The sequence below is a fragment of the Pinus tabuliformis genome, chromosome 5_1 (assembly GCF_031772625.1).
Source record: "Pinus tabuliformis cultivar Carrire ecotype Pingquan chromosome 5_1, CPIR1, whole genome shotgun sequence".
NCBI lineage: Eukaryota > Viridiplantae > Streptophyta > Pinopsida > Pinales > Pinaceae > Pinus > Pinus tabuliformis.
In genome coordinates, this window is record NC_142305.1 from 197308111 (window position 1) to 197452289 (window position 144179).

Here is a 144179-nt window from a genome sequence, read left to right on the forward strand (position 1 = left end):
GATTCAAAATAAACGTTTTTTTAGCATATTTTTGACACTTCAAATTTTCTTACGCATCAAGTATGAACATTTTTTTTAAATGTTAGTGATTTTCATGGTGATTTTGAAAAGTGTTGGTGCAGCATCAACTATTTTTTTAGAGAGCTTATTTTTGACACTTCAAATTTTTTGATATATTACATATGGATATATTTTTTTAAATATTGGTGATTTGCATGTGGGCTCATATAGCCTTTCAAAAGCATCAACCCTTTTTTTTAAGGCATGTTTTTCACACTTTATATTTTCTTGTGTCTTAATTATGCAAAAAACCAAAATTAAATGTTGATTATTTAACCATTTTTGAAGTTGTCTTATTCCTCTTCTCATTTTTCGTCATAAGAGTTTGTTTTTTGAGGGTTTTCCGAACTTGTTTTTTTGTTTTTCTTTACATCATTTTTTATAATGAAATTTTTTTTTTCTTGCCATTAATACTTTGAGGTTCTGATTTTTTATATATTTATATATCATTGGTTAATACTTCAATACATATAAAATAATTGTCACTAAAAAATAATAATTTTAAACACTCAACAAAAAATACATATTTTTTATATAGAGATAAATTTTTTTAAAACGTATTTCGAGACCTTTCCGCTACAAATGACATGCTAAATAAAATATTTTTATTAAAAACTTGAATAAAAAAAGTTTACAAAACAGCAAATTTTATGAAATTTTCATGATTTTTATATCAAAAAATGATGAATATATATATATATATATATATATATTCAAATAAAATTTTAAGTAAAAATAACCAAAAATTAAAACATACGACTCAAAAAAAAAAATTTAAAAATACAATCCCTAAATCCTAGCTCAGCTGGACGCGGGGACCCAGAATTGAAAGTACAATCTTTGGACCCAGGAGTGGAGGCTTTAGGGGCTCGCCGGGGTGGTAAGTCAATGAGGCACTCCCAATGGAGGGTGGCTGGTGTGCGATGTGGTCGTGGAGGTGGCGACTCAGTGACACAGAGTGGGGGGCAGTCACAGCAACCACATCGGAGCGGTGGCGTGTGGCGTGGTGACATGGGAAGGCGTGGGTCTGCAGGGCGTTTGGCACCTGGTGCGAGGGAAATTCAGCATTTTTGTCTGGAGAATTGTCACGAGCTGATACAATCCCTGTTGGAGCGGTTGGAAACGGCTGAACGGATCCAAAGAAATGACCATGTTGAACTCGTATCCACCTTGGACAGAATGCACTACTTCCAGTGCTAGGATCAATAACGAGTGGTGGTGGTCTGGCATGGACAAAACCTGCTATCAAAGAAGCTAGAGAAGCTAGAATCCTAGATGGCTCACTTCAGAGGGCATGTCCAATGCTCCTTCCATCCTTCTCCTCCTAGGACAGCCCCAGACAACCCATCTTCCATTACGTCAGATGACTAGCATGACTACAGGTGTTCTCTTTGTGTTACTTGTCTTATGATGTCTCTGGCCTTCTCAGTTATGGACAACATCCTTAGTATCCACTTTGTTTTTTTGTCATATGCTGAAAATGGTGATCAACCAACCTGGTCGGGGTGAGACCACCTGTTTTTTGTTAATCGTGATGTACATCCTTTTTTATGAATGAATGGAATTTCGACTTACACAAACAAACAAAAAATATTAAATAAATAATTAAATAAACAAAAAACAATTAAATTAAAAAATGAAAATAAATAAATAAATAAAGAAAATCAAAAAATAAAAAATAAAAATTAAAAAACACAATTTTCCCTGCTGGAAAATCCCAAGAATCGGCCTGCAGGCCCAACCACACAAGTGGTCACGGCCCAAGGCAGGATGAGCTAAGGTGGTTGAGTCTGCACGTCGATTCCGCGAATGAGCCAGTAGGAAAATTGTGTTTTTTTTTTAATGTTTTTTCAATTTCTTATTTTTGTTTTAATTTTTTATATATATTTTTTTTCTTTTTATTTTTTTATTTTAATGGTTTTGATGTTTTTTTTATTTATTTTTTTAATGGTTTTTTTTTAATATTTTTTTAGTTCTTTTAAATTTTTTTTATTTTAATGTTTTACTTATTTATTTATTAATTCTTAATGTTTTTTTTTGTGCTTGTTGTTTTTGTATGATTATCCAATTATGTATTTTTTTTTTATTTTCCCGTTGTTAAAGAAATTTAATTTAATTTAATTTTATATATATAAATAAAATTGTGTTTTTTGGAAATATTTTCTTATTTTTTCATTTTTTTTATTTTTTTTATTAAGTTAATTTTATTTTATTTTTTTATGTTTGATTTTTTTTTTTTTTTTTTTCTTTATATAATTTTTTATATTTGATTTTTTTACGTTTTAATATATATTTTATTTACTTATTATTTTCTTAAGCTTTTCTTTTTTTGTTTTTTTAATATTTTAAGTTTTGTTTTGTTTTGTTTTTTTCATTTTATTTTATTTTTATTTTGTTTTATTTTATTTTTTATGTAAGGTTCATTTTGATTCTCGACTAGCAATATGATCCCAATATGTGTCAATTTGATAGTTGATTTTAAAGTTTTCATTATAATGGACTGAGTTCACCATCACAATGTGTCAATTTCATGATTGGTTTTTAAGTTTTCATTGTAATTGGTTGAGTCCACCTACATTGTGTGTCAATTTGATGGTTGATTTTTAAATTTTAGTCACAATATGTCAAGTTGTTTTAAGCTAAGATTTTAAAATAGCTATATTTTTAGCATTTAAAAAAAAGAAAGTACTCTTGATAATGACTCTTTCATTCAAGTGTTCATTTTTTAAGTTTTTTTAGTCATAATTTTTCCATAATGCCATGGTTGAAATATATTGAAAACTTAAAGGTTTTTTGTAGTCATGATCTTTGGATTTAATTCCATGGTTGAAAATTTGTCAAAATTTTAAGGTTTTTCTTAGTCATGATATTTTATCTTTAACACCATGGCTGAAAATCATTGGAATTTTAAGGTTTTTTAGAGACGTGATATTTTATCTTTAATGTCATGCCCGAAAATCATTGGAATTTTGAAGTTTTTTGGAGTAATGATATTTTATCTTTAATGTCGTTGCTAAAAAATGTTGAATACTTGGGTAGGTTGGTACCTCCTCCCCCGTTTCTTTCATAATTGATTGGCAATCAAGTAGGATCAATTAAAACATCAAGGATTAGAATAATTAATTTCAAACAAGATAGGAAACTTTCCAATCTCCCTTACAAGATTCCTCAAGCAAGTTATCCTTTCAGACTTTGGGATTTGTCTAGGATGGTCCTTCTCTTCAACTCCAACGACTTGTAGCCTTTAAAATTAGACTAGGAAATAGATGAGCAAGTTTTATCTACCAAGGAGGACATAACACCAAAAGCTTAATCATAATTTATAGAAGATGCAATTTTATATAAGTCCAATTCAACCAGATGGGGGCAATATGAACTCTAGCAAGTTTGGTTGAAAGGAAAATTTCGACCAAAGGCCAAATTGTATCCTAAGCAAAATGTAGAGAAAAAATTTCCTCACCTCCTTTGGTGAAATATTTTCATGACCAAAATGTTAGAAAAGTAACTAGGTCTTCATATTTATCTTTGTACTTGTATCAAATTGTATTTTATGCAAAATAAAATAAAAAATAAAAATTAAGCTTGGGTTTCATACTCCATTTAAATGGTCAACTAGGTCAAGCATGTATTTCATGCTCCTAGGGTTTGTCAAGTCAAGAAAATATTTGTCATGAGTCTAAAGATTCATTGTTGTATGTAAAAGACCCATTCGGGCAATTTGTATTGAGAAAGAAACATTATTTTTGAGTTTATAAAGTTAATTTGGACTCTGAAGGCCAAGTCGATCATGCCAGTGAAAGTCAGCCTAGAAGAGGCTTATTTGACACCTTGAGAAGGTTATGAAAGGGAAGAGATTTCGACTCGTTTGGACACCAATCATAAGCAAGGTCGATCTGCATCTAGATAAGTAGAAATTAAGAGTAGAGGAGAAGGAAACAAGAAGAAAGACCACGCGAAGAAAGAAGATATGAAATCTTACCTATTTCTGCCCACACATGTGAAAGTATAGGGTTTTTGTGCAAGTTGCAGGGTCAAGAGTTGCAGACCTGAATTGAGAGTTGAAACTTTGAATAGAGAAAATGTTGAAGAGGTTAACCTTCGTTGACTTTGGTAGACTTTGTATTGTTTGGAGGAGATATTTTGGAGGGATGACTTAGTGCTTGGTGGAAGTCTTGGTTTTGGTCATTGGGTCTTGGAAATCTCATTTTGATCTGATTTTATAAGAAGAGGATTGTTTGGGTTTTCCCTGATTGTGGGGTTTTGCCCTAGCTTGGAGCCTATATCTTGTGTTCTTCGTGTTTTGTGATCTTCATGTTTTGATAATTGCTTGATGAAGAAGTAAAACGAAATAATAAAATTCCAACAAATATCACAAGTAATTATCAAGTAACGAGAATCAACATTAATCTAAATATACCTTGATTTTCAAACATGGTTTGAGAGCTAAGGTCAATAAAAGGAGGCTAAAAGATCACTGGTTGTTGGCATTCTAGAAGTAGAATAGTCCTCACTGTGACATCTAGACCTAGGAGAAGTGCAACTCTTTAATAAGATGTTTGGACTGGTTCTAGTAATGGTTTTTGTTGGCCAATACAGTGACAAGGCTGAAACACATCAAGCTGGTAATTTTGAGACGAATGCCTAGTTTTGTAGGAGAAGTAATAATATCTCTCATATCCATGTCGGAGGAGTAAAAGAAGCATCTCAAGGCCAATCTAAGTACATTTTGTCAAGCACTAATTCACATATCACAATTGTGTACTCATACAGAGGTTTGTCATCCAAAGGTCTGCTAAAATCCAAGATACAGTCCACTAGAAAGGTATGAAGTACAGTACATAGATCTGGAATATATTGCATAACAATATTACAGAGGCACGAATTATACTACAAGGTATGAAATCATCTACAAGAAGGAAGAAGTACTCTTGTAGGGAAAATTTGAGACTTGAAGGTTGATAAACTAGGTCGATTTCTAGTGGAAGTTGGATAGCAAACAAGTTGCTTCAAGGAATATGTGTTCTCTCCCAAAGGAAATGCATGACTATGATACGAGCTACACCAATGATGTGTGTCATATTTTCCAAAGTTTGACAGTGATTCGAGTTCTTTCTAAGATGTAGTCCATATGAAGGTTGATTTTGAAAGTCGAGATGGGTTGCTAAGGAGGCCATAATATGATCCATCCAAAGTGCAACAACATCAAAGATATTTCTCCAAATTGGCCACAAATTTGAAGGACCCTAGCAAAGGAAAGGAGGAGAACTTTTTTGTGTCTTCTTGAGACCGATTTCAGGGTTGAGTTTGAAAAGCAGTAGACCGAGGATTTGGAGAAGAAATATGGGAAATATTGTGCAACGCTTAAGGTGTTTTTATCCTATATTTTGGGCTACAGACCTCTGAGTAGATTGCAGATGGACGACTTGCATTTTTGGAGGGTCGAGAGGCCTAGGAAGAGGCCTAATTTAGGTTGCAAACAAAATCAAGGACAGTGCAAATAATAGGAGGAGAACACGGGTCTAAAAGGAGTTTTTGGAGCATATTTTAGGGCTATCGTTGTGCCCTAACCAGATCTTAGATTTGCATAGAATCCAAGGGAAAGAGGAGCAGCAATAGTTGAATAAACAAGGTATGTTGTTCTCTTGCGTTGGTGTTGCTTGCTAGTGGATGTGTTGTCCTAGTTTAGGACGGTTTTTGTTGGAGCGTCTTATGGTTGTTTGAAAGACAACAAGTAGGTGTTCCTTGTGCCCTAAGTGCAGATTTGTGAAGTACTATAGGTCTACTAGGAGAGGCATGGATTTGGAGCTTTAGGGACTGAGCATTGAAGGACATTTGGCAAAATTTTGGAGGGCTAGTCCTGAGCAAAAGAAGGAGGATTCTCACATTCAAGAAGGAACGAGACTTCTATGTAATTGCAGGATGAAATAAGGGCTTGTTTTGGAGGTTGAATTGTCTATTAAGCCTTCCAAAACTAGGTCACATCTCTTTGTGGCAACTACACAGGAAAATGGTTCTTTGGTGAGGATTTTTCTATTATGTTTTGTAGGTACAAGGAAGCCCTAGACAGGGTCGAATGCTGAAGGCTCAGATTTGAGGTTAATTAGAGGGAAGACTTGAAGAAACTCTTTGTATAGTGAGCGCAAGAGGTGGTTCACTATTGTATGGGCAGTGTTGTGAAAACCCTAAGGACAATAAAGTAGTGGACATTTTCTATCAAGTGGGTTGTGCTTGGAAGACCTTATGATAGTAATTGAAAGGCAATTTGATTAGTGCTTTAAGGACTATCAATTTGAAGCAACAATAGGTCCACAGTTAGAGGGATAAGGACAGACGTCTAAGAATCAGTTAGAGGACTAACAAGAAGGTTTATTTGAATAACCTAAGAATTGGCTATTTTGGAAGGACGAGAATAGCAGCTAGAGGGAAGAATTATGTGTCTATGGAGCTATGTTGATTGATAAAGACTGACTGGAAAGGTCATCCAAGTTGTGTTCAAGGTTGACTGAACAATAGATTGGCTAACCTTGTACTGTGATAATCAATCAGTTGAAGGAACTATGTGATGGACTATCTTCATGGCAGGAAGTAGTGTTAGCCACAGTTCAGGATGTAGTTGGTGATGACCTCAAGTACAGGATCATGAACTATTAGGAGGCAGATTTGGAGCCCTAGTTCAAGAAGTTGCAAGATGAGAAAACTCAGTGATAAGAGAGTTGGTAGCTGATGTGATGGAAGTCTAAGTACTTCTGACACAAGCTGAGGTTTGTTGATGAATTCTCCTTGTTTGAGAGGGATTGAAAATGGATTTCTCCTCTCAGGTTGAGAGGGAGTAAGGTTAGACACTAGTTCTCCCTATGTCATGTATTAGGCCAGGACTAACCGCCACAAGTCTAGTGTGTGCATCACGGATAGGGAGAATGATGGATTGAATAAGCATGGTTATCTTTGTGTCAGGTACTATGACAGATTAGGACTAATATCCTAATTCAAGTACATGGACATGGATAATGAGAATGGTGGATTGGATAAGCATCTTAGACAGACATTCTTGAGTCATGTACTGTGATGGATTAGGATGGAGATCCTAAGTCAAGTACATGGACTTGAATAAAGAATGGACCAGTGGACGTACATTTCCTTGAGGGAAATGGCCTAGTGGAGGACATACTATGAGTATCGTAGGTGGAGTAAACACCTCGGTGAGGCAATGTGGTGTCCCATGGAATGCCTCCTAAAATTGTGCTCTGATCTTGTGAAGAGATAGAATGTACCTGTCAAGGCCTTGGTAATGTGACAACTTTGGCTATGATGATATTATCATCATTGATGCTTATTAATATGGATCCCTTCTTGTGAGAATATTTAAACTTGAGATAGACCTATTGAGTTATTATGAATACCTCCCTAGTTAAAAGGGAGTGTTGGAAAAGTAACTAGGTTCGGTCTTCGTATTTATCTTTGTACTTGTATCAATTTGCATTTTATGCAAAAGAAGAAAATATATATATATATGAAGCATGGGTTTCATGCTCCATTTAAATGGTCAACTAGGTCAAGCATGCATTTCATGCTCCTAGGGTTTTTCAAGTCAAGAAAATATTTGTCATGAGTCAAAAGAGTCATTGTCATATGTAAAAGACCCATTTGGGAAATTTGTATTAAGAAAGAAACATTATTTTTGAGTTTATAAAGTCAATTTGGACTCCCAAGACCAAGTCGGCCCTGCCAGTGAAATTCGGCCTAGAAGAGGCCTATTCAACCCCTTGAGAAGGGTATAAAAGGGAAGAGACTTTGACTCATTTGGACATCAATCACAAGCAAGTTCGATCTGCACCTAGACAAGAAGAAATCAAGAGCGAAGGATAAGGAAACAAGAAGAAAGTCCAAGCAAAGGAAGAAGATCTGAAATCTGGCCTATTTCTGCCCACACATGTGAAAGTCTAGGGTTTTTGTGTGAATTGTGGGGCCAAGAGTTGCAGGCCGAAGTTGCAGACCTGAATTGAGGGCTGGAACTTTGATTGGAGCAAAATTTGAAGAGGTTGACCTTTGTTGACTTTGGTAGACTTTGTCTTGTTTGGAGGAGATCTTTTGGAGGGCTAACTTGGTGCTTGGTGGAAGTCTTAGTCTTGGTCTTGGTCATTGGGTCTTGGTAATTTCTTTTTGATCTAATTTTACAAGAAGAGGATTGTTGGTGTTTTCCCCAATTGTGGGGTTTTGCCTTGGCGTGGAGCTTATATCTTGTGTTCTTTGTGTTTTTGCGATCTTCATGTCTTGATAATTACTTGATGAAGTAAAAGGAAATAATAAAATGCCAACAAATATCACAAGTAATTATCAAGTAGAATCAACAATATTCTACAAATACCTTGATTTTCCAACACAAAGGCCTCCCTAAATGAGGGGGTATGATCATAAATGGATAATCATATAATTTTTCATCTATTTTGGCACTTTCTAGGTGGAAAAATTGAAGTTATTGGCTTGTCAGACCCATTTTAGGGTAGATCTCACTTTAGTGATTTGGGATCTAAAACATTTTGGAGCATCTTTAAGGCCTTAAACAATTGCTTTTGGTCTCTAAACTTTGGAAATAAAGTTATAGACTCTTGAGAATGTTTTACACATCAAGAGCCTTCAAAGAACATGAAAATCACCTCGATTAAAGTTCATCTACGGAAGTTATGCCTCATGCAACTTGATCTATCCTATTGGCCACTTGATACTGAGTAGATGTCACATCAACTCACATTACTTTCATGTGGTTAGTCCTGTGCAAAGTTTCGATAATATTCTAAAGGATCCATAACCCTAACTCTAATCAAGAGTTTAGGCAAGCAAAAATCCTAACCCTAACCCTAGATAGCTATCAAACTATATTCATAACTAGACCACTAAGAAATAGGGATTATTTTAATGTCCCTAATTTTGTGAGTGTGGAAATTACTAAGGAATTTGCCTGATTTTGATGATATTAATTAAAAGAGAGAAAATATTATTTTATTAGGAAAAGGTGGCAAAATATTATTTTATTAAAAATGGCAGCAAAAGGTCAGTGGAAAATGGCCCCCACCAATAAAATAATATTAAAAAGGAGTCTAGAAGCATGGGGTGGAATTATAGAAGGAGGGTGGACTCATTTGTTGATCATTCTATTCGATCCTAACATTTTTGATTGCCAATTGAAGAGGAACTCAAGTGAGTTTCAGTCTTGAGGGTTTCAAGTGAAATCTTCACACTAGTTTGATGGATCTCTTGCCACCCTGGCTAGTTTATCTCCTTCTTCGGTGGACATTATTGACACCCTAGTTGGGAATTTTGTATTATTGAGTTTACCGCTAATCTTTGTTGCAAGTCTAGAAGAATTTGAATTTTGCAAAAGATCAAACCACTTAAAGAAGGTCGAATTCTTCCTCTAGCAATAGGGCCGAATTATTTATCTTGCCAATTAAGTCAGAGGTTGAGTTATCTATCTTGCCCCCATTCGCTCAAGTTGGAGGAATTGTACTTGCATTTCCGAGAATTTTACTATAACCAAAGGAGGGTCGAATTTCAAGTGCCAAAGGACAAGATTCTGAGCTAGAGAAAGAGGTCAAAATCTCATTGTTCTTATTGGACGAGTTCATCATTGTTTGGAGGGTCAAGTTTTTCTTACATCTCAAGCATTGAGTGTCATATCAAAGTTTTGGGTGTATTTCTATTTGTTGGTCGAGCTTACCCTTCAAGCTGTTGGTCAAATCATTGTTCTAAAGGGTTGAGATTCACTATACAATGAGTAGAGTTCATTGCAAAGAGGAGAGCTAAGCCATTTGTTTCTTTGAGGTTGAGTTCTGCTAGAAAATGGGCCGAGTTGATTTTCGCCAAATAGGGGATAAGAACCAATTCTTTTGAGGGTCGAGTTCACTGCCATTAGAGGCATGTTCATGGGCTAAGATTATCTTGACAGGGGGACGACTTACAGTCAGTCTTGCGAGGGAGCATCCTTCCCCCCCTACTCCCGCCCCTGAAGTGTGCTCCAGACGGAAGTGCTTAGGGAGAAACCTTGGGAATGTGCTCTCAAATCGCCCCTATTTGGGAGCGATTTTCAGGAGAGTGCTTCCGCAAAATAAGAATTGCTCCTTAGATTTTCTTCGCAAAGATGTTCCCAACGCAAATTTTCTTCAAAGAAACAAGAATTTTTTAGTGGGGCAACCTAATATTCAAGCATATGGCCCTAGTATTGATATGTAATTCATGGCAATATTAAATTCTTCAAGTAAAAGTGACATTCTCCTTTATCTTTCATTTTCATCCATCTTTTTCTTAAATTTTTAACATTACCATGAAATGACTTGGGATGTTTGAGAGTGTTTCCGACCTCAATGGATTTCATCTGGAGAAAATAAAATTTTAGATCTCATTCAATATCCAACAAACTTATCAGTTTTTCAAGATTTTAGGATTGGGGGGATTGCAATGTTTCCATTGGATTTTGTCATGTGCTAGAGTATGGAACTTGTATTTAATCAAGAGCACCAATCCCTCTATGTACCTTGTTGTTAGTGATATTGGTTGTCGAACTCCTATATCATGACCCTACTAAAAATGTACCCATCACTCAAACAAAATCTTGACTTGACATGCTACGTTTTTTCTATCTTATGTTAATGCTTTAGAGGGTGATAATGATGACAAAGATCCCAAGATAGGCAATGATTTGATGATATATAGGTATTAGTTGTAGCATGATTTTTGGATGCTAGAGACCTTCTAGAGCCTGTTTGTTGATGTATTTTTGGTTCAAATATGGATTGCACTCGATGCTATTTTGGTTATGTGCACCCTTACATGCTATATAAATGAGAACTTCTAATTTGTGGATTTGTGGTTGATGAAGATTCTAACTACTAGATGATTGATGTTATATGGTTTAATCCATGTTTTTATGATTTTTATAACTAGTTCATCATTCTGCATGCTTTTGTTGACATATATACATCAAAATATATAAAAACATATATTATATAAAATTCGCTCCTGATTTGCTCCTGACCCAGAAGCTTCTGAAAATTGTCACTCCCCGCTCCTACTTCCCACTTCTAAGCAGCCTAGGTTACAATCAGTCCTGTAGGGGTCAATTTTGTGAGCTTCAAGGGCCAAGTTACCTGTTTTATTGGGCTGAGCTGACTGTTGTTTGTAAGGGAATATTTTCTGAGTCGAAGGTGTCATGTTTGGGGCAGAATGTGTGTCATATCACTGCTGAAGGAAACACTGTAATGCTGGTATTTTGCTGAGTCTTTTATTAGTGATCCATAGCCATACATTCTCCAAGGATCAACTGATATTTATCATCTCATTTCTTTAATATTGCTGGTGTATATGTTCCATATTCATGGCTGAGTAAATGTTGTAGCTTTTATTGGAGAAAAGACTATATTGCTGTTACCTTCTGGGTTTTTTAACAGCCCCATAATAATTATCAGTTTGCTGGTTTCCTCTTCTTACCTCTTGTATTATTGTGGGACAAACATATATCAGCGGTATATACCCCTCCTTGAATCATATTCTGTTGGTTTGGAGCATTTTCTTGGTGAATAGGTGCTACTGTGTTCTTTTGGATTAAATTAAAAATACAAGAGGGGATTTTTAGGTGTTGAAGGATATGTGATTGTTTTAAAAGTGTTTTCATGAGCAAATTTCATATTGTATATCTAGACCGTGACACAAATTACAAAACAAGCACCTACGTCGGTATGATTTCAAATTGTTTGATAATTTCTCGCTGAGAAAACCAATTAAGCTCAGAAATTACAGTGGTATTTTGGGTCATTTCCTAGAGGGAATATTACAATTATGTTCAAGTTATAGTATGTTATTCCATGGTTGATCAAAGCATCTAGGAGTGGAATATTGAAGTATAACATAAGAAGTAGAAGACCCTCTAGCAGTCATTATGGCCATATGGTGTCCAAGGCAACTCCATAGTGACTGCCATTTTCTTTATATTTGCATTTCATGATTGAGAAAATAAGAGCAAAACATAGGCCTCACCTTCTAGCTGGGTTTTTTATGTAATTGATTTTCCCCGGATGCATATCATGCTCGTTATGTGGATGGTGTGGTATTTTCTTAGCTTCTCATGTTTTAGTTTCAATTATTTCGATACTTTCAAGCATTAAGATAGTAAAATTAAATCATAAATAAGTGTTGCATAATAATAGATTGCAAAATTTTGAAAGATTTATTCTGATGAACTATTGTAGGTGAATATCCATGGTAGTCTACACGTGAATGTAAGGAGAGATTGGATACTTTCAATCCTAGCCCAATCACTATGGAGTCAACTAGATCCCTACATCTGTGGCCCATAAATGAGGGTGGATCTAACAATTGTCTCCAAGAGGTGCTTCTGAAGACAAGATTTCCTGGAACTAGATCTAGAACACTATTTCTCAAGGAGGGCAAGGGATCCATATGCCTTGCTGAGCTATATGTGTTGTAGAAGACACCCATCATCACCCTAAATATCCTCATGGATGAAAGACTCTAGCTCAATGTTGTAAATCCCAAAGAGATGCAGTCAGAGTATCGGTTCTTATTTAACTTCAGTGGTACTTTGGATGAAGTTATAAAAAAAAATGAGTGTTGTATGGAGGTGACGAAGGATAACTCAAGAATTATGATAACCAAGAATTATATCTAAATTTTTGACATCAAAGGAGTCATGAAATGTATCTATTTGTGAAAATATTGTATATGTAAAATATCTGAAATCCTACTTTAAAAGTTAATTTTTGATACTATAATACAATATGATTCATCCATTAACATGTCTATTACTTTCATTGTTGTTAATTTTATTATTATACTTAATTTGATATTATCAATTATAAAACAAATTTAGCCCCGGGGGGAACTCAAAGCGTTGTGAAAATAAGTGCTATGTACCAAGTGATTTGAGATTCAAATCCCCCCAACTTACCCGTGTCTGCTGAAAGGGCATACATACGCACCTAGGGGTTCTAGTGTTAGTGGTCAGAATCTACCCCATGTCACGCAAGTTCAAAACCAAGCCCAATTACCAATTCCTCTAGTCTATATAAACAAATTTGATTATAAAAGTATTAAAATGCGCATTACAAAGACTTCGCAGCCCCTTGCCTATGCATTGAACATCACAACTAACCCAGTGATTCATTTTTAAGATTTTTAATTTAATATATAAAACCAAAAAGATACAAGAAAACATCGTTCAAATCATGTTAATCATACAAGAAACATCTGTGCACCTAGAGAATTCTTGTACCTGCGGAGTATCCAAAAGTGATCACAGTTGTAACCTTGTAGGTCATTCCCTATTAATTCTTGCGACCGGCCATTTATCTCTCATATTTCAATTGTTTTCTATTTTTTTACCATGATGAATCAGTAATTCGTTAGAGTAATCTGGGCGAGGCCCAAGATCAAAACTAGCAGTTGCCACTATAACACCAAGAGTGTGTCCAACAGCCTGTAAGCCAGATATACTAGGAATCTATAACTTGGCAAGAGCAGAGACTGCACAAGGGTGGGGCAGCCTACTTCTTGAGTCTTATCACAACAGTCCAAAGACGTCCCCGTCGGATTTGAAACCGGGTGGAGGAGATAACATCCCATTATGCCAACCACTCAGTCATCCCACAAGAAGACATATTCCACCTTACTAACAGACCCAAAGACTATGAACCTTGACCTGCCATTTAAACAAACAGGTCATGCATTGTTTGACCAATTCCCATTGGTGTCCATGGTATTTGTGTACCATTTTTATTTGAGTAGAACTAAAATGCCTAAGCTGTATGGCAGACAACAAAACTTAATTTTGGTCAAAGATAATTATTTGCACAGAGTAACCAGCTGTAAACAGCTGTTGAAACTGGAAAGTTTTAGAAATGGACTGGTAAGTCCTATTTTTGGAAGGTAATCCCATGGTCCCAATTTAGTTTTGACATGGATGCAATCTGAAGGCTTGATACATTTTGTCATCGAAGCAGTATTTGGAAATAACAGATTTGCATATCGTCCTTAATACATTACACCCAACTAGTATTTTGTCATTACAGGATTGCTATATTATCATCAATAAGACTATATTTTCATAATTTGAAGTAATTTTAGGCAACAGAATCGCTTTAAACAAAGTGTGCAATAAATATCAAATGCACAAGGCAGCTAACATGATTTAACATTCAACAAATTCCATCCTCCATAATATACAAGTTCCACATTAATGCATGATTTGTAGCAGCTAAAACAACCATTTGTACATTCTTGCAGTTCGATTCAATGAAGTATATATACTTTATTGCAGGGGGCTCAATTCACATATAATATACGCTTCCTTTTTTACAAGGAATGCAGTGTCCTTCAGAGATATCTTCATTACAATCCATGATAGGAAGAACCTGGATTGTCAAAGTAAGCCAATTTCCGTGGGGAACTCCACTATTACAAGAACAATTTTTTTCATCGCTGATGATTAAAATCCTTCGAGCCTATTAGGTCTTCGATAAACAAAGCCAGAATCAACCAATCAAATTGAGGACTCTGGCTCTTTGTTGTTTCCTCTTGAAGCTTACTAGGTCTTTGACAAGCAAGGCAGAATCAATAAATCCAATTGACACCAGCTCTGTGTTGCTTCTTTTATGAGAACTGGAGTGCTAACTGTGCAGTTCCTGCTTCATATGTACGAATGGAAAAAACCACTTGAGCATCATAACAAATTATCTCTTTGGTACAAATGAGAGAATGCTCACGAGTACAAACTATGTATCTATGTTGGCTTAACTTCATCTGCAACCAAAAATATAACTTGAAAGCTTCTTGGTTGCTCAAAATGGGATATACCATGACAACAATGCTAATCCTTTCTCCCTCTCTGCCTCCCATGCTTTCCTTAGAGCACGGGATCCATAAATGAACATAATGCAATCAACAAAGCTCAAGCAGATGATCATATAATCTAATGGAGAAATCAAAGTCAAGGAAATATTGCCCCTTGATCCTGACAGCTAGTTGATGGATAAAGTGATGAACCTATGATTTCTTGCCAGCCCGCATGCTCTTGATGGTCATGACTAGTTGCTGTCGTTCTCCCTCTACTTCTGCAAACTGGAGGCTTATTTGAGAATAGCGACGTTGCATCTCCTTTAGTTCATCATCGAGCACCGAATTTTTCCTTTTCAATTCCAGCATATCATTAATCAACTCGTTTATGTCTCTGAAGCTCTGAAGCATAGCTGCCTGATCTGCTTGTTGTTTCACAAAAGAGCTGATCAAAATATATGAAAAACACACGGTGAAAGTCAGGCTTTCAAATTTAACATGGAAAATCGATACACACAATGGAACCAGTAAGCTAAAAGAATCACCTAATACAAGGTTGAACTAATGCATATAACAAGTAAGCACAATATTAAAATGAAAACAAAAGAAGAATATGAGAAACTGAATGTGTTAGTACCACCAGTTTAACTGAAAAATGAAGACTGAAAGTATCAAGGTGCATCCCCTTGAGGCATCAACAAATTCATACTTTCATACTTCTGCTGCTTCTAGTGCATCCCCTTGGGGCATCTTTCTAAGGCTCACTTCAAAAATCCAAAGAAGTGTGGACATTGTTTCCTCCCAGACTTGCACTTGAAGATATTCAAGTCCCTAAATGAAGTGCAACCCTAGAGGAACTTACGAAGATTGTCAGCACAGCAACTCCTCTCAATTTTGGCTAGTTCTTTTCTTCCACAAATGGGGAAACCCTAAAAAAGAATGTTGAAGATGACCTTTATGTTGAAAATGCCACAAGAAATCCTAATTTAATCGTCTTTGAATTAAATTAGGAATTAAATTGTAATTCCATTTCTCATAACAACTTGTAATAGTTAACTAAGTTAATTTGACTTAGTTGGCTCAGTTAATTCGAATTGGGAATCTAACTAGATTCATGTAGAGTGTCTCCTATTTTTTTAGGAGTCCTGGTTGAGTTTGTTTTGAGTTGTAATTATTTAATTCAATTTAACTGAATTAAATTCAGTTAAACTAGTTCCAACTGATGTAGTGGGAGATCTAGTAGTGGGGTGTAACCAGCACTGATCAACCAGTAAACTGAAGATTCACTCATAATTAACTCATGCATGTCAGATCAAAGAAAGACCTAGTTGAGATTGGAGTTCAGGGACAGTGTACTATCAGTTGTATAATCATCCGAATTGTAAAGGTGGTGCATGCAATCAGAGAAAAGCCTATGAGGATTGCGCAATTCATTATTGAGGAATTTCCCAATTAAATATGGGCTAATTCCCAAGGAAATTGCGCAAAGAAAGAGGAGCTTGGCATGCAGCAGAATTGGCTAAGTATTTTCTTGTGAAGCAGTGAGATATATAAAGATAGTGGAGAGGTTTCCAGGGCTTGAGCAAAGCATTGTGATCTTCTCATATTTTCTTATTAATGTAATATACAGATAGCGGGGGTTCTAGTTGTGGCTTTCCCAAGAAAATTATTGTGTAATTTGTGATTGAATTCTTTCTCTTTTTATGCTTCATGATTTCATCGATCGTTTATTGTTTCTTCTGATGAGTAGAGTAGATTCAAGTCAATTGTTTTAGCATATTACAATCTACAGTTTGAATCTATAAGAAATTTCTACATGGTAACGGAGTTGAAATCATTGTAGAGGAGGAGAATACAAGTTTGTCTTTCACTGGAGAAATCGGATTTGCAGTATCATACTTCAAAGCTAGCTAGATGTTGTTCTATGGATTGAGACTCGAATATGCCCTTGAGAGTAGTTCAAACTATATTGCTTGGAAGGACAGGATGGAGGCAGTGTTAGAAGACAATGGGCTTAACGAATTCATAGACAGAGATCCCTAAGTCAGTTGATGCTTCGTATCTGGCAGAGTGGAGAAAGTGTGTGGCAAAGGCAAGAAGGATTATCCTAGAAGGAGTTCGAGATCATATTGTCTCAAACCTCCATGGTAAGGAAACTCCATTTCCAATGTGGAAGGCCTTGACATACTTGTTTCCAAACAACAGTGACCACAAGAAGTTGGCACCGAAGGACAAGCTCGGGAAAATCAAGATGGAGAAAGGCGACACAATACCGAAGTACTTGACCAAGTTCACCCAATGTCAGGATGAGCTTGGAAGTGTCAGTGTTACAGTTGTTGAAGACGACAATCTGGTGAGCCTAGCTCTTCTAGGACTTCCCAAGAGGTAGCACGGCTACCAAGACTCAGTTAATGGGAGGGAGAAGCTACCAGAGTGGGAGCAATTGTGGTCCGACCTAGTACAAGAAGAGATTCGGCGAAACACCAAAGATGGATCCTCATCCAAGCATGATGATGAGGAGAATTGTGCCTTAGCTGGAAAGGCGAAGAAAGGGAAGGGGAAGTCATCCCATTCCAAATTAGATTTCAGACAGGCGGCAAGGAGAAGGACATGTCGAAGATTAAATGTTTTCACTGTCACGAGCTGGGACACTATGCCACAAAGTGTTCGCACAAGAAGGCCGATAAGAAGCCCTCGGGAGGAGCGGCAAGTGAAGCTCTTGCTTCACAATTCGAACTGGATTTCACCCTCATCGCTTGCATGGTGACATTGGTGATGGGTAGTGTGTGGTACCTGGATAGTGGAGCCTCATTCCATATGACCGACAACAAAGAGTTCTTCAGTGACTTGGAGGAGAAGGACCTCCAAATGCACATCGAGATGGGAAATGATGGGAGGTATAGCGTGATCGACATCGGTACTGTTACCTTTCAGAGGGAGTTTGGTTCTCCTCTCACATTAAAAGATGTCATGTATGTTCTAGGTTTGAAGAAGAATTTGGTTTCAGTTGCCATGTTGGAGGATCATGGCTACAATATGATATTTAGTAAGGGAAAGGCTTTCCTTTGTCACATAACCTCATGATAGGTGAAGCGGATCAGGGTTCGAGTGAAGAACCTCTACAAATTGGATGTAGAAGACTAAGTTGCTTTGAGCACAAAAGTAGAGAATGTGCAGAGTCAAGACATCGATGAGTTGTGGCATAGAATATTGGGTCACTTGCACCACGGAACTTTGAAGATCATGCAACAAATTTCTACAAGATTTCCCAAGGGTACACTAGAGAAGAGAGGCAAAGGCAAAGGGTGTACATTGGGGAAGTACACCAAAGCTTCCTTTCACAATAAAGATAGTCAAGCGCAAGTGATCCTTGATAGAGTTCACTCAGATGTGTGTGGACCATTCTCGACAACCTCCACGGCCAAGAACAGGTATTATGTAATATTTGTTGATGATTTTTCTCATAAGTGTTGGATTTTCTTCATGCAGAAGAAAGATCAGACATTTGCTAAATTTTGTGAATTTAAAGCACTTGTCGAGAAAGATAATAGCAAGAAAGTTAAACCTCTCATAAGCGATAACGGTGGAGAATATGTGTCGAATGAATTCAAGAACTTGTGTGCATCAGAAGGCATTCGACGAGAATTAATAGCACCTCATAACCCACAGCAGAATGGGGTGGTTGAAAGGAAGAATAGAAGTATTGTGGGAGTTGCACAGATGATGTTACATGATCAGGGCCTATCGTTGCACTTGTGGGTTGAAGCATGCAACACAGTTGTTTATTTGTAGAATAGAAGCCCTCATCGAATTCTCAGGATGAGTACACCAAAAGATTCAAGAAGCTTTTTCAAGTAAGAAACCAGATGTGGCACACTTCAGGATCATTGGTTCATCAATCTACTGTCATCTTACCAAGGATGCACGGAAAAGCTAGAGCCAACAGCTGAGTTGGGCATATTTGTGGGGTACACTGATACACCTCACAACTCTCAGGTGTACCTGCCATCTAACAGGATGACAGTGGATGGTAGAGATGTGAAGTTTGATGAAGAGAAGGCCATGAGATGTTCTCTTGAGAGGGAGCTTCAGTTACCTGCAGATGAGGAGCTTTTAGCTCCAAAGGAGGAACCTTAGGATGATGTGGAGCAGCCACATGCAGAGGAGCAAAGAGTGGAAGCGCACCAGCGAGGCTGGCAAATTGAAGCATGATGCTCGAGATAATGTGGGAGCACCCACATCACAGCGCAGGCAAAGGAGGTCACCAGATCGGTACACTGGCTACATGGCTCTGATGAGCGAGAGTGTAGAGATTGAGCCATCCTCATTCGAGGAAGCAGTGCAGCAACCAGTATGGGTTGATGCCATGGTTGAGGAGTATGAATACATTATCAGAAATAGTGTTTGGGAAGTGGTCTCAGGACTAACAGACAAGTTAGTGGTGAGTTCTAGATGGATTTACAAGGTAAAGCAAGCAGCAAATGTGAGTGTGGAGAAACACAAGGCCATAATTGTGGCCAAAGGGTTCTCTCAGGTGGAGGGAATTGATTAAAAGGAGACCTTTGTTCTAGTAGCGCTATCAGCGCAGATGGATGTGAAGACAGCATTCTTCAACGGTATGATTGAGGAAGAGGTGTGTATTGAGCAGCCAGAAGGATTTGAGACCTTCAACAGAGAGTCGCATGCGTGTAGACTCGAGTGAGCGTTGTATGGACTAAAACAAGCACCCTATGCTTAATACACCAGGATTGACAACTATTTCACCGGGTTGGGCTTCACCAAAGTGAAGCAAATGCAAACCATTACCATATTGTGGTTGAAGGTAAATCGTTGATTATAGTATATTATATGTCTATGATTTGATTCTAACAAGTGATGAGAAGTTGCTAAAATCTTGCAAAGAGGATCTTGCAAGCGAATTCGAGAAGAGGGACCTGGGGCTCATGCATTACTTTCTTTGTATGGAAGTATGGCAAAGAGATGAGAAATTGTTTGTCTCTCAAGGCAAGTATGCCAACGAGATACTGAATAAGTTCCACATGGAGAGTAGCAAACCCATGGAGACTCCTCTAGCAAGTAACTAGAGGAAAGAGGATGCTACTTCAGGTGAAGTAGTGGAGGCTACTATTTATAGACAACTTGTGGGTTCACTTATGTATTTGGTGAACACATCGGACATGTGTTTTGCAGTTAACCAACTTAGTCAAGCCATGGTTAAGCCAACCAAACTCTATTGGAAGGCAGCTAAACATGTGTTGAGATACCTCAGAGGCACCACTCAGCTTGGTCTTTGGTACAGACGAACAAAGGGAGTGAAGCTTCAAGGCTTCACAAATGCAGATTGGGTAGGGAGTCCATCCGACAGAATGACCACATTAGGGGGAATCTTCAGGTATTGGGGCAGCAGCAGTTTCTTGGTACAGCAAGAAGCAAAGCTCGGTTGCACTCAACTTGGCAAAAGAAAAGTACATGCCTTCTAGTCAAGCAGCTTGTGAGGCTATTTGGATGAGGAAGATCCTTGTTGGGTTATTTGGCCAGCAGATGGATCCTACCATGATTTACTGTGACAACCAAAGTTGTATCAAACTATCTGAGAATCTAGCTTTTCATGATCGGTCCAAGCATATCGACATCCAGTATCACCATCTACGAGATTGTGTGCAGAGGAGAATCATGTTGCTAGAATACATTCCTACAGGGGAGCAAGATGCAGATATTTTGACAAAGACATTGTCAAGATGCAAATTCAAGTTTCATAGAGGCAGGATCAGGGTAGTAGATAATCCCTTTCTTGTTGAGAGGGAGCGTTGAAAATGCAACAAGAAAATCCTAATTTATTTTTTTCCTTGAGTTAAATTACGAATTAAATTGTAATTCCAATTCTCATAACAACTTGTAATAGTTAACTAACTTAATTTGACTTAGTATGCTCAGTTAATTCGAGTTGGGAGTCTAACTAGAGTTGTGTAGAGTGTCTCCTGCTTTTTTAGGAGCCCTGGTTGAGTTTATTTTGAGTTTTAATTATTTAATTCAGTGTAACTGAGTTAAATTCAGTTAAACTAGTTCCAAGTGATGGAGGAATTAGTGGGAGATCCAGTAGTGGGGTGTAACCTGCAGTAGTGGGGTGGGGTGTAACCAGCACTGATCAACCCGTAAACTGAATATTCACTCACAAACTGAAAATTAAATTTCCAAAGTAATAAACTTTGATCATCTCAATGGAGTCCTTTCCCTTGAATTTCCTTGGGTGCGAGTTCCAACCACCACCTCACTGAAATCAGTCTTCCAAACTCATTTTTTGATGTCTTTAACTGAACTCCAAAACCTGCGATTGTCAATACCCGCTTGTCTTCGTGCTCAATCCCTGAATTTCCTTTCTGAGTTGCTCCACAAAAAATTCTATAAGCATGCGTCTCAAAGTTGGTCTATTATAGTTTGTAATTTTGCTTTTGAAGTCATTGTACATTTGTAAGTCCAATCATCAATGTCCATCACGATTATGAGATGAAAGTAGTAGAGGAAGGGAGGCACAAGCCAAACTATGCTAGTGTTGAATTGGAAAGATCATGTAGAATAAGATAGTGAAGAAATGATATTTTGAAGTATATTATAGATTCTGTTGGATGGGTATTTTCTTTCTTTTTATGAGCATTTTTTGTTAGTTTTTTGTCAATAATAATCCACTATCACTTCAATTAGATATATAATAGCTAGAAAATACTGATACATGCAATCAATAAACACGTGCAGAAAAATGACCCACAAGATGGGAGCATCCATGATTTCAATGACATTCAATGGAGTCTCAGCTAAGGTAAACGAACACAAACTCAAGGATGAGCAAAACTTTAAAGTTTGCATGCTAAGATAAAATCAAAGATTAAATTACAACTATGATCAAAATCCATTTTATTGAGGCCGTAACAACGGAAAAGTTTTACAATGAACAAAAGTATATTCAAATTAGTTTACGAAGGGAGTATCATTTATAAGTAGAAATAAGAATCTGAGGAATAGGAGTGACCCAAGTTATTCCATGAGTCAAGTACTTGAGTTGTGAGTTACTGGCTAACTAATTACTAATTATTAATCAGTGAAGACGAAATGTAGCCAAACTCACATGTAGTTCTTATGTTTGCAATGGTGAGACCTAGGTCTGATATATCAACCCATTCGTTTACTGAAGCCTAGCAATGAGTGGGTGGTCCTAAACAATTTGAGATCAATTGCAAAATCTTAATGTTGACGAACTGCCAAGAAGGCCAGTTGAATTCTCCAAATACTTTATTTTTGAAAATGATCACTAGATTAGCTTTTATCATTTAATATGGTGCAAAATATAAAAGTGATTCCCCATTTCATATAACTATGATGCTACTATAATATTAGAGAAAGAAGCGTTCTGAATGTGGATTCAGTTCAGCAATGATTCCTACCTTTGAAACTGTCTTTTTTTGGTGCTATTTGCCTTCAATGCATCTGCCAGTTCTGTCTCCAAAGCAAGAACTCTCTCTATGGCGTTGCCCGCCTTTGAAGGTTCTATAAAGCTGGGAAACATGCTCTCTAGTTGCTCATTTGCCTACACACCAATACTGTCCAATATAAGAATATACAAAATGATAAGAGAAGTCCCTGGCATAGACAACTATTAGTATTCAAACCTGCTTTGTGAAAATTTACACTGCAAAAAGAAAGTAGCACATACCATTTGCAACTGCTGCACCTCTTTCCGGAGGGGATCTTGTGCATCAAGCTCAGACATAAGCTCATTTTCTTGTTGAAATGGAGCTAAATTTTCATTTTTCATTTTCTCCAACTACACATGTACACAGCTAATGTAAGACTTCACAAAGTAAGGGGAAAACAGTTATTGTAACAAACAAATGTTCACTTTTCTTGTGTACATTTTTTCCAAAAGAGAGAGAGTTGTGATTCCCTGAACCAAAGAAAAAACAGTACAGGTTGTCCAAGCAGAGTGGCATGAAACATAAAAGTATGACTAAATTTTATTCCTGGATACAAATATCACAGTGCTACCATCAATTATAAACATGGTTACCACCAATGTCATTTGAAAACAGCATTGATGCCCTGTACAACTTTATTGAGGGGTTCTATTTTTATAGGTTATTGCCAGCTGGAGGGGTGCTTTTCTTATGGTTTATCTTCACCATATATGGGCACCATCTTTGAATTTGTTTACATGCAGTTTAAGCCCTATTTTGTGGAGCATGCAGGCTAGCAATTAGTGTAACGCTTTCAGAATTGGAAAATACCATAGTTCCACCAAGTTTCCGGGACATGGGGACGAGGGAGCGGGGAAACATAGGAGTGCCTATGCAAAAGCTCCCCACCAATTCTTAGGAAACGTGGGGGGACATCGGGGTCTTTTACACAAGGGACCCCGACAAAAATAGTAAAATAGTAAAAAATTATAAATAAATCATTGAAATTTTATAATTTAACTGTCTTTATCATTATATAACACTTACATCATGAAGGATAAATCGATGAATCATATAAGTGAAACAAATTTAAAACAAAAAACATGATACAATCATAAATGTAACTGTAACATTGTTCAATGAAAATAAAACTTTAAACTATATGAAGTTCCAACTGTGAATACCAAATATTCAAATAAAAGTCAAGTTTGATACATCAAGATTCAATTTTTTATAGATTCAAGTCTAATATATCATATATCTGTCACCCATCATTTTTTGGGTGATATCCCTAGGAGAAATTGTTTCTCCAAGATGGTCCTCAGCCGGCAACCAGCAGCCCCTTACAGCGACCAACTAGCTCAATGCGCCACTTCTCCGCCACCTGAGCCAGCAATGTGGTCCCTCACCCATCTACCATGATCGTATGTTTGAAGGTGGGTCTCCCGAACCTAAAAGTATGCTTTGCCATTTGGTAATTGAGTATTGTAATTTTCTTATCATGGACACTTTTGGGCATGGATTAATGGGGGGATTTGGTAGAAAGAATGGGCTAGGTCTGTGCTCTTGTCCCTTATACCCCTTTTCCGATATTAACCTTGGATTCTAATCCCGTGGGATCTCTTTCACTGACCATTTGGCTTTAGGGATGGTACTTCATGGGAAACCTTGATTTTGGTTGTGTGGTCCCGCTCCCTCATCCACATATATTGCCCCCTTTCCACTCATTATAACTCCATTTATCATTTCTCCCACATGGGTCCACATAGGGTTAGCTTTCCCCTTCCCCTTGCCCACACCTTGGCACTGGCCTAGAATGATGCCCCGGAGGTTGATGCAGTTGAAAAGAAAAGCAAAAGCATAATTGGCCACATTCAACAAAAAAAATGTACCACAAAATGCAAAATATGGTCGGGACAAACACATTTAGCACATGGGCAAAAGCCAATACATGAGCTCTATCCCATCATCATGGCCATCACCCTGGTTCCTACAGGCCCTAGATGAGCCTCCTTTATCATTTAGGAACCCTTGGTGGGCAATGAACCGCCCTACCTTAAAAGGGGTATCCACCGGTATATCTCACACATCACGCTCTTACCCCTTGAGCCCCAAGCAGTGAATTAAAGAAAAATCATAAAAAGGCAAAGGCATATAAAGAAAGGTGGAAAAATCAAGGTCGGGGCACCTCATGTACCACAATTGCTCCCTCCTATACATCATATCAGTATTTTAAAAATCGGCCGATTTGAACCGGTAACCGGTCAAACCGGCCAGTTCACTAGCTGATGGGGTCAAACCAGTAGAAAAACCGGGTTCAACCCCTCCCTTTGCCCAGAAAACAGAAAAACCGGGTTCGACCCCTCCCTTCATCTAGAAAATAGAAAAATCGATGCTAATCGGCCGGTTTAGGGCGAAACCGGCTAGTTTATGGTCAAACCGGCCGGTTCCATCCTAAATTGGCTCGTTAGCTGACAAGGCCGCGGAGGACCCACACAGCGCAGTTTACGAAGCTTCTAAGGTGTTTTGGAGGGAAAATAAGGGTTGTTTCCCTCCAAAAACACTCTCTCCAAGCCTTTAAAAGGAGTTTGTCCCTCTCATTTGTCTCACACATCTCATTTGGAGTTTTTGTGAGTTTGATTAGGAGCTTAGAGAGCGTTGAGTTTTTGCTGGAGTAGTCATCTTGGAGGCTTGGAGTTGGAGTTGGAGCTATTTTGGAGATAGCTGGAGTTGTCAGTGGAGTTGGCATCTTCAAGAGGAGGCTAAGGAAGCTAGTTTGCATTTCCAAGTATTTTCACTTGAAAAAATTCTCATTTGATTGTTGTCCATGTATTAAATTTTTTGTGTTCTATCATCTATGCTATCAACTTTTGTAGGCTACATGTGCATTTTTTTCCTAAATTTAGTTTGGTTTTCCATGTTTCTTAGCTACAATTTATTTTAAATGGCATATTTCTTTGCAAATTTTAATTATTTCAAGCCAACATGGCTCCAAAAGCCAAAGACAGTGCATGGACTCGTTGTGATTTGATTGATAGAAAAATGATATGCAAATTATGCCATAAACCTATTGGAGGTGGGGGTACTCTCATATTGAAACAACACTTGGCTGGGATAAGAGGCCAAGTAAATCCATGTGAAGCACCAAATGAGGTGTTAGGTCCTATTAGGACAGAATACCTTTCCAAGTTTGAAAAGTTTCAGGAGGATAAGGCTAGGGAGAAGGCCATCCAAGATGACAATGCAAGGAAGAGGGAATTATTAGAAGCCATGAAAGAGAGTGGGTATGATGATTATGAGATTCAAGACTCCTCTTTTATCCCTTCCACCAATGAACCCTTTCACTATATTCCTCCTCCTTTTGGCCAACAATCAAAAGGAACAAAGAGAACAAACATCCAGAGTTATTTCTCATCCTCTGCCAACATTGTTACTTCTAATCCCACTTCCTCCCAACCAAGTCGTCAACCCACTTTGGATCAACATTTGAAAAGACAATGCAAAGAAACTTCTTATCAATACATTGCTAGATGTAGTGGTATCATGCAGATATTCCATTTAATGTTGCTTTCTCACCTTATTACCAAGCTATGTGGGACTCTGTTATAGCTGCAGGAAAGGGCTTCAAAGGTCGTAGTATGCATGACTTGAGGGAAGCTCTTTTGCAAAAAGAGATTTCTTCCATTGATGAGTATTTGGTTGAGTATAGAGATTCACGGCTCAAAACAGGTTGTTCCATCATGTCAGATGGATGGACCGATGGAAAGAACCGCACTATCATTAATTTCCTTATTTCTTGCTCTTAAGGAACCATGTTTTTTAGATCAGTTGATGCATATGATAAGGTGAAGGATGCAACCCTTCTATTTGAGCTTTCGGATGACATTATTCAGGAAGTGGGGGAGCAAAATGTTGTGCAAGTCATCACCAATAATGCTTCAAACTATGTTCTTGCTGGAAAGATGCTTGAGTCCAAATATAGGACCATATTTTGGACTCCATGTATTGCACAATACATAGACCTCATGCTTGAGGACATAGGTAAAGTGGAGCGGGTAAAAAACATTGTAGAGCATGCCAAGTGCATTACAAAATACATTTACAACCACTCATGGGTATTGAGCCTAATGAGGAAAAACAATGGGGGCAAACCTACAGAAAATGTTTTCTTTTGATGATTGCACTGAATCTCGGTGGACTCGTAGACAAGATGGCAAATACACCAAAAATAAAGTGTTTCACAATTCCTTTTGGAAAAGGTCTGCAAAGCTTGTGAAAATTATCGAGCCCAATTGGCCATGGGCTACATTTATGAGGCTATGGATCAGGCAAAGGAGCAGATACGGGAAGCTTACAAGGACACATTAGATAAATGTGGTCGTATATGGGAGATCACTAATAACAGATGGAACAATCAACTCCATCGTCCTATACATGCAGTTGGGTATTTTTTGAACCCAAAGTATCATTATAAAGCTCGATTAGGAGATCTGCAAGATGGGGAGGTCAGAGCTGGATTGATTGATTGCTTGGAGCGCATGGTCCCTAGCCATGCAGACCATTTGGAAATACATAAACAACTTACTCGTTTCAGTATGGCAGCTGGTACCTTTGGCAAAAACTAGGCAAAGATCATAGATGGCAAGAGATGTGGATTAACCAGATAAGCAATTCCAATTTCCAATTTGTTTTTTTTTTCAAGTTAAATTGTTTACAAATTTACAATTCAAATTATCTATAAATATTTGTAATTTGTAAATAAGTAATGAAATGAACTAAGTTACTAATTAATGTCTTTTTCTTTGCAGCACATTGGTGGAAGTCATTTGGTGGCCAATGTCCTCAATTGCAAAAGTTTGCAATTAGAGACCTCAGCCCAACTTGCAGTGCTTCAAGTTGTTAGCGCAATTGGTTTGTTTTTGAGCACATACACACGAATGTTGAAATTTGATGACTAAAAAATTTTTCCAACAATCCCAACCCGGTCTTAATTTCACCTTATCACTCTCGTTCAGTTAAATGCCCTTTCCCATAAACATCCATTCAACATATAGAATTCTAGAAATGAAATTTTCAGATTAAAACACATGGGATTGTCAACACATGCCGAAAATAAATATGGACATAACCAGACCAGCAACACACATAAAAAAACACAGATTTTTGGTCAACTTAGACCCAGGCAAAACCCCTTCAATCTTCTCCGGGGAAAACCTGTTAGAGAGCTCTTCAAATTTATTTATCTTTCAAGTTTAAGAAAAATACATTTGCAGACAAAACAAAATAGCAAAATACAACTTATCTCTTCAACCCAAAACTCCTTGAAAACCGTGCCCACTTTGCCTCGATTTCCATGCCCACTTGAAGCTGAAAATATGTATTGTACGGATTTTTTTTCAAAAAAAAAATCAAAAACTTCTCTCGAATGACATGCAGCTCACAGCATTTAATGTTGTTCGTACTGTACCTTCTACTGTCTTCTAAACCTTGATTTCCATGCCCAGCTTTGCCCAGAAATCACTCCTTCAGCTTGCTGCAACAAATTTCTCCTTCAAAACTTTTCCTCCAATTCTTCGCCTCCTTTCTCCAATCTGCTCATGAAGAATGAATGCAGTCTCCCTTTTCTCTTCCCCCTTTTATTTCCCTAAATGACTTTTGAGCAACACTAAGATCTAATGGCTCAGATTCATTTAGATCAAGGGATGAGAATAAATATGCATTTAATTCTCACTTTCTATTTTGTAACTCACCCATTAAATAAAGTACCCACATTGTACTTTATGTCCAAAGTCACTTTTCACTTTATAATTTAACAGTGACTTTACCACTTATAAAGTCACACTTAGGAAAAGAATTATTTTGGACACTTTTCCCTAGGTAGAGACTAACCCATGGGAAACCACTTGTCCAAGGTACATTAAAAATCAATACTCCCTCTTACCGAGGAAAGTGTTTCTCACCACACCCATTTTGTCCCTAAAATGGACATGCTTGCCTCTTGGCAAGGACTTCGTGAGAACATCAACCACTTGCTCATCTGTTGATATATACTCCATATTCACTACCCCCATCTGAACATAGTCCCTGATGAAATGATATCTAATGTCAATGTGTTTTGACCTGTCATGAAACACTGCAACTCTGATTATCACAGTAAATAATCATCAGTCTCAATTCTTGATCAAGTAGGCCATACAACAACTTGTGAAGCCAAATAGCCTCACAACTAGTCTGGCTAGCAGTCATATACTCAGCCTTAGAAGAGATCAAAGCAACTGACTTTTTCTTTCGACTGAACCACAACACAACTATCGAACCCAATCTGAAGCAACACCCTGAAGTGCTCTTCCTGTCAGAAGCACAGCCTGCCCAATCTGAATCTGTGTAACCTGCCAACCTCACTCCATTTCCCCGCCTATAGTCCGGACCATAATCAACAGTCCCATGCACGTAGCGAAGAATGTGCTTTGCAGCTACCCAGTGCACCTTCCTGGGCTCAACCATCAACTAGCTAAGTGTGTTCACTGCAAAGCATATATCTGGCCTAGCGTTGACCAGATACATCAAGGACCCAATAAGCTGCCTATACAATGTGGGATCTACCAAACTAGAATCTGAAGCATGAAGCTTCTTCCAGTTGGTGATCATAGGTGTAGACATGGGTCTACAATCTGCCATGTGAAATTTGCTCAACACATCCACAGCATACTGCCCCTGCCCCAGAAAGATATGCCCCTCCTCCTGCCACACCTCAAGCCCCAAAAAGTAATGCATCAGCCCAATGTCCTTCATCTCGAACTCCATAGCAAGATCCTCCTTGCAACCACTAATCAGTATCTCTACCCCAGTAATGAACAAGTCATCAACATACAACACAAGAATGAGCGGATCATCCCCTACAACAATGTAGTATAGGTTCGGATCTGCATCACTCTTCGTGAAACCCATCTGCTGCAAGTATCAATCCTCGAATACCAAGCTCTCGGAGCTTGCTTAAGTCCGTAGAGTGCTCGCCTCAACCAACATACATGGGTCTCCCGCCCAAGTACCTCAAAGCCCTGTGACTACTCAACATACACCTCCTCCTCTATAACTCCGTTCAGAGATGTGATCTTCACATCCATTTGATGGATTTGCCAACCCATTTCTGCAGCAATAGAAATAAGGGACCGGATAGTAGTGTACCGAGCTACAGGAGCGAAGTTCTCATCATAGTCAACTCCCTCTATCTGTGAGAACCCTCTAGCCACAAACCTCACCTTGAACTTCTCAATGCTGCCATTCGCAACATGCTTGATCTTGTAGATCCACTTGGAAGTCACAACTAACTTGCCCGCAGGCCTAAGCACCACTTCCCAGACATTTTTCTTAATGATAGAGGCATACTCCTCCACCATAGCCTCTCTTCATACCTCTTGGCTGGCAGCCTCCTCATAGCTAGTAGGCTCAAAGTCAACAATGTTGGTAGCCTTGGCTACATAACTACAAAACCGCTCAGGTGGCACACTCTCCCTGTGCACCCTCTTCGGAGGACCAACGGACTTCGCTTCCTTCAAGATGTCTTGAAGCCACTTGGGCCTCCTCTTCCTTGAAGAAGCTTCCCCATATGGAACCTCATCCTCTGCCCCCCAGTCTAGTGAACCTGAAGGTCTGCCAACTGACCCTAGTGTGCATGTACCAACACCTGTCCTCAAAGAACCTATACTGGCACCTGTGCCTGTGTTAGCTGAAGTGCCATGTGAACTCTATACCAATGGACTCCCTAAAGAAGTGCTCGATGAACTCACCAATGGTGCCCCAAATGTCACTGACACTGAAGTACCTCCTGTACCAGTTGATCCAGAACCCTGAGGTCCTGCTCCCTGTACCTGACCTCCCTGCTGAGGAGAAGTTTGTGATTCTCTCTCATCATACTCTCGTGATCTCCGATAGGCCCTCTCCTCCTCGAACTTCACATCCCTCCTAATCACCACTCTCCATTTAGAATGAATGAAGATCTGATAGGCCTACGAAGTCTCGTTGTAACCCATAAAGATACCCTTCTCTGCCATGGTTTCCAGCTTCATTCTCTGCTCCTTGGGGATATAAGAATATGTGAGACATCCAAAGATACGAAGATGTGCCACATGAGACTTCTCTCCAGTGAAAGCCTCCTCCGGATTCATATTCCCCAATACTCTGTGAGGACTCCTATTCTGAAGATAAACAACAGTATTGTAGGCCTCAACCCACAAAAACAAAGGCAACCCCTGATCATGAATCATCGCTCTAGCAGCCCCAGCAATAGCTCTGTTCTTCCTTTCAGACACCCCATTCTGCTGGGGGTTGTAAGGAACAGGGATCTGTTGTCGCTCACTGGGAATGGTAACTTGGTGTACTTACCCAAAGCACACCCTCTGCAAACCTCATAATGCTCCACACTGAAATCAGGAACTCCAGTAGTGATCTCCCTCAGTACTCTCAAAGCTCCATGATGCATATGCGCCATCCTCCGATGCCATAACTCGCACAAGTTCTACTACTAGTGGTACTAGTGTGAGTTCTACCACATATACTACTCACCAATGCTCCTACCGACTGAAAACTGAACCTATATAGTTTCCCATAGCGGACTCCAATCACTTTGGCCGAAGTGATGGAAGCTCCCCTGGGATGCATCAATACCTGCCCTCCTGAGAAAGTGACGTCAAACCCCTTCTCCTCCATAACAGACACTGAAATCAAGTTCTTCTTCATCCCCGGAACATACAAAACATCCATGACCTTCAAAGGAGGCAAAGACTCCCTCTCAAAGGTCACAGTCCCCACACCAACAGCTCTCACAGTGCGGTCATCTCCTAGTACAATCTCAATATCAAGTGCCCTCTCTGCAAGCTCTGAAAAGAACTCTCATGCACCTGTCATATGGCGGGAAGCCCCGTTGTCTATGTACCACACATCGGATGATGTACTCCTACTAGATGTAGAAGTAATAAATGCAAAGTCCTGGTCAAACTATGAAGCAAACTGCTCCACCTCTACTGAAGCTGCAGTACCCTTCTTCCCCTTGTTCTTCCTCTCAGGACACGTAGCAACATAGTGTCCCATCTTCTAACATGCCCAACATTTGACTTTGGACATATCCATATCTTTCTTCTTCTTCTTCTCCTTTCCCTTAGCCCCATCTGATGAGGCCCCTTTCTTGGCCTTCCCTTTGTTCTTCCCCCTGGCTATCAAGGCTACATCCTCCTCATCTGCTATCTTCACCCCACCACTGTCAGTCTTCCGTATCTCATGCTACACACAATCATCCCAGAATCTGTCCCAATTGGGAAGATTCTCCCTAGAGGTAACAGCATCTCCAAAGACCTCCCAAGACTTAGGAAGTCCCGCTACAACTATCTTGACTAACTCTATGGGTGCAACTGTCTCACCAATAGCAGTCAAATCATCACGTACCTATTTGACCCTGCCAAGATAATGAACTACACTTTCAGCCTGCCATCCTGATGTTCTTCAATTGTTCTTTGAGTACCATCTTCCTGCTCTCATTGGTACTCTGATAGAGAGTGGTTAGAGCTGTCCACATCTGATATGCATATGTGTTTCCTCTCACTTGAGGAACCACATGATCCTTCAGACTGTCCATCAAAATTTGCATTATTTTTTGTGAATTCAGCAAGTTCATCTGCAGCAGTAGGAGGTACAACCACTTGCCGTACTATGTCCCAAACTGCTGCCTCCTCAAAACACTATCTGAATTATGTCCTCCCAAACAGCATAGTTGTATATCCCGTCCAATCTGTCCTCTATCCTTAAGAACATGGCCATTACTGCTGTCCAAAATTCACAAAACCAAGAAAATGGAGAAATGAATTTTCCAACACACCTTGTTGTCCCAAAAGTTCAGTGGGTGTGAAATTTCACCTTGTTGTCACAAAATATCAATTTGTTGTCCAAAAATTCAATTTGTTGTCCAAACCACTGTTTGCTGTCCCAAACTACTATCTATTGTTCAAACTGCAATTTTCAGCGTGTAGCTCTGATACCATGTTGAAATTTGATGACTAAAAAAAATTTCCAACAATCCCAACCCAGTTTTAATTTCACCTTATCACTCTCATTCAGTTAAATGCCCTTTCCCATAAACATACATTCAACATATAGAATTCTGGAAATGAAATTTTCAGATTAAAACACATGGGACTGTCAACACATGCTGAAAATAAATATGGACATAATCAAACCAGCAACGCACATAAAAATACACAGATTTTTTGTCAACTTACACCCAAGCAAAACCCCTTCAATCTTCTCCGGGGAATACCTGTTAGAGAGCTCTTCAAATTTATTTATCTTTCAAGTTCAGGAAAAATACATTTATTTTGATATTGACATGGCATTAACGGGGGATGAAACAGATTTGGTAGCACCATCAGAACCAAGATCAGTAGCCGCATCAATGAAAGGCAAACAACCAATGGAAGGCACTACTCGTGCAACTCGACCTACTCGTGCTTCCATTAGGTCCACTTCTATTGTTATTGGTGGCAGTGCTATTGAGGTTGCAGATGAGGCTGAGGCATCCTCAGACTCTGAACCAGATGATGTCTATGTAGCTCCTGCTGCTGATGATGATCATGTGTCTAGTAGTGGTGATGAGTTTGATGATTGATCATGTGTAGACTCTAGAGTCTAGAGTCTAGACTTGTAATCTTGCAGTAGGCCAATGGCCTCATAGCTTGTACCATTGTTTTTAGACTTTATAGGCCATTTAGAGCCTCATTGCTTATGTATTTTGTCGATGATATGTATTGCACTCGGTGCCATTTTGATATATTCACCTTTACATGGTATATAAATGAGCAAACTTTGCATATTTTGTCTCCATTGGCTTGGAATCATGGTTTTAGATCTTCAAAATAGTTTTTTTCATTAGAAATTAATTATTTAATGTATTTTTTTAAAACCGGTTCATTTGGACATAACCGGTCCCAGTTTGACCGGTTCCAGTTTAAAACCCGGTTTATTAGGTGGACCGGTCTGGTCACTGGTTCTGGTTTTTAAAACTATGAATTATATACCCAAGTGTGGGCTTCCCTTTTATTAGCTACCCTTGTACCCCAACATGTGGCTCAGGGCTGCCCCTTTTCATTCCCTACTCCATTCATATTTTTACCAGATGCCACCACTTTTAAAAAGATGTACCTTGGACATGTCACCCCCTTTAGAGGTTGAAACCACCTAATAGGGTCCTTGTCTAACTCCCTATTGAGCTTGGAGACACTTATACACGTCAAATCCCACTATGGAAGGGCATGCCACCATGAAGTACCCCACTAGTTCCATGAGTTGTAAGCTCTTTTACTTGATTATTCTAATGATTTGTTGTATCGGATGGCAAGGGGACGCATTGGATCTTATGCAAGATTGCAGGTGGATTTCCATTTGGGGCTTGGTCACCCTATACGAGGTCCTAGCCCTCCAGAGGGCCACATTGGCACTTATAGGGTGAGCATTGAGAGCCATGGGCCTCCACCATAGCCAAGATTACTTCATGGATCCCCAGCAGCATTCATTGATTGCTCCTATTCCACCTTTTGGACGAAGACGATGCACCTAGTTCACCATGCCCAGTCGGCTCCACATATGCACCATACACTTGGCAGATGTTCCAGGGCCCAGAGGATTGTTCCCTACTACGGAGGCGAGGCTTATGTCATCATTTCAGCACTTACAGATGGTCTACAAGTGCTTTCGATCCATTTGCACACCCATGAGGATGACCTTGTGCCCCCACACCCACTTGGGAGCACCAGAGGTTTTTGTTTGGAAAACAAGCAGCCAACCCCTTGTTCACTATGTTGGGGGTCCATTTCTACATCATGGCACCCTTTGGACTTCATTAGGCCTCCTCAAAGGCCCGACGACTCACTCAGTTGATCATTCGACCCTCTTGAGAGGCTTATTCATGTATTATTGAGCTATTTGGGTGGGCTTGTCACCAAAAGTTAGTGTTATTGTGCAAATTATTTTATTCTAGGGACTAAATTAGGCCCAATTAGCTAAATCGAATTCATTAGAAAGTGTATAAATAGAAGTGTGATGGAATCATTTGATCATGAACACTTGGATTGGATCATTCTCTCTCTTGAGAATTTCGCATTTCTTTCTTGGAGGATGAATTGGAGCATGGATGAATTTTGATGTTTGGATTGGACTTTCTTATCTTGGAGCTTCTTTATTGGCAAATATGTTGATGGTTGGATATGTTCTCTTACATGTAAGTACACATATTTAATGCTATTCTTGTTTTACTTTGTCATATGCATTGGAATGGGATTTTCGCTATACTAGGGCTAATTGTTGCATTGCATAATTGCGAAATTGTGGAATTATTGTTTCTATATAGCATCTCTCAATGTATGGGCCATGTATGTTGAATGAAATCTCCTAGGGATAATTCTACCATTGAATTTATCTTGATAAGCCATCTCTTTTTGCAAAGCGAAGTATAAAGCTTTAAGGTCACTTCTTCTTGCCCTAAAGGCCAAGCGAAGTAGTCCTTGAGGCCTCCTTGACCGAGAAACGAAGTCCTTTCTCATCATTCTCCTAGACTCCATTCTCCCCAAGGGATTAGGCACTGATCTACCAATAGGTGGTCACTCAAAGAACCATTTTTCTTCACCTTTCCCTCTTCATTCTAGGTCTAGCCACACTGGGCCACCTAGGGCATCACTTTCCCGACAAAGTAGCCATAGAAAAAGTTTGATCTCCTAGCCTCTACTGCGTTGGTGTGTCCTCAAGGTCTCCTCCAAATTTGAAGAAATTCCAACGGTGGGATTGTGAGATATCCCAAGCCATAGCTCTGAGATCAAACTTTGCCCTGGTGTTCCCTAGGTTAGTACCTCATAGGATCAATTTGACACCTCTAAGTGAAAACTCTTATTTTGATCCTTTCTCCTTCCTTGTCTGGGTTAAGATCATCATTGGTTGCTAAACTCCCTCCCCTTAACCTAGGTTGGGTCCACTTGGTCCCGTGTGGTCCCATACCTTTGAAAAGTTAATTCTTCAAGAACCACTTGGGAAACCAAGTTCAATAAGGATTTTAGGGATTGGGAAACTCCTTTACAAGGCATATTCCTTAAACCTACACCTTAAATCTTTACCTCCTTCTCCTAGAAAGCTTTGTAACTTGCTTGAAGAGCAAGCAAGGTCCATTCTTAACCTCCTATGAAAAGGGTCATTAGGGTCACTTCACATCCATTTGTTGATTCATCATTCACAAATGACTTTCTATATATCTGGTCTCCTCCCATAGATGAAAGTCCGTAAAGAGTAGGGAGTCTTAGCTGAGGTGACAATGGGCAAGTCTCCATCGTTGCCCTTGGCCTAGCAATTGTCGCTTTAAGAGCCCCTTTTAGGTCCCCTGCTAGTTTGAGCAGTAACAATATCAAGATTCAAAGACTATATGTGATTTAAAATTTTATAAATTTAGGTAAGTTTTATAAATTAGGGTTTTTTATCTTTTTATAAATTCAATAAAATTCAAATAAATTCTCATTGAAGTTTGGCTTCAAGTTCAAATCTGGCTTGAATTCAAGTTTGCATTCAACTTTAACTTAGCTTAAAATTTGGCTTCAAGTTCAAATTTGGTTGAAGTTGGTGAATTTAAAATTTCAAGGTTCAAATTTGCCATACGTAGTGACTAAGGTTATTCATACTCTAATCTATCTCAATGATGAAGAGGGCAAGCTAACACTAGAACCCAAGGGCATCCTTTAAGGAAAATCACAAACTACTAGACCAAATGGAAGGATCTTCCAAAAGGGGAAACCATTTGGAAGCCATAAGTAGTTTTGTAGAAAAACTAAAAATTTGCAAAGATTTCCAGAGTTACCCACCTCCTAGGTAGCATTACTAGAACTACTCTCTCATTTCATGCTTTAGATATGATTTGCCTTTAGTATAACTAGCTGACATAGTACTTATCAAATAAAGTGGTTTGGGATTCAAACCTTGGTTTCTATTATTCGGATTTATTCCATTGACTTAATCATAAAGTGCACTTATATTTTGTTTTGCAACTACAACTCAAAAATCACTCTTGAGGACATAAGGCTGGTTCTACTATAAAATTTGGGCAATCTAATGATTTCTTTAGATACATAGGCATGCTTTTGCATCTTTTAAGTTATTATACTACATATGTTGAACTTACATTGAAATGCATTTTTCACTTATTTCATGTGGTTTTTCCACAACGGTCTCTACTATTTTATTTTTGAGCTTTGAGGGAAAGATTTTTTTTTAATTAAATAGTTCTTAGCTGTACCCTCTTTTACATAGGCTGTACACTTCTGTTTAAGGTGATTTTATTGACTGTACAGCTGCTCATTCAAGCAGGCTGCAGAGGTCACCTTGTAAGTTTTGAAGGAATAAGAAGCTGATTGGATGGACAAGCTGCTGTGTATGTATGTGTTTCATTTTTGCTTCCACTATTCATTTTTACAGCTAATCTGCGACTAATACAATGTTCAAGAAATTAATTTCCTGCAGTTAAAGTTTTAAATATATTATGTTTTCAGCTATTTGAAGGAAGAACATTATGACAGCAATCACCTAGTATTAGAGGAATTTACATCAATATCCCTGCTAAGTCCAGAGCCATATCAGTACTGACAGGCTTGCACTAGATACTATCCATGAATGCAAGGAAGTTCCAGAAAGTTTCCCCACAAAGTCTCCCATGGAAAAAGGATATAGGGGTTTGACCCTCTCATTTGTAACACTGAAAATTTTATTTTATCAATACAATCACCAATTTTTTTTTTGGAAAAGTCTATTCCATTACTTGAATTTGCAGGTGCAATCCATCCTTAAATGCACAAGTGTCCCCACTATTTTCTCTGCCTTTGGCTCTTATTTCCTTTATTATTAGTTTTCTGTTTCGATCACTTCTTTGTTTGAAATAGTTGTTCCAAATTCCAATTTAGGTACAGGAACACTACAATCGAAGCATATATTAGAAATTAAAGTAACAAAAAATAATTAGGCACAATTATTTGGCAAGCCATGGTAAGTATCAATAAGCCAAAAATAGTGAAATGAAAAATTCACACAACATAAATGTATTTATAAGGTCATAGAAAAGGTATTAAATACAAGAAAAAACTTGAAAGAATGGTCATGTCTAGAAACACTATAGAGGATATAAATCAAGAAGATTGAAAGCAGCATAGATAAGTCATCCTTGAAGTTGTCTCACAATTTCCTTTTCATTGCTATGGTTTCCAATGCCATTAGATGAGGTAAAGATTTCCACCTTATAACTTTGGTATTTTGTATGAAATACAAAACAACCATGGAAACCTTTTGCTTAAGAACGATTAAAAAAACACTTGAAGTTTGTTGTTGGAGATTTGAAAATAAAATACACAAGAAACTAGGAAAACTAGGGTAATTTTTTCAAGATTGAGATCAGTAGCCAGTGTATTAAAGTCTAATGCTTTTTACACTCCTATGACTATGCATTTATATCTAATAGGTAAGCACAATGATTTTACTGCATATTCCTTAATCAGCAGGATTGATAGTTAAGCTATTAAAACCTACTACAGCATAGTGATAACAAAATAAAAATTAAAAGCCTGGCAGAAAGCTATCACTCATCATTACCTCTTTGTGAAGCCGATCCATGCTAGAATTCAAGTTCTTTTCTTTGTGATACTCGTCAATCATCTCAACATTATCAAAATGATCAAATGATTTATTTTCATTTCCAGCAAATTCTTTCTGGGAAGCTTCAAGTGCAATAGTCTTGAATTTAAGCTCACCCTGTTGACCAGTTACCAAAACTTCAAAATCCTGGCAATGTGAGAAGTTTATCCCTCTTTGCTTAATGCAAGAATCGGATAGATTGTTTATCATGAAGTACTAAGGTGCAGATAAGCAATGGTCTATGGTAAAGACTGACAACTGGAAAATTATAAAAAAGCATGCAAAAAATCACAAAAATGTTCTATATGATCACAAACAGGTTCTATAGGCAACTAATTGGTTTACCTCTAACAGCTTCACTTTCTCCTTTAGATCAGCAAGTTCCTTTTCACTATGAGATGAAATGTCGAGCAAATGGCATGCTTTACTGTTATGACTACCACTGGCTGAAACTTGTGAGTTCTCATCTTGGTCCTTCAACTTTCTCTCAGTTTCAACAAGTGAATCTGCATCTGACTTTTCTTGAAGCTGTTTCTCTAAATCAGCTTTAACATTCATCAAATTTTCTATCTCCCATTCTTGCTCCAACAATTGCTTCTTGAGTTCAGAGTGTTGCTCTTGAAGCTGCATCAGTTCAGCAGTTTGGCCATTCAGCTTAGACTGGAGCGAAGCAACTGTCATTTCTAGCTCATCCTTGCAACATTTCAGCTCGTCCAACTCCACATCTGAATACTTCAGTATTTCTTTCAATGAGCAAAGCTCATTATCAAGCTGCCCTTTCTGCATATTAGCTCTCCTCAAAAGATATTCTAATTCTTCTTTCTCTGCTTTCCAACACTCTAGACTTGTTTTATGATTTTCAAGTTCAGCCTTCACTGACTCATACTCCTTAAACTTGTGAACAAGACCATTGTTTTCATCCAATAAAGATTGTACCTCTGTTTCTAACAACAAAGTTTTAGCTGAAAACTCTTCAGTTTTTTTCATGTAGTGTGTTTCACTTTTTGTTCGCATCTCAAGTTCCTTCAATGTATCCTGCAGCTTCAGCAATAATTCTTCCCTATGTTGATTTAATATGTTCAATTGCTTTGCAAAATCTTGCTCCTTGGATTCATACTGCTCTCTGATTAATGCAATCCGCAGTGATTCTTGTTTCATTGTTGATTGGTGTTCCAATTCTTTCTTTTGCACACGAAGTTGATATGCCTCCGCTTCTGCCTTCTCTTGAAGATCCTTCAACTGTGTCAAATTCATTTTCATCTCTTCTGTCTTCACCTCTTGCTCTGTCAAACAATGCTTTAGTTTATCATGTTCACTAAGAAGCTGCATAAACTCATTGTTTTGCTCATCCATCTTGGACTGAAGAAACGCAACTCTTATTTCTAGTTCATTCTTGCAGCGTTTCAACTCATCCAATTCTGAATCTGAATTTCTCAACATTTCTTTCACTGAGCTAAGATCCTCATCAACTTTTTGTCTTTCCCGAATAGCTCCATCCAAAGACACTTCTAACTCTGCCTTCTCTGCATTACAAATGTCTAAACGTTTTTTAATATTCTGAATTTCAGCTTTTATAGCATCATATTCCTCAGCCTTGTGAAGAATTTCATTCTCCACATTGGAAAGAGTTTCCACCTCTGTTTCCAATTTTGAAAGTTTAACAGACAGCTCCTCATTTAATTGGAGGTACTTTGCCTCATCTTTTGTCCGAATCTCAAGTTCACTCAATGCAGCCTGCAACCTTCTTAACAACTCTTCCCTTTGTTTTGTTGACAGAGCCAATTCTTGCACCTTGGCTTCAAACTGCTCGGTCATGAATGCAGTATCTGCATTAGCCCTTTGTACTGACTCTTTTGTGACTGATAAGCATGCTTCCAAATCATCCTTTCTTGCACGAAGCTCAGATACTTCAGCATCTGCATGCTGCAGAAGCTCTTTTGAATGGAATAAATGTTTACTCAAATCTTCTGTTTTCAACTCTTCTTCCAGAAACTTATTTTTAAGTTCACTATGCTGCCTATGAAGCTGAATTAATTCATCCCTTTGATCATTACAAAATGATATTTGAGCATGTTGATCATCCAACTTGGACTTGAGGAATGTTACTGTTATCTCTAATTCATCCCTCGAACATTTCAGGTCACCCAATTCTCTATCTGAATTTTCCAGCACAGCTTTTAATGAGCAAAGCTCATCCTCAAGTTTGCACTTTTCCTGATTAACTCTATGCAAGGAAACATTTAATTGTGCATTTTCCTCTTTAGAACTCTCCAAAACCATCTTATATCTTTCAAATTCAGCCTTCATACTGTCACATTCCTTAATCCTTTCAATAAGACTGTTCTTATCCTTCAAAACAATTTGTATCTCTGTCTCCAACTCTGAAACTTTACTGCATAGCTCTTGCTTCCTTTGAATATAATTTGTTTCATTATTCATCAATTTCTCATTATCACTCCATGCAGTTTGCAGCCTTGACAATAATGCCTCCTGTTCTGTGTTTGACTGATCCAGTTGGGTCATAAATTCTTGCACTTTCTTTTCAGATTCCTTTTTAACAAATGCAACCTCTGCATTAGCCCTCTCTAGTGATTCTCGCAAGCCTGATGAGTATTCATCTAAATTATTCTTTTCAGCACGCAGTTGAGATGATTCTTCCTCTGCCTTCTGTTGAAGCTCTTTCTGCAAAACTAACAAATGCTTCATATCTTGTGTCTTTGACTCTTGTTCTACCAACCTCTGCTCAAGTTCACTTTGACGACTTCGAAGTTCCATCAATTCATTTTTCTGCTCATAATGAGATGTTAATTCAGCAACTTTCTCCTCCAATGTGAACTGGAGCGATGCAACCATTTTCTCTAGCGTATCCTTGCAGCATTCCAACCTATCCACATCTGCATCTGAATTTTTCAGTGTTTCTTTCAATGAGCTAAGCTCGTCCTCCAGATTGTCCTTTTCCTGACTAACCCTTTGTAAAGAAGCCTCTAAACCAGTCCTCTCTATTTTATAGCCATCTAAATTTCTTTTACAACTCTCAAGTTCAGACTTTATGACATTAGATTCTTCAACCTTTTGAACAAAGTAGTTCTTTTCAACCATGACAGCTTGTATATCTCTCTCCAACTCTGAAATTTTACAGCACAGCTCTTGGTTCCTTTGAATATAATTTGTTTCATTATTCATCAGCTTCTCATTATCATCCCATGCAGCTTGTAGCCTTGACAATAATGCCTCCTGTCGCTTGTTTGACAGATCCAATTGGGTTATAAGTTCTTGCACCTTGTCTTCACATTCCCTTTTAATAAATGCAATATCTGCATTGGCACTCTGTATTAATTCTTGCAAACCTGATAAATGTTGTTCCAAATTGTCCTTTTCAGCACGCAACTGAGATGCTTCTGCCTCTGCCTTCTGTTGAAGATCTTTCTGCAAAACTATCAATTGTTCCATATCTTGTGTTTTTTATTCTTGTTCTAGCAACCTCCACTCAAGTTCACTGGGTTGACTTCGAAGCTCCATCACTGCATTCATTTGCTCATAATGAGCTGATAATTCAGTAAGCTTGTCCTCCAGTGTGAACTGGAGGGATGCAACTGTTCTCTCTAGCTCATCCTTACAACGTTTCAGCTTATCCATATCAGCATCTGAAATTCTCAGTGTTTCTTTCAGTGAGCTAAGGTCCTCCTCCAGTTCTGTTTTTTCTTGACCAACTCTCTGCAAAGAAGCTTCTAGACCATTCCTCTCTATTTTATAGCCATCTATAGTTATTTTACAACTCTCAAGTTCAGTCTTTATGATATTAGATTCTTCAACCTCTTGAAATAGGTAGTTCTTTTCATTTGTGAGAGCTTGTATCTCTCTCTCCAGCATCAAAATTTTTAGAGAATGCTCTTCATCTCTTGCAATGTAGTTTGTTTCTCTTTTTAGACAATTTTCAAGCTCATTAGATGTGTTTTGCAGCTTTGACAACAACTCATCTTCATGTTTCTTTGATATATTCAGCTGCATCAAAAGCTCTTGTACCTTCTCATCAGAATGTTTTCTGATAAGTGCAATCTCTGCATCAGCCTTTCTGAGAGATTCTTGCATAAATGATAACTGATCTAACAATTCATTCTTTTGTAGATGGAGTTGGGAAGCTTCTGCAAATGCTTGTGTTGCTAGTTTCTCATTTGCATCAAAAGTAGAAGAAATCTGTAGAGAAAGCCGTTCAAGCTCTTTCTGAAGTTGTTCAACTATGCAAGCATTATTCCATCGAGTCTTCTTCCACGCTGCTTCTGCCCTGTTGGCCCTTTTCTCCAGTTCTGTCTTGGACAGGACCATATCATTCCTATCAGCTGCAAACCTTGCTTCTTGCTCATCAAGCTCTTGTTGGAGCTTTTCTACCTTACTCTCAAGGGTGCTTATACTACGTAAAGAAACTGCATGCTCATCTCTGAGAGTTTGCAGCTGCTCCTGCAGCTGTTTCTTTGAAAACTCTAAATACGAGGCACGTTCCTCAAGTTCATGTATCAAGGCTTCATATTCATACTCTAACTGCTCCTTTTCTTTTGACAAAGAGTCCCATGCCCTTTTGTAGTCCTCTGCTTCTGCAGAAAGTTCAAACATCCTTTCCTCTAGCTCAAAAGTGGAGTTAATCTTACTGTCACTTTTGCTGACTTTATCTGATAGATCTTCTGACAAATGGACTTCATCCTTTTCTATATCTTTTTTCAATTGTGCCTCGAGATGAGAAATCCTTTTCAGAAGTCGATTGTTCAGCTCCTCTAACTGAAACAATTTGATGTGCACATCTTCATGATCATTCACTATGTTTGTGTTCATCCCAATTGCTGATCCAGAATTGGTGTTTTCTCTGAATGTTGGCATTTCCTCAAAAGATTCTCTGTCTGGATTCCTTACTAGAACTTTATTGAAATGGTCATCTACTTTTAGTTTTTCCTCTAAGTTTCCAAATTTAGTTTCCAGATGGTGGTTTGATAAAGAAAGTGCTCGTACTTCACACTCATCATCTGAAAGTTGTAATCCTACTCTTGTAATGTCAAGCCCATTCATCTTTCCTGTCTTGCCTAAACTTTGATCCCTGCTTTTCAATTTGAACGGTACTCTATCTAGCCACGACTGCATGTCATGCACTTCTTGCAAACCATCCAAATAACTTGACTCGTATGGCTGATTGCAGTTCTGAATTTCATGTTTGTTCAAGTCAAGTTCCAACTGTCTGTCTCTGCCACCATTGATTTCTCCATTGGTTATAATGTTCCTGGGAAGGTAAAACTCACCAGGCAAGCTCTGCTTGTCAGGATTATGATCAGTAATTTTTTTATTTTTTGCAACTATTTCACCAATTAACTTACTGATCATACTTATATTTTCTTGCCTGAACTCTTGGAATACCCTCTCCAAAACTTCAAGGTCATCCTGAAGAAACATTGAGATCCTTCCATCATCTTTCAGAAATATTTTCTCTTTAATTTCTCTGATTTTATCCTCTGAGGATGATAACTTTTGTAACCAGTCTAACTTGACAACCTTGAGGGATACATTTTCTTTGTCAACGGCTGAAATATCAAGTCTCGTATGAGAAGTGTGCTCTGTATCTCTAGTTTTCTTGTCTATTGAATCCCCTTGAACACTGAGTAATAACTCAGTGCATGCTTTTTGTGACTTTTCCAGCTGCAAATCAAGGTTTATATTCACTTGATTCTCAGAATCCAACTCCTCCAGATCTTTGAAAACATGTCTAGCATTTCCCATGTCAAAACATCCATGACCAGCATCTGGATGTTTTTCATTGCTATGCTCTAAAGACTTCAGTTGATCAAATTCTGATTTAATACGATCATAGTCAAATTTGAGATCTGAAATTTTACTTGCAAAATCCTGTCGCTGCTTAATTTCTGTTGCAAGTTGCTGTGTAAGTTTTTCTATTTCTGCAGCTTGATGTTCTGCTTGTCTCTCTAATGAGCCAACTTCCCTCTTGAGCTGCACAATTGAAGATTCAACAGTTTGTAGATTTGCTTTAAGCCTCTCATTTTCTTCATAAACATTTAGTGCATCGTTGTCGGTAGAATGATCTGAACTCCACCCATATTTCCATTCACCACTTGACCTTTCTGTTTGCCTTGAACATGCCAATTGTTGACCAATACTGTTAATTGATTCTGTAGGCTTGCAAATATGGCTAGGAGGTGAAAGAAACCTTGCTACATCTTGATGAATTCCACCCTTTTTGCTGTCAATTTCATGAGTATCAGGCACCTCTTGTCTTGGACCTGAAGGTGATAGAACATCATCGACAACACAGCCTCTATAGTTTCCATTTGCTTCAGTACTTGGCTGATTGGATGAGGTGTCTAGACCATCAGAACTCAAGTGTATTGCTGAGGTGGCACGGGATGTGTCCTGAAATAATTCCAAGGAGAAAATTAGGAACAATTTCAGAATTCTAGCTGAAAATGTATACATCTGGATTCTGAAGACACACAGGGCAATTTCAAGCAACACCAAACATGGCAAGCAAAGCAATTGCATGTTCTTGGTAAACAAGGCAAGAGCCACGGTCTAGAAATGATCACTTTCTCCAGATGCATGAATGGTCATTAGCACATTGTACCTAGAGCCAAAACACTGGATGCCTAATACAACAGGAAGCACTAAACATCAAACAATTTAAGGCTTTCATGGCCTCGATCAATATTGCAAACATCAGCATCAGGATACAATTGGCAAGGGTCTGGAAAACCAAAAAATCGTAAAAAGTTAGAAAATATCAGTCAAAATCAGCAAACATCTGCTAGGACAAAAAATCGTTATTTCATGATTTTTTCACGTTAAAATCAGGATGTTTGCAACACTGGTATCAATAGAAAAATGATCAACAGTCAAAGTGAAAATGCTTAACTAACCCACTGAACGCAACCAAATTATCATACCTAAGAGACATGTTAACTTAATAATTACAGAAACTCATTTTTATGCTCAAAAAGGAGGATGGAAGAATTTGGGCTCACCATTTGTCCAAAGTATAGCAGCAAACTCCATCAATGTAACACGAAACTCTCACAAATTCAAAAGGAAAGATGTTTATTCAGTATGAACAAACCCTCAATATAGAAGAACTCACCGCCTTACATAGACATGGATTGAATTGAAGTCATGAACTACATACTCTTTTTTCAGTTACATGTCAATGAAGTGCCGGTCCCTTTCAACAGATTTGTTGTGAACATAGAAAAGAAAGAGTTTGTGCATGTCCACATGAACTTAATACCTCTTTTCCAAATTTCTTCCCAATAATAAGAACTCCATCACCCAAAATTGTGAACTATTTACCGTAAATGCTGTTTTCTGTACATCAAAATTATTTTAAGCAAGTGCACAGAAATGCAAAATTATTTTAAGCAAGTACACAAAAATGTATGATAAATGTTTTAATGTGAAACCTGGGAAGTGAGTTCTGCCTTGATTTCTTGAAATATGTGCACTTTGCTCGAAAAGGAAGACAGGATTGGCTTGACTAATATCCAAGCTCAAGTGACTGCGTTCACAGCCAGACAAATGTGTTGTTCATACCATATATGGTAATGTGTCCTGGCAACATTTGTGCAGCACTGTATTAAAAATGATACAGAAATCAGTAGCAAAGCAAATTCAGTTCCTTTGGACACTATGACATAGTCTGCACCACTGAAACCTTTAAGATTTCCAAGTCCAGTGTTGTTAAAATTAAGCAGCAAACATAGACCAGCTAGAACTCAAACCCAGGACCTCCCAAATACCACTCGGAGAACTCTACCAACTGAACTATCAACTCACACATTTGAGCATATTTCTGGAGGGTGGCCTGACCAAAAACACTTCCCCTCAAGCCACACAATAGCTTGAGCACACCTAGCTGCCAATCTTTCTCTGATACCATGTTGAGGAGCAAACATGGACCAGCTAGGACTGGAACCCGGGACTTCCCAAATACCACTGAAGGCAGTCTACCAACTGAACTACTAACCCACACATTTGAGCTTATTTCCAGAGGGTGGCATGACCACAAACACCTAAGAGAATATGGCAAGCTGGAAAGTTGATGTCCACAGAGTTGCACTGGGATTATTTTAACCAAGGTTACTTGGGAGCGGGAGCGGGAGCGGGAGCGGGAGCGAATTTTTATGTAATATATATTTTTACATATGTTGATGCATATATGTCGACAAAAGCATGTAGAATTATGAATTAGATATAAAAAGCATAAAAACAAGGATGAAACCATATAACATCAATCATCTAGAAGTTATAATCTTCATCAACCACGTCCACAAGTTACAAGTTCTCATTTATATAGCATGTAAGGGTGCACATAACCAAAATAGCATCGAATGCAATCCATATCTGAACAGAAAATACATCAACAATTAGGCTCTAGATGGCCTCTAGCATCCAAAAATATCACGCTACAACATATAGCTACATATCATCAAAATCATTGCCTACCTTGGGATCTTTGTCATTAATATCACCCTCTAAGCAATTAACATAAAATAGAAAAATGTAGCATGTCAAGTCAAGATTTTGTTTGAGTGATGGGTACATTTTTAGTAGGGTCATGATAGAGGAGTTCGACAACCAATGTCAGTAACATCAAGGTACATAGAGGGCTTTGTGCTCTTGATTGAATACAAGTCCCATACCCTAGTACATGACAAAATCCAATGGAAACATTGCAATCCCCCCAATCCTAAAGTCCTGAGAACTGATAAGTCTGTTGGATTTTGAGTGAGATCTAAAATTCTACTTTCTCCATATGAAATCCAACGAGGTTGGAACCACTCTCAAACATCCTGAGTCATTTCATGCTAATGTTAAAAATTTAAGTAAAAGGATGAAATTTCTTTTACTTTAAGAATTTAACATTACCATGAATTGCATATCAATACTAGGGCCATAAGCTTGAATATTAGGTTGCCCTACCCAAAAACTCTTTTTCTTTGAAAATAATTGTGTTTGGAACATCTTAGTGACAATAATTTTGTGAAAAACCAGCTAATTTTTTTTGCAGGAGCGCGCTCTGGGAGCAATTCGAAGTTGGGTGAGCCACTCCCCCACAACCTTGATTTTAACTAGGGTGGGATTTTTCTACACGATTAATCTGGATTTTCTCAGCATCCTAGAGCAGCATGGGTTACTTCTCTCTTTTGCAAGGAAGTGATTGGCAAAGAAAAGTTTTCAAACATGAGATGAACCGTGACAAGAGAATAGAACAGTACTTGCCCTTCCAATCTTTTAATTGTTATCATCAATTTTTCAGGTTGTTGACCCGTCTGTTTCCACTGCACTATAACAGTTCATTCTAGAAGTCTGTTGTTTTAAGCATAGTAAAAAGATTCAAATACAAATACAAATACTAGGGTCGATCCATCTTAACTTTGGATCTATCAAGCACCAAGAGGGATCAAACAATTTATTGGTTACAATTATAAGTGGAATGCGAAATGTCCACAATTCCAAATTAAAGTGGGTCAGGAAGTGTCAAGGCATCAACAAGCCTTATTGTTAATACATAAGTACTAACTCTAGGGTGGTTAGTTCTTCATAAAAATTAGCAAATCAGGAGTCAAGGATCAATTTCATTTTACTGGTTTCACTGATGGATGTTGTGGGGTCTACCACAAACCTGAAACTATAATCCATGTATCCTAGTCATGTTTAGTTGCCAGATCATTTTGGGACTAGATTGTGCCAATTCTAATCTGCTTTTTGTTTGTCACATAGGGTTGTCTTTGGACTCTTGGAGACAAGTGGATGGTCTGACAAGCTGGCAAGAGCACGTAGGATGTGATCCAATTGACAGTCTTATTTACCCTATGGAGAAACCATTGTTATACAACCTTTCACGAGATCACAACTTCAACCAACCTGCAAGAATTTCTCAATTTTAGTTAGATTTGGCTCTCCAGATTTCTGCTAGAATTGACATGTTTAGGAAAGATAGAGATTATCTTCCAAATGTAGCCAAGTAGATACGATAGCACTCCTTGCTTAAGTGGGATGGAGGTTCCAGTGTGCTCCATATTTGGCTCTTGGATATATTGATCTTGATGTGAACGTATATTGGTTTTTAATGAAATATAAGTTGCATTTTCAACAAATGTGTGTGTTTCTATATTTATATGTGTGTGTATGTGTGTGCGTGTGTGTGTGTTTATATATTTATATGTGTGTGTGTGTGTGAGAGAGAGAGAGAGAGAGAGAGAGAGAAACCCCATTGCTGGCATGAGGAGAAAAAATATTCCCATTTCCAGAATTAATATTTTGATTTTCATGTGTCTTTTGTCTGAAAGTATCTCTGATATACAAACATTCATAATTTGCATGTTGTTTTTTTCACTTTTAATCAAGCCTTTGTTGTTTCAAACATTTTGAAACACCTTTTTCAAGTACTATAGGAAAATATTTAATAAGAATACCTCCATTGGACAAGCAAAAGTATTCCAATGACTTTGTAAATTAGTCCTGACTCCTGAGGCTTAGCACAAGTGGTCATGACCCAAACATGAGATCTTCGCCCTGAAAGTTGGGGATGTTGGAATGTGCAACCTGAATAAAAGACAAGTGTGAATTGTATTTGCATCAAGATAATGGAAATATAAATACATTGTTCATGACCATTGGATTCATCTTCCAAGGTCTCTTGGACTCCTAGTAACGGTTCACCTTCTACACCATAACCCTAACGGATTAGGTGTCCAACATTTCCCCCTTGATCTGAAGGGGTGTATATGAGTCCAAGAAGAGAGCTAAAGTGCAAAAATGCAAGATAGCCAATGGCTGGATGTGCTCTTTGAAAAGGTGGTTTTTAAGGAAGACCACAAATCCAATGAGGTGGGAGAACTTGAGGTCTCAACCGGTGGTGGTTTAAGGCTAACCACCAACTCTAGAATTAAAGTTTGATGCATTTCCTAGAACAATTCCAAATCTAGCTAGAAGCTTAAGTCTTCCGTTGGTGGAAGTGCTCCGTGATAATGGTTTATAGACGACCACAAACTATTGAAAGTGGTGGTTTGATGTTGACCAAAAACTGTTGGAACTTGGCTCCAAGGCTCAATGGTTCCCAAAACGTTTCCAAATCTGGCAAGATGTTGTTGTCTTCTGCTAGTGGAAGAGCTCACATATGTCGGTTTGAAGATAACTGCAAACTGATGTCAGTTTGAAGATGACCGCAACTGAATCACGCTCATAACTTTGACCCTAGATACAATTTTGATTTTGTTTCAGGCTTGAGGCTTTGGTTTTGGCTATTGCTCAGGCTCTTCGAAACTGGTAGTTGATCATCAATTCCCCCCTATCATATACAAGGTGAGAAGATGATATCACTGTTGCTCAAGCTCATTTGTACATGCTTGATTGATAGGGCTTCAAAACTAGAAGACTCACTTTCAATAACTGATATTATTCCCCCTCGTCAAATACAAGGTGAGACAGTGAAAACCTTTCCACAAAGCTCACATGGATGAAGATCAAAAAAGTTTGATCCTCCATGTGGAAAACTCAAGAAGGGTGTCAGCTTCTACGGCAAATGCACCCATTTACAATGCAATTTAACTAATAAACTTACAAAAAACACTATTTGCAAGTTACCATCATTATGTTGTTTCTTTCTAAGCAAGTTGTTGCCTTATGGCTCCATAAGCCCACGAACCCTTTCAGCTTCAACTACTCTGTCGTTAATAGTGTACTTCTCCTAAATAATTCCATCTGTAATAGAAGGGTCTCCAAAGACCACAAATCCAAAACTTGTTGCATTGGCCAGTTTCTAGAGCAGTAGGCAATTGAACAAGATCAACGGCACCAAATGGCTCAAAAACCAGTCGAAGTTGATCCTTGGTTATGTTGAAATGGAGATTACCAACGTACAATCCTCTGGCTCCAGCAAAATAAAGCCCAATAAAACCACCAATAGCTCCAGCAACATTGGACTGAACAAGGTTTTTCTCAGCCTCTAACAATTTCACCATTACAGATTGACCAAGCAACAACTAACCAAATAATGTTATTGCCATTGGAAATGACATGGCATCATAAAACTCAATATACCCAACACCTTTTGATCGCCTGGAATTGTGGTCCATTATAAGCCTCACATCACGTACATTTTCAGCACTTGAGAAAAACTCATATACATCTCTTTCCTCCACCTTGAAGCATATCTGGTAAGCAAACATTGTCCTTCGATCTCACTCAAGGTTAGTTTTTGGTTCTGCAACTTCCTCCTTTCTTTCCTTGAAACGCCAAATTTGTTTAGGACCACCTCATCTGATGTCGAGAAAATTTTGCCTTGTATGTATAAGACGGCATGAATGTTGTTATAATCATTTTTCCAATAAACCATTTGCCGTGAAGAGCACGATGTGCTCCAATTGTAGATGTTGCACTATCAAAATGCAGGTAGACATGCCTGGCACAAGACGTGCTACTACAGAAGACATACCAAGAAAAATAGGACTTGGGAAGCTCAAAGATGGACTAACTAGAGGAATAGTGGGCCCTGATCCAGCAACACTTGTAGCTATACCACTCTTGTCCATTTTTTGCATGAGAATAGCTCTAGAACGAGCATTAAGAGATAGGCCACCTCCATCATCATCAAAATCAGCAGCATTAGGCCAAAACTCTTGCATTCCCACTAGATCAGACACTGCTGACAACTTTATAATTAGGACAGCAATTTCCAATTGTCCATTTAGGTTTTGGGCAGCTCAAGCATCTTCATGTTTTGTAAATTGAACAAATCCCACGATGTCTGAAACGTCTATCTCCTTCAAAGACAGAACCTCATGCTTGTCTTTAGTGCTGATGCAGAGGGCTTATCCCCTCCATGACAGCCAACAAATATTAATCACTGTCTTCAAGACGTTGCACATGCAATGATAGCCAACAAATATTAATCATCGTCTTCAAGACGTTGCACATGCAATGATAGCCAACAAATATTAATCACCGTCTTCAAGACGGTGCACATGCAATGACAGCCAACAAATATTAATCACTGTCTTCAAGACGTTGCACATGCACTGACTCTTGTTCTCACTTCTGCACAGTCCCATTACCATTGCAAGACATTCCTCTACCAAAGAACCTCAATGACCACTGCAGCTTGACACTCTTCAAAGGTTGACAATGTAGCAGGCTTTCCGGCTTGGAACTACTGCATTCCCATGCACAGGTCCATGGCAAGCTCAACAGTAAGAACAATCGATCCTCCCTCATACTTATCACATTTTCATTGCATATTATTTATCTACTTATCACATTTTCATTGCATATTATTTATCTATAATCGCGGTGTGGACTTAGATATTTCTGTCGAGGTGGATGGTGGCACAATTGAGAAGTTTTAATGGAATCTACCATTACTGATATTAAATACCAACAACCAACAACCAACTCCACCATAGTAGCAAATACAAGAAGACGACTGGTAAAAACTCAGACGCGGAGGCTAGATAGGGAACAAAATAATCATAGTAGGAGAATAGCATAAAGCTCAACAGACCTGACATGCACGATTACAATCTAGAAAAGCACTAGGGCTCAGCAAACATTCTTGGTCTATTTGCGACAGGAGAATGGCAGAGCAAAGGGCAGGACTGTAAAAAATGAAGACCTGTGAATTTCAAAGGTCAAGACAAAGCGCAGAGCTAACAAGCTTTCGAAAACATCTAGACCTGGCAGGCTCTATGACCACTGTTGGAGTGTGCAACCAGAATAAAAGATAAGCGTGAATTGCATTTTTATTAAGATAATGGAAATATAAATACATTGTTCATGACCACTAGATTCATCTTCCAAGGTCTCTAGGACTCCCAGTAACAGTTCACCTTCCAAACCATGACCCTAACAGACTAGTTGTCCAACAAGGGATGTCATGGTTTGAAACAGTGGGATGTGTTCGTCAAATGCATTATGGGTCGAGAGCACCTTCCCACTTGGGAAAGAATGTGGGATGATTACATTCAGGAAGAGATCAGAGAAGGGGCTCAATGAGGTGACCAAAAAATAACTTTGAGGAAGAAGAAGAAAATCTTGCCCTAGCTGGTAAGGGTAAGATGAAGGCAAAGAAAGAGCCAAAGAATGGGTCGACTTCTAAGGGAGAGAAGAAAAAGGACCTTAATAAAATAAAGTGTTTCTCTTGTCATCAGCCAGGACACTTCGCCAGCCAATACCCTAACAAGAAAAAGGGCAAACATAAGAAAAAGGCTGCTGCTATAATTGAAGTAAATGAATTTGTAGCAAAATTCGAAAATGGATTTTCACTCAAGTTACTCATAAAAGTGTTAAGGCCTTTAATACATAAAAGTGGCCTTTTATAAATGTTGAAAAATGATAACTATAAAAGTCTAGGACTAAAAGATTATTATAAAATCATGAGCTTACATTAAAAATAGGTCATGAACATGGAATTTAATGCCTAATAAATATGGTGTGGCTAGGTACACAACATGCCCCATCTTAAAAGGCTTTGTCCCTGAGGCTAAACAATCAAACAATAGAAGTTGGTACAGAAATAATTGTTGAAATAACTAAAAAGACGTGTTTGCATCCCAATATAAATCCAAAATATGCAGTACAATAGCTCAAAAGAAGTAGAAACATGTTTATAGATCTAAAGGATGCATAAGTTTGCCCAAATGTGATAGAAAACAAGATTTAAATCCCTAGCCACTTTATTCACAAAAACATTATGTCAGCCAATTATACTAAAATTATTACAATGTCTAAAGCATGAAAAGACAAAGGGATTTTTTTTCTTCAGTGTTTATACCTACCTGGGAAGGGGGAGTACCCTACAACATTTGCAAATTTGGGTATTTCTCTTGAAATGCTATTCACTAAAAGGCCCTCCCATTTGATCTTGTACTCAGAAAGTTGCCCTATTATGGAGATTATCCACCTTCACCTTGAATTCTAGTATCATCATACCCTCACTATCCACTTTCTTTTCAAACATAGGAGATGAAATACATCATGTGACATGGAGCCTTTCCTTGTTAGGAATGTCTGATACATAAGCCGCATCATCTGCTTTTTCTCACACTCTACAAGGTCCATAGAACTTGAGTTGAAGCTCGTTGTTATGTTGTCATTGGAAAGTTGTCTCTTGTGGGGGCTATAACGGCACAAAGAACATATCTCCAATTCAAAATCACATTTTGAACAACATTAGTCAGCATGTTGTTTCATCCTATTTGCTACCATGGATAGGTTGTTCTTTAGGATGTTGAAGATGTTTTGCAATTCTTGCAGACTATTAATTAGTGCAGGGGCCCTAACATTTTAGACTGTGCTGCACTGCCTATGGGGACAGGGAGAGGGGGGTACGAGGGGACTAGTTTCTAGGACGGCTAGAGTGCACCCCCAAATTTTCAGGGGACAACAAGTTGGTAATGGCAAGTACCCAACTAATTTTTATATTTATTAAAAAATTAAAATTAAATTATAATTTAGTAATTCAGCATAAACATGAATGATAAATTAAAATATAAATATTAGAACTATTACTAATTTTGAAATTCAAAATACAAAATAAAATACTGAAGTCTAATACTATCTAATCATCATTGTGCATCACAAAACAAATCTCGTAATCATTGCCCATTGTCAAAAACTTAAGAAGTAATATTAAACTGCTACAGCCTATAATCTACTACCGTCTACATAATCATTTTATGATGCATGATGAATTATATCAAAATTTAAGTAGCAACTAAACTTTAAAGACTAAAAGTAAAATTTAATAAAACAGTAAACATGAACAAGTCATTAAAATTTAATTATAAATCCCAAATTAAGAGTCTAGAAATTAAGAACCTTGCGGGACCTGTCATTAGTGTAATGTATATCATAATCATTCAAAATCACTATTATTTATAGAGCACAAAGAGTATTACCATCCTGTCTATTTACCTTATAACATTAAGTGTTAAAGATGAGAATGCCATTGTAATGCTTATTTTTTCAGGGGTAACGATTGTTATGTACAAAAGTAAAATGTCAGAAAGTGAAATAAATTATATAATAAATGATGTTTATGTTAATGTATCCAGAAAATTAGTTGATTGGTTCCTAAAACGAATAATGGAACTTGCTATATATATAGACAACACCACTAGTAATTTAGTAGCACATTGATATATCATTTAGTCTCTCCTGCTTGTCTCTTGCATATATTTAACATGGTATTAAAGTCATGGTGATTGTGGCATAGGGAAATTTCAAAGATTCATGCTAAGAAAAGATTTGTCACAAACATGGAGAAAGAGACAAGTTCAAATTGAAGGCAAATTAATTCATGGAGTATAGTGACTGTAAACTGTAAACATGAATAAGTCATTAAAATTTAATTATAAATCCCAAATTAAGAGTCTCAGACTTCGCCCTGTCGCTCGACTCTTACCTCACCTACAACCTTCGCTCGAGTTCTCTTAGCTCTGTTTACCTTTGCCGCCGTGAATGGAGTTCTCTATTCAATGTTTACCTTCACCCGCCATCTCAGACTTCGCTCGACTCTTACCTACAACCCTCACAACCTGTGTTTACCTACAACCTTCGCTCGAGCTCAGTGTTTACTTGCAACCTTCACAACTTATGTTTACCTTCATTGTCGTGTCTCTGTAACAGTGTTTACCTTTGTCGTCCTCGTGTAGTGTAGTGTGTAGTATGTGATAGGTTTAGTTTAGTGTGTATGTGATAGGTTTAGTTTAGCCCATAGGTTTATGTTGCGATAGGGTTTAGGTTTCAAAATTAGTATTTTTATTTTTTTACTTTAAAGTTTAGAACTTAGGTTTTAAATTTAATTTTTTTTAAGTTTAATGTGCTTGATATCGAATGGCATCCTAAAGTACCCTGAAAAGTCCCCAATTTTTCGTGGGACGACCTGGGGACAGCCTGGAATTCCCCAAGTCCCCAATGGAGTCCCCGGCCAATTGGGGAAGTTTCCAATGAGTTCCAAAGTACCCGGATCGTAGGGACGTAGGCAACACCATGAATTTTGGTGGGTACGGATCCCCGTGCAACATAGGAAATGAATGATGTTAGCATGATGAACTTATGTAAAGGACTTAGCTCCTTGGGACCTAGTTATTAGGGAAGTTAAACTAAAGTGTTTTTTTTACTTGGCTAATTATTTTTTGCTTTTTAGCAATTAATAGTTTCCTAAGTTTTTTTCACTCATACCTCCAAAGCTAGAGTACATCCTAATGGATAGGCCTTATTGGTGTTGTCTAAGTCTAGAGTCAACGTATATTACAATGCTACCCATTATTCTAAGTCTTATAGAATTGCATTGGGTTTTTCTAGTTTTTTTCCTTCTCGTAAAATTTATTTAACAATAAAAAATGGTACTAGGAGGTGTCATATGCCTTGGGGGTACTCGTTTTCTAACTCAGAGCACCCACTTTACCTTAGTACCCCATTCTTGAGAAAAAATATTGATTTTTCCTCATGAAAATCAATTATTCACTCAAAAAGGTGAATAAATTAGCTCCCTATTTTTAAGGAAACATGTTGGAGACAAGTTAGGGAGAGTCAAGTGGCAAGTCTTTTCCTCTTTTCTTTAAAGTGCTTTTCTTTTTAAAAGTTTTCTCTTTCTTTAAAGAGCTTTTCTTCTCAAAAGTTTCCTCTTTCTTTAAAGCGCTTTTCTTCTCAAAAGTTTCCTCTTTCTATAAAGCGCTTTTCTTCTCGAAAGTTTCCTCTTCCAAAAATTAGCATTTTTGTTCTCAAATGGCAAGTAGCGAGTTTTGGATCTAGTTTTTTCCTCTTTCAAGAAAGCACTATTTTTTGGAAACATCTTCCCCTGTGGCTATAAAACAAAGCACTTTCCTCCATTTCAAGAGTCTTGGGAATTGGAAGAGAGTTTGCTTGCATGATATTGTAATTATTTTCATTGTGGAATAAATAAAAACGGGTTTGGAGACTAATCAATGGTGTAAAAGTCTTATGTGGAAGATTGACGCTTGAACTTAATGTATGAGGTAACCTTTGCTTTATAATTGTCTTTCAAACTTCGTTTCATAGGCCTTGGTAGGGGTATTATTACCCAATAAGAATAGAATTTTCAGTTGGTTATTTGATAAATTTATTTGTTGTTTTACATATTGGAATTCAAGATTATATGTGTTTTTAGTTTGATTGGCATATTTTCTAGATTTCATATGTAGGAAACACCTATCTCTTAATGAAGTTTCTTGGAAAGATCTTTCATAAGCTTATACAGGTACCTCAAATTGAAGAAGTGGAGTGACCTTGGTTGGATCTTTCACAAACTTCAATTTTGTTAGAGCAAAGTTCGTCAGTGCTCCTGCAACAGACTCCATTGCACAAGGATCCCACATACAAGCTCTTATTTCTTTCTTCTTGCTTTTCAAACTCAGAAAATCTAAATTCGTTTGCTTACTTAATTCTAAGCTTTAAATCTGATATATCTGGCTAATCTTGGTGCTATTTATTTGATGTCCAAACAGCGAATTAAAACATCTAAGAAAGCTAGCCTTAGTTAGGTTTCATTTTCTTTTATTTTAGGCTAATGTTCACTAGGAAATTCTTAGGACTTAACGTTAAATTTTTCTGATGTTCCCAAAGTCATTTGCGGCATCTTTTGCTGCTAGTAGCTTGCTAATTTTACAGATTTGTTTAACAATTAGGAGGAAGCGCTGCTAAATTTTTGAGTAACCAGACTATCTAGGACCCCCGAGAGGCATCAATCTTCCTTCTTTGTTTCAGAGGGAAGCAAACTTTTCTAAACAAAAGATTGTAATCTTAAAGGAGCTAGCAGTAGTCACCTAGGCATCCCATCCCCCTACCCCAAGGCGAATCTGTGTCTTTGTCTCATTTTCATGGCATGATTGCTTATTTCCTTTAACTTTTAAAAAAGGAACCCAAGCACTGCAAAAATCTAAACTTTGTTTAGATTAAAGTTCTTTCAAGTTTTAGATTAAATTTTACTTTCTTAGAATAAATTTCTTTTACAAATTAGTAATGAACCCTCCCCACCGAGTTACTGTTATGCTCTTGGCCATCGCAAGCGTGAGCTTGATCTTTGGCATGATTCAGAGTGGAACTTCTGTTGTGTTGAATAATATTAATAAGGAAAACCTTATTGTAAAATTCAGATACTTGTTTGTTGACTCGTGAAATTAGAGGAATGCCAAGAAACTAAGTTTCTTCCTGTTGGATATCCGTGCAATTTACTTGTATCCATTTTAAGAATAAGAGCCCTAAATGAAACAAACCTAAGATTAGTTTGCTTTTTGCAAATCACAAGTAGATCAACATATCCGCCTCTCCATTTTCACTCACTTTAATAAATCCAAGTGAAATCCATTATAATAAAATTTACCAAGAGCATTTCACCAAAATATCTGACAACATATGAATTGGGCCACAATCACATTTGGCCCAGATTCTCATTTCCACAATATAAACATTTACTTCTGGCACTGATCCATTTTTTTTGCTATTTAAATTATTGTCATTGTTATTTGCTAATGAATTACATGAACCATATGTTTCTAGATTAGATTGGTGGTTTATTTTTCTCTTGCATTATAATTTAACTCCTAGAACACTACTTTTTTGCTATAGATTACTTAGCTTTAGTAATTTTCTTAGGGACTACCCTCCTTGGCTTCACTAGGAGTTAGCCTAGACGGAGGAGTCAAGATAGAGTGACAGTTAACTCGACTCGAGACTCACCCCCAAGGCCATACCTAGTGGATTGAAGATTTCTTCCACGTTACCCGAGGTGTGGGTTATAGGCAGTGATAACATTTTGGAGCTATTGTCGGGGCTAAATCTTTCTAGACTCAGAATACAACACTTGTTTTCCTTTCTTTTTTTTTGCTTTGTTTGATGTATGATTCTAGTTATTTCAACTTGATTCGGATCATCTAGTGACTCCATTGTTAAATAAATCTATGAGGTACTCTACAAGGAGGAACTCACAGGGTTTGATCAATTTCGTTCCTAAACCTTAAACGGTTTGTCGAAGTAGATTGCACAAACTTGCTTCTCATAAACTCCTTAGTAAACTCAGAAATGAATCAATCTATAATATCCATTTTCTTTTTGTTTCAACAATTCTCAACTAGAAATGGATGATCTTTATGACCCTAGTGGTTTCTTTGTTATTAATGGTTATCCTCATGCTCTATCTGATAAAACCTTGGAGAAATTACTATCCTTTTAGAAAAGTAATGCAATAAGTGCCAAAACTCATCTAAGAAATTTTAACCTTTGTGTTAGTAAGTGGTGTAATGTGCATAACCACGAGGATGTGAAGATGAAGTTGTTTGTCCCGTCTCTAGAGGAAGATGCTTTAGATTGGTTCATAGAACAAGATGACAATAAGTTCACAACTATCAAACAAATCACAGATGCCTTCAGTGAGAGATGGGGAGATAAGAAAGAACATTGGCACTTGTTGGCTTCACTTAGCACAATAAAGAAGAATGAAAATGAGACAATGGAGGAATTTAATAAAAGATTCAATGATCTAATCAAAAATCTTCACACAAACATTAAACCTCTTGATGCCTCTATTCTCATTTATTATATTAAGGCCTTCAATGGTGACATGAGATATCAGCTAAGAGATAGGGAATCGACAAGCCTGAAGGTTACCCAAACAATGGCTGTGAAAATTGATAAAAGCATGCAAGCCTTGAGTAAATCAAACCAATCAAGTTTCACAAGGGGAGCTCCTTCAAAGCCTTAGGAGCCTAAGAATTGTTGAAGTTTGTAGCTCGGGCAAGTACTTCTGCACAGGTCTTTTGTCTAGGCATGTAGAAGTCGCCCATATATCACCTTAGTACACTTGCTCTAGGTTAAGCAAGTAGTTGATGTAACTTAACCTAAGTTTAACTTAGGAAAAAGCACGCATTAATATGTTGTCTTATTGAGCTAAAATAAAACTTAGAAAAAATAAATTAGTTACTTTAATTAATAAGTTTTAAACTTAGTTGTTGATCTCAAGTGAGGCAAGATCTAATCTCCGTCGTTAATCACTTTGAGATCAGGGCAAGGATTAGGATTAGGGTTTTGGCATCACAAGTTTAAGAGTGGCATCCCAGTGAGCATTTGTTGGGTCCGAAAGAGTGCAGAGGGGATGGAGATCCAAACTTGCGAGAGAGCAGATCTGCTAGATCAAATCCAGAGTTTTTTGTAATCTTTAACTTCTCAGTTGGGCCATTACCCCAAGACGAGAACCCAAGTTTCAATTTTAATTAATGAAGAACTTATTTGTTGGACAGAAATTTGTTTGTATGTGATTCACATCGTAATTTGCTTCCGCTGAATTTTAAGTGTTAGGAACTTAACCAAGTATTTTTTCAATTATTAGTTGTTGGGAATTAAATACCGGGTGTTGGCTCTGTGTAAAATCTAACATGGTATCAAAGCACCAACTCTGAATTGATCTCGGAATTGCAGGTGCCAGGTTCATATCGGATCATCAAAGCCAAGTTTGGCTAGGATCATACAAACTGAAATTCTTTTTTAAAATAGGCAGTGAAAGTTTTTTTATTTGGGCCAAATCCCTTTTGATTGGAAAATTAAAAAAGACAAAGACAAAGACAAAAATATATATATATATATATATATGAATAAAGGAAATTAAAAAAAGGAGAATGAGAGTTTGTAAATTTCTATGGTGAGAATTTTGAGAGTTTTGATTCGTATTATCCACAGTATCCATTTTTGAGTCTACGTTTCCAGTCTATAACAAGACTCACCCTGTGGCCGACGGTTGAAGCCCACCAGCGATCGAGACAGCAACCATCAAGGCAGCCACTAGGCCAGCCAACCAGCCGATGGCACAAACAGCACTTGACTAACGCACGGCGACAGCCTGATGCCAGTCGCCACTAGGAGCTACGGCAAGTAGCCGACAAAAGAACAGGAGGGCGCAAGAGGATTGGATGGCATAGCCACACAAGTAGTCAAGTGTGGATTCAACACAATCGAAGTTCTAGGCAAAAGGCACAAATAGATTGCACAAACAACAAAGAGACAACCGAAAAGTTGTGGGTGACAAGGCAGGCGCAGTGGCCAAAGATATGATGGTAAGGTTAATTGCCTACACCGAGGAGAACCTGAGGATTGTGAAGTTGTGCTATGAAATCGTTGAAGTGTGTGGCAAGAAAGTGAAGTCTGAAGTGGCAATTCGCATTACTGACCTCCCATGAGTTGTGGCTGGATTCCACATTAGATCTGTGCAAACTACATAGTTTTAAGCTAAAATTGCGTTCAATTGAGTAAGGTGTTGGTTAGAAGCTTGAGGAGTTGTGGCACTAATGTTGTAGTGTATTGTTGTAGAGCCTATGGAAAGTTGAGTGTGTGGACTTGGCAACGTGAGTGTGAGTGGTAACTGTGAAGGTTGAGGTTTTGGCAAGAGGTGGTCTGTTGTGAGAATCAGCCAGCGTTGGGCCAGTCGCAAGGGACAACATGTAACTGCCACAGAAAACACTGCTCAATAGTATCAACGCGGGTGATTTCTAGTTCAATGAGCATATTTTGACACTGGTATTGTAGGGAGTGCAAGGGATTCGAGTTACAATTGGGTTTGTGATGGCTACTAGATTGCATTATGAGGATAGGTTCGATGGGGTAGGAAACTTCAGCCCATGGAAGGAGCGAATTGTTCTATTGTTTGAGGAGTAGGAGTTGTGGGACATTATAGAGAAGGTTGTCATTATTCGTACAGATCCTACTTAGTTGTTTGAGTTTAATAATAGGAACATGAAGGGCAAGAGAATAATCATTGATTCCATTAAATACCATATTATACCTCATGTGACAGGGAAGAAAAATGCCTTTGAAATGTGGGCATCCTTAACCAAGATATACCAGAGTACAAACCAAAACAGAAAGATGGTGTTGAAAGAGAAACCGAGAAACAATGGGATGTTTGAAACAAACACAGTTTCATCACACCTTACCAAGAGCACTCAGATTAGAGATGATTTGGCAGCAATGGGGGAAACTATTGATAGTGAAGAGTTGGTTACATCAACTTTGAGTGGTTTTCCTCCAAAATGGGATGTCTTTGTTGATGGGATTGTCGCACGGGAAAATTTGCCCAGTTGGGATAGATTGTGGGATGATTTCATACAAGAAGAGACAAGGAGATGTTCCAAAAGTGCAAGCCAACATGATGGTGGGGATGATGAGTAAAATGTTACTCTTGTTCCAAAGGGAAAAAACAAAGTAAAGGGAAGTGGGGGATTTGCTTCTATGAAGGAAATGAGCAAAGTGAAATGTTTTGCATGTCAGAAGATTGATCTCTATGCGAGTCAGTGTCCATACAAGAAGAAGAAGAAGAAAGAGACAGGTGACTACAACATATTGATGACTTTATGGAGAAATTTGAGAAAGAGTTTTCTCTTGTTGCCTATATTTTGAACAATAGTATTGTTGTGTATGAGGATAGTGGATTATGGCTAGTAGATAGTAGAACATCTAGTCACACAACAGGGATGAGGTCAATGTTTCGCGGTATTTCAGAGAGGCTCAGACTATAATGTGATTAATGGGACTAGTGCCACGCATGCAATGATGGGGGTTGGATGTGTCAGATTCCAGCTAGAGTCAAGAGGATTTCTGGAGGTGACAGGGATGTTGTTTGTTCCAGGGTTAATGGTATACGTCCTCTCAATATCAGCCTTGGAGGATGATGGATATAGAGTTTTGTTTTGGGATGGACAGGTGCTTCTATATTCAGAGGGAACGACCTTGAATACAACAGTATTGCTTGGCATCAGACAGAGGCAGTCATACAAGTTGTTGGGACTGCCTTTGGGTGTCTCTGTCTTGGATTCAGGATCAGTGTCAGTAACTGAGAGGGAAAAGTTGACTAGGAAGAGTGATTCTTCAGGTACTTCCAGGAGACTCAGTTGATATGATATGACATTGATAGATGCTCAGGAGTGTAACAGTACTCCTCATAGCATGGTTGGTTATAGTGGATTCTCAGCTCAGGTTTCAAGCCAAGTAGCAAGACAAGCTTCAAGGTCAGAGGGAGCAGCTACAGATACTGAGATGGGCTTGGAGACAAATCCAGGGGGACAATCTTCCAAAAGTACCTCCCTCGCTAAGAGGGAGTGATGAAGTTTGTAGCTCGAGCAAGTACTTCTACACAAGCCTTGTGTCTAGGCGTGCAAAAACCACCCACATATCGCCTTAGAACACTTGCTTTAGGTTGAGCAAGTTGTTGATGTAACTTAGCCCAATGTTTTAAAACACCAACTCGAGTTCAGAACCGGCCAAGGGTCGACTCCGACTCAGTATCGACTCGGCCAGTTTGATTTCAATGACTCGATCGTTGTAAAAAATACATTAAATATTTATTTTTTATGAAAAAACATTATTTTAAAGATTTTCATTCATGTTTCCAAACACAATGCATTAGAATATAGAGAAAAGACAACATATGAACAAAGTAGGCTCATGAATATATCCATTATATCAAAAAGTTTATATAGAGGAAAATAAAGTTATTTAAATTTTAAAAATTCTTATATTTTCACTTTCCATAACTAGTGAGATGTATAATTTATTTCAATAAACAGGTTGAGTAAAAGATTTTAACATGAAACTTATATAGAGAGAGAAAGATTGAAGAATTCTTATTCCATTAATAGCTACTTTCTAATTCAATGTACGAGGGATATTTGTAATTCCTTCAATGCTTAATATAGATTTGATATGTAATATTTTAGAAAATATTAATAATAAAAATAATTAAATGTATGCATATAGGAAAAAAATATGAGGGCCATGTCTTAACATTTTAATATGGAGAAGTGAATTATATAAATAAAATATTTCAATGTCAACTACATATATATTATCCCAGCCTAGATCCATCTTAACTCTGGGTCTACCAAGTGCCGAGAGAGATCAAATCTCTTTTCACTCTAAAAGATGTTTGAATCTCAAGAGATTTGATCCCTCTCGACGCTTGGTAGATCCAAAGTTAAGATAGATCAACGCTGGTTTAATTTATTCCATTTATTTTCATATTTACCCATTTAGTGAAAATAATTAAAAATTATTTCACTCATCCATAGGAATAATTAAATAAATCATTATTTTTTATTATTCCTTAATCATTTAACTTCTCTCCCTTGAAATAATTATTAAACCATTATTTGAATTCAGGCATAGATTTAAATCACCTGGCTGATCCTAACGCTTAGCTTCAATTTGCAATGACTGGTTTTTTTTGTGTAATCCTGTTGTCTCAATTTTGTCATTACTCTCCGCCATCTTCTACATTTTGCATTAAGCCACAATTGCATGCATCTGAACATATATGGAGACTCAAAGATTATCATTGATTGGTTCAACAATAATACTACATGTCACACTCACACACTCCGCAGCATATTGGAAGAAATACATTTATTGAAGGCACAGTTTATTAATATCTCACGCTGTCATATCTACAGGGAACACAACAGCTGTGCCGATCAACTTTCCAAGGAGGCTACGGCACTTCCCAGAGGCGAGTGGATGATACAGGAGCAGCGCGGCGACAACGCATACCAGTACTACCACCGGCCGTATATAGATGCACAGTATCCCCGGGCAACCAGCCCATGAATATGTTTATGATCGGATATTTATTTTTGAACAATATTGTACATAGCTGAAAATGAACTACTGATTGCCCTGTGTGGCAACTTATATATATGATGATAACAGAACATCCATATGAGATGCATTTTGATCTTTTTGATAGTACGGCAAGTAGAAACAGACACACGCCATTATGGCGGAATGAACATACAGCATATGCTAAACGCATCTACAACATGTAATTTTTTCCATATAATGAAAAGATTACGATTTTTCCAGTGGAAAAAAGAGTATTGTATCAGTTGTATCTTTTTGTAGTGATCACAAACAATTGAGCTTGGCTAATCAATCTGGAAATGACAAAATTGAAGCCCATGGCAAATTCAAATTGTAACTCACCTGTGTATTTTGCTGCGACCGGGCACGGAATTAATATAATGAATACTCATTATCAATGTTACTTGGGAGCGGGAGCGAAAGCAGGGAGCGGGAGTGAAAACAGGTGCGGGAGCGACATTTTCAGAAGCTCCCGGTTTGGGAGCGAATCTCGGAGCATTTTTTATATAATATATACTTTTTATATTTTTATATTTTGATACATATATGTCAACAAAAACATGTAGAATGATGAATTAGATATTAAAAAAAACATAAAAAAACATAGATTGAACCATATAACAACAATCATATAGAAGTTATAATCTTCATCAACCACATCCACAAGTTAGTAACATAGTAACATACAACATATTGAGTCTCATGATTCATCAATCTTAAAGTTTCAAGCTTTCAAAATTCAATATATAACATTTATCATCATTGATCACCAAAGTTGTACTTGTAAGCTAAGTGTAACCATTACAACAAATAATATCTAACATGAAATGAAATGAAACAACTTTCAACTTTCATGAAGCATCATATTCATAATTCATTACTAATGAGTTATAATTGCCAACTTCAAACTTAAATTGTCATATATTGTTTAAAAAAATATCATAATAAATATGAAAGTCAATAGTTATAAAAATTACTAGAAACTAGAAAAGACAAGTAAATCTATTATCTATTGCTTATGCTTGGGCCTCTTGCCACCACGAGAAATGTCTAATTTTTTAGTCTTGTTGGAAAATCAGGATCTTTGTCATTAATATCACCCTCTAAGCATTAATATCCAGAGGTATCTTTGTCATTACCTCTATATCTATATAGGGATCTTTGTCATTAATATCACCCTCTAAGCATTAACAAAAGATAGAAAAAGCATAGCATGTCAAGTCAAGATTTTGTTTGAGTGATGCGTACATTTTTAGGAGGGTCATGATAGAGGAGTTCGACAACCAATGTCACTAACATCAAGGTACATAGAAGGATTGGTGCTCTTGATTAAATACGAGTTCCATACCCTAATACATGACAAAATTCAATGGAAACATTGCAATCCTGAAATCCTGAAAAACTAATAAGTCTGCTGGATTTTGAATGAAATCTAAAATTCTACTTTCTCCATATGAAATCCAATGAAGTCGGAACCACTCTCAAACATCCTAAGTCATTTCATGGTAATGTTAAAAATTTAAGTAAAAGGATGAAAATGAAGATTAAGGAGAATGTCACTTTTAATTTAAGAATTTAACATTACCATGAATCGCATATCAATACTAGGGCCATAGACTTGATCATTAAGTTGCCCCACTCAAAACATATTTGTTTCTTTGAAAAAAAATTGCATTTGGAACATCATTTCAAAAACAATTTGCAAAAAAGGCAAAATGCTCCAAACGCTCCCGAAAAGGCGGAGAGTGTTTTTTTTTAGGGAGCGATTTCGGGAGCGCGTTCCCAAGCCGCTCCCGCCCGGAGCGCGGACTGGGAGCGGGATCGGGGGGGAGCACTCCCCCGCAACACTGCTCATTATTGTTAAGAAAAAAATATATTTTATATATATAATCATTATTTATTTATTATTCCTTAATCATTACACATTTCTCCTATGAAATAATTATTAAATCATTATTTAATAATTATTTCTAAATCACTTTGACCATATCTTCTTAAAGTAATTAATAAATCATTTTTATTTGTTAATTACTTAAAAAAAAACTTGATTAACTCAATAAATCATTATTTTTGAGTTAGTCCACTAAATAAAGATTTTTTGACCATTTCAAGAACCTTTTCCTCTCAAATATAATAAAATACTCTTAACGGTTAGGTCTTGATTTGGTCTAGTAGTATTTTATTATTTTACTATATCTAAATCTATCCTAACATTCTAAGTCACAAAACATGTCCCTCGGGGTCTCATGTCCCGTATTTCACATATTGGACACGAAACATGCCCTAAAACGTGTCGAAAACATTTTTCTTCATGTCCTCCAATCAAGACACGTGTTTTGGACATGGCGAAAACGTGCCCTAACGTTTTTGGTTCTTAGGACACGTGTCCCATGAAAAGTGACATTTAAAACCTGCAACATGGTTTATTTTTGGGTTTTTTGTCATTGTTCGCCACCGAAGTCGAGTTTGCTCACCGTCGAAATTAAATTTGTTGTGTAGTGTGAGGAATTCCATCAGATTTGAGCGCAATGCTCACAACTTCACATCGACCTGGACTTGGAGATGTAGGAGGAGCGTTTGCGTGCTTTGCTGAGAGTTTGGAGCACTTAAATTTCTTGTAAGTGTTTTATAGCATACGTAACTTAACTTAATTATACACGAGTGACCACGTATAGATTTTTTGTTGAAATAAAAATCACAACTCGTCGTCATGTGCTCATTGCTCACTACACCTTCGAGGTCTAAAGGGAGGGAAAGCTCGATTAACGCTCTGGTCAACAATGAAGTTTGAACACATTTACATTTTTAGTTCCTGAACTACCTTATGTGAAGTTTGAACATCATCAAACTTGTTTGAACTTAATAACAAAAATTATAACATGAACAATGAACATTGAACTGTGAACATCATTGATGTAGCAAATTAATAAACTAACTAGTAAATTACTAAACAGTAAATAGTGTATACTAAATACTAAATAGATATCATCACGATTCATATCTATATGGATCAAGCACTATATATATATATATATATATATATATATATATATATATATATATAAACGTGCCCTTCATGTCCTGTTTCTGGGGTCGTCGTGTCTCGTGTCGAATACTCGTATTTACGTGTCCTCCATGTCTCGTGTCCTCGTTTCATGTGACAGCTAACATTTTACTATAAATAGAGAAGTTTTTCCTCACTCTCCACAAATGACCATTTCATCGTCATCACTATCACCCTAAATCATTTGAGCTCCCACTTTGAGTTCACTCATTCACTCTTCATTCTGCTAATTGCAACCAGCGAGAGAAAGATCAATTGTTGAAGCGTAGGGAGCAAAAGAACCCATCCCATGGAGGGGGCTGTTATAGATCCAACTCTACATTATTCTCCAACAGGTGTTATCTTCCATTATAATAAACTTATTTCATCTCCATTGGGTTTTATTGTCTCATTTATTGTCATATGCTTTTCAATATTTGCAGATTATTTAGCATGGTTTATAATAGTATTTTTGCAAACCTAAAGAGCATTAGCAGTTTTTCCTTTTATTTCCATGGTTGTTAGGGCTATTTGTTATCAATAGCTAAAATGTAGACTTTTGGTACACCTTCCAGAAATTTCCATACTAAGACAACATCATATTCACTTTCACTCAATTTAATAAATCCAAGTGAAATCCATAATAATAAAATTTACCAAGAGCATTTCACCAAAATATGACAACATATGCGTTGGGCCACAATCACATTTTTCCCAAGTTCTCATTTCCACAATACAAAAATTTACTTCTAGTACTTTTTTGCTATTTAAATTATCGTCGTTATTATTTGCTAATCAATTGCATGAATCATATGTTGCTAGATTAAATTGGTGATTTATTTTTCTCTTGCATTATAATTTAACTCCTAAAACACTTTATTTTATTTGTTATAGCTTACTTAGCCTTAGTTATTTTCTTAGGGACTACCCCCCTTGGCTTCTCTAGGAGTTAGCCTAGATGGAGGAGTTGAGATAGAGTGACAGCTGACTCGAGAATCGCCCCCAAGGCCATACCCAGTGGATTGGAGATTTCTTCCACATTACCCGACGTGTGGGTTAGGTGTCAACAATAAACTCAATCCTCAGTGATGGGGATTTGTAACCATATAATAATAATAATTTAAAGGGGGTCATTTTGGTGGCAGAGTGATTTGTAGTATTATACCAATACTAGGTCAAATGTACCCACTTCATCCATTTCGTTTTTTATCACATATGAAGATACCCCTCAAAGCACTTATTAACAATCTCAGTTTGCCTATTTGTGTGAGGATCATAGGTAATATCAATATCAAATGTGAACCCTGCTAATGTGAAAGGTTCTTGCTAGAACTGCCTTACAAATTTGGAATCCCTATCACTAATGATGTGGCGAGGGGTTCCATGGAGCTTATAGACATGTTTGAAGAATAAATCGACAATATCAAAAGTTGTAAACTTGGTAGTCAAAGGAATAAATTTACCAAACTTAGTTAATCAATCGACATCCAAAAAGATGCAATCCTTACCACAAAGATAGCTAAATGATAGACATCATAAAGATCTAATCCTTACCAACGTTGCTTGGAAGCGAGCGTGGAAGCAGGGAACAGAAGCGAAAGAGGGAGCGGGGAGCGACAATTTTCAGAGGCTTCTGAAGGTAAGTCACCTTACCTTCATCACCTCAATCACTTCGCACCTCTCTCCTTGATGTCTCACATGGCACCACATAACTCTCTCTCTCTCTTAATGATAAGTCACACTCTCTCTTACGCACTCATTAAAGACCTGGCATATTCCTCTTACAGTCATTAAAGGCATGTCATAAAAGATTCCTCTTACGCTCTCTTTAATGCATATGTTATACTCTCCTTAATTAAGGCATGTGTACCTCTCTTAATGGCATAAGTTACTAAGGCATGTGTTCCTCTCTTAATGGCATAAGTTACTAAGGTATTCGTACCTCTCCTTAATGGCATAAGTTACTCGGGCATGTGTTTCTCCCCTTAATGGCATGAGTTACACTCCCCTAAATGGCATAGTTACTCCTCTTCAAGGCATGTGTATTGCCCCTCCATTATGACAAGAATTCGTTGCTCCTCCTATATATGTGTCTCATGTCTTCTCACTTGACTACTACTTGTGCATTGTGAAAGAAGAATTCAACTTGAGAGAGAGAATTGAAGAGACTTGAAAAAGATTGTGAGAGAGAAAGAGAGACTTGGAGAGTAAGAGCAGAACTTGGTAGGCCAAGGTTGATTCAGTGCTTCAATGTTTCAGTGTTGATTTAGTTGAAGGGAAGGTTGATTCAGTGTTTCCATCTGTTGTTGCTACCAGTGATCTTTGTGCTTTACCTTGTTCAGATTTGGGTGAACTTACTCATTCTCTTGATCTCTCATTGTACTTTGTATCTCTGCTGAACAATTGATATCTAATAGAAAAAGAATTGGGTTGGGTTTTCCCCCTTGTGGGTTTTTCCTTGGTAATTGGACCTAAATTCTTTGTGTCTCATTTTGTTCTTGGTTGTCTTCGATTGCGCATTTGGTTTATGTTCTATCTACAATTGCTTAACTAATATTGCAGCAGAAAGATTTTTTTTGGAATAAGTAACTGTTTCAACATAGAACATCATAATTCAACAGGCGCTCCCCCACAACACTTACTTTCAAAAAGAAGCAAACCTAAGATGAAGTCCATCGATACCTCTTTACACTTATGATCAGAGATGGCATTATGATGACAAATGGTTTCTACCTTGTTGCCTTGACAAATGTCACAATTTGCCACAAACTTTAAAACTACTCACTATAAAACTTTATTTTGTGCTAGAAAAAGTTGAAGGATATGTTCTTCAAGCTTTGTGAAAACCCATTTGACTAACAAGCAAGGATGCATGCCCATCTTGAAGAACCATGTTGTAAGTAGATGTGGTTTGTAAAGAGAATGAAACAATTCTGAATAGTGCAAGCCAATGTTACCGGACTCAGAATCGGCAATAAATCAGCGAGGCAAAAGAGCGAAGAGTTTTATCAGGAAAAAATCGGTGGATGCAATAAATAAAGATATACACATATATTGAATTAAAAATAAGTAAATATAAAAAATACAAATACAAAAATACAAAAAAAAAAAATCATTGATATTCAATAAAGCCGTGTCCAAACAATGCATAATATCAATAGATGTCCAAAAAAACATGAGGGCAATGTGTATACTTCAAGTATAAAATATATTCAGTATTGGAAAACAATTAAAAACAGGGACAAAGATTCAAAAGATACGAGGAACTTCCAAGTTTTTTTCAACCAACACTACGGACCAGCTAAAATCTTACTTGGGGTTATAGTAGCATGACTTCTAAATTGGATTAAGTTTGGATTGGTAGTGCATTATACCCATTGGTAGATCACTTATACACTCGATGACAACAAATGAATTTAAGGAATTGTTTCATTATTATAGGTCCTTGTAAAGTTCCAGCATTCTGCAATGACTTGCTTTTATTCAAAACGATATAGAACTTTAACATACTACAACCAATTTCTTTTATTCAAAATGATATTTTTAAAGGAATAGAACGTTGCTCGACCATTGGGGAATAGCCACAAATATGTACGTATACCAGCCAAGTCAATAGCTATTGGCATGAGCATCGGGGCAAGTAGTTCTTGTTTGGTAAGTGGACCCATAGTTCACTTAGGTGACTATTTGGGCAGGGGAAAGGCGACGTGGATGGACCTAAGGCATAGAAAACGCGGAAAGCAGCGTAGTATGGTAAGACGAGCAATCCAACCAATGCTTAAGTTGTTGCCTAATACATGAAGTCGACTGCCTAATACTGTATACATGAAGTCAACCAGCAAAACCCATTGCGACCTTGACGAATTAGAGAAAGGGTTCATGTTTATTGAAGCTTAAGTGTGTGCAGTGAGGGAAGAACGTGATAATGGCATTGTTTGATCCATGACGTCTCTGGATAGGCGAGCGGCGAGAAGAAATGAAAGCGAACTCCAAGCACGATGGGTGGCAAGAAGTGAAAGAATAACCACAACATAAAACCCTGCGGATTTTTAACCTATGAATCTGAGTGGCTTGCTGAGTCCTCTACAAATCGCTGAAATCACTAGTCAAACTCGCATTAACCACAAGTCAAACTCGGTCAACACAAGTTAGACTCGCCGAGATTCAGATCAGCTCGTTTGGTTGAAGATCAGAATCGGAATCGTGAGTACTCGTGAGTGATCGGAGACTCCTGTAACACTGGTGCAAGCTCTTCTTACAATTAAGAATGCCTTGTTGCAATTGAATTGTAGTAGGATCCATTTTGTAGTCTATGAAGAGTTCTTGTATCCGAGCACACTGGTTAATTGAGGTAGAATTGGAGGTAAGCAATTCATCTAGTCAAGATAACAAATCTTCTGCAGTTGTGTTCTCCTTACCCTTCCTATCTATGATCCCAAAGTCATAGGCTTGAAGATAGTCTTAGTGTACTTGCACTACTAAGTGCTTTGAGTTGAGGTTGCACTAGTAAGTGCTTTCAATTGAGGTGGTCAAGATTAATCAAGAACTTACTTCCCAAAAGGGATTGGCACCAGTTGGCCATGACAGGAAGTTATACCCTACAATGCTTTATTATATATGACCATGTGACATTCATTGCCATTTAACTTTCTACTTTCAAAGGAAATGGGTCAATCATCTTGTCAGAGTACTACACAAACTACAACCCCATAAGAATCAAACTTAATGATGTATGATCACGCGATATCAAGTGTAGCTAGCTTTGGCATAAAAGCAAGGGCCTCCTTCAAACTGTCAAAAGCTTGTAGTGTCTCAACTCTCAACTAAACCCAAAAATCCTTTAAGCTTCTTAAGGATCATAGGCACTGTCCCTAGAGCATAGAGAGCAAGAAGGCGCAACCCTTACCCTGGGGAGTGTGTCCCTATGTCACACTGCATAAAAGTGGTCTTTTACAAGTATTGAAATATGACACTGTAACATCTAGGACTAGCACTTACATACAGAATAGCACATGGGCATAGAATCTGACGACTCATAGATATGTGATTAGGTACACAAAAACTAACATTGAAATATCTGTAGAACTTAAATGTAAAGCTTTTGCTAAAAAGCTGACATGCAAATTCTTCAATTTGAAAAATCACTCATCATCATGGAATGGATTCTGTTATTAATATGGCTCAGCCTTAATTGATTCATGGTAAATCACAGAACTGATCAGGACAGGCGTACGGGTTCATGAAGAGAAAACTTTGTGAAGATATGCATTTAAAAAGGCTCAATCTTCAACTTTTCAAACTGATCTACAAGTTTTTTCCTTAATTGAGCAGGCAACAGTATGCATGAGGTATATGATCATTTCATAACGAAGTTTGACTACTGTCCATTGAGAAGTTAGGGACCTCTTTTTAGGATGTGTGAGCCATAGGCCAAGTGCATTCAGCAGCCTTTAAAGTTTCATTTAAGAGGTCAAAAAGGAACACCACGTGAGTTTAAATCTGGGTTTGTTTGATTGTACGTGACTGAGTTTAAATTTTACACAATTATGTCTCTCCTGCATATATTTTTAATAAAAATCTGGTAAAACACAAAGCTAGCATGGCCTAGAGATCGAAAATGCAGGAATAGATATCCACAAAATATCTCTACAGTTATTTGTGTGTTAACAAAATAATCTTACCTTGACATCATGGCCATCTACATTCTCTTCAGTAGCTAATGCATTTCTATGAGGTTCGTCATCAACAGCCTGTGGTATACGAAAACCTCTTTCGGTAATATCTCTTTGCTGCTCAAATTCTCTGTTAAAACAAACTCAAATATTAATGCAAATATAATAAAAAATAATTTGCATTCAAATTGTTGCAATACTATCTAATGTGATAGCTTCTAAGAATTCAAAACATATACCTAAATCCTGTCTTTGAAGTAAGTGGTTGGACTGTAACCTGTCACAAAGCAGTGAATAAAGGATTAACAGGTATCTCAGTGCATTACTGTTTATTTTGATTTATGTGGTGCATATTTTGTCTTGAGGATGTGGATATAAGGAAATATAGTCCATTCAAAACAATTAAAAAAAAATTATTAGATCCATTGGATGCCTCCTATTTGTATTTGTCAGTTCTTTGAACTTGTGGCTTCTTGGAGGCAGAAATATAATGAGTAGATGTCATACTCACATGTAAAGTAGTACCAAAACTGCAGCTTTGAAGGGGAAGAGAGACAGACGCTGGCTTTACAACTTCTGCAAAATCTGCTAAGTTGATGCTAGCCTCTCCAAGGATGCCATGCCGAGAGGAGACCTAATGTCACATAAATTTTGAGTTAATCACAAAATAACTGCACCAGATCCAACTTTGATTATTATCTTCCTACGAATCTAAGATTAAGGCCACTCCATGAACTATTATGTCCAATGAGCCACACGCTTTGCAATTTATTAAATCTACTTAACATCATAAAAGTCTTCAAGATTAACTTTATTTCTTTCAAAAAAGACACAGAAGAAATTTAACAAAAAAAAAACAAATTATATCGATGTCCACATATGACCAAAATAATGTCAATGGGACTCAAAAGAACAAAACTTCAGCTGAGAACATATTTTATATTAAATAAGAGCAAAGCTGGCATTAAGATGGAGTTCAAAGGAAGTACAAAAGGCAACTTCTTTTACCATTGAAACAACAAGCTTGAATAGCTTTTCATCAAATTTTTTGGTTTTGGCATCCTGAAGAAGTCTTGTTGTTTCATATATAGGGTCAGACCATTTGCAACTCCCATTGCGGACAGAAGCTTTTGTTGTCTTAGCAGTAGCCTTTCCAGTCTCAACAGGTATTAAAGATACAAACAACTTGTCCCATCCTGGCTGTGGCACCTGAAACAGAATAAATAATTTAATTAAAGTATAGAGACTCGAGAGTGTACAGATGTTTCTCAAAAATGGGTAACTACAGTGAAAGTGGACCAAAATTTCATTTGCAAAATTGCTGTCTATGTCTGAAATTCTGATAGCAGATCTTAAAGATTAATCACTTGAGCAAATCTCAAGGTCATTTCGCATTTCAATATAAATTTCATTAATTATTATTTATAAATTTCACTTTCCAGTTCTTTCCACAATTCTGCCAAATGCAGTTGAGAAGTTCAACCATTTTTGGATAGAATCTTTTCATTTCCTTTTGAATGATCTGTGTCCAAACCAGTTACAAAATACTGGTTCACTTAAATTTGACAAAAATCAATTTATCTACCATAAAATCAAATCTCAATTTGTACAAATCCATCTTTAAGATATATATCATCAATAGTAAGGATGCCAACTCATTCTGCCTGCTACAGCTAACCTACTCAACACAACCAATCCTTCTCTATAAATTTATTTTACTTTTTCCAAAACAAAACTCCATAACATTGGTAGCAATTTAGGAGTACATAAAATCTAGCTGAAGATAAGATGCATCTATTGAACTGTACTTTACTGCCAAGGACTCTAGGCTGCAACAGAAGTTTCCTTCAAGAAAACCAATCCAACCCTAGATATTTATTCATTTTATCCTAAGCAGTCACCAACATTAAGTTTCTTTTCTTTCTCCTAATTTTGTCAGTTGCAAGTAAGATGTATTTATCAATTTGACACATCAAGAGACGACTTTCAGAGAAGAAAAGACCACAAACACTATCTTCTAAGCATGGTTATTACTGGAATTAGAACCTACGCTCTTATTAATAATCTAGTTATTTTAACATAAGCTTTATAACCTAATTCAATTGACAGTTGAGGAAATTCATTTCCATTAACATTACGAACCTAGAACAAAAATTATGATCAATACTATTATTGAAATTAAGACATGAAGTTCAGTGACCAGAATTAGAACTCATTGCCATTGAAACTTTATCGACTTCAATATGAACAATCTTATGCTATACTTTAGTCCTTGCACTTAAATTTCATATATTTTATCACTAACTTTAGTCCTTGCACTTAAATTTCATATATTTTATCACTAAAAGCCCAAATGTAAAATCATAAAACTTGAAATTATAACTAATTTTATTCATTACAACAACCATTTCTTCAGCAAAAATGTTACATTAAGAAAACAGTCCTAACTCTAAAATCAACAAAACCATCTTACGACCAAACTTAGAACACTTATCACCAATATTATCCAATCACAAACATAGAACTAAATAACAAGCTAGGTGATTTCTCACACAACTTGCCAATAAACCACAAACTTACAAACTGGACGGTTAGTCAGAATCAAGCTCCAATAGTGGACCTGAAGCTGACTTAGTGCATTCACCTTCAACCGACCCTTGTACCAGAGGCCAAGCATCCTCCCCTTCCCACAATGAACACTCTAGCTACTTAGAAAATTCCCAACTTGCCTATTAGATATAATGTTCATACTTAGGAAATAGGCACATTACTTAGCTATGAAATGTAATTTTGTTATGTAATAAAGTCATAACAAATGACTTATTTTCCCTTTTATTAATAAAAAAAGTAAGTCAATGGGAGATTAGTTATTCAAGGGCCAGTGGAACCAGCTGGTCCTACCAGTTTGGGGGTCAAATCAATCTGGTTCGAGGTTTGGAACCGGAAATGGCCAGTTTGGTATTGACTGGCCAATTTTGTAATGGAACCGGCCAGTTCAGCACTGAACCAGTCTTTTTTCACTGAACCATCCAGTTTTGTACAGAACCAACTGATTCCGTACAATTCGACCAAAGAGGTCCCAAATGCAATTTAAAAAAAAAAAAAAACGAGAATTTTTTTAGTGGGGCAGCCTAATATTCAAGCCTATGGCCTTGTATTGCTATACAATTCATGGTAATGTTCAGTGTTAAATTCATTCATTTTCATCCTTTTACTTAAGTTTTTAACATTACATGAAATGACTCCGGACATTTGAGAGTGGTTTCGACCTCATTGGATTTCAATGTTTCATATGGAGAAAGTAGAATTTTAGATCTCACTCAAAATCTAGCAGACTTGACAAGATTTCAGGATTGGGGGCATTGCAAAGTTTCCATTGGATTTTGTTATGTATAAGGGGATTGAAATAGTATTTAATCAAGAGCACCAAGCCCTCTATGTACCTTGATGTTAGTGGAATTGGTTGTTGAACTCCTCTTTCATGACCCTACTAAAAATGTACCTATCACTCAAACAAAATCTTGACTTGACATGCTATGTTTTTTCTATCTTATTTTAATGCTTAGAGGGTGATATTGATGACAAAGGTCCCAATATAGGCAATGAATTTGATGATAGGGGTATTTGTTGTAGCATGGTTTTTTTTTTGGATGCTAAAGGCCATCAAGAGTATGTTTTTTGATGTATTTTTTATTCAAAGATGGATTGCACTCGATGCTATTTTGGTTATGTGCAACCTTACATGCTATATAAATGAGAACTTTTTCTTATTTGTGCATAAATGGTTTGGATTCATATGGATGCACATGAATATATTTTGTGTGTTTTTGGTCGATTGGTTTTTTGGTCTGGATATTTTACTGGTTGTGGTCCAATTCCAACCAATTCCCGGTTTAGAGGGTTTTCCAGTTCGATCACCAGTTCAGTTTCGATAACATTGGTTCTCGGTATCCATCAGGGGGGTCCCATCCCGTTGAGTCAACATTGTTAGCCACAAAATTTGCTCCCTTGCAAACTAGCCAACAAGTTTCATAAGGTTGGTGTTCAGAGTTATTTCCAGAGACAGTTTTGCATGAGTCAGAGGTGGTACCCACAAAATTCAGAGGCAAGAAGGTTCAGTGATATGACCTTGGATTTGACTCAAATATATTGCACAAGTCTTTTTATCAATTTTGGAGGGGATTGTTAATTTTAGGAGACCTCCTACATTTTAGGAGACAGGTTTTAGAGGTTTGCATGGGAATGATGACTACATATTTAGAGTCCTTGTGAGATCATAATTTCAATGAGCATTTTCTGAACATGCATGATACTACTACTTTTAGGAGTTCCAGTTTAGAGGATTGCATGTCAATTTTGAGTACATATTCGAACTCCTTGTATAAAAGCAAGTCTGATGAGCATATGTTCATTGACATGTGAAGACTTTATTTTTAGCATTCAACCATGCAGAGTGACAGATGGCAACTCCAACTGGTGACATGTGGCAACTTTTGGGACTAACATGTGGCATCCATATAAAGTGACAAGTGGCAAGATAAGGATGCATGCATGAGAGAGACATGCACATGCATGGAACTAGGCATGACCCATTAACTAGGTGCATGCATGGCTTAATTAGAGACAACTAGGTGCATGCATTAGCCTAAGAGTGAGGTGGCACATGAATGAGTTAACTAGATGCATGCATCAGTTAACTAGAAAGCCACTTATGCATTGGAGAGTTAACTAAGATGCCTTGTCTAGTGGACTGAAGTAAGGGACACTTCACATCAGTTCATCATCAATCAAACTAAGAGGATCTCCACTTAGACAAAGCACATGGCAACTTCACTCAAACTAACACTCGTTCAACTAAAGCGCATCTCAAGAGGATCAAGGCATATCAGGAAAGGACTCCAAGAGGACTAGAGCGCATGGCTTCATTCACTCTACTTGGACTCCAGCATAGGAACACTCTACTACACTCTTCCATTAAGTCATCTCCAATTGGACAAACTGCATGAGGGAGGATGACTTCACTTGGGCTAGGCATACCTCCACTTGTTCAAAAGTTCAAAGCCACTTCACCACACTTCACTCATCAATATGGATGGGTTAGAGGAGGTCTCTTGCGTGGTTAATGCACATTAGGGAGATTAATAAAAGGAGGAAAGCGTTGTGGGTTGGGAATTGGAGTTTTCTTCTAAGCAGCAACATTCTCTTCTCAACATTTCCTTCTCCTATCCTAGCTTCTATACTTTGTGCAGGGAATATCATTAGACCAATTTTGTATTCATCTCTATGATTCAACCTCTTGGTTATGCAGAATAAATCTTTAACTATGCTTCGTTTCTAGCTCTTCAAACATGTTGCTGCCTTGTGGATTTCTTTGTGTAGTGTTTTAGATGTTGATCAAGCCTTTACTTTGGTAATATTTACCACTTAGAGTGCTTTCTTCTTTCTTTTTCTTTACCAGATTTTACGTTATTGCAAGAGAAAACTCCCACCGCTTCATTTCAAATAGTTCTCATAATCTCTTTGGCTGCTTGATCACATGCCAAGAAATATCTCTTGTGCTAATTTTACGTATTTGTCGCACAGATCTACATGGTAATTTCAGCGCATGTGCATTTAGGGACAATGCGGCCGCCCCCCGCCCCCCTTCACCCCCACAGAGGTTGGCAAGCACCAGCCCAAACGTAAAGATGATTTTCTAATGATAAGTTGGTCAAATCCTTCTATATGTTATACTGATTTCTCACTACAAAGTTACAGAGTTATTCATCCTTCTATAGTGCGGATTTCTGTGCTAACGAGTAAGATATGCCATAGGAAGCAGTTGTGGGATGAAAAACACAACCAATGACCCTCTTTCAGAGATCAATCTAGAAAGAAGCAGGGCCGTGTAGCCAAGCAAAAGGAAGAGGAATATTTCTATGCTTTCATAGCAGGAAGCGAGGATGAAAAAGAAGGCAAGTCTGATAGTTGGTACATTAATTCATGTACCTGCAGACATTTTACTAATCGAATATATTGGTTTATTAATTTGGTAAAGACATGTCAAAATCTTACTATGTTGTCTTTGGTGGCAAAGAAGAATACAGAGTAGAAGAAAAGGGTGTTGTGCCAATCCAATGAGAGTTAGAAATTTGCTCTTCCTAAATGTATTGTTTGTTCTATGATTAGACAAGAATCCTATTTATGTCAATGAGATTATCAAATAGAGCCCCATCAAGATGTTATTTTCAGCAATAACAAATGCTACATTGCTGATGGAAGTAGCAAAAAGACAGTTGCTATTCGTGTAGAAGAACATGGCCTGTTCAGATTGGTGGATGATGGAGAGGGGAAGGATCATGCCTCGGTGACCCAAAGTGGACAAGACATCAACATTCTTTGACATCACGTGTATGGGCATTTAAACCTTCATTATCTTTCATAACTGACAAAAGAAAATACGGTGAATACCCTACCAAGTATTCAGAATCAAAAAGTGGCCGTATGTGTATGTGAAGCCTGTCTTGCAAGGAAGCAACATAGAATGTCATTTGATGGAAAAGGAGCTTGGAGAGCTTGAATTGCTTCATACCGATATATTGTTCCAATGAGGACAGATCAACTTATGGTGCTAGGTACTTTTTATTATTTGTAGATGATTATTCCAAAAAATTGTGTTCTAACCTTTATTTCTTTCGAGAGTTTTTCTTGGATTTGAGAAGTTTAAAGTTAAGAACCTCTTAGAAATACTAAGATTCTCCAAAGTGATATCATGGGGAGTTTTGCTTCAATGACTTCAGTGAATTCTGCAAAAGAGAAGAAACTCGACAACAAAACACTACTCAATATACCCTTCAGCAAAATGGAGTAATAGAATGAAGAAATCACACATAGTAGAGATAACAAATTGCGTGATGGAGAATAAGGCCAATGCTTAAAAGATATTGGGAAGAAATAATAAAAACTATTGCTTGCTAAACCAATCTCCTATTAAACAACTGAAAGGTATCAACCCTGAGGAGGCAGGGTCTGGAAAAAACTGCATGTGAGCCATTTAAATGTTTTTGGTTCTGTTGGATATGTTACGAATTCTGATGACAAAAACATTGCTCGATTGATATTTATCAGTTACAGTAAACAATCACAAGGCTACTGTTTCACTGATGTAAACACTAAAAGAGAGATGCTCCTTCATGAAGTACTTGTTGATAAAAGTACAAGGTATTTTCAGTTAATTCAGATCCAAAATCAAATTTGAAAACAGTAGTGAAGGCCACATAATGACAAAAATAGCAGTTATGATGCATAGAAAAGAACTTCACAAGGAAGGGAAATTCTCTGGAACTGTTATACACTATGAATTCAGTGACGTAAGTTCTAAAACTGATACAAATCAGCAAGATAACAAATGTTGGTTTGAGGGGCCAAGGAGAAAAGAAAAGGCCCAAGTGGTTCTATAAAACCCTACAGCATGTGTGGTTGGAAGAGTGTAATGTCCCCAACTCAAACCATGAAAACTAACAGCAAATCGGTAGTCCTTTCCTTGGCTTACCCTAGAGGAAAAGGATGCAGAACCACATTGGCTTTGGGTACATGCACGAGGAGTAATGCGCATAGATAAGATTGAGCGTGACTGGGAGTTATTTGGAGCGCATGCATGAGTGAACTAAAGAACACTGGGATGCATGCACTGATTTAGGAATGAGTTGCCATTTTTCTTGGAGTTAACTACAGCGCATGTATGCATGGGGAGATAACGGAGAGTGTATTCTAGTTAACCAGCATAGATCCATCTTAAATATGGATCTAACATGAGCCGAGAGGGGTCAAATTTCTTCACATGCAAACTTCTTTAGAGTGCAAATACAATGTGTAATTTTTCATTTTTTAAATTGTATTTTTGAATGTCATATAAAGTATATATAGGACCAAATAAACATTTTAGCCACTAAAAAAATAAAAAACCATGATATATACATTATTTTTTTATTATATCAGACACTATTTTTCTATTTAGAGCATAATTTATTTTTATTTAAAGAGGCACGTGTCAAATCAATGGACAGACAGACAGACAGACTTACACATCCCCCTCATACTGGGCTGTAGAATGAGCCTCTTGGCTCAACTAGGGGCATGCCTTTTTCTCTCCCACTTCATAGCAATTTGACATGAGTTAGATCCAGAGTATCTCCACTAGATTCAGCGCATGCTGCTTCTCTCCACTTCTACTTCAGTTGAACTCAAGTATACTCCCTTAGCCCTACGCATGGCCATCTCATCCTAGTTCAGCATCAGTTAACCGAAATGCATGGAAGAGAACTCCAAGAAGACTAGTGAGTTAACAATGTGCATCTCCTTGAAACCTTCTCTTAACTCCAGCGCTTGAACACTTTACTTTGGGTCGTCCTCAAGTCGACAAGGCACACCTGCACATCAGCTTGAGTCTCACTAATGCACATGGGTTGAAGACAGAATCTTGCATGGATAATTCAACTTCCATAGTTGATAAAAGGAGAAGGTTGCTTTGGTAGCTGTCAGCTGTATGTTGTGAGTTTTCTATTCTATGCTGCTGCAATTTTGGGCTTAAGGTCTAACAACCTTGAGTATCCCTGGTTTCAGAGAGACATATGGGCTCCCCCTAGTCAGAAGGGTGTGTTTCAGTGGAAGAGCTTCGGTTTGTGAGACCCTAGCACATCATTTTTTCTGGGCTGCAATCATTCATCAGGCTTGGAGATCGATATGGCGATAAACTTCAGGACAGTTTCAGATTTGTGTTTACTTCAGCAAGTAATCATCATATTTCTAATTTCTTATTTTTATATGCAAATAAAAGTTCAGATTCTGCAGTGCCCTTGTTTTGGAAATATTATTATTTTTCTAGTATCTCTATTTGGCGATATTACAAAGAGGTTCCTCAACCAACTACCACAAGACAGATGGCCACGTGATGGACAAAGATGAGAAGGTAAGCAGCAAATCCATGATGTCAGATATGTTGTAAGTCGAAATAATTTCAGCAATGAAATAGGAGGAAGCTTTGACAAACAAACAAAATCATAACTCTTTTTTGGTTAGCTGCCAACGTGTGGAAAAAAGGGTTTCAGTAAACATTCCAAATTCTATAGCAATGATAGTAAGGTTGAATTTATCAACCAACCTTGACTCTCTTCCAAATATCAATTAACATGTTAATGGTTGGTGAAATAAAGTGTTCTACATTTGCCACATTGGGATCGAGTCTTGCAATGCACTTCCAACTGTGTATTGCTGACATCGTTCAAAAGCAAGTTGTTGACATCTTGCTTGGTCTAAATATCTTTTTTCTTGTTTTGGAGCAAGCAATTCTATGTAATGTGACCCATGTGGAGGGTGTTATATATGATGATCATGCTTAGAAATAGGTATGTATTTAGGCATTTATGAATAAAGCCATACTAAATGACTTAGTTTCCTTTTTATTAATAAATAGAGTAAGTCATTAGGAGATTAGGTATTTGGGAGTCATGTAGCATACTCAATGTATGTCTCCAACCTTCACTATATATAGAGATATTGCACATGAATGAATTAACCAATACACGTTCACTCTCCTATTTCATCTCATTTATCCTACCTACATAAATGTGTGTCAATCCCATATCACTTCCATGACATGATTAGCATGCTTGATAGCTGGCCCCCAACATGCATGAACAACAATTCTCTTTTCAACTACCAGCTTAGACTGCTACCACCTTCAAAGCTAGGAAAACAGATAGACAAAGCACTTCACTGTCCTTACCACCATTATACTCACTATTGCATTATGGATTACCCAGTCCTACATTATGGACCTTCACACATACTGGCAAGCTCCCTTTTCTCTATCCCTCTTACCTTCTTTTCTCCTGCTCCCTTATTTTTAGCTCCTCCCAAGCACTTCACTGTCCTTACCACCATTATACTCACTATTGCATTATGGATTACCCAGTCCTACATTATGGACCTCTCACACATACTGGCAAGCTCCCTTTTCTCCATCCCTCTTACCTTCTTTCTTCTGCTCCCTTATTTTTAGCTCCTCCCAACTACACTTCTACACCAATGTTATCAAAACTAGACCAATCCTCAAACCAGTTGACCCCAGAAACTGGGACCAGACCAGAAACAGACAAAAACCAAAAACAAAACCAGCAAAAAATATATAAAATATTCAAAAAAAAATTGTAAGCTTAGTAGTACCTTTCATTCATTCATTTTCAACGCAGGTTATATCCATAAAAGACATTTCGTGGCCTCAACCTGCCCATTGGGAAACCAGGTATGTTGGCCATCGGAACGCATTATAAGCCATCCAAACTCTGAGGTTCTTAAGTCTGTCATACTCAGCCTGATATGCCTGAATGTCTAGAAACCAGTTCATCCTTAACATGCTAATAAAAGTACTATTAATCAACATATACATAAATCAAAATTTGACAAAAAAAGGAAACTGCGAAAAACTATTCATCTGAAGACTCCACAAAAGTTGGGTCCTTTGCACTGGAACCTAGTAATTCTGATTGAGGAAGGCACGGAATGTGCTTCTCAATATGACCCAAACAGACATTCTGCTGCTAAATTTGAAATTGAACAAGTTGGAATTCCTTCTGAATTTCCTGAAATCCAGGATCAGATTTGATGGAACCTATTGCATTCATAATAGCTCTGGCTACTATGCTCTTCATCATCTAATAGAGATGGATTGTCTGCTTGTACTGGGTGAGCCGACCACAGATGTGGCCTGGATTAGGAACCAACAAATGCCAATCCTCCATCTGTATCTCCTGTTCAGCCCGTTGGTTGAGGTCGGCCTCCCAACCTGCAATCATCTGTCTTACCTGCTCAAAAGTACCTGTTGTATATGCTTGGGTCGCGGCGGCGATATGTTGAGCATTCGGTTTTCGTCCACTTCTCCTCGGTGGCTTCGACGAGGATGCTCCTCATCCTCCCCATGACCCACTCTTTCAACTTCTCCCGCAACCCCCAGTCCCTAACGGGCCTGTGCCCATGGATGGCCTAACCATTTTCGTCAACCTCCTCTAACCAAATCATCGATCAAACGGAGACCCTCGACTCGTAGACTGGGCAGTCTCTCCAATTAATGAAACCTTATTACCAACACCATGAAGCCAACCCGCATGACCTCCCACAGACACAGCCTCCCTGCCAAGCTTGCCACCAAAAAGGAACGCAAATGCCTCCTCGTAGCTCTCGAGACCTTGCTATACCATAGCTCAATTGCATGAAATGAGGTACAAGCATTCACCACCTAGAGGGTTATCGCTCGGGGGCAATTAACGCCTTCCTTAATTCCTCACACGCCTCCTCCCATCGCATCAACTCGATCACACATGCCCTGCGATTGTTGGAGCCGCCCTTCCTCATTATCTTCCATCTAATCACTGTTAAAGGGAGTCCCAAGTGGGACAGTGAACTGGCACGTACCCCGATCGGGGATAAAATATTCAAATTTGAAAAAATTAACTTAAGACAAAAAATTAATAAATTAAGATATATATATATATATATATATATATATATATACATGTGTGTGCGCAGACTATATCCATGTGAATCCAAACTATTATCCACAAATATGCAAAATTTCTCATATATATAGCAAGGAAGGGTGCATATAACTAAAATAGCACCAAGTACAATCCACATCTGAACCAAAATCCATCAACAAAGAGGCTCTAAATGGCCTCTAAAACCCAAAAATGAGCACAGTACTAATTAATAACTATAGTCTGGACTCTAGACTCTAATCATATGAGAGAATCATCTGAATTCTCATCATCTACATCCTCAACATGACTATACTCAAAACTGGGATTCTAGCTTGATTTGCCTAGCCCTAAAGGTACCAGCTAAGTCTCCACAATGAACTCTGACAAGGGTTAGGTTTAGTGTAGTACCTTTTCTTTTTCTTTTTTCTTTTTTATTCAAGTAGTCTCCATGACCGACTGTAGGTTCCATAAGGAACCAGCAAGCTTGGGTATTTATGGTCAGTTCCAGTACGGAACCAGCTATTTCTAGTTTGTATCCTTCAACAAGACCAGTACAGCCCTAGAACCAGTCAGACCAGACAGTTTTGCTGGAACCAGTCCAGTTGTAACTACATTGTTCTGCACAATCTCTTGCTCCCAATCTCTTTAATACTCTGTCCCTCATTGTGCTCCAATGCCTTGATCAGAAACAAAACAAAACAAAAACCCAAACTCAAGAAAGATCCTTTAGAGAGTCCTCTTGCAATAAAAGAAGGTTAATCTTCAATGCCGCTATGCTCAATCAAATTCAGAGGTATATGAGAGAACACTAATGGTTAAGAGCATGTGTTTACTTGTAAGAGGTTACAGGTTCAAAACCAGAGGGGGTGGAGTATGTATGCTTTTGTAGACTTTAGCAATCAAATCGCTGCATAGAGGTGGGTCACTTGTACCACAAACAAGGGGGTCTCATATACCAATTTGGTGTCTGGCTTGGCTGTGACCTTAAAATTGGATTATTAATATTACTATTTCTGAACCGAGCCTAGAGCTGATAAATCAATCGATTTAAGAAGGTAACCAGAGCATGGCAGGGAATCAGATACAGCCAGACCCAGAATCAGGCAGAGAAATGGGAAAATGTAAAACAGACAGAATGACCGTATTCCCCTGAAACTCGAGGTCAAACAGATGCTCGCAACGTTTCAATGCACTATATAAAAGCAAATGTGGAACACTAGGTGGCATGAAGAGATCCTAAAAGCTTTGACACAAGTCATGCAAGCATGACGACAGAACTTGACAGGAGAGTTTGGGCGTCCTCAAAGCATGATGAAAAGCTTTTCGGGAAATTCAATGCTATGGAGAAGAACTTCCACGCAATAATCTCTCATGGTGATAGTCTTCACAACATTGAAGATGGAGATTGCAGCCCGCATCGACATTGCAAGAAAATACAAAGCAGTCAACTGTCAGTGAGAAAACGGCCAAAGCCCAATAATGACACCACACCAGTCAGCCTCCCGGCAACCAGTCACGCCAACATTCACAATATGTTTCCAGTTAAGGTTTATGTTTTTTTTTTCCTTACTCATAACCCTGACTGAAAGGCACCAAGCATAGGAATAGCAGTCATTTTTTTATTATGTTTTGGAGTTAGAAAAAGTCATGTAAACAAATATAATGAAAGGGCAGTAACACCTTCTACGACTATAATACTATTAACAGAGTGGCTACCTATTACACACCTCCTGATCAAAACCAAAGACGGGGAGTTTTATAACTCTACTGTACTGCATCACAAATATAATGAAAGCCTTCTTTCTACCCCATAAATTTAGTGAAATTTTAGTATATTATGTTATGTTATTTGTCAAACACTAACCTGTCTTGGATATGTTTGGAATGACGTCAGCTCAATGATGCTTAAAGTCCAACTGTTATATTAAATTGCAATCGATAAAACACTACTCTCATAAAAGGCCCTCCAGTAATTAGCATTTCATAATCTCTTGGCAGAAATTGGTCGTGGAGGTACGAAAGAACCCTTCAAGAATCACCCTGAAAGCAGCCATTATTTGGCCTATATTTCTGTTTATTGTCACGGAAATAAATTAATCAGGACCCGTAGATTGATCAGTTTGTTTATGTCAACATAACTAAAGCCAATACAGTATTTTAGCTTTTACAGCAATAACCAGCCCCGATGCAGTACGTCATTCTAAGAAGAGTTCCTATAAAGCAGGTAGGACTCAAAGGGCATTAAAGAGTAAACATAGACATAAATCACTGCTTAGAACAGCAGATAGCTTAGGATATGACAGCTGTGGCTTGCCAGGTTGGTGAAAGCGAGGCACTGTTTAAACCCCTACCAGGGTTCAAGTATCACTTAGGGCACGCTCGAGCCTATGCTCGTGTTTATTATACACTAGTACTTGCAACAGCAGTTGGAGCCAGGTGCAACAGCCCTTGGAGCCAGATGCAAATCCTGGATGAATTTGGCAGAAGAGATATCCCCAGTCGCAGCAGCTTAGTCAAAGGCTTGCTTTCACAAGTCTGAATGCCTGTGCTCATGTTGACCAGAAGCATCCACCCAAAAAGACAAAGATGGCATCGGATATTTGAAACCGGCTATTTTAAATGGTGCAGCTTTAATTAAATAGCGGTATTGTTTAAAACATTTGCAAAAATAAAAACTACGGAAACTTATCCATACCAAAACACAAGTTTTTACAGCCTCCTGTGCAAAGGCCATCGAAAAGATTTAGTCTTAAAATGGCATATTCCTTAATTTGCCATATACCGAAGTGCACCTGGTGCTCTAATAGCTGAACTTATAAATAGCCATGCTGCTAGCATATTGTTTTCTATTATGATTAAATCAACTCTCGATTTTGGTTCTAACAAGCAAGAGGCCGTATCGACCAACCAAACAGATCTCAAAAGGATGTTAAAAGAAAACAAACAAACAATTCAAGGGTGAAATAACTCAAAATAACTATAAGAAATAGGACTACGAAGCTTCAAAATAACTCATAGAGAAGCATTGCATTGTGGTTGAGGAATTACCCATTAATTTTTAATTTTCAATACAAATAGATTCAAAACCAACCAAAAAAAAACACACTTTGGCTCGCATTAAAACCGTCCAATTCGGAAATTACGCAAAACTAGCCATTTAGGCTAAATTAAAACGCGGAATCTGGTCTAAATTTCGAAAATCCCGGGCGGAGCTCAAGCCGGATCAAATGTGGACAGAGTTGTACAAGCATAAATTGCAGAAATCACACTAGATCAATGTAATGTGCAAACATTAAAAGTACCTGCGTGGCGTGCAATTGCAACCTGAAGACAACCTTAACCTTGTTCTTCTCGGCCTTCCATTTTGCTGCCCTGTGCATCATCGCGCCTGAGCAATCAAAATCCAATGTCGTTCTCTTCAAGACCCCGTATTTACCGCATTTCTGCGATCTCAGGCCATGAAACCCTTCCTCTCGCAGTGAAACCCCCTAGAACCCCGGATCTTTGCAGAAGAGGCGAAGTAAAGCAATTTCTACAGCATTAGGACTGTGAATTCCGGAATGAAAAAAATAAATAAATAAATAAAAATAAAAATAAAATACCCCGGACTTTTAAAATTTTATATCCAGTCAGTCAAATATTTGTTATTAATTATAATTAAAGAAATGAATATTAGGTGCTGACAGAGCCTCTAAAGGTAGATCAAGAATCAGTCGCCTTTAACGTTAAGCCACCGGATATTCTGGTCACAGAAAAGTTCAGTAAGATGGAGAGTGGAAGTGGTTGGACTTACTTACTAATTAATTAATAATAAAAAATTATGCTTAACCAGGACGCAAGACAGTGGAATTAAAACAGCAAAATTGGGTAATTTGTCTTAATAAAACCGGGGCCCGGAGAGGATTAAAGAAATTGACGCGTCAGCCATCGCTAACAGAAATTAAAACTGATAGCCCGCCAAATCCACGCACGAACGTGAGGCGATATATGATTAAATTATTATTGTGATTTGATGAAATTTAAGACTTGAAAACTAAGAATTAGCGGCCCCCATTGGCCGTATCCAGGCTTTTTTCTCATGGAGTCTGACAGGGTTGGATTGCCGTCACATGGCTGACGGATTACTTCAACGTGCTCTGTCCGGCGGTGACCATCACAGCGAATCATCATCAACGTGAGTTTCATGATAGGCTTGACTGACTGAGGTCGGGTCAGCGTCGGCCTGGCCCCTGCCGCCCGGTCGTATGGGATGCGTGGCTCGAGGGGCCGCGGGGTCCTGGCCGGGCCAAGGTGGCGATTCTTACGCTTCATTGGAGCAGTTGATGTCTGCTCATAAACGGTAATTATTAAACTCGAATCTAGCGAGGCGTATTGGAAGTTTTTATTAAGGTTAGAGTTGAACATTATTATTGAAAGGCGTTGTCCACCGATTTCACAATTTAAGCTGGAGTGTTTAAATTGTTGTTTTATGGTGGAATTTTTAAAAATTCTGGTTAGATTTTGTCAAAGTTTTACCTGAATTTTTATTATTTCCGGGATGTTTTACCATTTTTTATTGAAATTTATGAATTTTGATTTAATAATAATAATAAAATTAGCTAATCAATATTTATTAATTAAATATTTTTATTTAATGAATTAAAATTGGTATTAATTAAATATTATAAATGATTAAAAATAAAATTGTAATTTTTGATGGGGACAAAAAATGTTATTGGTTTTTTTGTGCAATAAAAAAATCTATCATAACTTAGTTGTCAAACTAGTAGTGAGTACAAGACAACCACCTTTATTCAAGGAAAACTAGGCCACCTGAAATAACTTGCTGGTGAAACGTTGACTCATCACCCTTATTCAAGGAAAACTAGGCCACCTAAAATAACCCGTTGGTGATATGTAAGGGGCGGGGTTTCACTCTTGCCATATGCTTCTGGGTAATGCTGACTCATCACCCTTATTCAAGGAAAACCACGCCACCTCAAATAATGGGGTTTCACTCTTGCCAGATGCTTCTGGGTAACGCTGACTAATCACCCTTATTCAAGGAAAACCACGCCACCTCAAATAACCCGCTGGTGGTCAATGAGGGGCAAGGAGGTTTCACTCTTGCCAGATGCTTCTGAGTCTTGGGTCGTTAATCTGTTTCTTTAGGAACTGCGTCATTAACTTGTTTCCTTACTTCCTAGGAAGACTAGCTCTTAGTGAATTAATAAAATTTATCTTAATTTCATATTAATTAAGTATTAAAAGTAAATTGTATTTTTTTTAACCAAGTAAATTGTATTGTAGTCCATCTTTTATGTTTTAGTGTTTTTTTTAAACCAATTTTATGTGGATTTATTAAAATTATATTTTAAACCCAAAATGATATCACTAGCTAAAATGTAAAAGAATTAAGCAACAACAAAGAAAAATTAAACAATACTTATTAAAAATAAATAAAAGTAAGATCATTTTATGTTAATTTATTTTATTATAATTTAATGATTAAAATTTTCATTTGGCGTAGTCTAACTTATAAATAAAAATAACTTTTTTCATTGGAATTCATAAAAAAGTTGACAATACAATTTCAAGATTTTTTGTTATTTAAAATATTTTTTTGAATGCATAAAAAATTTAGCACCAAAAATCTTTGGGGCACTTGAATTATTTAGTCATTAAATTTGACTACACTTTTTCATTATTATTAATTATATTTTAATTTCTATTTCTATATATTTTATTATTATTATTTTATATATATATATATATATATATTTATTTATTTATTTATTTATTTTAAATTTAATGTATTAATTTTATAAAAGTAAAATTATGGATGATATAAATGAATCTTGTTGTTGATGAAATTGTATGGTATACTATCTAAATGTATCAAACAATTAAGAATGTATGCTTTTCGGAAAAAACTGAAAATATTCGTTTTTTTTTCATGAAAGATTATGTATAATTGTTTTCTTCCTGGTAACAAAATTGTTTTTTTTTTTGGTAACAAACTACTCTCGAGAACATTTCTTTTTTAGAAATTAAGAGTTTTAAAATATTAAAGTTTATTAATATAGAATTTTTTATATTAAATTTGATTAATTGAAATTAGGTTAAAAAAAATTATTGTCATTTTATTGTATTTGAAATTTGGAATATGGTTAGTTTATATCTATTTTAATTCTAGATCTATTAAGTACTGAGAAGGAACAATTTTTTTGATGCAAACCTCTTTTAAAGTGAAAAAAATTGATCCCTTTTCGGTTTAATGGTTAATTATAATTCATTGTAATTGTAATTATTAACTTTATGTTTATTTTATTTAATTTTTTAATTTTTATTTTGAACCAGTCAAAATATTGAATAAGACATTACAACATTTTTACTAAACTGCACTATAGATGTTTCTTATTTTATTTTATTTTATTTTATTTTATGTTTACTTTTTTATTTTTATTATATTTTGAATAAGTCAAAATGTTAAAAAGGACATTACATTACAACAAATTTCTATTATACTTGGAGAATGTCTCTCAAGCAATATATATATATATATATATATATATATATATATATATATATCTTATAGGCGAAATGACTTTTTATGACATTTTGTCTAGTTAATTTTAACCAAAAATAACCAAAGTCATGTAGAGATTTTTTAAAACTTGAGTTTAAGTTGTTATAATTCAGGTGTCCAAGAGTTTTTCAGGTCATTGAATCCATTTATGCATTCAAAAAGGTATTTTAAAAAACAAAAAATCACATTCTTACTTTCAATTATATCATTTGATTCCCATGAAAAAAGTTATTTCATATATATATATATATATATATATACAAAGTGTATTAAAAAAATTGCCTTGCAAATCAAATTTCTAATAAAAATGTGTAACATAATGTAAGGTAACACATACAATAACAATAAATTATAATAGAAACAAAAGGGCTAAAAAAAATTGGAATAAAAGAAAATTTAATATGAATAAATAAATAAAAGAATCTTTAATATACACTGATATAAAAAAGAAAGGGAAATGAAAAAGAGAGAAATAACAAATATTAAAGAAAATAAAAATAGCATAAATTCATTTTAACATTAAATCTTTTAATTAGCTATATGTTTATATGTGTATTGTTAAAAAGTTTAAACAAATGTGTTGAGAAAAGCAAGATGCATTTAACAACATACTAAGAAGATATGGTGTCACATACTATGACTTAACATGTAGTCTTCTCCACGAAGCTCATTAAGTAAGTTTGTGAAAATGTAAAGTAAATGTGAGTACAAAGTTCCATGTTCAAATATGTGGTTGCTTATGTGTAGCCACATCTTCGAGGGTGTTGCCTTTCACTTGAGAATCATGGTGGTAGCAATTAAAACCGACCTACACGAGTACAAGACAAGCCCCCATTCTCTAAATATAAAATAATAAAATAAAATAAAAAGGAAGAAAAAAGAAGAGGAAAAAAGTTGACCTAACATGTGAATGGGGGTTGTCTCATAGTGAACATAGGGTGTTGCCAAGTAGATGGTTCGGAGATTTAATATTTAGTGGTGGAGATAAGGTGTTGTCATACTCATGGGTTTAGGATTTGAGATTTAGTGGTGGAGATAGGGGAAAATAAAAAACAATAACAAAAAAGAAAAGAAGAAGAAGAAAGTTGACCTAACATGTGGATGGGGGTTATATGGTAATGGATTTAAGATGTTGGAGTGGAGATAAGATGTTGCCATGTAGATGAATCAAAGGTTTAATATTTAGTGGTGGAGATGAGGCATTGTCATATTGATGGATTTAGGATTTGATGTTTAATGATGGAGATGGGGTGTCGCTATTTTGATGGATTGGGATTTGATGTCAATGATGGAAATGGTGTGTTGTCATGTTAATGATTAGGAGCTATGTTTAATGATGGAGATGGGGTGTCGCTATTTTGATGGATTGGGATTTGATGTCAGTGATGGAAATGATGTGTTGTCATGTTAATGATTAGGAGTTATAATGCTTACTGGTGGAGATTCGGTGTCACCATGTTGAAAACTAAGGCACAAATTTCAAAAAATATACAACACTAAAAATTAAACTTTGATATACTCTTTAATGTGAAAGTGGTGCATCTTATCACTTTGAAGTTGGCAATGTTAATATGTTGAGTCCAAAAAACCTCAAGAGTACTTGATATAAAAATATTTGTCAAAATTAAAATTAAGGAATTTAGACTTCTGTGATCCATAACTTGTTTAGATAATCTTCGGCAAAATCACATAATCAATCGTTTGTCGACGCGTTTCGAACCAACCAGTGTGGTTCATCGTCAGGACAAGATGAAGATCAAATCAGGCTTAGCTCGATTAAATAGAGCTAAGCCTGATTTGATCTTCATCTTGTCCTGACGATGAACCACACTGGTTGGTTCGAAACACGTCGACAAACGATTGATTATGTGATTTTGCCGAAGATTATCTAAACAAAAATTAAAATTGACAAAACTTTAAAAATAAATATTAAATTATGTAAAACATAAGAAATAAATTATTAAAAATATATAAAAAAATTGAAATAAAAATAAACAATTTGAAAAATTGAAAAATTATTATTATTATTATTTAATGTCAATTTGGTGTATGAGACCCGCTTGTTTGTGGGACAAGGGACCCACCAAATAATAATAACATTATTATTATCCAAATTTAAGGTCACTACCAAGCCGTGCACCAAATTGGTGCATGAGATGCCCTTGTTTGTGGGACAAGGGACCCACCAAATAATAATAATATTATTATTATCCAAATTTAAGGTCACTACCAAGTCGCGCACCAAATTGGTGCATGAGATGCCCTTGTTTGTGGGACAAGGGACCCACCTTTACGTAGTGATTTGACTACTTAGTCCATGAAGACGTATATACTCTACCCCTCTAGTTTTGAACTTGTGACCTCTCAAGAAGAAACACATGTTCTTAACTGTTAAGTGCACACTTACAATTAATTATTAATAATTAATTGTTATTTCATGACGAGATCTATTTTTTATTATTTTTAATACAAATAAATACCTTATAGAGCACCTTTATGTAATGTAACAACAGTTATGATGCGAAATTATTCCGGACACACTCTCTCTGTGAACCGTGTATGGTGTCACTCTCGAGTGGGTGAGGTGTTAGTGATGCGGCGGCAGAGAGCAATCACATGCTGGACGTACGAAGTTCGAATCTGGCGAAGTGCACTGGACATCTTAAAAAGTGTCCTAGAAGATCGCTTTTGCGCGCTTCACTGTCCATTTTGGTTGGACGAAGACATTAGAGATGGATGACATGTAGTTAACGTGTGTGTGTTCGGTGGCATCACCAGAAAGGAGAACATTAAAAGTTGGTCGCCAAAATGCCCCGTGAGTGGGCCCCACACATCACACTTCACGGGCACTCCCCTCCCTCTCTTTTCTTCTCGTGATCAAACAAATACCTCAATCTAAGGAATTGAAAATATATATTTATGTCCTCTCTCAAGCAACATGGTCCCCTTCATTTGGATAAATTTTCTTAGTAAAATACTCTTTAATAGTTGTAAGGTCTATGGTCCCCTTCATTTGGATAAATTTTCTTAGTAAAATACTCTTTAATAGTTGTAAGGTCTATGGTCCCCTTCATTTGGATATTTTTTTAGTATAATACTCTTTAATAGTGGTAAGGTCTAGTTTACAATATTAAAAATTTCAAATATGTCATGTTACAGGAGGCATTCACAATGATACCACTATTTTTAATAATATGATGAGATACTACCCATGAGGGTTGAAATGTCAGTTTATTTGGCATTTTTTTCTCTTTTGTTTTTACTATCTTTAATTTATTTGGCATTTTTCGCTTTTGTTTTTAATGTCTATCTATTAAATATGCTAACAGTAAAATTTGATGTTATTTTTAGTATAATATTTTTTAATAATTGTAAGGTCTGATTTACAATATTAAAAATTTCAAATATGTCATGTCACACGAGGCATTCACAATGATATTACTATTCTTATTAATATGATGAGATACTACCCTTAAAGGTTGAAATGCTAGTTTTTGGCAATTTTTCTCTTTTGCCTTTAATGTCTATCTATTAAATATGCTAAAAATAAAATTTGATGCGACATAAATAGTATTTGAGAAATATTTTACAGTTATAATTCTTTATATTGTCATTGTCTTAACCTCCTATAGCAATCAAGAAAATGATATAAAATATCTAATCAAACCATGAAAATCTTTTGTTGTAGTTTAAAGAAATGATTTTCAAAGCAAGCAAGAGATCTTAAAATCTAAACAAGGTTGCATAGCTAGTGTTCCTTGTCACTTAGTTTCATTATTGAACTTTGAAACATACTAACCAATTATTTTTTACATATATTGGATGGTTAGGCTCAAATTTAAAATGTTTTTTCCCCTTGTATTGTGGATTATGTGTAAAAGCATGATGTCCCCAGTGATTGTAAATATTTAATTACCGCAGTTTACTATTTAATTTATACATTTAAGATTTTGATTAAGTTATGCATAAAGCAAATGTTTGAGTGATAACAAATCTTGTAACTCTCACATGTCAAGTAGTTAGGATAGGTGGTTACTTATCCCTAACTACTCCCTTGAAGATTTATTCTCTAGGAAGAAATCAAGAGGGTATTGGTACCTGAGATGAGGAGAGGAGAAGTAAAGGAGATGTTTTCGTGTTGATATGTCAGACGGGTCCAGGACTTAAGATGGGTTAAGACCAAATAGTTGTGAAAGATAAGACTGTTAATCTTACAGGAAAGCATCTGTCATGTGAGCAACAACTCGGGGGGAGACTTTGCCCTGAAAGCGAGTCTCATGGTTGGGAGGAAACTTGTCAACTTATAGTTGAAACTTGGTCCAAGAGGACAACGGTAAATTCTACAAAAACTAGATAAATATTTATATCTTGAAATATGGAACATACCGTTAAAATTAAAATTTTGAATTTTGTTTGAAAGAAATAGATGAGTTATTTCAATACGATCGAAAGTTTGACTTTATAAGTATTTTAGCATATTAGCTGTCTAGGAGGTTGTGCAAAAAAAAAATACAATGGGAAAATTGTAAAAGAGATTGGGAAATATATATATATATATATATATATATATATATATATATATGAACGGAAGTTAGAAAAACAAGAAACTCACTGTAAATAATGAAATTGTTAGAAAACCTTATGAGTAAAAGAAGTCACAATCCTAGAAAGGAAATAGTATTTTGCAGACATTCCAGGAAAGAAAGTTCTTGTTGTAGGGTTCCATACTTTCATGACCTGTAGCTATTAAAAATAAGCGGAACCAATAGATTAAATTCTACAGCCAATCATGTTTGATGAGTTTATTCAAAAGGTAACCCGAAATAAATTCACCCTAAGAAAATATGGCAGAAAAGGAAATTATTACAAAATACCACGCGGAGTCTAACGCAGAAAAATAGAATATAACCCAGTTATGTATGAAAAGAAGACTAACATGTCCATGTTGTAGCAATAACAGAGGAAAACACATAAACACAACTCTTGTTAAGGCATGGTAAACCCCAACTGCGTAAGTAGAGTAATTACGGAACTCGCAAGAAAACATATAATAAACTTGCATAAAATACCAAAACCTTAAAGATGGGTTAACTGATTAATGCCTTCATAAACCAGAGAAGGTCGAGCCAACTCAAAATAAAAACCTTATAAGAACTTTTCCAAAACATAAACATGTGATGAGTAAGAATATTCGCACAAATAGATTATAATCAAGCATGCAAGGCATAGAGGTTCGGCATAACAAAGTTCTGATTAAATCAGGAAAGTCGAATTACAAAATCATTCGTCCACAACTGTCATAAGCTAAATGACAACTTGATTTCAAGGGAAACTAACAACCCATTTCGTTATTGCATACCCAAAACTTAATTTAAACAAAGACGACGGCTTTAGGAGCAGAGCCGAGAAATATAGTGCCTTAGACATCTATACTCTAGATTCAAAATAAGTATAGACAACAATAGACAAGTTCTATAACACAGTCTAAGGACTTATCAACAAACTAGCAAGTTAAGCCATTAAAACCCTTAAAGGCTTTGAACCCTACGTACCAAGAAATTCCCAGATTATATTTCACTTTACCTGGAGTTGGATGGGGCTTTGAGACTGCAAATCCACGGTCCTACACAGTGAGGTAGGGTCTCAACCCGGAGGGATCAATCGCCTACTGTTGGATGCCCTTGAAGAAATATAAGAAAAACAGAAAGCACTGTTAATTAGAAAGGAGGAGCTATCAAATGTCTAATGCAAAAATGAGAATACTAAGAACAAATAGACATCTCGTTACCTGGATGGGTATGTTGCGTGAAATTATTCTAAGAAAGGAGCACCAAAGTTGTCTCGATGAACTAATCACCCAACAAGCAGCCACGGAGGAATTGTGACTAAGAAAGGGAGGTATCGTCAACATCATGAAGAGACAAAGACAAACCAGAGAGAAACCCTGAAGCCATGAGCCGGAACAGGGTAGCTCTGCTAAACAAAGAGAGAAATGTTGAAATTTCCCGAGGATGCATCGAACAAAGGAATTAAGGCAAACACTCTTAGCCGTCCGATGGAGTTGAGTCATAGCGGACCATTGATGGGGCGACCATACCAATAAATTGATGAACAGCTGGAGAGCAACCAGAATCATCCAGAAGTCCGCTCTCGCCATCTCTTGGGGTTGGGAATCCAAGGTTTAATGTGTTAAGATATAGAATCATTAAACTTAATCATGCGAAATATGTATAACATTTGTTGAAAATAACAACAAGAAATGATAAAAATAGAAATGCTAAAAATAGCATTTCAGGATATACTCCAACTCTGTTGAAAATAGCATCAAGAAATGATAAAAATAGAAATTCTAAAAATAACATTGCTATAAATAGCATTTCAGGATATATTCCAATTTTGATTTGTCCTTGAATCAAAATTGAGAATTAAAATTTGAATTTAGTCTCACTTGATGTTTGAAAAATAATTAATTAATTCATCTTGAGTTAATTAGTTGGAGAAAATCAAACATGAAGTCTTTGTGAAGACATGTAACAGTTATCCCTTTGATTGAGGAAGTTATCTCTTAATTAAGGAGATAAGGATGAGTTGTGTTTGAGTTGTAATTAGTTAGCTCAGTTAACTGAGTTAAGTCTAGATAGATTAGTTCCAAACAGTTTGTGGAAGTGATTGTGAGTTCGGTTAGTTAATGCATGCATGCATGCAACTAGTGTACTTCAGAAAACTGAATATTCTCTCATAAATAACTCATGCATGTCAGTTCATACAGAGACCTGGTTGAGATTAAAGGAAGGGACAGTGTACTAGTAGTTGCTAGAATATTCCCATGTGAATATCTCTTGCATGCAGAAGGAATTCATTCCTTGAGGATTGTGCAGTTATTACAGAGGTCAGAGCAGTGTGTGAGGTGAGAATCGCACAAGTGGCAGCTGGAGGACCCAGGAGAAACTGCGCAAGGAAATTGCAGGCTTGGAGGAGGACTGAAGGAAGGCATATGTGTTGTCTATTCGGTCTATGAGCAGCAGTGAGGGATTGTATTCAAAGATGGATAGCTTGAGAGCTAAATCTTTGTGTAATCCAGAGATATTTCCACTTGTATGATAATACAGATAGCGGGGTTTTTAGCTGAGGCTTTCCCCAGAGTATTCTTCTGTGTTTCATGTGTAATTGAATCTTCTTCTCTGTTATATGTGTTCTGGTTGATCTTGCTCAAAATCGATTAAGCTTCCGCAAGTTTGATTATAGAAGTAGATTAAGTATTTTGCTTTAGCACATTGCATAATCAGTTTAATCTACAATGAGAATTTCTACACCATTATTACAGCCAATCAATACATAAATAATAATTATAATTTGTGTAGAATGTGTGTTAAGCAAAATGTTACATGTGGTCATATAATATCCTGAACCATAATACTTTATAGATGTAATATATCAAGATTTTGTTTATGTTTAATCTTTTTATTGTATTAATTATTTTTTTTATTAAGATATGTGACAAGCGGTATCAGAGCGCTCAGGTTGCAAAACTGAGACCTCTGGAACAAAAGAATAATAGTTTTTGTGATGTGCACAAAGACAGAGTAAAAAGAAAACAAAAGGAAAAGCAACCAGCATGAGGAGGACTAGGCTTACACCACACAGAACCGTAACAGAAACAAGACCAACATCCTTTCCAGAAGCCAATCCCGAGGTATGGGTGCAATTGGGAGAGGAGTCGCGTAATACCAATGTTACCATTTTCGAAATTGTGCAAGAATTAAAAGACGAAATGGCTAGGCTGCGGGCAGATAATGAAAAATTGATGCAAGAACAGGAGAAAATTATGAAAAGTTTGTCTGATAGGCAGAATCAACGGCAACCGATTCCCAGTCCCGAACATGGGAACTTGTCCAAAGAGCAAGAACTCAGAAATGAAAACTCGGATACAGAAAGGGCCAAAGAAAACTAAGAAGAGGAATCTAACAATGTATCGGAACACAAAAAGAAAAAATGACAGAAAATTGAGTTACAAGGTGAGTTTCGAAAGATCAAACCTCCCCTCTTTGATGGTGAATAGGAGGAAGTTGTTGAAGCCTGGCTTATCAACATGAATAAGTATTTCTAGTTGTATGAATATGATCATAATCTGAAGGCTCACTTAGCCATTTATCAATTACAAGGAAAGGCCACCTTGTGGTGGGAGGAGGTGAAGATGGTGCGAGGAGTTAGTGAGCAGAGTGTAACTTGGGAAAAGTTTCAAAGTTATTTTAAGGAAAATACTTAACTGAAAGATTTTATGATGAGAAGGCAAAGGAGTTTCATGACCTTCGATTGGGTCAGTTGTCTATCAACGAATTCATAACAAAATTCACATCCTTGTTGCGATATGTTCCTTACATACAAGAAGAGAAAGCAAAAGTACATAGATTTATTAGCAGTTTGTCGTTATTCATGAAGGAACGTCTCGAATTTGACAATCCGAAGACCATGGATGAGGTTATACAAAAAGCTCGTCTATGTTATCAACAAAGCAGACCAAAGGGTGATGGAGGAAAGAGGTGGTCTGGTAAAAAAGGAATTAAGTCTGTCTCTAGCAACAAAGGAAATAAGGTTGTTACCAGCAAGGGACCCCATAAAGGTCAATTAAACATAAATATGAATAAAAACCAGCCCAGATTCAAATTTCCAAGTGAGTCTAAAACAAATGAACAATCTGGAAAACAAAAGTGGAGATAGCAGCTAGACCCCCAATGCAATGTTGGGGATGTGGAGGACTACATTATGTTAAAAATTGCATGTACCGCAAGGGAACAGATCAAGTAGCACATGTTCAAGAAGCATCAATTGTGGGAGAAGTATCAAGGAATATTCCTAAAATCAATGCTACCCTCAAAGATCATCAAGTAGAATACCAACCAACAATGGTGGAATTCGAAGGTAAGATCTTCGACCAAACTGTATCTATTTTAATTGATCAGGAGCTACTTTGAGTCATATAAATCCAAAGGTGGTTGAGCATTGTCATTTACAATCTGTTAAATTTAAAAACCCTTGGCTAGTACAACACGCCACAGGGGCAAAAACAAAGGTGCTAGCTAAAGTCATCAATTGCCCTCTGAAACTAGCAGGCCAACCTATTATGGCAGATTTGAATGTCTTACCATTAGGGTCACATGATGTTCTAATAGGAATGGACTGGTTGGAGAAGCGTTGGTCCCTCATTAATTGTAAAGAAAAAACTATTAATTACATAGATGAAGAGTCTATGAGCTAAGAAATTAAGGGTATCCGAAGGCTACTGAAAATTAGACCTATAATAGCCTCCCAATTAGCAAAATGTATTCGAAAGGGATGCTAGATTTATGCTATACAGGTGAGGTGTATCAATTCAACAAAAAAAATAGGGTACTTTATAACATATACCTGTGGTACAAGAGTTTCCAAACGTATTTCTCGAGGAGATTTTGGGACTGCCTCCAAAGAGGAATATAGACTTCACCATTGAGCTGATTCCTGGAGCTGCCCTGGTATCCCGAGCCCCTTATCGCATGAGCGTACCAGAACTCACTGAATTGAAAATGCAGCTACAGGAATATCTTGATAAAAAATATATACGCCCAAGTGTCTCACCTTGGGGAGCCCCTGTACTCTTCGCCAAGAAGAAGGACGAAACCTTACGGATGTGCATGGACTATCAACAACTAAACAAGTTGACCGTTAAGAATAAATACCCTTTGTGTCATATTGATGAATTGTTTGACCAGGTAAAACGAGCGACTGTATTTTTGAAGATTGATCTTCGCTCAGGGTACCATCAAATTAGAATAAAAGAAGAAGATATAGCCAAAACAACCTTTAGGACTCGCTATGGGCATTACGAGTTCATTGTGTCACTGTTTGGGTTAACTAACACTCCAACAACTTTTACGTGTCTAATGAATAGCGTTTTTCATCAATATTTGGATAAGTTTGTACTAATCTTCATTGATGATATCTTGATTTATTCCCGAAATATAGAGGAGCATAAGGAACATCTACAAATTGTCCTACAAACCCTGAGGGAGTATCAATTGTACGCCAAGTACAACAAATGTGATTTATTTAAAGAACAAATTCAATATTTAGGTCATATCATTACCAAGGAAGGGATAGTTGTGGACCCAGAGAAAATCAAAACCATCATGGAATGGCCTGTACCAAAGAATGTAGCTGATATAAGATCATTCATGGGTCTGGCTGGGTACTATAGGAGGTTTGTGGAAGGTTTTTCCAGGGTCGCATACCCCATTACCTCTTTTGCAAAAGAAAGGAAAAATCTTCACTTAGACCACAGACTGTCAAAGAAGTTTTGACCAGCTGAAGAACTTACTTACTACTGCACCTATTTTGAGTATTGTAGACCCAAATACAGAATACATTGTATGTATAGATGCCAGCAAGGAAGGAGTAGGTGGCGTGCTAATGCAAAAAGGTAGAGTTGTAGCTTACGAGTCTCAGAAACTTAAGGAGCATGAACAAAAGTATTCAGCTTACGACATGGAGCTGACGGTAGTAATCCACGCATTAAAGATGTGGTGTCATTATTTGTTGGGTAAGACGTTTTTATTAATGACAGATCATCATAGTCTAACTAATTATTTCAAGCATCCTACTATGAATGCTAGACAAGCCCGTTGGATCGATTTCCTGAGTGAATTTGACTTTGACATCAAACATATAAAAGGAAAAGAAAACCGAGTCGTGGATGCCCTAAGTCGAAAGATAAATTGCATTTATGAAATGTCTTTTAGTGAGATACATACCACTTTTAAAGAATAGATTAAAGGAGCAACAATACAAGACCCTGAATGCAAGATGTTATGGTAGCAAGAAAAAATTCCAAACAGCAGCGAACAACAGTTGGGATATGAGGTAAATCAAGAAGGAATGTTGATTTACAAAGGAAGAATGTATGTGCCAAACCAGAAAGATATTAAACAATTAATTTTAGAAGAATACCATAAAATTCCTTATGTCGTCCATTCCGAATATCAAAAATTAATCATTGCGCTCAAAAAAGAATATTTCTGGCTCGATATGAAGAAGGAGGTGACCGAATATTTGACTATGTTGTTTGGAGTGCCAACAAGTGAACACAGAACACCAACACCCAGCGGGACTACTCCACCCATTGCCCATATCGGAATGGAAATGGGAAATTATTTCCATTGATTTTATTACAGGACTACCTAAGTCTAAAATGCAGAATGACTCAATAATGGTGGTGGTAGATAAGTTGAGCAAGTCTGCTCACTTCATACTCATACTCTACTTTCAAGGCTATTCAAATTGCTAACATATTTATGCAAAATATTTTTAGACTACACGGAATACCAAAGGCTATAATTTCCGACTGTGATGTAAAATTCACATCAGCCTTTTGGAAAGCCTTATTTGGAGGTTTAGGCACCCAACTACAATTCAGCACTGCCTATCACTCTCAAACAGAGGGCCAAATTGAGCGGGTGAATAAGATAGTAGAAGACATGTTGCGGACTTATGTAATGCAACAACCTTCTAAGTGGGAGGATTACATACATTTAGTGGAGTTTGCTTACAACAAATGCTACCATACATCCTTGCAAATGAGTCCATTTGAAGTATTATACGAATGCAAGTGTAGGACACCATTGAGTTGGAGCGGATCGAAGGATAAGCTAATGTTGGGGCCTGACATGTTAAAAGAGATGGAAGATATGGTTAAAAAGGTTTGCTCCAATTTAAAGATTGCTCAGGATTGACATAAAAATTTTGCTGACTGGAAGAGAAATTTTTGAGAGTTTCAAGTTGGGGATCATCTTTACGTTTGTATACGAGCTAAGAAGAGTACTTTGTATTGGGGTGGGTGTGCTAAATTAGCACCCCGATTTTGTGGTCCTTTCCAAATCTTGGCCCGAATTGGACCTGTGGCTTATCAGCTTGCTTTGCCCAACCACATACGTGTGCACAATGTTTTTAATGTTTCTATATTAAAAAAATATATTTATGATTCCAACCATATAAGCAATTGGCAAGATATACATGTAAGTAGATCATTTATAAAGCATTATAAATAATTTCCATAACAGAATGCCAAAGAAAAGGGCTAACTAAATTTCTTTTATCATCTGTAGGTCAAACCGGAAGGCGAGTTCTTGGTCGAACCCCTGGATATACTCGATCAGAGAGAGGTAATGTTGCAGAGACGAGTTATCACCCAGGTTAAAGTGCAATGGCATCACTTTGGGCCAGAGGAGGCCACATGGGAAGATGAACAAGTCATGAAGGAGACCTTTCCAAATTTGTTTTCAGCAGAGAAACATCAGGACAATGTTTAATCTTGGGGGTAGGGGAGATGTGATGTCCCCAGTGATTGTAAATATTTAATTACCATAGTTAAACACACTGGATACTACTATTTAATTTATAAATTTAAGATTTTGATTAAGTTATGCATAAAGCAAATGTTTGAGTGAGAACAAATCTTGTATCTCTCACATGTCAAGTAGTTAGGATAGGCGGTTACCTACCCTAACTACTTCCTTGAAGATTTATTCTCCAGGAAGAAACAAATAGGGCATTGGTACCTGAGATGAGGAGAGGAGAAGTAAAGGAGATGTTTCCGTGCTCATATGTCAGGCGGGTCCAGGGGCTAATTCTGGTTAAGACAAGATAGTTGTGAAAGTTAAGACTGTTAGTCTTACAGGAAAGCATATGTTATGTGAACAACAGCTCAGGGGGAGACTTTGGCCTGAAAGCGAGTCTCATGGTTGGGAGGAAACTTGTCAACTTATAGTTGAAACTTGGTCTAAGAGGACAACAGTAAATTCTACAGAAACCAGATAAGTATTTATATATTGAAATATGGAACATACTGTTAAAATTAAAACTTTGAATTTTGCTTGAAAGAAATAGACGAGTTATTTCAGTACGATCCAAAGTTTGACTTTAGAAGTATTTTAGCATATTAGTTGTCTAGTACGTTGTGCAAAACTTTTAAAAACAAGAAAGTGGGAAAACTGTAAAAGAGATTGGGAAATATTATATATATAAGTCTTTATGAATGGAAGTTAGAAAAACAAGAAACTCCCTGTAAATAATGAAACTGTTAGAAAACCTTCTGAGTAAAAGAAGTCACAGTCCTAGAAAGGAAACAATATTTTGCGGACAGTCCAGGAAAGAAAGTTACTGTTTTAGGGTTCCATGCTTTCATGCCCTGTAGCTATTAAAAATAAGCGGAACCAATAGATTAAATTCTACAACCAATCAGGCTTGATGAATTTATTCAAAAGGAAACCCGAAATAAATTCACCCTAAGAAAATAAGGCAAAAAAGGAAATTATTATACCATGCGGAGTCTAAACGCAAAAAATAGAATATAACCCAGTTATGTATGAAAAGAAGACTAACATGTCCATGTTGTAGCAATAACAGAGGAAAACACATAAACACAACTCTTGTTAAGGCATGGTAAACCCCAACTGCGTAGCAGAGTAATTATGGAACTAGCAACAAAACATATAATAAACTTGCATAAAATACCAAAACCTTAAAGATGGGTTAACTGATTAATGCCTTCATAAACTAGAGAAGGTCGAGCCAAATCAAAATAAAAACTTTATAAGAACTTTGCCAAAACATAGACCTGTGTTGAGTAAGAATATTTGCACAAATAGATTATAATCAAGCATGCAAGGCACAAAGGTTCGGTATAAGTTCTGATTAAATCAGGAAAGTCGAATTACAAAATCATCCATCCACAACTTTCATAAGTTAAATTACAACTTGATTTCAAGGGAAACTAGCAACCCATTTCGAGATTGCGTACCCAAAACATAATTTACACAAAGACGACGACTTTAGGAGTAGAGCCTAGAAACATAATGCCTTGGACATCTATATTCTAGATTTAGAATAAGTATAGACAACAACTGACAAGTTCTATAAATATTCTAAGGACTTATCAACAAACTAGCAAGTTAAGCCATTAATACCCTTAAAGGCTTCGAACCCTACGTACCAAGAAATTCCCAGATTATCTTTCACTTTACCTGGAGTTGGATGGGGCTTTAAGACTGCAAATCCACGGTCCTACACAGTGAAGCAGGGTCTCAACCCGGAGGGATCAATCACCTTTTGTTGGAAGCCCTCGACGAAATCTAAGCAAAACAGAAAGCATTGTTAATTAGAAAGGAGGAGCTATCAAATGTTTGATGCAAAAATGAAAATACTAAGAACAAATAGACATCTCGTTACCTGGATGGGTATGTTGCGTGAAATTCTTCTAAGAAAGAAGCACCAAAGCTGTCTCGAAGAACTAATCACCCAACAAGCAACCACAAAGGAATTGTGACTAAGAAAGGGAGGTATTGTCAACAACATGAAGAGGCAAAGGCGAACCAGAGAGAAACCCCGAAGCCATGAGCCGGAATAGGGCAGCTCCGCTAGACAAAGAGAGAAATGTCGAAATTGCCCGAGGATGCATCAAACAAAGGAATTAAGGCAAACACTCTTAGCAGTCTGATGGAGTTGAGCCGTAGCGGACCGTCGATGGGGCGACCATACCAATAAATTGATGAACAAGTGGAGAGCAACCAGAATCATCCAGAAGTCCGCTCCTGCCATCTCTTGGGGTTGGGAATCCAAGGTTTAATGTGTTAAGATATAGAATCATTAAACTTAATCATGCGAAATATGTATACCATTATTACAGCCAATCAATACATTAATAATAATTGTAATTTGTGTAAAATGTGTGTTAAGAAAAATGTTACATGTGGTCATATAATATCTTGAACCATAATACTTTATAGATGTAATATATCAAGATTTTGTTTATGTTTAATCTTTGTATTGTAGTAATTATTTTCTTTATTAAGAGATGTGACAAGTGGTATCAGAGTACTTAGTTTGCAATAGTGAGACCTCTGAAACAAAAGAATAACAGTTTTTGTGATGTGCATAGAGACAAAGAGTAAAAAGAAAAGAGAAGGAAAAGAAACCAGGATAAGGAGGACTGGGCTTACACCACGCAAACCCGTAATAGAAACAGGACCAACATCCTTTCCAGAAGCCAATCCTAAGGTATGGGTGCAATTGGGAGAGGAGCCGCATAATACCAATGCTACCATTTTCGAAACTGTGCAGGAATTAAAAGACGAAATGGCTAGGCCGTGGCGGATAATGAAAGACTGATACAAGAAAGACAAAAGGGCTAGGTTGCGGGCGGATAATGAAAGCTTGATGCAAGAACAAGAGAAAATATGAAAAGTTTGTCTAATAGGCAGAATCAGCGGCAACCGATTCCGAGTCCCAAACATGGGAACTTGTCTGAAGAGCAAGAATTAGGAAATGAAAACTCGGATACAAAAAGGGGCGAAGAAAAACGAGAAGAGGAATCTAACAATGTATCAGAACATAAAAAGCAAAAATGGCAGATAATTGAGATACAAGGTGAGTTTCGAAATATCAAACCTCCCCTCTTTGATGGTGAACAAGAGGAAGTTGTTGAAGCCTGACTTATCAACATGAATAAATATTTCCAGTTGTATGAATATGATCATAATCTGAAGGTTCACTTAGCCATTTATCAATTACAAGGGAAGGCCACCATGTGGTGGGAGGAGGTGAAGATGGTGCGTGGAGTTAGTGAGCAGAGTGTAACTTGGGAAAAGTTTCAAAGTTATTTTAAGGAAAAATACTTAATCGAAAGATTTTACGATGAGAAGGCGAAGGAGTTTCATGACCTTCGATTGGGTCAGTTGTCTATAAACAAACTCATAACAAAATTCACATCCTTGCTGCGATATGTTCCTTACATACGAGAAGAGAAACAAAAGTACAGAGATTTATTAGCAGTTTGTCGTTATTTATGAAGGAACGTCTTGAATTTGACAATCCGAATACCGTGGATGATGTTATACAAAAAGCTCATCTATGTTATCAACAAAACATACCAAAGGGTGATGGAGGAAAGAGGTGGTCTGATAAAAAAGGAATTAAGTTTGTCTCTGGCAGCAAAGGAAATAAGATTGTTACCAACAAGGGACCCCATAAAGGTCAATTAAATAGAAATATGAACATAAACCAACCCAGATTCAAATTTCCAAGTGAGTCTAAAACAAATGAACAATCTGGAAAAACAGAAGTGGAGATAGCAGCTAGACCCCCAGTGCAATGTTGGGGATGTGGAGGACCACATTATGTTAAAAATTGCCCATACTGCAAGGTAACAAATCAAGTAGCACAGGTTCAAGAAGCATCAACTATGGGAGAAGTAGCAAGGAATATTCCTAAAATCAATGCTGCCCTCGAAGATCATCAGGCAGAATACCAACCAACAATGGCGGAATTCGAAGGTAAGATCTTTGACTAAATTGTATCTATATTAATCGATCCAGGAGCTACTTTCAGTTATATATGTCCAAAGGTGGTTGAGCATTGTCATTTACAATCTGTTAAATTTAAAAACCCTTGGCTAGTACAACTCGCCACAGGGGCAAAAACAATGGTGGTGGTTAAAGTCAGCAATTGCCCTCTGAAACTGTCACAAATAAAATATATATAAATAATATAAATATAATGTAAATGATAATAATCATAAATAATAATTAGTTAAGTAGTAATTAGGTTGAAGAGGCATGTCTAAATGAGACATGACTCTTCATGAAGAGACACTTGCTTGATATATAAGGAAGCCTCTTGTTCTCATTGTAATTCATTCATTTTTATTCACACATTTAATATATAATATTTGTATCCTTATGGATATCTTTATATTCCAAGTTTTCTGGAGTAATTAATTTTTAGAAAGAACTTTGTTTGCTTCATTGGATATCAGAGCCACGTTTGGCTGATCACCAGGCCTTTGGCTATCAACCTATCATCAACTTTGTTGCTGTCATAATTGAAGCGTTTCGCCACACATTGGGAGATTCTCCATTTTTTAGGTCTTTGGCCATTTGCTACTATTTAAAAAAAATAATAATAAAGAATAAAGAAGAAGGGTATATAAAAAAAGAGGAAAGGAAATAATATATTCTGAACAAACAAACAAAAAAAGTGAATATATATATATATATATATAAGGGTTTTACATTATTGATAAAAAGTGCATAATAAAGATAAGCGGGAACCTTTTCAAGTATATTTAAGACTTTTTATGTGGAGAAGCCCGTGGTTTTAGAAACCAATGGTAATTGCCCGTGGTTTTAGAAACCAGTGGTAAGTTTTACATTTTATGTGGAGAACATTAACCGATGTTTTAGAAACAATCCATGGTAATTGCCCATGGTATTTTAAAAGTAAAAGATATTTTGATAAACATTGGAGAAAAAATGTGTGATCTAAATAATTTTAATCGTTCAAATCTAAAGATTGTGACCGTACCAAGAGTCACGTCTCATCCAAATTTTCTGAGAAAAAAAATATTATTATAATTATAAAAAGGGATACTATATAAGCCTTATATAGTTACATATAAAAGGAAAAGCAGGTCTCAAAAAAGTATATATAAATTTTATATAATTATAATTTTATAATATATATAAATTAAAATTATATAATATATAATTTATAATTATATATATTAAAAAAATTATTATTATATAAAAAATTTATTAAAAGAGTGAACAAAGAAGAAGAAGAAGAAGAGAATATTTGATATATATATATATATATATATATATATATTAGATTTTTATAAGAGAGAAGTGGAAATATATTTTATAGATTAAAAGAATATATACCAAAAAAAGAAAAAAGAAAAAAAAGGAAGAGAAAATATACAAAAAGAGAGTAAAAAAAAAAGGGAGAGAGAATATATCATATAAAAATAAATAAATAAATTGTTGAAAAAAAGGAAGATAAAAGAAGTGAAGAAAAAGAAAAAATATGGAATCCATGAGTAAGGAACAAAGACAATCAATCAAAAGAGATATAAAACAATTAATTACAATAATTGAGCGACAGATTGAGAAGAGAGAGAATGTATTCCTTCTTCGATTCTCTACATCCATCATCACTTCCACAGAATGATGTTATCCAGTGTACCGAGAAAGTGCAGCTAAAAGATCAAGAGAATGACAAAATAGCCAAAATTCAACAAAGCAAGGAAGTGTTAGAATGCGAACATAAAAATCTTGTGGATATACATTACAAAGAAATAATGGAAAAGGACGAAGAGATTTCTCGTCTCAAGGACCACGTGAAAAATTACTGGCACAAGTGAAGAAGACTAAAGTCTCAAAGAAAGAACTCAAGCAACATTTATCAGAACAAGAAAAGAAAAATTTACGTTTAAAGAACCTTAATAAAAATTTATTAGAACAAATCAGAGATCTAAAAGATGAAAAACTTAAAATTCAAAACACTGAAAATAAGGTTGATGAATCAAAAACCAAAGAACTTTTACATCTGAGAAACCATAATCAAAGTCTGCTCAATCAAAATAAGAAACTTAAGGAGGATAAGAAAGCATTAAAAGATAAGTTTGAACAAGTCACTCAAGAAGAAGTATCGAAATCTCCAGTCACAACACTTCAAGTTGAAAATAAGGGAACGAATACCGATCCAATGAATATGACAACTCAAGAAGACAAGTCAGTTGAAGAAATGACACACGTAGATGTTGCAGTTCAGACAATAGACATCCCAAGTGAATGTTCCATAACCAATTCAACAACATCTTCGCCAGAAGAAAATCTAAAAACTTTATATCGGCATCTGAATCATGAGAATAGACGAATCAACCATGCTGCATATTTGAACTAGTCAGAACCGAAACAACAAACTGATTTTCCAGATAATAGTGATGTAATCTCAATCCAGTCTTATGCTAACAAGTCGTTACAAAATTCCAGTGATCAGAGTACTATATAGAAGATTAATTTGGGATGGTCTGATCCCTTCTTAGTGCGACAATTTTGTTTGTCACTAAGAAAATCATAACAACTTGTATCAACAAGGATGACTATTCCAAGAGAGAAAGACGTTCGAAGCCGAAAAAGAGATCAAGCCTTTTTTCATCGACAAGCTTTGAGGACAAAGATTTTTGAGGAAGGAGGCAATGTAACAAATAAAAAATATATAAATAATATTAATATAATGTAAATGATAATAATCATAAATAATAATTAGTTAAGTGGTAATTAGGTTGAAGAGGCATGTCTAAATGAGACATGACTCTTCATGAAGAGACACTTGCTTGATATATAAGCAAGCCTCTCGTTTTCATTGTAATTCATTCATTCTTATTCACACATTTAATATATAATATTTGTATCCTTATGGATATCTTTATATTCCAAGTTTTATGGAGTAACTAATTTTTAGAAGGAACTTTGTTCGCTTCAGAAACTAGCATGCCAACCTATTATGGTAGATCTGAATGTCTTATCATTAGGGTCATATGATGTTCTAATAGGAATGGACTGGCTGGAGAAGCGTTGGTCCCTCATTAATTGTAAAGACAAAACTATGAATTACATAGATGAAGAGGGTATGAGACAAGAAATTCAGGGTATCTGAAGACTACTGAAAATAAGACTTATAACAGCCTCCCAAATAGCAAAATGTATTCGAAAGGGATGCCAAATTTATGCTATATAGGTGGGGTGTATCAATTCAACAGAAAAATAGGGTACTTTATAAAATATACCTGTGGTACAAGAGTTTCCAGACGTATTTCCTGAGGAGATTTCGGGACTGCCTCCAAAGAGGAATATAGACATCACCATTGAGCTGATTCCTGGAGCTGCCTTGGTATCCCGAGCCCCTTATCGCATGAGCGTACCAGAACTCATTGAATTGAAAATGCAATTACAGGAACTGCTTGATAAAAAATATATACGCCCAAGTGTCTCACCTTGGGGAGCCCTTGTACTCTTCACCTAGAAGAAGGACGGAACCTTACAGATGTGCATGGACTATCGACACCTAAAGAAGCTGATCGTTAAGAATAAATACCCTTTGCCTCGTATTGATGAATTGTTTGACCAGGTTAAGGAAGCGACTGTATTTTCGAATATTGATCTTCACTTAAGGTACCATCAAATTAGAATAAAAGAAGAAGATATAGCCAAAACATCCTTTCAGACTCGCTATGGGCATTACGAGTTATTGTGTTACCGTTTGGGTTAATTAACGCTCCAGCAACTTTTATGTGTCTAATGAATAACGTTTTTCATCAATATTTGGATAAGTTTGTACTAATCTTCATTGATGATATCTTGATTTATTCCCGAAATATAGAGGAGCAAAAGGAACATCTACGGATTTAGATATCGTTTTTTTGGGATTCAACTGCGTTAAGTAAGTCATTAACGGATGACCATTTCCCTGAGAGTTAGTCGTAACTGACTAATTTCTCATGATTTTTGAATTGTTCACTTAGCACTCATTGCATCGGGTGATGCTCACAGGGGTGAAGAAGTGGGATTGAAACTAGTGAAATGAATCACATACCGTCAATCGTCACTTCCGGGGCTTGCACCCGGTAACCAGGACTTCCCAGGAGGTCACCCATCCCAGATCTCCTCTGGCTCAAGCGCGCTTAACTGTGGAGTTTTCCCCACAATCAAGCCCACTTAGCTTGCTACCCCATTTGCAAAACCTTAGCAAGTATTGTGCCTCATGAACCATTCAAGTAGAGATCCCTTCACTCTTTTTGAATTTAAGGATTTTCCTACAAACCCTGAGGGAGCATCAATTGTACGCCAAGTACAACAAATGTGATTTCTTTAAAGAACAAATTCAATATTTAGGACATATCATTACCAAGGAAGGGATAGTTTTGGACCCACAGAAAATCAAAATCATCATGGAATGGCCTGTACCAAAGAATGTAGTTGATATAAGATCATTCATGGGTCTGGCTGGGTACTATAGGAGTTTTGTGGAAGGTTTTTCCATGGTGGCATACCCCATTACCTCCTTCCAAAAGAAAGGAAAAATCTTCACTTGGACCACAGACTGTCAAAGAAGTTTTGACCAGCTGAAGCACTTACTACTGCACCTAGTTTGAGTATTGCAAACCCAAATAAAGAATACATTGTATGTACAGATTCCAACAAGGATGGAGTAGGTGGCATGCTAATGCAAGAAGGCAGAGTCGTAGCTTACGAGCCTCAGAAACTTAAGGAGCATGAACAAAATTATTCAGCTTACGACATGGAGCTATCGGCAGTAATCCACACATTAAAGATGTGGCCTCATTATTTGTTGGGTAAGAAGTTTTTATAAATGACAGATCATCATAGTCTAACTAACTATTTCAAGCAGCCTACTATGAATGTTAGACAAGTCCGTTGGATCGATTTCCTAAGTGAATTTGACTTTGACATCAAACACATAAAAGGAAAAGAAAACCTAGTCGTAGATGCCTTAAGTCGAAAGATAAACTGCATTTATGAAATGTCTTTTAGTGAGATACATACCACTTTTAAATAACATATTAAAGGAGCAACAATACAAGATCCTAAATACACGATGTTATGGTAGCAAGAAAAAAATCCAAACAACAACAAACAACAGTTGGGATATGAGGTAAATCAAGAATGAATGTTGACTTAGAAAGGAAGAATGTATGTGCCAAACCAGAAAGATATTAAACAATTAATTTTAGACGAATACCATAAAATTCCTTGTGACGTCCATCCCAGATATCAAAAATTAATCACCGCGCTCAGAAAAGAATATTTTTTGCCTAGTGTGAAGAAGGAGGTGGCCGAATATTTGACTCGTTGTTTGGAGTGCCAACAAGTGAAAGCAGAACACCAGCACCCAGCTGGACTACTCCTCCCATTGCCCATATCAGAATGGAAATGGGAAATTATTTCCATTTATTTTATTATAGGACTACCTAAGTCTAAAAAGTAGAATGACTCAATAATGGTGGTGGTAGATAAGTTGAGCAAGTCTGCTCACTTCATACCCACAGTCTACTTTTAAGGTTGTTCAAATTGCTAACATATTTATGCAAAATATTTTTAGACTACACGAAATACCAAAGGTTATAATTTCCGACCGTGATGTAAAATTCACATCAGCCTTTTGGAAAGCCTTATTTGGAGGTTTAGGCACCCAACTGCAATTCAACATTGCCTATCACCCTCAAACAGAGGGCCAAACTGAGCGGGTGAATCAGATAGTAGAAGACATGTTGCGGACTTATGTAATGCAACAACCTTCTAAGTGGGAGGATTACATACATTTAGTGGAGTTTGCTTACAACAACAACTACCATACATCCTTGCAAATGAGTCCATTTGAAGTATTATACGGACGCAGGTGTAGGACAACATCGAGTTTGAGTGGATCGGAGGATAAGCTAATGTTAGGGCATGACATGTTAAAAGAGATGGAAGATATGGTTAAAAAGGTTTGCTCCAATTTAAAGATTGCTTAGGATCGACATAAAAATTTTGCTGGCTGGAAGAAAAATTTTCGGGAGTGTCAAGTTGGGGATCATGTTTACATTTATATACAAGCTAAGAAGAGTACTCTACAATGGGGTGGGTGTGCTAAATTAGCACCCCGATTTTGCGGTCCTTTCCAAATCCTGACCCGAATTGGACCTGTGGCTTATCAGCTTGCTTTGTCCAGCCACATACGTGTGCATAATGTTTTTCATGTTTCTGTATTAAAAAAATAAATTATGATTCCAACCATATAATCAATTGGCAAGATATACATGTAAGTAGATTATTTATAAAGCATTATAAATAATTTCCATGACAGAATGCCAAAGAAAAGGGCTAACTAAATTTCTTTTATCATGTATAGGTCGAACCGGAAGGCGAGTTCTTGGTCGAACCCCTGGGCATACTCGATCAAAGAAAAGTAATGTTGTAGAGACGAGTTATTACCTAGGTTAAAGTGCAATGGCAACACTTTGGTCCGGAGGAGGCCACCTGGGAAGATGAACAGGTCATGAAGGAGACCTTTCCAGATTTGTTTTCAGCAGAGAAACATCGGGACAATGTTTAATCTTAGGGGAGGGATATGTGATGTCCCCAGTGATTGTAAATATTTAATTACCCCAGTTAAACAAACTGGATATTACTATTTAATTTATACATTTAAGATTTTAATTAAGTGATGCATAAAGAAAATGTTTGAGTGAGAACAAATCTTGTATATCTCACATGTCAAGTAGTTAGGATAGGCGGTTACCTATCCCTAACTACTTCTTTGAAGATTTATTCTCCAGGAAGAAATCAAGAGGGTATTGGTACCTAAGATGAGGAGAGGAGAAGTAAAGAAGATGTTTCCTTGCTGATGTCAAATGGGTCTAGCTGCTAATTCTGGTTAAGACCAGATAGTTGTGAAAGTTAAGACTATTAGTCTTACAGGAAAGCACCTGTCATGTGATCAACAACTCGGGGGGAGACTTTGGCTTGAAAGCGAGTCTCATGGTTGGGAGGAAACATGTCAACTTATAGTTGAAACTTGGTCCAAGAGGACAACAATAAATTCTACAGAAACCAGAAAAGTATTTATATCTTGAAATATGGAACATATTGTTAAAATTAAAACTTTGAATTCTGTTTGAAACAAATAGACGAGTTATTTCAGTATGGTCCAAAGCTTGACTTTAGAAGTATTTTAGCATATTAGTTGTCTGGCAGGTTGTGCAAAACTTTTAAAAACAAGACACAGTGGGAAAATTGTAAAAGAGATTGAGAAATATTATATTATATATATGTCTTTATGAACGGAAGTTAGAAAAACAAGAAACTCACTTTAAATAATGAAACTGTTAGAAAATCTTCTGAGTAAAAGAAGTCACAGTCCTAGAAAGGAAACATTATTTTGCAGACATTCCAGGAAAGGAAGTTACTGTTGTAGGGTTCAATACTTTCATTCCCTGTGGCTATTAAAAATAAGCGGAACTAATAGATTAAATTCTATAGCCAATCAGGCTTGATGAGTTTATTCAAAAGGAAACCCGAAATAAATTCACCCTAAGAAAATAAGGCAGAAAAGGAAATTATTACAAAATACCATGCAGATTCTAAACGTAGGAAAATAGAATATAACCCAGTTATATGTGAAAATAAAACTAACATGTCCATGCCGTAGCAATAACAGAGGAAAACGCGATGATATTTGAAATGTAAGGAATTCAATATGAACTTGAAGGATTAATATATGGATTTTCTGATCTTTCTGGGACCCTCAAAGGAAGGAGACGAGCCCGTGAGCCCGCGCCTGCACCCCTAACCTTGGCTACTGCTACCAGCTTCCCTCTGCGCGCCTGCGCCTGGCAGCTCTGCTGCTGGGCCGCTTCCCCTCCTGTACGCTCCCCTTTCCACCCTGGGGCCTCCTGCCCATTCATCGGGGGCCTGCGGCCCTTTCCCTCTGTTCTCGCTGGAGAGCTGCGGCGCTGCAGTTCTCTCTTACAATGGATCCGCCAACCCAAGAGAAGGATGATCTGGAAAAAATGTTTGCCTCTCTAACCAAAGAGACCTCCTCAGAAAAAATTCACCCTACAGCTTCAAAGTTCATTAAGAAGCTTGATGAAATCCCAGAAGTTTCGCTCCCTCCCGCCCTACCGAGGAGAGCTGCAGTAGCTTTAGCAGATCGCGGCCTGGTGGGCCAGTTCACCGGGCTATGGCCATCACCCTGCACTGTCCAACGCTGGGTGGAAAGAAACTGGAACTCAATGGTCCAAGGAAAGATAGCAATAAGGTTTTGCGGGAGGGGCTTCTTCACCTTCCTCTTCGAAACAGTGGAAGATCGCAACCTTATCTTCAGAAACGGCCCATATTTCATGGACACAAGAGGCTTGTATCTTAATAGATGGACCCCTGATTTCGACCCTGAGATGGACGTTCCCAGTGCTGTCCCAGTCTGGGTCCGTCTCCCCCATCTGCCTCTCCACTGCTGGGGAGATGAATCGGTGAGAGCTATAGGGAACGCTGTGGGGAAATATATTGATAGATCGGAGCCAAGGGAGAACATGCATGCATGCGCCCGGATATGTGTAGAAGTGGATCTGGGGAAAGGACTACCGGAAGCGATCAAACTTAAGGTAGATCAGTGGACGCACATTCAACAAGTGGACTACGAACAGCTGCCGTTTAAATGTAAGGTATGTCATGAATACGGGCATTTTGCTAATAGATGCAGTAAAAATAAACCAATAGAGTCTGAAAATGCAGAAGCACCGGAAGAACCATGGGAAAAAGTCAAGAGAAAGAAGTCAAATCCACCCCCGGGAAACCTCTCAAAAACCTCCCATGAAACCCCGGCCTCCCCTTCCCACCCCTCCGGATCTGGCCCTTCTATTCCCTCCTCCTCCAACCCTTTCGAATCCCTTTCAGCCGAGGATCCCCCATCCCCCCCCTCCTCGCCGAGAGGCCCTACAATACCTCCTCCTTCTCCTCCCCCATCCTCCCCTCCCCCAACTGTTGAAAGAATCCTAACAAGGAACAAGACAAAGGAAAATATCACGTCCACCGACCCACCCAGAAAAGTAGGCCGGAAGTCAAACAAAGAGATAAGAGATGAGAACGCAGCAAAGGAAATGGCCACAGGGACCCAACAGCCAATGGATACCTTTCTAGATAAGACCAAAGGAAGCGGGGAGAAGATGAAGGAGAAAAGCGGACCACACAACAAACATAGTAAATGATGAAGCTGGTCTCTTGGAATTGTAGGGGGATGGGCTCCTCCCTAAAAATCAATGCAGTCCGTGACCTCATCAAATCGGAACACCCAGATTTCCTACTTCTTCAGGAGACCAAAATCAGTGAACAGGACTTCCAAAACATTGTAAAGAGAAACAGAAGCTTTGAAGGAAAAGGGCTGAGCGCAGTAGGTGCCTCAGGTGGATTAGGAACCATATGGGATAAAAGCAAATGGAAGCTCAAAGACAGCAAGCAAAACAAATGGTGGCTAAGAACAGATATGCAATATATATCCAATAATGAAGAATTCACAATATACAATGTCTATGCTCCTCCCCACTACAGAGACAAAGCCTCTTGCTGGGATTCAATCACCATGGATTTAACGAGCGCACAAGACAGAAACATCTTCCTGGGTGGAGACTTGAATTTAATAAGAAACATAGATGAGAAGATGGGGGGAAATTTTTTTGCAGATCCCTCTAGGGAAGCTTTGGAGAAAATCATCCAAACTCACAGCTTTGTTGATGTTCCCCCACAGAATGGGCGTTTTACCTGGTCGAACAAGAGGACTGGTAGAAACAACATCAAAGAGAGGCTGGACCACATACTGGTTCAACAGAGCATCGTGGTCAACTTCTCAAGGATCCAGAGCACAATAATTCAAGGTTATTTCTCAGACCATAAACCTGTTGCCTTGCATCTAGTTAAAGGAGAAAACATGGGACCATTACCCTTTAAATACAACAGAGCATGGGAAAGGAGTGAAGATTTCATGAATCTGGTTAAAGAGAATTGGGCAACAGAAATTGTTGGCTCCCCACATTACATATGGGAAACGAAAATCAAAATTCTACGGGCAGCTATCAAACAATGGGCAAGAAACTTCGCAACTGAAGGGGAAAAAAGGAAAATCGAGCTTCAAGAGAAATTGACGGAGTGGAATCAAGAAAAAGAGAAGGGTCAAGACACAGCAGAAGACTTAAGGACGGAAACCAAATTATACATGGAGCTGTATAATCAGAACCGCGTAGAGGAGGAAGAGCTGAGGCAAAAATCGAGATGCCTCTGGCTCAATTCAGGCGACAAGAACACTTCGTTCTTCCACAACAGTATCAAGCTAATGAGAGCAGGGAACAATATTGGGAAAATTACAAGGGAAGGCAAAGTCCTAACAGAACAATGGGAAATCAAGGAAGCAGCTACCAGCCATTTTCAAAACCTCCTATCTGCTGACCCCCAATACACGGAAAACCCGGATTTTCTAAAGATAATAGAGAGCAAAATCACAGAAGAACAGAATGGAGAATTAGATAAGGAAGTCACGCAGGAAGAAATCGAAAGAACCATCCAAAGTATGCCTTTGGATAAGGCACCAGGCCCTGATGGACTCACAGTGGCCTTCTACAAAACCCACTGGGAAGTAATTAGGAAAGATTACATAAGAATGGCCAAAAACTTCTTCAAAAAATGCAAGATGGGAAGCAGTATTAAGGCCTCTCATTTAGCACTTATCCCCAAAGAATCGAATCCCCAATCCTTGGACAGATTCCGCCCAATCTCCTTATGTAATGTATCATATAAAATCATCACAAAAATCTTGGCGCAAAGGTTAAAAAATGTCCTTCCCTCTCTCATATCTGAAAACCAAGGGGGTTTTGTCCCTAATCGCCACATAACGAACAATGTCATTCTCATACAGGAGGCAATTCACAGCAGTTTATCCAGGAAGGAGAGGGGTATGATCATCAAGCTGGACATGGCGAACGCTTTCGACCGGGTAAATCACTCTTTTCTCAGGGCAGTCCTTCTGAAATTTGGCATCTCAGAGTTTTTCACAAGTAGGGTAATGGAATGCATTTCCCAAAATTGGACAGCTCCCCTCATTAATGGAAGGCCCTGCACTGCCTTCAAGAGCTCAAGAGGACTGAGGCAGGGTTGCCCATTATCGCCCTTCCTTTACATCATTGTGGCTGAAACCCTCAGCTTGCACCTAGAGAACAAGCGCAAATTAAAAGAAATTACAGGGGTGGATATAACCAGAGGAACCAAAGGAATAAATCACTCCCTTTTTGCAGATGACACTTTGCTAATAGGGGGAGCCTCCAGCATTATGGCACGAAGGTTCAAAAGAATCCTGGATCTTTTCCTTCAAGCTTCAGGAGGCAAATTAAATAACAACAAGTGTATGATATATACCTGGAATGTGCCAAGGAATATAATTCAGAGAATATCCACAATAATGGAAATCCCTGCCCAGGGAAACTGGACCCACTTCACATACTTAGGACTCCCCTTAGCCAAAGAAACAATAAAAGCGGAGATATGGGTGAAAATAATTGAGAAAATGAGAGGGAAACTTCAGAATTGGGGAGTGCATTGGCTAAACCTGGCTGGCAGAACCATTCTAATAAAGGCCATCCTTTCAGCCCTTCCAATCTACCAATTTGCTACCACCCTAGCTCCGGCAGGCATCCACAAGCACATGGAGTTGATCATCAGAAGTTTCCTATGGCAAGGTGGTAAGCAAGACACAAAAAAGTTCAGCTTGGTGAAGTGGGACAAGGTCACCCTCCCTCTAGAAAAAGGAGGGCTCGGAATCAGAATACCAAGGATTGCAAACATGGCTCTGGGTTGCAAACTGGTTTGGAGAATTCTCAACGAGAAAGGCACATGGTGGACAGAGGTAATCAAGAGGAAATACTTAAATGGAAGCAAAAGCAACATCCTTGCAGGAAATATCGTTGAAAGACAATGCACCCCTGTTTGGAAGCTGATCAAAAAGACACTTCCCTACTTTACTTCAAGCATTTCAAAAGCCCCGGGGAACGGTAAGGATATCAACATATGGGAGGACAAGATAATGGGCTCGGAATCAAGGGCAGCTCGCATCGACTTCAGGCCTCTACAACGGTGGATGGCAGAGGCAAAGATCAAAACTCTTTATGACATCTCCCTTTGGGATCAGGACTTTTGGTCTGGCTGGAGACCTCTCCCCCTCCCTGATGACCTGAAGAACCTTTGGGAAGAACTCAAGATGTCTTTAACTGGTTCTGCCCCTACCAACAGAATGGAGGAAGACAACTTTGTCTGGGACCCTAGTGGGAGCAACTACACGGTAAGAGAAGGCTACAAAGTTCTGCAAAACGCCTCAACAATCAACAATTGGCCTCTCCAGAGGGCTGTTTGGAGATCTGAGTGTATTCCAAAGGTAAGGCTCTTTAATTGGACCCTCCTGCACTGTAAAATTCTCACAGCTGAGAACCTTAGGAAGAAAGGCATTCAAGGCCCTTCAATTTGCTGTATGTGTAAGGATGCAGAAGAAAGCATAAACCATCTCTTCATTGACTGCTCCTTTGCTAAAGCTTGCTGGAAAATTATCACAGACCCCCTGAGCATCAATGCCCTCCCCAATCAGATCACTACCCTTCAGAAGCAATGGGGAAATAATCTCCCGGACTCTGGCAAATGTAAAGGTCTAGTCAAAAGGATATGGAGAAGCATCCCCGCTAACCTCTGCTGGCAAATTTGGTTGGCCAGAAATAAGTATATCTTCAAGGGTAAACAACCAAGCATTTCCAGTGTTCTCGCCAAAACGATGGCTCTAATCACCGAGACCATTGAGGCAAATGGCAACTACCAGGTAGAAGGGGAACAATCGGACACAAGAGTCAAAGAGTGGATCAGCAAGTTCAAATTAGGGAGAGGACATCAGAAGAAAGGGAATACAGGGAGGAGGAACATGGACTGGAAATTAAGAGGAACTAAAGAAGAAGTCAAAAGCTGGATCCATAGCCAAAACCGCCCTACTCTCCACTTTGATGGGGCCTCAAAGAACAACCCAGGTCAAGCGGGAGCAGGGGGAGTAATCAAAGATTGTCAGGGGAAGACCATAGTCACCTTCGAATGGGGGTTGGGCAACATGACAAATAACAGGGCGGAGGCCTACAGCCTTCTTCTTGGGACCTCCATTGCCAAGAGCTACGGTCTGAGAAATCTACTAATTCTAGGAGATTCCGCAATCATCATTGCAGCCTTGACCACAGGGAAGGAATTCAGACAAACAGCTTTAAACAACATCAAAGCTAGGATTATGGGAAATATCAGGTCCCTTGGCAATGTCACATTCAAACACATTCTCAGAACAAACAATGAGGAGGCAGACAATCAAGCAAAAAAGGCTTCAAACAGGCAAATATGTGAAGTCAAGGAGAATGACAGAATATACAGGAAAGATATTCCCTAAGCGGGCTTCCCCCGATGCCCCCTCCAAAAACCGCAGCCATCTCAGGTATATTCTTCCTCGTTTTAGGCCCAGCTTCCCCTCCTGCACTACCAGGTACTATCGAAATCCTAAGTGTCCTCAATATCTGAACTCCATCATTGACCCATATCCCTTCGGGATTCTCCACCTGACCAGCGCAGTCTCTTTCAGGGTCTGGGATTGTGATTTTCCCCTTCGCACAAGCCAAGCCAGCAGCCATATCAAATCAGTTGACCTCCCCCCTCCCAAGAACAGAACCCCTAGGTGCGGATCCAAGCAAATGTGGCTCCATCAGATCATTATATATGGCAGTCGGGCTTCAAGCAATAGCACAGATCAGTTTTCTTGTCCGCAGCTCGACTCCGGCAACAGAAGGCGTATCGTGGAAGGACTCATCTCTCACCAGGAAGAAGAGACTCTCAAGGCGCTCTTGGTAAACTTAGTTATTCTCTTTGCTGGTTTTCACTCGCTAATCTCTCTGTTTATGCAGTGCAGCAGTGACTCAGGCATATCCCTGAAGATCTCCCTCGGCCCTCTGAGATTATTGCACTTCTCCCATCGTTTTCAACAGTCCATCGCCCTCCTCTTCATCTCATTCAGATTCTCGCTCACAGCCTCTATTACTCTCTCCACTATTATCCAAAAGCGTATCCCTCTGCCTTTACACTTCAGAAGAGACTCGGGCCTCTCCCTGAAGATCACTCTCGGCTCTTCACGCTGGGTGCACCATTCCTCTTGTATTCATCACTCCAGCATATTCTCCTCCGCTCTCTCTTCAATCCCGTTCATAGCCCCTCACTGTCCCGACCCTCTGCGCGAAAGAATGGCCGATCAACACCATCCTCCAGCTGAGAAGGCCCAACCTAGCAACTTTTATGACAATCTTTTCAATAATAAGGAGTGCACAATGTGTAAAGCCCATACCATAATGATTAACAGCCTGACCAAGCAGCTGAAAGAGCTGCAAGATGACTATCACTCTGATAGGAATTCTAAGAGGAGAAAATTGGACAAAAGAAAGAACGAGATTGAAGCACTGCAGGAGCGTTGCAGCCATTTGGAGGCAGCCATGGAACACATACGCTCTCTCACCCAAAGCTACCAAGCGGAAGCATCAACCAAGGCAAGTGTCCGGAATCCGGACGATTCAATCACCCAGCACTTCCCATAAGGAATGCATTGCAAATACTGCTGGATAGGAGGCTCTTTTGTTAGACAATACAGTCGTCTTTGTTTTAGTTTCTGTTTAAATCAAAGAAGCAAGGAGGAATATGGGTCTGCGTACCCACTTTTGATCCTCACCCTTCAGACAAATTTCCCGGATGTAATAGAACTATGTAATGCTGTTTGTTTTATAATATAAAAGTATCTGACTTTGTAAAAAAAAAATAACAGAGGAAAACACATAAACGCAACTCTTGTTAAGGCATGGTAAACCCCAATTGTGTAAGCAGAGTACGTACGGAACTGGTAACAAAACATATAATAAACTTGCATAAAATACCAAAACCTTAAAGATGGGTTAATTGATCAATGCCTTCATAAACCAAAGAAGGTCGATCCAACTCAAAATAAAAACCTTATAAGAACTTTGCCAAAACATAGAATTGTGCTGAGTAAGAATATTCGCATAAATAGATTATAATCAAGCATGCAAGGCACAGAGGTTCGACATAACAAAGTTCTGATTAAATCAGGAAAGTTGGATTACAAAATCATTCGTCCACAACTGTCATAAGTTTAATTACAACTTGATTTCAAGGGAAACTAGCAACCCATTTCGGGATTGCATACCTAGTACATAATTTAAACAAAGACAACGACTTTAGGAACAGAGCCGAGAAATATAGTGCCTTGGACATCTATACTCTAGATTCAGAATAAGTATAGACAACAACTGACAAGCTCTATAAACGTTCTAAGGACTTATAAAAAAATGGGCAAGTCAAGCCATTAAAACCCTTAAAGACTTCGAACCATGCGTACCTAGAAATTCCCAGATTATTTTTCACTTTACCCGGAGTTGGATGGGGCTTTGAGACTGCAAATCCGCGGTCCGACACAGTGAGATAGGATCTCGACCCAGAGGAATCAATCTTCTACTGTTGGAAGCCCTCGACGAAATCTAAGCAAAACAGAAAGCACTGTTAATTAGAAAGGAGGAGCTATCAAATGTCTGATGCAAAAATGAAAATACTAAGAACAAATAGACATTTCGTTACCTGGATGGGTATGTTGCATGAAATTCTTCCAAGAAAGAAGCACCAGCGTCGTCTCGATGAACTAATCACCCAACAAGCAGCCATGGAGGAATTGCGACTAAGCAAGGGGCGTATTGTCAACATCATGAAGAGGCAAAGGCGAACTAGAGAGAAACCCCGAAGCCATGATCCAGAACAAGGCAGCTCTGCCAGACAAGGAGAGAAATGCCAAAATTGCCCAAAGATGCATCGGACAAAGGAATTAAGGCAAACACTCTTAGCTGTTCGATGGAATTGAGCTGTAGCGAACTGTCAATGGGGCGACCACACCAATAAAGTAATGAACAGTTGGAGAGCAATCAGAATCATCTAGAAGTCCACTCCCGCCATCTCTTGGGGTTGGGAATCCAACGTTTAATGTGTTAGGATATAGAATCATTAAACTTAATCATGTGAAATATGTATACCATTATTACAGCCAATCAATACATAAATAATAATTGTAATTTGCATAGAATGTGTGTTAAGCAAAATGTTACATGTGGTCATATAATAACCTGAACCATAATACTTTATAGATGTAATATATCAAGATTTTGTTTATGTTTAATCTTTGTATTGTAATAATTATTGTTTTTATTAAGAGATGTGACAAAAAGTAATGAAGATTTGTTTCCTTATACATTTTATTTAATACTTGACATAAATCATTGAAGTTATCGCATATTATTTCATATTTTCCATTAATTAAGAACGAAAATTTATCGCAAACGAATATGCTTAGCATGTTCACCCATTTTAAGAATATACAATTCGAGATTTGCATTCGCTTAGCATGTTCTCCCATGTACAACTTTATTATTTATTTGTGAATATGATTGAACATTTATCTTTGATCAATTTTTGCAACAACAAAAAACAGATGGAACCAATGAGATTTTTGTTATAAGATTAATTGCATGACAATTAATAATATTTAATATAATATTAATAATTATGCCATTCAAATCAGTGTTAAATTCAAATTTGGTGTATTATGTGATAAAGATACTTTGAATGTTTAATATATATATATATATATATATATATATATATATGGCATATTCACCTATTTTAATAATACACAATTAGAGATTTGTGTTTGCTTACTATGTTCTCCCAAATTGCAATTTTATTATTATGTTAAAATACTAAAGATACTAAATTGCATTTCAAATGAAGAATAATAATTTGTGATTTTATTAAAAAGTATTTTATTTTATGTAAAAAGGAAGTATTTGATTTTATCACAAACCTATATGCTTGGCATGTTCAACCATTTTAAGAATATACAATTGGAGATTTGCATTGGCTTAGCCTGTTCTCCCAACTTTATTATTTATTTGTGAATATGATTGAACATTTATCTTTGATCAATTTTTGCAACAACAAAAAACACATGGAACCAATGAGATTTTGGTTATAAGATTAATTGCATGACAATTAATAATATTTAATATAATATTAATAATTATGCCATTCAAATGAGTGTTAAATTCAAATTTGGTGTGTTATTTGATAAGATACTTTGAATGTTTCATATATATATGTCATATTCACCTATTTTAATAATACACAATTGGAGATTTGTATTTGCTTACTATGTTCTCCCAAAGTGCAATTTTATTATTATGTTAAAATATTAAAGATACTAAATTACTAAATTGCATTTCAAAATGAAGAATAATAATTTGTGATTTTATTAAAAAGTATTTGATTTATCACAAACGTATATGCTTAGCATGTTCACCCATTTTAAGAATATACATGTTCACCCATTTTAAGAATATACAATTGGAGATTTGCATTCGCTTAGCATGTTCTCCCATGTGCAACTTTATTATTTATTTGCGAATATGATTGAACGTTTATCTTTGATCAATTTTTGCAACAACAAAAAACACATGGAACCAATGAGATTTTTGTTATAAGATTAATTGCATGAAAATTAATAATATTTAATATAAAAATTTTGGTAATTGAGCTCTGTGTCGATTCTTGTAGGTTGAAATGAACGAAAGCTCCGGATGAACGCCTCGCCTACTAGCAACGCAACAACCCTAATCTCTGTACTCCCCTGACCTTCTGAGCTCGCGCCGTCGGGTTCCTTCTGATCTCCTTCCATGGACGCGCCCGCAGGAGGGGTGGGATCCTCCCCCCTCCTCATTCAGCTCCAGCCTCTGACAATGAACAGTCTGCAAATCCTCTGACCCCTCCTGGCGGTCTCACTGAAAATGATCAGGGAACAAAACTGACAAATGAAGAAGCGGATCCCTCAGTACCATGCGAGACGGAAGACAAAGAGAAAGACGTGCACCAAAAAGCGTCCTCGTCACAGCAAAAGGTAACCTCGGCTACCTGCATCCCGAAAGCGGCAGAACGAATCAAAGTCGATCTCCCCAGTCATCGCATCAACAGCGAAATCCAGTTCATGCAGGACCATGCGCTCATAGGCAAGTTTCTCGGATTCTGGCCAACTGAAAAGGCGCTGCAGGGATGGATAGCTTCGAAATGGAAGCCTAAAGGCCAAGTCACTCTACAGCTTGGACCCAAAGGCTTCTTCACGGCCATTTTCCATTGTGTGGAGGACAAATCTCGCATATTCGAAGGAGGCCCGTATTTTTTCAACTCATCAGGTCTATACCTCCGGGATTGGAAACCCAGGTTCAACCCTGATAAAGAAGACTTCAGTTGGGCTCCAGTCTGGATACGCATGTATTCCCTCCCTGTGGAATACTGGAAAGAAGAAACGCTAGCAGACATTGGCAACAAACTAGGGGTTTTCATCAAAGTTGCTGAGGAAACCAAAACCCGCAGATATACCTCCTATGCCCGGATCTGTGTCCAGATGCACTTGACCAAAGCTCTCGCCGACTCGGTAAGTCTCTTTCATGATGATTTTGAATGGAATCAACCTTTAGACTACGAGCACATCCCTTTTCGTTGTCGTAAATGCCATGAACATGGCCATCTCTTCCGAGATTTCCCTTTGAACTCGCAGTCCAAACCTACAGCAAATGAATCCAATAAAGATTCTGAAGGATTCATAAAAGTTCTGAATCACCGTAGGCATGCCAAGAAAAACTTGGTAGTCTCAGACAGTCCCATCAAATCTGATTCACAGAACAGATTTATTTTTCTCTCATCTCCTGATCCTCAGGATAAACCAAGTTCAGAACCCCAGGAGAACCCCTCCATGGCCTCTTCCTCCCAAGCTCCCAACGACCCCAGGCAGTCTTCCATTCTCGTTCCTCAAAGCCTCTTAACCAGACCCCCTTCAGATAAAAAGCCTGTTTCGGATACTGGGTCCCTCCCCCCTTCCCCGGGGAAATTTGCTTCAGAGCACACTCAGCAGCCCTTGGCAATGGAGTTAGATGCAGCTCTCGCCCTCAGTCTATAGGACCTTGCAGATGTGGAAGATCAGAATTCCCCTTCTATCATGGAAGAAGATCCGGTGCATGTCAATCTGGACGGTCTTGACATCCTCAAACTAGAAACGGCATGCAAACAGAAAGAATACAACTCAATACCCCCTTGGCAAATAGACAGACTTGAAGGAGTCCTAATCAAAGCTCAGCGCAACAAAAGTCTTGGTATACAAGCCAGTAGTCCTTGGGATGGGAAAAAAATTCTCAAAGAAACAAAGAAAAGAGGGCGCAAGACAGACCTACAAAGGACAATCATAGTCGGAGAAATACTTATGGAATCTGGACGGTTCCCTAAGTTGACAAAGTTTTATAAACCCAAACCCCACTGTCCATCATGAAGCTTATCTCATGGAATGTGAGAGGGCTCAATAGCCCCTCAAAACACAGAATGATAAAAAACTTGATTCAGCAAGAAAAGCCATCACTAGTTTTTCTTCAAGAAACAAAAAGCACTAATACTGCTATAGAAAGAATTCGCAACAAGATCTAGTCAGGCAGCTGCTCAGTTTCAGTAGATGCCTCTGGAGCTTCAGGAGGATTAACCATCTTATGGAATCCACAGGTTCTCACTCTATACGACTTTCATGCTACCCATCACCTCATTCAAGCGTCCTTCCATCTCATCGACACAAACATCCATGGGCACCTCTCAAATGTGTATTTCCCGCAGACTCTTCAGCAAAAATTAGAACTTCTGGACACTCTCACTATTCTCAATGCAAACAGGCAGTACCCTCTCTGGATCGGTGGTGGGGATTTCAACATTATCAAGACAATGGAGGAGAAAAAAGGAGGTAGAATCAGGTTAGAAAATGACAGCATCGGTCTCAAGGATTTCATTCAAAATAATCAATTAATGGACATTCAAACCTCCAACGGAGTCTTCACTTGGACAAACAAGCGCAGGGGCATTCAACACATCGCTTCCAGGCTAGACAGGTTCCTAATCTCGGATAATGCTATTCATCTGGGAGGGGACTTTCATGCCTCCATAATGCCCCAAGGCGGTTCCGATCATTGGCCAATAATGTTACAATGGTCTCGGCCAGGCACAAGGAGCAATAGACCTTTCCGATTTGAAGCCTTCTGGCTCTCAAATCCCAACTTCAAGACAGTGGTTAGTGAAGCATGGCTATCTTTCATCCCGCCGGAAGGTGCAAAAATGTTCAAATTCCAACAGAAATTAAAAAATTTAAAACAAGTCCTCAAAGTCTGGAATCGTACTCAGTTCGGCAACATTTTCGAGGACCGCAAAAGGCTGGAGCAGCAAATGAATGCGCTGCAACAGACTCTCATTTTGGAAGGCAGAACAGATGAGCAGGCGCAACAGGAACAAAATCTTTGGAATCGAATTGAAGCCCGCAGGCAACAAGAGGAAATTCTTTGGCGGCAAAAGTCCAGAATTAGGTGGCTCAGGGAGGGGGAGAAGAATACCAAATTCTTCCACAGAACTGCCATCCAAAGAAGAATGCACAACAACATAGCGTTCATAAACAATCAACACGGGGAAAGACTAGAAGCACATGAAGACATGGAGAAGGAATTTAAAGATCACTTTCAGGAAATACTCAGAGAACCTCCAGGAAACAGAGACCACGCAATCAGAACTATCAAGCAGCATATTCCCAAAATCATAACGGAGGATCACAACAACAAACTGCTCCAATCCATTTCACTCAAGGAGGTAGAAGAAGCGATGGCCCAACTCAAGGACGACAAGGCACCTGGGCCTGACGGTTTTACAACCAATTTTTTTCATGAGTTTTGGGAGCTCATCAAAACAGAGGTATGGGAACTAGTTGAGGAATCAAGAATTATGCACTGGATTCTTCCATCCCTCAATGCAACTTTCCTAGCGCTAGTACCTAAAGGTGAAGAACCCAATAAGCCGGAGAAATACAGACTGATTGCACTGTGCAATGTCATTTATAAGCTTATCTCCAAAGTTCTAGCGAACCGGCTCAAACCTCTCCTTCCTCTTCTCATCTCTCCGGAGCAGACGAGCTATGTAGAAGGGCGGCAGATCATGGACGGTATCATCTTATCGAATGAGGTAATCCACTCTTTAAAGCTTCTAAAGAAACCAGGTATGATTCTAAAGTTGGACCTTTCCAAAGCGTTTGATAAACTTAGCTGGAATTATATTCATCAAATGTTATTGGCTTTTGGCTTCAACTCCACATGGACTAGATGGATCATGAATCTCATTTCATCTCCCAGCATCTCTGTTCTGCTTAATGGCTCCCCGTCATCGCCTTTCCGCCCCTCTCGTGGTATCAGGCAAGGGGACCCCCTCTCACCTTTCCTCTTTGTCCTAATGGCAGAAGGGCTCAGTCGACTGCTTAAATCAGCCATCTCCACCCATGCTCTAAAAGGCATCTCTCTCCATGGTCTTCATCCCCAATCCCATCAGCAGTTTGTAGATGACACCATGCTATTTGGTCATCCTTCATCTCAAGAGGCCAAAGTTTTCAAATCCCTGCTCTCTCTTTTCTCTGATGCCTCTGGCACTACCATCAATGCTTCAAAATCCCAGCTCTTCTTTTTCAACACTCCCACCTCCACTCAAAGGAATATTGCACGAATTTTGGGGTTCTCCATTGCCAAGCTTCCTTCAAAATACCTGGGGGCTCCTCTGGCAGACTCCGCCATCAAACACGCTTCATGGAGAACTCTCCTCGACAAACTCTCATCAAAGCTTTCGTCTTGGACTTTCCGCTCTCTAAACATGGCTAGCAGAATCGTCTTGATCAAATCGGTTCTCCAGGCCATGCCGCTATATCTCTTTTCCATCCTAGCAGCGCCAAAATGGGTCCTCAAAGCAATTCGCAATCTTCAGAGAAATTTTCTATGGGGCTCCTCTGGTCCAAACAGGAAATGGGCTCTCGTCAATTGGAAAGAAGTTTGTCAAACAAAATCAAATGGTGGGCTAGGCCTAAGGGATCCTCTCCAAAGCAACAATACAATGGGCGCACGTATATGGTGGAACTGGATCTCCAAACCAAATTCACCATGGGCGAGGCTCTGGCAAGCAAAATATGCCCCGGGCAGCCATTGGAACGACCTCATCAGAATCAGCACTACAACCCAAGGTTCTCCGATATGGAATGCAGCAAAACTTCACAGCGCCTTCGTTCAAGAGCACAGTTTTTGGGAAATTCACTCAGGTACTACTGCAAGGTTCTGGGAGGACTCATGGCAACAACTCCCGAAACTGGCGACCCTATTCCAAAAGCCAATATGGCAAGCTTCCATGCAACAGGCAAATCTCACACATGTACATCAATTCTGGCAGCAGCACACGCACCAAGACTTCCAAATTTGGAAACCTGCTAGCTCCTGGCAGACGGATTGGCAAGGGGAGACGTACAATGAAATAGATCAGGAATTAAACCACAGAAGAATAAAATACTCAAATCAGCAGGACAAACTGCGATGGGGACACACACCAAAAGGAACTTTCACTACTAAGGAAGCTCATCAGCTTCGCTACTCAGTCCCTCAGACAGACAAGGATCAGATATGGGAAAAGGTCTGGCAACCGGGAATATGGCCCAAGGTCTCTACTTTTCTATGGCTTTTAAGCAAGAGGCGCATACTCACATGGGACAACCTGCAGAAACGAGGATTCATTGGCCCATCAAGATGCCCCAACTGTAATCTCCATTCTGAAACCATCAGACATTTAATGGAGACTTGTCCGCTCGCAACTCAACTATGGGAGAGAATTGAAAAATGCAATAGGAGATCGGAAGATCGGATGGAAGATATCTCAGAAACCATTAGAAAATGGCCAAAAAACCCCTTCAAAAGCCAGCTTCTAAACTACCTATGGATTTTAATACCAGGCTTTCTCTATTGGATTCTTTGGAAGGAAAGAAACAGCAGAATTTTCAAAAACACCAGCAGGCCAACTGATGCTCTGTGGCTCCTCCTGAAGCAAAATCTTCAAGAAACTCTTGCCATCAGAATCTGGCATGACACGGATCTGCCAGACTCTCCTCAGGAATGTACCATTCTGAAAGCCTGGAATCTGGACTTAACTTTCTTAGCCCAGGTCAAAGCCCGTCCTCCAACCTGCTCGGTCTCTCCCCTAATATGGTCTCCTCCGGCAATCAATTATTTCAAACTGAATTTTGATGGGGCTGCTAAGGGTAATCCAGGGCCAGCGGGGTTCGGAGGAATCTTCAGGAGCCACACGGGGGCCATACTGCACATCTATTATGGATCGATTGGCAACGACACAAACAATGCAGCTGAGCTGGAAGGACTATGGAAAGGGATCTGCATTGCAGATCAAAACAACTTCTTCCCGTTAGAGGTTGAAGGAGATTCTCTTATCCTTATAGCAGCAGCAAATAGAATCCAAGCAGGCACCTCAGCAGTCAAGATAGCATCCAGCTGGAGATTGCTCAGTAGATTGGAATCCCTGGAGGAAAGGCTGAGGAAACCCCAAAGCATTACCTTCAAGCATGTTAGAAGAACGGCCAACAAAGTTGCAGATAGATTAGCCAATCAAGGAGTAACCCAACAACTTCCTTACTTCTCAGGACCCCTCGAAATCGTAGATGATGAACAACTCAAACAGGAATGCACTTCTCTGGTGCAAAAGGATATCTCACTCCCGGATGCGGGTGTTTGAAGGCATTGAAGGCTGGCAGGTGGTGTGTCACATGGGCAGGTGTCCGCCCAAGCATGCCACCGGGTTCAGCGTAGGACAAGCGAGCTGGCCTCGCACAAGGTTATTAATGCGGGCTCTTAACTCCTCCACCCGCCTCATGGTGAACTGTGCAATGGCGCACCATATACGCCATATTCCCGCGGCTCCATCGCTCATTTCTGCTGCTTCATGGATCACAGTGGTCTGTGTCATTCTTAGCTGCTCCACTAGCGTGTCTGAGCCCGACCCCTCTCCAGGTTCAAGCGCGTTATTCAAACGCCGAGCTCGGGTTCCAGGGGCCTGCGACTTAGGGGGAGTTCGGTCTCAATCTGATTTGGGTTCCAAGGGCCTGCGACTGAGTTGGAGTTCGGTTGCAATGCCGCAAGAACGGCTCAGGATGTTAAGCAGGCGAGGAGGCTCCAGAGGACGTGCCATCTCTCAGCGGTCAACCCCTTCGACACACTCTTTCACGGAAGTGTTGGAACCAGGGCGCAGCAGTCCCCCTGCTACCAGATCTGGTCGAGGCAGAGGACGCGGGCGTGGTAGGAGGGATGATTGCGAGCACGCGGCCCACCCCACGGTTCGCTATCGCATCCCCTGTACTCTTGCTAATTCCACCTTTATCATCTCCGTTACGATTGAAAAATGCGAAGATCTCAGAGGCCAAGGAGAAGCACTTCCTGAAGTTCCGGTTGATCAGAGGAGGGCGCCTCCAATTGACAGTCAGCGTCCAGTAACAGGAAGCTCCTCTATGGCGAATCAGGCTGTCTCTGCAGGTCCAAGCGAGCCAGCTCAGAGAGAACCAACAGGCTCCGTGATTCTTCACTCCGACTCGGATGACTCATTACAGTTTGGCTGCAGGGTCGTTGAGGAACCCTATACCACTGACGATGATTGACCTTGTCCGGTTTTCCGCTCTCGGCAGCTTCAGAAGTAGGAACACTACTCTGTTTTGTGTCTTGAATTATGCCAGTGTCAGGTCTCTGCATGTCTTTGTGTCGTTTGTGCATCGTGTTACTTTGTCTATGTTCAGCAATGTTTCGAGTGCTATATTGTCTAGGTTCAACAATGTTTCGGGTCTTATAAGAGGCCAAATCTCAGATAGCGGTCCACTAAGAACTGAGAATATGAACATTTGTGCAAATTGCCAACTTCTTGGCAAGATTTTCAAGGCCAAGGCCTTGCTGTAACTTTTTGCTCCTTTTTGTATAATAATAGAAGTAGACAGATTGAGAAAAAAAAAAAATATTTAATATAATATTAATAATTTTGTCATTCAAATCAGTGTTAAATTCAAATTTGGTGTATTATGTGATAAAGATACTTTGAATGTTAATATCTATATATATATATATACTTTGAATGTGTGTGTGTGTGTGTGTGTGTGTGTAGAGGGGGGGCGCATATTCACCTATTTTAATAATACAAAATTGGAACTTTTTATTTGCTTACTATGTTCTCCCAAAGTGCAATTTTATTATTATGTTAAAATACTAAAGATACTAAATTACTAAATTGCATTTCAAAATGAAGAGTAATAATTTGTGATTTTATTAAAAAGTATTTGATTTTAAGTAAAAAAGGATGGTCTATTATTTGACGATTGGTCAAAAGAGATTGTAAAGTTGGTAAACCGTGAATCCGTAAATAAATAGTTGTTAAAAAATAATTAATTTATAATAGCGGCAATCTCAGCACACAATTTTTTTATTTATTTTTATCATAACCAGAATAAATCAATGTATCATTGATGAAATCTAGGACAACACAGTAAAAATAAATTAATTTATAGCGGGAATCTCGGCACAACACATATGCAACAGTAAAAATAAATAATTATGTTTTTAATTCAGGTTCATTTCATCAATAGGAAAAATAAATTAATTTATTTTGAAGCTAGCCCGATCCCGTGGGTGCATCAATGCGATCTTTTTTGTTATACTTAATTTAACTGAATACCATATTTTTTAATCAAATTAATTTATTTTGGAACGAGGACTGTAAGAAAAGCTTGGATGTATTGAAAGAAAAAATGGTCACTGCACTGATTTTAGTCTTCCCAGATTGGAAGGAGTTTCATGTACATGTAGACGTGTCATGTATAGCACTAGGAGTACTACTGACACAGGTTGGAGGAGGAGAGTTGGACCATCCTATAGCATTTGCGAGCAGGAGTTTATCCAAGGCTGAGAAGAACTATTCCACCATTGAGCGCGAAGGGTTAGCCATGGTATACGTGCTCCAGAAATTTAGATACTATTTGCTGGGTGGACATTTTAATATGTATACAGATCATTTTACGTTGAAATACCTGGTCAATAAGCCTATGTTGGGGAGGAGAATCTGTAGATGGTTTATTGTTCCAGGAGTATGATTTTGAAGTTATTGTGAAACCTAGACGATTGAACGCGGGACCAGACCATCTGTCGTGCATTGAAACAGGGGAAGAGCCCACTAATTTGGAGGAGGGATTGCTTGACGTGCAACTAATTGCAGTGTGCATTACGAACGGTCACTTTGAAGACATCATACACTTCCTAACGATAGGAACCGCCCCGGAAGGTTACATCGTCCAACAGAAGAAGGATTTAGTGGTGCATGCGACAGACTTTTTTGTCATTGCCGGTCATCTGTACAAAATGGGGTTTGATGAAGTTTATGATGATATGTACCGAAGTTTGAAAGGAGCAGTATCCTTGTGGATGCTCATGGGGGCACCGCGGAAGGCCATTATGTAGGGAGAGCGACCGCGTAGAAGATTCTACGCGCAGGGTTGTGGTGGCCAACCCTCCATCAGGATTCAAAATCTTACAGCAAGGCATGTGATGTGTTTCAAAGGACTGGCAGGCCATCGCGGAGAGATGCGCTGCCTCTAAACCCACAAATGGCGTTACAACCTTTTGAGAAATGGGCGATATATTTTGTGGGACCCATTAAGCCCCAAGGGAAGAAGATGGGAGCACGGTATATTATTACCGCGACTGAGTATTTGACTCGATGGGCGAAGGCACAACCTGCGAAGGAATGCACATGTGCGACCGCTGCGAAGTTCCTCTTTGAGTATGTGCTAACGCGATTTGTGTTGATCTAGATTGTCATTGATGTCAATATGGAAATATTCTAGGATACTAAATGATGATATGAAGCCAAGGGGAAGTAGAGCAGATCCATGAAGAAACAAGAGCAATAAGCCAAGGAGCAAAGCCATCAAGGAAGCCATTGGAAAGACATTGGAAGCCATTGGAAGTCAAGAACAAGAGAAGTCAAAGAAGAGCTATTGGAAGACAAAGGAAGACATATTGGAGCAAGAGAAGCATATCGGAAGAGTTCATCGGAAGAAGTTTATCAGAAGCCATCATGAAGCAAGTGTAAGAGGAAGAGTTCATTGGAAACCACGAGAGGCAAAGAGGAACACATCAGTAGAGGAGCATAAACAGAGTTATCGGAGGTCACAAGAAGATAAGCCACAGGATCAACAGCTATCAGAAAAGCGGAAGAGTGAGGAGAAGCAACAGGAAAGCCAAGTCATGAGTAAGAGTTTGTTAACGGAGGATTTAACAAAGGAGGCATATCAGAGTTATCGCATATGCTTAAGAGTATTGGAGAGTATCAGAGGAGTTAACATATCAGAGGAGCTATCAGAGCAGAGAAGAACCGATAGGAAGAAACATCGGAAGGAGCAAAGAGGAACACGCAGCGAGGAAAGAGCCAAAAAGAGGAACACGATGCGATATGTACTGTGGACTTGAAACACGTTATGGCAACAACTTTATACAATATCGCATCTATTGCGTCGCAAGTATTGAAGCTGTTGTTACACTAAAATCCCCAATTGCGATTTGTAATACGGACATGATGGTTCCACTACATACGCCTTAATATGATATCACATTTGCCATACCGCAAGTGTGTAAAGCCCTGTCATGTTAAAGATGCGATTGTGATATTGTTGTGGACCCGACTACACCATTGTAACATGATTTAATAGTAATATCACATTTGATTGAATCACAAAGGCTCAAAAAGGGATGACATGTTAAATCCGCCGATTTCGATATATATGCGGACCCGCTGCACCATTATAATACATCCTAAAGAAATGTCGCATCTGTCGCATATCGCAAGTCTTGAAGAGAGGTAACGAGAGAAAACTACCAAATGGATAAGGTATTGGACCTGACAGGTTTATTAACTACTGCTTAAGATTGCTTCGCATCCGCTCCATCAGTAGTAGTGGAATCACTGTGTTATGTGCGAACCTCTGAAAAACTGCGATTGCGATTAAGGTGACGATGTGGTTGATGGGACTACCCATTATATGTTTTGTTTTTAACTCTGTTGATATATGAAGATTGGTAATGTTGATATCGGAGGACAGAGTATGTTATGGACACAACTTGTAAAAGACCTCCGGAAGTTGCGATTGCGATTAAAGGAATGACGCGGCATGTGGATCTCCAATATGGGTATAACCTCTCTTGTGATGCGATTTCTGTGAACAATTAATGTATATTGTATGAATATTAAAAAGGGCCTCTCTGATATAGTTTTTTAGTATGCCACACTTTTGTAATTCGACCTCTCTTTCGAATTAATGCATCCTTTGAGTATTGGTGAATTCGAAGAGACAGAGGAAGCCGAAGAGTGAGCATAGAGGAAGCTGAAGATCAAGCGACCAAGGAAGGAAGCCAAAAGGTCGAGCAAGCGCAGAGGAAGCGGAAGATCAAGCGAGCGAAAGGGAAGCCAAATGTCAAGCGTATCAGGCGTATATAACAGAGAACAAGGAAAGTTTTACGAGGTTGGCAAACTGGAAGAAAGGAAGCAGCGGTAGGTCAAGCAGGACAGGAGGAAGCCGAAGGTCCAGTAGGACAGGAGGAAGCCGACAGATGAGCAACTCTATTGATCGGGCTAACCTTTGAAAGACTTAGACCAGTGATGAATTAATCAGGTACATAACGCAGCCTGAAGAACAATTCTGTGAAGGGATAAATAAAGTTTCATCTTACATAGCTTGAAGGGAACAATAACCAACACCAATATTGAAGCATATGTGAATTTGTTTCTAGGAAGTAAGAGATTGCAATAGCAAGAACAATGCGCAGTAGTCATGCTGGAAGCATTCACCGTGACAGTGAGAATAGAGGCCTGAAACAGAGAACTGGCTTTTTTGCAAAGCTTAGTGTGGTTCATTGTAGAGACACTGAAGTTGTGTGGAGACATTATTGGAGATCATGATGGCTATTTGATATCATCATGAGATAACTTTTGCAAACTCTATGTGGACAGTATGAAGAGTTGTAAAGAATCCTTCATTTGAACACTGGTTACCATTAATGCTGTAGCATGGAGACTACAGTGAAGCTGTAAACTGACAGAATCCAACAAAGAAGATTTTTGGCAGCAGAGAATTACTATCAAACATGCCTTGAAAAGATTGGATCAGAGCCCTTGGAGTTGGTGCTCCTAAATCCAAGGTTGGTGCCTTGAAAAAATAGGGTTGGTGCCTTAGAATTGGAAGGATTGGTGTCCTTGGAGTTGGTGCTCCTAAATCTAAGGTTGGTGCCTCAGAAGTGGAAGGATTAGTGTCCTTGGAGTTGGTGCTCCTAAATCCAAGGTTGGTGCCTTGACAAGACAGGGTTGGTGCCTTGGAGGTTAGAGCCTCACAAAAAGTCCAAGTTGGTGCTTGGCAGCAGATTGAAACCTTATATACATTGTATCTGTTTTATTGTAAAGATTATATTAATAAGAGCATTTATTCCTGTTGTTCATTTTGTGTTTTAAATATAAATGTTTTTACTGGTAAAAATAACAATTGAAAAGAAATACTGATTGACCCCCCAAGTATTTCCAACAATTGGTATCAGAGCCAGTACCTTCATTCAAAGCCTAACAACTTGAAGGTTGATCTTTAGAACACAAATGGCAAAGCCAAGGAAGAAAGTCTCCAATCCTCCTAAAGATGAGTCTCCCTCTACCACTAAAATTGAAGACAATAAATTTGAGAAGGCTCCATGGTTCAATGGAAACTTTAATATACGGGAAGAAAGAATGACGAATTTCTTAAAGACTCAAGGCACTGAAATCTGGAAATCAATGATTGTTGATAGCATGATGGATAGAGAATCCAAGGAGTACAATGCAAAAGCAATGAAGACAATCTTGAATGGGCTACCTGATTCTATAAAGAACAACTTTAGAAAATGTTCGTCAGCAAAGGGTATATGGGACAAACTTCATGACCTTCACTCAAAAGGAGCATTGACCATGACCATCAATCAAGAAGATGATGGAAACCAAGAAGAAAATCCAGAACCCATCATAGAAGCTGAAAATGAGAATGATGACATCGAGCCTAAAGAAGACCTAAAAGATGAAGAGAATGAAAAAGATTTTGTGGAAGATCTCCTCACTCAACTTACGACTGCCATGGAAGAGATTATCAATTTGAAAAATGAAAACAAGGAACTTAAGAAGAAATCACTAGCTGGTGACCAAGACCAAACAAGGAAGAAAGTTGATCTTGTCAAGCTTCAAGTACAAGAAAGGGATGAAGAGCTTGCCAAGCTTAAGAAGGAATTTCATCAAAGCAAAAGAAAGCATCATGAAGAAGTCATATCCATGACAAATCAATTGGATAAAGCAACGAAACGGGAAGATACCTTGTCAAGTCAACTTGAACAAAGGAACAATAGCTTGAACAAACTTGAAGAAGAGATTGTTCAGTACAAGGTAGAGGTCTCCTCTCTCAAATCTCAACTACAAGAAGCAAGAAAGTTAGCACAAGAAGCTGAGAAGACAATGGAAACATTGGCAATCATAGAAGAACAGGTCGATGAAGCAGAAAAGGAGAGAAACACCGTGATATGTCAACTAAAAGCAAAGGATGAAGAAATCTTCAAATTAAAATCTAACATCAAACTTATCAAGTCCGAAACATGCAAAGCTACAAGGATCAAGGAAGAAATGGAGAGCAGTCTAGCAAAGGAAAATGAATAAATCTTCAAAATGAAGTCAGATATCATCTCCCTTAAAATAGAAGCAAATGAAGCTACTCATATCAAGGAAGAAACTGAGAAACAACTTGCTAAGAAGAATAATGATTGTGAAAGATTGGAAGAAGAGATTATCTTCCTTAGGAAAAATGTTGAAGGGATGGACAAAACCTTGAAGAGCTCTCAAGCCTTGGATGACATGCTCAGCCATCAAAGATGTCCATTTGATAAATCAGGTCTCGGGTATGCAGGTGAATCCTGAAACAAGAATGATAATGCTTCAAACAAAAGGGATGTGAGGAAGCCAAAAAGAAATGGTGATGCTCCCAGTTCTAGCAAAGGCAAGGAGAAAAATCAAGGCAACAATGGAGGAAATCCTGCTCCAAGAAGAAATGTAGATAATGTCAAGGATGCGAGAAGAAATAGTTATCATCAAAGGATCTCAAGGCAGAAAGGCTTCAGAAGTACATCAAGGAAATCTCCATCTCCCAGGTACCAAAGTTTATTTCTTGGTTATTGTTATTCTTGTACAAACTTTGGACACATGGCAAAAGATTGTAGAGCATATCATAAAGATATATATTATGGTCCCCAACAATCTCCGAGGAAGAATTTTGCTGGAAGAAATCATGAATTCTTATTCATGAATAATGTAGAATGCTTCAAGTGTCATAACATTGGTCATATGGCACGTGATTGTAACTTAACTTGGGCTCTTACACAAGCTAGAACCATGCAAAAGAAGAAAGTTACACAAGTATGGAGAAGGAGGCAAATACAATCCGAAAGTCCCTTGAACTCTCTAGCCAACAACACATGTTTTTGACCTGAACTTCGACAATCTGAGCATTTGATAGGAAGACTTTGCCAAAAGAGATGATGCATACAGTTAGGGGGAGCCTGTGATTCTTGATCATTATTGCAGAAGCTATTCGTGAAAGGGTCCTTATGAAATCCTTATTGAGCTATATTAACAATCATTCTTTGATAAAGATCATCTCTCAGGAGCACTCCATTGAAGAATTGATCTCTTAACTATTCTTTGAACTGTTGTTGAAGATGTTTTCGACTTGATCACTAATTAGAAATTGGAGCAACAGAGAAGGTCATCTAATACTAGAGAAATATGGCAAATAACTATGTTGCCGTTACTATAGAAGTTTATGTCTCGACTCAAGAATTCAATGTGATATCAGGTATATTATGGACACAAATAAAGGCAACCTTCAAACAAATAGATACATCTGGGAATGAAGCATGAAGCAAGAGAAGTTGGCAGCATCTAAAAAAACTGAAGCATTGAAAAAAGATGCCAATCAGTAAAAAGAATCTAAAATACAGTCACAGATTGGATATCAAAATCTGCTCATGGAGATAACTTGCAAAGTTTTTTTACAAGAACACAAGGAAAAGATGGCTCATAAAAAAGACTATAGAAAGGAGAAGCATAGAGATACAAAGGAACTTGAATATGAAGAAAGATAGCAATTTCAGTGGCATTTTTTTCTCTTGATTCGGACTATGAAGGCCTCTTAATTCTGACTGTGAAGACAACATAATATGGATTGAATCATAAAAATGTGGACTTGAACATTTGCTGTGTGGCTATTTGCAATATTTTTGAAAGCATTGAAGTGGAGCATCTTTAAGCATTGTTGAATCCATGATAAAGTAGTTCTGAGACATGAAGAGGGGATAATGTGCTAATTGATGATAAAGCATCAATCCTTCTATCTTGAGTAAAAAGAAGAGCACTATTACAGTGGGAGTAACATACCCATGAAGATCTACTATTCATAAAGAACAAAAGCAGTTTGATAGGGGGAGTCCCTGAGCACTCCTTTGCCATTGATGTCAAAGGGGGAGATTGTTGATCTAGATTGTCATTGATGCCAATATGGCAATATTCTAGGATACTAAATGATGATATGAAGCCAAGGGGAAGCAGAGCAGATCCATGAAGAAACAGGAGCAAGAAGCCAAGGAGTAAAGCCATCAGGGAAGCCATTGGAAAGACATTGGAAGCCTTTGGAAGCCATTGGAAGCCAAAAACAAGAGCAGTCAAAGAAGAGCTATCGGAAGACAAAGGAAGACATATTGGATCAAGAGAAGCATATCGGAAGAGTTCATCGGAAGCCATCATGAAGCAAGTGTAAGAGGAAGAGTTCATTGGAAACCACAAGAAGCAAAGAGGAACACATCGGCAGAGGAGCATAAACATAGTTATCGGAGGTCACAAGAAGATAAGCCACAGGATCAACAACTATCGGAAAAGCGGAAGAGTGAGGAGAAGCCACAGGAAAGCCAAGCCATAAGTAAGAGTCTGTTAACGGAGGAGTTAACAAAGGAGGCATATCAGAGCTATCGCATATGCTTAAGAGTATTGGAGAGTATCAAAGGAGTTAACATATCGGAGGAGCTATCAGAGCAGAGAAGAACTGATAAGAAGAAACATCGGAAGGATCAAAGAGGAACACGTAGTGAGGGAAGAGCCAAAAAGAGGAACACGATGTGATATGTACTGCGGACTTGAAACATGTTATGGCAACAACCCTATACAATATTGCATCTATTGTGTCGCAAGTATTGAAGCTGTTGTTACACTAAAATCCCTGATTGTGATTTGTAATATGGACCCGATGGTTCCATTACATACGCCTTAATATGATATCGCATCTGCCGTACCGCAAGTGTTTAAAGCCTTGTCACGTTAAAGCTGTGATTGCGATATTGTTGTGGACCCAACTACACCATTGTAACATGATTTAATAGTAATATCGCATCTGATTGAATCGCAAAAGCTCAAAAAGGGATGACATGTTAAATCTGCTGATTACGATATATATGCGGACCCGTTGCACCATTATAATACATCCTATAGAAATGTCGCATCCGTCGCATATTGCAAGTCTTGAAGAGAGGTAACGAGGGAAAATTGCCGAATGCGATAAGGTATTGGACTCGACAGGTTTATTAACTACTGCTTAAGATTGCATCGCATCCGCTATTGAAAAGTACGAAACAAGAAATGCTAAAAATAGAAATTTCTAAAAATAGCACTGCTATAAATAGCTGGGCTATAAATAGCAGTTCAACCATTGGAGGTCTTAGCTACAATGGGTGAAAAGTGAAAGTGCTAAAAATAGCTTTTCTAAAAATATCATTTCGAGATCCCTTCTTATTTTAGTCAGCCCCTGGACTAAAAATAGGAAGTAAAATTTGAATTTGTAGAAATTTTGAATAATATGACACTTATTCACAGAGATTGTCCCGATTATACACTATTGTGGAATACATTCACAATACATAATCTCCTCTACATTGATTATCAATTTAGCAGCATAAAAAACAATGAAACATCAATCGCATGCACACATTAACACAGTAGGTAACCCGGGGAAAGCATACAGCTGAAAACCCCACACTATCTGTATATTATATTGATTGAGAACATGTAACAATACATAGTACAATACTCCTCACAAGTATCTAGCACTATCTCCACCTGTTACACACAAAACTAGCTCAGATCCGAACAAGTCACAGGTTCAAATCTCCTCCACTGCTTTGCCTGCCTCCACTGAACAATCCAAAGTGAAAATCACGTGAGCACAAGCTACAATTGCCCTGGTATTGGCCCACACTACGCAGTCCTCATTGGCATTACTCAATCCCACTGATTGTGTAAGATCTCATGCACAACTATAGTCACAACTGATAGCAATCTCAACCTCTAACACCTGTCTCCATTGAACTGTACATGCACTGAGTTAACTGATGTATTCTTTAGTTGCTTTATGAGTTAATAATTAGTGAATTAATTAATATTTAATTCACACAAATCATCACTAGTGTATTCTTTAGTTAGACTAAAATACAACTAGTTCAACCAAGTCAAACTGAACACAACTCCATCAACTCCACATCCAACTCCACATAACTCACATGCATGAGTTCTAACTGAAGTCCTCCATGCAATAGCTCAACTAACACATAAGAAACCACGTGATTCCTTTTGTCAGATGCATGTGCCACATCCGTAGCTCAAACTGAAGTGATCCAAGAGAATAAGATAATGTTTAAAGTCCAAATATTACTAAGGGCTAATAATACTTGACTGTTTCTATTTTTAGCCTGGCAGTCTAAAAATAGACTCTGATCACTCCGCTGTGAACCAAAAATAGAAGTCCATCTATTTTTCCCAACATGACCAACCATCCATAAACAACATCTTGCAACTCATAGACCATGATCCATATGTCTAAAAATAGACATAGTCTAAAAATAGACTTTGCGCCAAAAATAGCCTGCGGGCCCACTTAGTGAAGGCGATTCCTTTCCACTAAGCTCCATCATCTTGTTGCATTTTCAACAGAATTTGATATCAACAGTAGTTTGAAAATTGATTAATTAATTCTTCTTGAGTTAAATAGTTAAGGAAAATCAAACTTGAAGTCTATGTGAGGACATGCAACATTTTCTCCTTTGATTGAGGAATTTAACCTTCAGTTAAAGAGATAAGATTGAGTTGTAATCAGTTGACTTAGTTTAACTTAGTCAAGTCCAGTTAGATTAATTTAACAATTTGTTAAATTAATAAGAGTTCAGTTAGTTAATGCTTGCATGCATGTAAATACTGTATTTCAGATAACTGAGTATTCACTTATGGATAAATCATGCATGTCAGTTTAGTCAGAGGCCCAGTTGAGATCAGATGGAGGGTTAGTGTACTATCAGTTGCTAGGATATTCCTTGGTGAATATTCCTTGCATGCAGAAGGAATATTATTCCTTATGGATTGCATAGTTGGACCTGAGGTTATAGTGAGTGTGATGAGGCCAATTCTCACATGTGATATCATTGGACCCCAATCAAAACTGTGCAAGGAAATATGAGGCTTGGAGGGTTTGAGGAAGATATATTCTATGTCTATTGAATCTGTGAGTTGTATTGTTTGAGTGCAGAGAGATCAGGATAGCTTGAGAGCTAATTCTTTTTGTAACTTGAACAATATTTCCACTTGTAAGATAATACAGAGCTGGGGTTTTAGGCTGGCGCTTTCCCCAGTGATATATCTTCTGTGTTATGGTTGATTACTTCTCATTCTTAGTTATATCTGTTCATGCTTGATGTTGCTCATGTTCGATTAAGATTCCGCTAAATTGTTTGTAGAAGTAGATCAAGTGTTTTTCTTTAATACATTGCATTACCAGGTGATCTATAGTGGGAATTTCTACATCCGCTCCATCGGTAGTAGCGGAATCACTGTGTTATGTGCGAACCTCCGAAAAACTACGATTGTGATTAAGGTGATGATGTGGTTGATGGGACTACCCATTATATGTTTTGTTTTTAACTATGTTGATATATGAAGATTGATAATGTTGATATCGGAGGACAGAGTATGTTATGGGCACGACTTGTAAAAGACCTTCGGAAGCTACGATTGCGATTAAAGGAATGACGCGACATGTGGATCTCCAATATGGGTATAACCTCTCTTGTGATGCGATTTCCATGAACAATTAATGTATATTGTATGAATATTAAAAAGGGCCTCTTTGATATAGTTTTTAATATGCAACACTTTTGTAATTCGACCTCTCTTCTGAATTAATGCGTCCTTTGGGTATTGGTGAATTCGAAGAGATAGAGGAAGCTGAAGATCAAGCGACCAAGGAAGGAATCCAAAAGGTTGAGCGAGCGCAGAGGAAGTGGAAGATCAAGCGAGCGAAAGGGAAGCAAAATGTCAAGCATATCAGGCGTATATAACAAAGAACAAGGAAAGTTTTACGAGGCTGGCAAACTGGAAGAAAGGAAGCAGCGGTAGGTCCAGCAGGACAGGAGGAAGACGAAGGTCCAGCAGGATAGGAGGAAGACAATGGATGAGCAACTCTGTTGATTGGGCTAACCTTTGAAAGACTCAGACCAGTGATGAATTAATCAGGTACATAACGCAACCTGAAGAACAATTTTGTGAAGGGATAAATAAAGTTTCATCTAACATAGATTGAAGGGAACAGTAACCAGCACCAGTATTGAAGCATATGTGAATTTGTTTTTGGGAAGTAAGAGATTGCAATAGCAAGAGCAGTGCGCAGTAGTCATGCTGGAAGCATTCACCGTGACAGTGAGAAAAGAGGCCTGATATAGAGAACTGGCTTTTGTGCAAAGTTTAGTGCGGTTCATTGTAGACACACTGAAGTTGTGTGGAGACATTATTGTAGATCACGATGGCTATTTGATATCATCATGAGATAACTTTTGTAGACTCTGTGTGGACAGTATGAAGAGTTGTAAAGACTCCTTCATTTGAAGACTGGTTGCCATTGATGTTGTAGCATGGAGACTATAGTGAAGCTATAAACTGACAGAATCCAGCAAATAAGATTTTTGGGAGCAAAGAATTACTATCAAACATGCCTTGACAAGAATGGGTT

The 144179-nt window shown here is 38.0% G+C and overlaps 1 protein-coding gene across 1 annotated transcript; it reads right to left on the bottom strand.

The window, feature by feature from the left end:
* Positions 1–14357: 14357 nt before the first annotated feature.
* On the bottom strand, positions 14358–87527 carry LOC149164071 (sporulation-specific protein). The gene is given in 10 exon segments (XM_089431953.1): positions 14358–15346; positions 22338–22480; positions 22607–22717; positions 38004–38162; positions 38391–44450; positions 72453–72573; positions 72683–72720; positions 72955–73077; positions 73452–73652; positions 87259–87527. Coding segments are annotated over 10 exon segments (7272 nt in total). The 5' UTR covers positions 87340–87527; the 3' UTR covers positions 14358–15111.
* Between the last annotated feature and the right edge of the window lie 56652 nt (positions 87528–144179).